Source organism: Podarcis vaucheri (genome assembly GCF_965113315.1).
Source record: "Podarcis vaucheri genome assembly, chromosome: 2".
NCBI lineage: Eukaryota > Metazoa > Chordata > Lepidosauria > Squamata > Lacertidae > Podarcis > Podarcis vaucheri.
In genome coordinates this window covers 46,482,686-46,604,581 of record NC_138760.1, presented here as the reverse complement: position 1 = coordinate 46,604,581, position 121,896 = coordinate 46,482,686, and the positions used below count along the sequence as shown (strand labels likewise).

The 121,896-nt window shown below is 43.5% G+C and overlaps 5 protein-coding genes and 1 long non-coding RNA gene across 8 annotated transcripts in view; 3 read left to right on the top strand and 3 right to left on the bottom strand.

Annotated features, from left to right (window-relative positions):
• Positions 1-305: 305 nt before the first annotated feature.
• Positions 306-12,026, bottom strand: WDR45B (WD repeat domain 45B). The gene is made up of 10 exons (XM_082213200.1): positions 11,819-12,026; positions 7,715-7,789; positions 7,214-7,315; positions 6,459-6,546; positions 6,247-6,341; positions 5,306-5,496; positions 4,441-4,526; positions 3,306-3,407; positions 2,279-2,400; positions 306-1,788 (listed from the first exon to the last, which is right to left on the bottom strand). The coding sequence occupies exons 1-10, from the start codon at positions 11,883-11,885 to the stop codon at positions 1,682-1,684; spliced, it is 1,035 nt and encodes a 344-aa protein (XP_082069326.1). The 5' UTR covers positions 11,886-12,026; the 3' UTR covers positions 306-1,681.
• A 3,605-nt stretch (positions 12,027-15,631) lies between these two features.
• Positions 15,632-32,139, bottom strand: RAB40B (RAB40B, member RAS oncogene family). Its single transcript, XM_082213203.1, has 6 exons — positions 31,764-32,139; positions 20,134-20,194; positions 19,460-19,520; positions 19,055-19,132; positions 17,944-18,166; positions 15,632-16,716 (listed from the first exon to the last, which is right to left on the bottom strand). The coding sequence occupies exons 1-6, from the start codon at positions 31,903-31,905 to the stop codon at positions 16,445-16,447; spliced, it is 837 nt and encodes a 278-aa protein (XP_082069329.1). The 5' UTR covers positions 31,906-32,139; the 3' UTR covers positions 15,632-16,444.
• Positions 32,140-35,842: 3,703 nt separating this feature from the next.
• Positions 35,843-43,906, top strand: FN3KRP (fructosamine 3 kinase related protein). Of its 2 annotated transcripts, none has more exons than XM_082213202.1 (6): positions 35,843-36,092; positions 37,208-37,359; positions 38,978-39,069; positions 39,943-40,025; positions 40,600-40,722; positions 41,419-43,906. In XM_082213202.1, exons 1-6 carry the CDS (start codon positions 35,952-35,954, stop codon positions 41,755-41,757), a joined length of 930 nt encoding a protein of 309 aa, XP_082069328.1. In that variant the 5' UTR covers positions 35,843-35,951; the 3' UTR covers positions 41,758-43,906. The 2 variants fall into 2 exon arrangements, with proteins under 2 accessions (XP_082069328.1, XP_082069327.1); XM_082213201.1 differs by lacking the exon at positions 35,843-36,092 and adding an exon at positions 36,382-36,546.
• A 1,992-nt stretch (positions 43,907-45,898) lies between these two features.
• Positions 45,899-68,759, top strand: ELAC2 (elaC ribonuclease Z 2). Of its 2 annotated transcripts, none has more exons than XM_082213181.1 (24): positions 45,899-46,199; positions 47,153-47,203; positions 47,292-47,362; positions 47,588-47,652; positions 48,319-48,376; positions 48,736-48,804; positions 49,661-49,813; positions 51,497-51,555; positions 52,796-52,854; positions 52,941-53,013; positions 53,484-53,596; positions 55,010-55,108; positions 55,840-55,978; positions 56,070-56,155; positions 57,330-57,439; positions 58,393-58,489; positions 60,344-60,482; positions 61,566-61,604; positions 61,762-61,871; positions 62,839-62,938; positions 63,506-63,626; positions 63,770-63,848; positions 66,636-66,780; positions 67,698-68,759. In XM_082213181.1, exons 1-24 carry the CDS (start codon positions 45,970-45,972, stop codon positions 67,938-67,940), a joined length of 2,508 nt encoding a protein of 835 aa, XP_082069307.1. In that variant the 5' UTR covers positions 45,899-45,969; the 3' UTR covers positions 67,941-68,759. The 2 variants fall into 2 exon arrangements, with proteins under 2 accessions (XP_082069307.1, XP_082069306.1); XM_082213180.1 differs by having other exon boundaries at positions 56,067-56,155.
• Positions 68,760-71,503: 2,744 nt separating this feature from the next.
• The window catches only part of DNAH9 (dynein axonemal heavy chain 9), a gene marked incomplete at its 5' end in the record, with an annotated part of 205,223 nt that continues 154,830 nt past the window's right edge, over positions 71,504-121,896 (top strand). The window contains 29 exons of the mRNA XM_082213793.1: positions 71,504-71,896; positions 74,485-74,681; positions 75,502-75,660; positions 75,986-76,116; positions 76,569-76,780; positions 77,575-77,808; positions 80,213-80,380; positions 80,556-80,672; positions 81,985-82,135; positions 83,788-83,902; positions 86,216-86,284; positions 88,373-88,499; positions 90,569-90,824; positions 91,140-91,381; positions 91,939-92,074; positions 92,547-92,743; positions 92,843-93,267; positions 93,842-94,064; positions 96,931-97,097; positions 98,930-99,800; positions 100,906-101,036; positions 101,914-102,040; positions 105,635-105,787; positions 108,835-108,960; positions 112,285-112,524; positions 113,887-114,047; positions 114,495-114,651; positions 116,470-116,574; positions 119,615-119,772. Of these exons, the coding sequence (XP_082069919.1) occupies positions 71,504-71,896; positions 74,485-74,681; positions 75,502-75,660; positions 75,986-76,116; positions 76,569-76,780; positions 77,575-77,808; positions 80,213-80,380; positions 80,556-80,672; positions 81,985-82,135; positions 83,788-83,902; positions 86,216-86,284; positions 88,373-88,499; positions 90,569-90,824; positions 91,140-91,381; positions 91,939-92,074; positions 92,547-92,743; positions 92,843-93,267; positions 93,842-94,064; positions 96,931-97,097; positions 98,930-99,800; positions 100,906-101,036; positions 101,914-102,040; positions 105,635-105,787; positions 108,835-108,960; positions 112,285-112,524; positions 113,887-114,047; positions 114,495-114,651; positions 116,470-116,574; positions 119,615-119,772 (5,948 nt within the window). The remainder of the gene's footprint in view (positions 71,897-74,484; positions 74,682-75,501; positions 75,661-75,985; positions 76,117-76,568; positions 76,781-77,574; positions 77,809-80,212; positions 80,381-80,555; positions 80,673-81,984; positions 82,136-83,787; positions 83,903-86,215; positions 86,285-88,372; positions 88,500-90,568; positions 90,825-91,139; positions 91,382-91,938; positions 92,075-92,546; positions 92,744-92,842; positions 93,268-93,841; positions 94,065-96,930; positions 97,098-98,929; positions 99,801-100,905; positions 101,037-101,913; positions 102,041-105,634; positions 105,788-108,834; positions 108,961-112,284; positions 112,525-113,886; positions 114,048-114,494; positions 114,652-116,469; positions 116,575-119,614; positions 119,773-121,896) is intronic.
• Positions 102,661-112,102, bottom strand: LOC309527250. Its single transcript, XR_014217152.1, has 5 exons — positions 112,051-112,102; positions 106,680-106,964; positions 106,044-106,109; positions 103,456-103,630; positions 102,661-102,750 (listed from the first exon to the last, which is right to left on the bottom strand). It is a non-coding gene; the product is annotated as an uncharacterized lncRNA (long non-coding RNA).

Here is a 121,896-nt window from a genome sequence, read left to right as displayed (position 1 = left end):
CTAATTGATCTTGAGCTATTTAGGCAATTTAACTAAAACAAAGAACAGAACTAGCACCCATATACAGTGGTACCTCCGGTTGCGGATGGGATCCATTCCGGAGCTCCGGTCGGATCCCGAGGTTTTTGCAACTGGAGGTGCCTGTTCTGCACATGCTTGTGGCGCGGTAGAGCGCTTCTGTGCATGCGGTGAAACCCGGAAAAATACTTCCAGGTTTGACACATGCATATTCCAAAGGATACGTAACCAGAGGTGTGCCTAAGTAGAGGTGCCACTGTACAGAACTTCTGTTACCATAAAATGAATACAGCAAATTAAGTCACTTTAATTAAAGAAAATTACAAAAGGTGTGCAAAACAATTTCCATGATTAAATACACATTTAAAAGCAACATGCAAACTGACATCTGTATATAGGTTTTAGTTAAATGACAAATTCCAATACTTTTCAACTTGAACCAAGACTTCAGTTAATCTTGAAGTATGCATGAAATCAAGGGAGCTAATAACTGAAGTTCTGTTTTAAGGGGATGATATTGGTAACTTCAAATTATGTGTCCAAATGCCTCATTTCCCAAAATATAGTGTTGTGATTGATGTACTACTTAGTGTTCAGAGAGACAGCGGCTTAGTTTGTTCTGAACACATAATAAGCTTGCTGTATGATAGGGATTTCTTACAGGCTATAAGGTGGGGAAGCTGCAGCCCTCCAGCTGTTTAACTACACCTCTCATCATCCTTGGCCATGCTGGCTAGCACTGATGGCAGTGAAGTCCAGTAACATCTGGAGGATCACACTTTCCCCCTTCTTGTTGTTCAGTATACTACCCTCTTGGCCATTACAGATTATCTTGTACTTGTAGAACTTCCCCAGCACAACCTAAGTGCAAATACCAATGGATCAAGAACTGAAGTGTCTGGAATGGTTATTTCCAATATCTAAGCTGTTTGCTGTCACTTTCCCAGCATCTCAACATTGTCCTATGCCACTTCCTGCCCTGCAGAATGGTTATTTAGGCCAACAGTACTTTAATGATGTTTGCTATGGATTTCTTTTGGCACCTCTGACAAATGACAAACAAGTTAATATCTATTTATAACAGCATGAAAACAAGGACCTTGAGCATTCTATCTATGTCAGAGCAAGTGCAACTAAGAGCCAACTTGCTATAATATTCCTTTCTGTGTATTAGAAGATAGGAGAAAAAGGACATTTTACAAAGGCAGAAACTGCTGGTATAGATTTCCTGCCACCCCCTTAAGCACGGTACTAGAACTCAAATCTATATGTACTTTTGACATGTCCCATTCACTGTTTAAACCTTAGTAATTTCCTGCCCCTTCACTCTTATGGAGTGGCAGGCACTAAGTTTCACAGTTTAATTACAGAGAGAAACCCAATAGGCACAGGCTATTGAAACATTTTTTTTAAAAAAGGGGGAAAATTGAAGGAACAACAGCAGCCAAAACTTAACATTTAAAACCAGCTGTTGACAGTTAACGTAGTAGTCCTCTGCCTTGCTCTTTCCATACTGGTTTGGGCTTCTTAAAGTCATCTGTCCCATCTTGAGCAGCACAGTTAACTGAAGGTAGTGAGAGGCCATCTCTTCAGGAAAGGGAGAATAAGCAGGACGGGGTTCCAGATCTCCTTCCCCCCTACCTACAAATTTCCATCAGTTCAGTCAAAGTTTGTCATCAGTCATTTCTAGGAACTGAGCATAGACATCCCTGGAGCATTCCCCTTTTTGATTGAATAAAAATTTGTAGTAGCTGCCATCTGCACAGATCGCTGCAAGAGAAAGATACTGTTTTCAGTTTGGCAACTGAAGTCAATTGCTTACACATTGTGTTTCACTGCACAGCTTTTGCTTGTGAGAGCAGCAAGAGACACCACATTACCCGCAGGCTAAGAAACATTCTCCTATAAGACCTGCGCTATATACGCCAATCAATTCTAGCGCCTGGCTTGCCCCACCCCAGAGAGTTCTTGATGAATCATTAAGCTGCCCTCCGTGAGGATCTCAAGCAACAATCTTGAGCGTTCAACATTCCTTGTAATCTAAACATTTTTACAATCTTAGGCTGCAATCATTTTTACAATCTTAGGCTGCGATCTGGAGTTAAAACCCATTTATATAAATCACACTCCCATCAAGGACAGAGGGAGATTCCTCTAAAAAGCTTGTTTGTGAGCACAGCTGCTTGAATTCATAAGCTATGTTTGGGATATGCATAGTGAGGGGCCTTGTTTGATTTTTGGTGCAACTTGAGATTCTTACCTAGGACAGAATTTGGCTCTGTTCCAAAGGCACAGATGCAGGGAGAGCCTGAGGGAACCTGAAATTTGGAAAAACTCCATTTGGAACTGAAGTATTTGGGCAGGAAGCTGGCTGATGCTAAGCTGAAAAAGAAAGAAAGCTCTCTTCAGCATCATCTCAACCCAGTAGTCCAGGCACTGAAGCAAACTGACTTCTAGCACCACGTATTAAGGTTCACAATTATTTTAATAATAACAACAATAAATTTTTATTTATATCCCGCCCTCCCCAGCCAAAGCTGGGCTCAGGGTGGCTAACAACAGTAAAATGATATAACATTCTAAAATCATTTCATTATAAAATCAGTTCAAATCAGATTAATGGCAACCATTGGGCTAGAGTTCTGTGAGGATTGCCAAAGGAGGGGGTCAGGCTGTGCCCTAGCCAAAGCCCTGGTGGAACAGCTCTGTCTTGCAGGCCCTGCGGAAAGATGTCAAGTCCCGCAGGGCCCTAGTCTCTTGTGACAGAGCATTCCACCAGATTGGAGCCACAGCCGAAAAAGTGCTGGCTCTGGTTGAGGCCAGCCTAACCTCTCTTTGGCCCAGGACCTCCAAGGTGTTTTTGTTTGAAGATCATAAGATCCTCCGTGGAACATACCAGGAGAGGCGGTCCCGTAGGTACGAGGGTCCTAGACCGTATAGAGCTTTAAAGGTTAATACCAGCACCTTAAACCTGATCCTGTACTCCACCGGGAGCCAGTGCAGTTGGTATAGCACTGGGTGAATGTGATCCCGCAGCGAGGACCCCGTAAGAAGTCTCGCCGCGGCATTCTGCATCCATTGGAGTTTCTGGGTCAGTCTCAAGGGCAGCCCCACGTAGAACGAGTTACAATAACCCAGTCTGGAGGTGACCGTCACGTGGATCACAGTGGCTAGGTCAGTGATTATTTAAATTATTTACTTTATTTTAGCTACTGATACATTCTTCCTGTATGAAGTTACCTAATCATTTTTGCCTAGAGATCATCACTCTGGTCCCAGCTGCTTACCTCGACTGCTTGTTCCTCTTAGGATCCTCTGCAGCAAAAATGTGCACTGTGGCATGATCACTTGACACACAAATGAGAGAAGCATCTTGGTTGAAGTTAATGCTAAAGGAGAAGTCAGAAAGAAGTCTGCTTATATCACCACTGTCATGGAATAAGTTACTTTTTAAAGAAATGCCTATGTGTATATACTGCAACTTTTCAAACACTATAAGCCAACCTCTTTCCCAAGTATCTTAAAAACAAGAGTTTCTAACTGTAGGTTTTGGGGAGGTTATCTAAAGCAATGCCACCTTGCAACAACATACCCAGCAAGATGCTAACCTTTTATCAGCAGGTGTTGATGCAGAGTGAAGCAGCATCAGCAACTGAAGTGGTAGAAAGTGAAAGAGCATTCACCCCAGAAGTAAACGACATAGACGGGAGGAAGGGAAATATATTCACACCTTTAAAAAGCATTAACTCCTCCATAATACATGTAGCTGAAGAAAAGGGCACACAGATATTGGTGAGGCATAATTACTTCTTAATTAGTATCTTAGTTCCTCCATAAACCAACACAGAACACAGTTGCAGGATGAATGCTACTTTAATTCTGAGTTTTCATTCTGAGTTTGAGAAAAGGTGCAGACCTCAAAGATCCTATGGACATAGAACTAAGGGATCCTTGTTTCCCCAACTTTTTAAAGCTATACAAAAGTTCACATGTTTGAACTGATGTTTTATTGTATATCTCAGACACTGCTACCACCCAGACTTAACCCCCACTCCCATTTTTTCTCTTTTTTTCCAATGCTCAACTCTCAATTGGATTAAATTCCTCTTGAACTGTACTGCTGCTGATTTCTCTACCTATGTGATGTCACATTTCCCCCCAAAGAATTTTCAGACACCAAGGCTAATGTTTATATTTGTCTGATGTGCTACACATAACACTCAGCTGGCTAATGTGGAAAAGCCAGCTGACAGTATCAGCTGTATGATTAGTAGGTCACAGATGGAAGAAAATTATTCACACACAGGAAGTTCATGTCTCTTAAATGGAAAATGGGGGGTAGTTTTAAAGCATGAAACCCCCATTTGTATAACGGCCACTCCCTCATCTTGCTGATGATCAAGGCAAAGCAATAAACCTTACCAGTAGATATTGGCAGCCTGAGACCCTCTGCGCAGTTCCTGGATTAAATGCCCAGATGATGTATCAAATATTCTTATTAGGGTCCCCTTGAAAAGCAACAGCGCACATTAAAGATGTGAGGGGAACCTTTCAAAAACAACACAAGTACTTCCCAGAACACAATATTAGGATACAGCTGTTCACTTCCCAGATGATGGCTCCATCATTTTTCCACCACCCTACACTATCGTAGATGCACATCTTTGCCCTTCCCATATGGAATTATTTTTGTTATCCGGTGCTATCCTTCCCACATATTTGGAAATCCTCTCAGGTTTATCTGCATGAATATATCCAAGATCAATGCCACTAAAGTCAGTATTTTGACAGGAAAATTGAGAAAGTCTACATGAACTGGATTTATACCGTATACAGTAGTCTGAACCTAGTATATAACACATTTGTTACATATTTTGGAAGATTCTGGCATGCAAATAGTGAGGCAGCAGGATGAAAGGTTTGAGTGAGGAACGAATAGCCAGGGAACCTATTTGAAACAATGCAGGTTACAGGCTGCCAAAGAATGCAGAGTTTATCTCTTGACCAATATTTGCAATAACAGAATGCATATTTTCAAAAGTAATCACAACCACAAAGGTTGCCAACTTTCTGTATAAACTTTAAAGCCAAGACTTTCATAAATTCAACTTCTGTGTTAGATGATACAGTCTTCCCAGTAGGCTTGACAGTAAATTAAAGACTATACAATGCAGCTATTAAAATGCCATGCAGACTCTCAAGATGACACAATTCAGGGTTTATTCTAAACCATTAAGGACTCTTGTGTTGTTTTCTAGCCAACTGTGGAGTAAAATCATTGACTTACTTTTTCTGATGCTGTGGCAATTCTTGTTCCCTGTAGGTTAAGAGCTATGCAACTCAAGACCCCTTCATGAGCTGGTATATCTACAGGAGGTTTCTCTGTATTTGCCAGGTCCACTATCTGCACATGTCCAGTATGTGTTCCAGGGAATGCAAGTAGGGAATTATTACTGTTTGGGCACAGGACACAAAGACCTGAAATACAATTTAAAGTATTGAGGAATAGGAATTTTTACTACCATCTCCGTCCTCCCCACCCTCCTTCTGAAAATAAGTTTTGAGAGTACTTGGAATACTCAAAAAAGCAAGCTAGGAAGCTTCATGTTACCACATAGCCATGAGTGTCAATGTCTGTATAAGCAAAAGGCAGGATTTACCGAATGAATCCCATCAGCACAAACCCTCCAATAGGGCTTCTGTTTGCACAATAGGGCTTTCTCCCCTTTTCCTGCTTCCATGGCTCTTGAAATTGGCTCAAGGTGATTGGGAGAACCCTCAGAACAGCACATGGGGGAGGAGATGGGAAACTGTTTTGTCGGACAAACTGCAATGCTCGCAGTGATGCAATGTTCATTATAGCATACAGTTGACTCCCACCCTAAATTGACAATTAGCCCTGAAATGCCACATTCTAACAATGCGTTTTTCCAACATTGCTTTTTCTTTTTTCCAAATCCAATGTGAAAACTATGGGAAGATGGAGGACAAATGGTTTCATAAGTTTTTCCACTGCATTTAATGGGGATGACAAGGATGCTATGGCTCAGCACCCCAGCACTTGCAAAGCATGAGAAAGGTCCAAGTAGTTTTTTTATATAGTTAAGCCCTAGGGTGTGCAAAATAGACAGCATCAGTTATCATAAGGAGTACAATAGCAAACAGAAGAAGAACAGCACAGAATCTTTCTTCGTTCCTCTTACACTTTATGTAGTGGATAACACTTACCTTTAGGATTGTAGCAGGTTTCGAAGACGTGCAACTGGTGAGGGTTGTGCGTGAATGTGAAAACCTTAATCATAGAGTCCAGAACTACCACGATTCTGAAAGAGAAGGCAATGGCAGGCTAATTAGCATCATGTCTAGTTACACTGGTCCAACTCCAAACTGGGGGAAAAACAGAAGGAGCTCTCCATACAACAGAGTGTGACCAGACTCACCTATCTCTTCGCAGTTTAACTGCTTTGACTTCTGTGGAAAATTCTATTTCGATAACGGTCTTCTTTTTCAGATCATCCCAGATCATCACTGCAGAAATGGAAATGGCCTTATTAGTCTTAAAATAACACCTTGCAATCTTATAAAGTGCTTCCAGAGATGCCACTTTGGAAGTCTAGCTACATGAGGAACTACTGCATCCCAGACTACCCAGTTTGCACTGGTTCACTTGGCAAAAAAAACAAAAACCATACCCCAAGTTCAGATCTTCAAAATTAGACATTGTATAGTTAGCATTAAGTTACAATTGGTTTGGGGCAGGAGAAAATAGAAGAATCAGCTACATCCAAACAAGTCTTATATGATGGCATTCTGAAGCTTAGTCCACCCTCTTCTTCACCCTCCCCACCTGCTACTGCCAACAGCTTTTTATTCCTATTTATGTGGGAGTGCAGTATCATAGCTGCTTATCAAAATCTGTTTATCCTTTGACCATCTGGAAAAACACAAATTATCCTGAATACAGGGAAACAATAGGTCACAGATTGCTCTAGCTAGCACCTGGCATTAAAAGGAATGATACCTCATAGCACAACTAGAGAAGGTGACAGCTAAGTCCACATTTATTCAAATTTTAAACTACACAGGAGGTTTTCGATAAAATCTGCTTGAACACCAGTTACATTAAAGCTGCTTGGAAATGTTTAGTGCTGAACTCAGCACTAAGCTATTGCTTACTTACTGCTCAATACTTTACCTTTATTAGGTGGGTATTTGGGTTTTTTTCCTCCACCAACCAAAGCTAAATAATTGCAGCGAAACAACATTTCAACATGGCCAACACCTCCTTCTAGAAATTCTGGAGAGGGAAAAGGGACATTTTTAATTAAACACTCAAGGCAAAGAAAAGTTTATTAATGCTGTAACATCTTTGTGTATCAAGAGGATTCTCTTCAAAGACTCCAAGTTAAAATGCAGCTGATGTCAGTCTTCTTTTACTTTTTACTCCTGGAGTGCCTCGTTTCAAGACAATGCTTCATCATCAGAAAAGCCTGCTCAGAGCCGCCTTCTGACCACACATTATGGACACAGCAATATTATACTGGATCAAAGTTTTAAAAAATTGTACTCAAATTCTGGCAAGTGAAATCTCTGTTCTATGCACAGCTACTTGAGGGTATAGGATTGCACAGTACGTGGTTTAAGATGAAAAAAATGGCACAGCAGAACAACTATGTATATTGAGGAAGAATCTCACCTTGTTTCTCCTTCTCTTTGAGCGGATCTGCATTAAACACTCTAAATCCATTTTCCATCCCACATGCAAAGCACCCTAAAAAAGAAGAGGATTACTACGTCAGGTATATATGCTCTGTATCAACAGGAAAAAGACAGCTCAGTAGCAGCACATGCTCTGTGTACAGAAGTCCCAGACATCTCCCATTAAGAGGGTCAAGTAAGACTCTTCCCTGCCAGAGATGCTCTTAGTCACAACAGGCAATACAGGAATCTAACTGCAAGTACAGATCCAATGCATTACAGTGGTTCAGTTGTGTCCATGGCAGTAGAATGGCTTTGTGAACATTTTAGAAAAGCAATTGGCACTAAAAGCTGTAAAGATGCCTGGAACCTGATGTATTTTCTTGGCTATTTAGGATCAAACCTACACAGCTGTTTATAGGGATTAGGGAGTCCTCATTCTGCCAAGTGTAATTTGTTTTTGAACAGGCTGACCCACAACAGGCTTAAATTGAGAGCTCTGTCAACCACACATTTCCTGTTTCTTGTAGTTGATGCCAGTTATTGAGAAAAATGTGTCTTCCCTTTCCCCGCCCCCTTCTGTTCCTCTACCTCAGCATTTATAGTAACTGCATATTATTTTTCCCATTTATTTATTTACCAAGAAGCACAATCAAGTACATCAATCTAAATATTTTTTCCTTTCAGCCAGTTCAAACTTTATTCACTATAATGGTTTAGAATGAACCTTGAATTTATGAGCCACCACATAAAACGCCCGTTCTTGCGTTGACACCTTTCAGACCTCTTGTGGGGGAGGCACCCAAAGAAGGGCCTCGGTGATGATCGCAGGAGTCAAATAATTTCATGCGGCGAGAGGTGGTCCCTGAGGTATTGCAGTCCTGAGCTGTTTAAGGCTTTATAAGTCAAAACCAGCACATCTGAATTTGTTGCCAAGATAAAAGCTGGAATTCCAACAACTCTACTAGCCTATAAACAAGCCTATAAACAAGCACCCTAGGAAACTGCATCCTGTAGGTGTAGCCCATACAACCCACATGATATAAAGTTTCTGATGCAAATAGAATGTGAACATTTTACTAGCTTACACTGAAGTGATTACTGCAATAAAATATTCTCAAGGTAAAGAACAGCAAAGCATAAGCTTTTCTGGGGTGAGGTTTACTACAAGGAAGTTGATCCCTAACTTGTGTTACTCTAGTGAGTCATAGCCTATTTTCTTGGCAGAAAAAAAAGAACACTAGCTAGGATGGCTATTTTTGCTCATTCACTAAGGGCCACATCAATTTGGGATGCCTCACACACTGTATTTTTAGGGGAACACATGAAATGTTAAATGTGCACCTAAACAAGTGTGATTTTCTTAGAAAAACAATTATGAAATGAACAGGAACACAATAAACATAGGACACTCCTCAATTTGCAAGCACATGACTGGTGTAGTCACTCAATTTGAACTAGCTTCCCTATCAAATTAAAATGACAAACTATTTGTCATTGCTACTAATTAGGGATAATTGTAAGAACATAAGAACTGCCTGCTGGATCAAGCCAATGCTCCATCAAGTCCATTGTCCTGTACTTCAGCAGCCACCCAGATGCCTGTGGAAAACTCAAAAGCAGGACCCGAGCTCAGAATCACTCTTCCATCTAGCGCTTTCCAGTAACTGGTATTCAGAAACATTACTGCCTCCAACTGGGGAAACAGTTATCATGGCTGGTAGCCATCGATAGCCTTATCCTCCATGAATTTGTGCAATCCTCTTTTAAAGCCATCCAAAAGTTGGTGGACATCACTGCCTCCTCTTGAAGTGAGTTCCACATATTAACAATGTACTGTGTGAAGAAGTACTTTCTCTCATCAGTTCTGAATCTTCCAACATTCAGCTTCATTAGAGGTCCACCAGTTCTAGTGTGATGGGGGGGGGCGGCTTTTCTGTCTATTCTCTCCATGCCATGCATAATTTTATAGACTTCTATGTCACCTCTGATTCACCTTTTCTCTAAACTAAGAAGCCCCAAACACTGCAACCTTCCCTTGAAGATCCATTCCCCTTATCATTTTAGTTGCACTTTTCTGAACCTTTCCCAACTTTACAATATCCTTTTTTGAGGTGAGCTGACCAGAACTGTACTACACAATATTCCAAATGTGGTTGCACCACAGATTTGTATGTCATTGTGACATTGGCAGTTTTATTTTCAGTTCCTTTTCTAATTCCCCCTAGCATGGAATTTGGCTTTTTTCACAATTGCTGCACACTGTGCTGACATCCACTATTACCCCAAAGTCTCCTTCCTGGTCAGTCACCACTAGTTCAAAGCCCATGAGCGTATATGTAAAATTATTATTCCTAGTGCTAACAATTCATTTACAATGAGTTGCATTTGCCATTTTACCAACCATTCATTCAGTTTGGAAAGGTCCTTTTGGAGCTCTTCACAATCTCTTTTCATTTTAAAGACCCTGAACAATTCAGTATCATCAATAAATGTGGGCACTTCACTGCTCACCCCTTCCTAACTCTTGATTATTTGTGAACAAGTTATAAAGCACAAATACCAATACCAATTCTTGGGAGACTCCATTTTGTGTTCCTTTTTGTTCTCTTCATTTGGACAAAACTTCCTTTTGTTAAAGGAAGCCTTCTTGCCTCTAACGGCTTCCTTGACTCTGCACATTACCAAACTGGCATTCTCTTGGCCCTCATGATACTTTTTGCCATCTATGGTGTACACTCCAGCCGAGTTTCTAATACTGCATTTTTAAACAAGTCCCCAGCAATTTGGAGTGATCCAACCCAATTGACCTTGCCTTTCAACTTCCTTTTTACCAAGTTCCTCCCTTTGGGGAAGTTTCCTGCTTTGCAATCAAAGTACATTTAATTTAATAGTGCTATGGTCACTGCTCCCAACTGGCATGACAACAATTACATCTTGCATCAGGTCCTGGGCGCTACTCAAGATTAACCTCAGGGTTGCTGACTTTCTAGTTGGTTCCATGACCAGAGGCACAGTCATTGGTATCTAGAAATTTTGCTTCTTTACTATGACTGGGACACAGAAGAGATACCGCAGGTCATAATGTTGCTGCTATGTGCCCTTTGATTAAAAGCAATAAAACTGTTCAGGACATTCAATTCTGCATGCAAATTCATATGCCCAAGAAAGCAGCTACCTCTTAAAGAGCTGCAGTTTGATGAGAATTCAAGCAAGGCAATCTGAGGAATAGAATGATTCAGTGCAAAACTGGGCCAAAACACACATCTTAGCCCTAAGTCCAGCTTTGGCATCTGCTTGTGGAAACTGTTGAATTATGCATCAGTTGCAGTGGAAATGGCATTGAGTAGGAGAGCAAGCCTGACACTCAGGCCCAACAAGGAGCTCAATATACGCAGGTTTTTAAAGAGAAAGACTAAAGGAGAACAGGATGAGGCAATGTACAAGGGGTAAAGCATCTGGGCTGGGCCAAGCACTGTTGTATTAGTACAAAACAAGGCTCCGCGTGGAAGTCTGAGAAGGCAAGGAGGAGAATGGAAGCAACTGCCTCCCCTGCCTTGGTGTCTCTGGGCAGAGGCCGATCCTCCCCGCGTATTTTGCAAAACACCAGACTCCGATTGCGCCCCATAAACACCCAAGCGCGCTAACCAGAGGCCGGAAAACAGAAAGGGGAGAGACGAGGCCGAAGAGGGAAGTATTGGCACCCATCAATGTTAACAGAGAGTGCCAAGCAACGCAAACTTAAGGGACAAAGGCAAGCTGCTGGGAGGAAAGAGGAGATGTGTCTGAGCCCGGAGAGGGCAGCCCCCTCTCTTCGCCCCAAGAAGGGAAGGTAAAGCCCTCCTCCCCGCCCGCACTTTTTTGTGCCCAGGCATTCGTCTAGGCTGGCCGCGGGTTCGAGACCTGCGCCTCCCTCCTCTCGGAAGGCCTGGAATTATTTGGGTGGGGGCGAGAACTCAACTTTCGCCTCTCCCAACCTCACCCCATTAGAGACGCTGAACACGGGGGAGGAAAGGAAACCCGCCAAGCCCGAAAGCCTCCCCCGCGGGCGGACAGGCGGACCCCTGACTCCCACCCCCCGGCGCCCCGCGAGGGTCTTTACCGTGGTCCTGGTTGAAACCGGCGAACAGCAACCCATTCCCGTGCGGGTTGGCTGGGAGCAGGTTCATGGCGCCGGACTCCGGGGAAGGCCGCAGCCGCGGACGGGGGGGGGGGGTCCTTCACACCATCGGGGGAGGGTCACTGGCCTGAGGGGGCGGCAGCGCCACGATTCCTTCCGGACTAGACAGGCGCCGCGCGGAGCACCGAGCGCGTCCAATGAGCCTTCCCAGGCTGACCAGAGGAGAGCCGAATTGTCGAACGCCGGCCGCCGCCGCCGCCTTCCTCGGCTTGGCTCTTTCCATTCCCCAGCCTGCTACGTCCGTCCCCCTCTTTGCGAGCGCAGAGCGCGTCGCTCAAGGCAGGCCGCCCGGCGGAGTGCCAAGCTAACGATCAGCAGCCCGACTCTCACCTGGCTGGCGCCACCGGGAAAGGTGGGCAACGGACTGCGCTCTCTTCTCGTGCCTCTCACGGTCTCCATCGCGTGTCGCCTTCGCTGCCCTCGCAAGAGAGGTAAGGGATCCTACATGGGGTTACGAGGAGGCAAAAGACCCGTTGGACCCAGTAAAGCTCCCAGTAAAGTCACCACCGTTCCAGAGGTTGCAAACGCGCTTCTTCCTCCAGAGTTAGTCTTTCCTTCGGGAATGAGGCACGACCAGTGCCGGATTTACGTATAAGCTAAACAAGCTATAATTTAGGGCCCCACTCTCTTGGGGGGGGAGATTAAAGGGGGGGGGGGACACTGGATGTACATTTCCAAAATATAAGATATAAAAAAACAACAGCACCTACATACAGCAACAGTGTTTTGTGTCCGTTCTTAACCTGAAACTGTTCTTAATCTGAGATACCACTTTAGCTAATGGGGCCTCTGGCTGCCGCAGCACAATTACAGTTCTCATCCTGAGGTAAAGTTCTTAACCCGAGGTACTACTGGGTTAGCAGGTGTTTGTAACCCGAGGTATTTGTGTGTGCAAATGACTTTAGATACCTATTAGGTCCATAAATTACCATATAGCATATATTCAACACAAAAAACAGCCCAGTTGCACCTTAAAGGTAAAGGACCCCTGACAGTTAAGTCTGAAGAAGTGTGCATGGACACGAAAGCTTATACCCTGAACTAACTTACCAGTAGTTGGTCTCTAAGGTACTACTGGATATTTTTTAAATTTTTTATATCTATTTCTCGTCAGCGTCAGACCAACACAGCTACCTACCTGAAACAAAAAACAGCAACAATTTGTTGTTGACAAAGGACAGCTGGACATATAAAGAGCCCTATTACCTTCAGTAGCTTAGGGCCTCATCAAACCTAAATCCAGCCCTGGGCCACACATTTGCAAATGAGGCTTACCTTTTCACCCCTTTGTGTCGCCTAAATGGCTTGTCCCCAGGGTTGTCACAAGGAAATTACCTGTTAATTAACTTTTACACTTGTTGATTCTCCAGGGTTAGCCATGGCTGGCACCCACTTAGCACACAGGGTCTGCCTTCATTAAGCTTCTCACATGTTAGTGTCAGGAGCTTTGAAGTGTGTCTGCAGAACCTAATACACATTTTAAGATCCCAGTTCTAATTATATTCCAACATATATTAAACCTGGGCATTTAGCATCTAAAGACCTATAACAGTATGCTTCACATGTTGCTGTGCTTAAGACAATGTGCTGTGGAATAAACCTTCAAGTGCTCAGACCACAGATTTTTCATAAGGCATATATAATCAAAGGACATTGCTGGTTTCAATAACACACTGGTAATATATGGTATATACTACCATATACAGTACTACAACTCCCTGGAAAAGACCCTGAACTCCCTGGAAAAGACCCTGATGTTGGGAAAGATGGAGGGCACAAGGAGAAGGGGACGACAGAGGACAAGATGGTTGGATAGTGTTCTCGAAGCTACCAGCATGAGTTTGACCACACTGCAGAAGGCAGTGGAAGACAGCAGTGCCTGGCGTGCTCTGGTCCATGGGGTCACGAAGAGTCGGAAACGACTAAATGACTAAACAACAACAACACAGTACTGCAATTTCTGTTCTGGTGTTTCATTTGTGGTTCACTGTGCTTAGGAAATGATTTCCTCCCTTTCTTCTTCATCAAGCACTTTCACAATTAGGAACATGAAGTGACATGGAGGTGTGGTGTGTTGGCTTGGCAAGTGTATTTTGCTTATGCTTGGCAATAATTTTATTTTTGAATACTGCTTTTCAAACATGAGACAGAGAAACAGCGGATCCTGCCGACTCCAGGAATTCCTATTGCTGGTTTTCAAACAAATCACTTATCAATCACAGCTTTGACTTCATTCATTGGCTAAAAATACTGACTGGCAGGAGCAGCCAGGTTGGCTCATTTCACAGAAACTGGGTACCTGCCTATTTTGCTTCATAACTTACTTTCTAGGAGGGCTAAAGGCTGGATTTGTTTTGGTTTTTTAATTTAAAAAGACAAGAGAAGAAAAGCTCTGAGTACCTTTGCCTAGGGGTACCAATTAAGACATTCAGTCTTGAATTGGGGGTGAGCAATGAGGTCAACAACTTTGCTGATGACAGCAAACTGTGTAGGCTGGTAAAAACGAAAAGGGATTGTTAGGAACTCGCGACCATCTCTCCAGACTGGATAGACATTAAAATGGTGAATGTAATTCTGTGTAAGCAAGTGTAAAGTGATGTATATTAGAGCAAAAAAACAACAGCACCCTAATTTCTCATTTACACTGAACCGGTGGTGATTGAGCAGGAAATATATTTGAGGTTGTGGTGGATAACTCAGTGAAAGTGTAAATCGTGTGTGTTGTACTACTTGAAATCTTGCTCATCTCAAAGATGATACTGCAGAGCTGGAAAAGATGCAGAAAAGAGAAACCAATAAGATCAAGGGGCTGGAACAACTCTATGCAGAAAGCTTACTTCACTTGGGGCTTTTCAATTTACAAAAAGGGTCATTAAAATTAGCTACTGTGGAATTAGCTACTGTATGATGTAGCAATGGCCACCAACTTGGATGACTTTAAGAGTTAACTTCGCCTTATTCTCCATAATTTTTCTATCAATGTAATGGCCTTTTTTGCCTCCAGTATCATAAGGTGGTATGCCTTTCAATACTAATTGCTGAGGAGCACATGTGAAGAAGAGTGCTATTGTGCTAATGTCCTGCTTGTGGACTTCCCAGAGGCATCTCATTGGTCACTGTGAGAACAGGTGGGCCTTTGGTCTGGTCCAGCATCTTATGTTCCTATAGTAGATTGCAATAATAAATTAAGATTCATAGGCAGATGATATTGCCCTTGCAGTAGCAGCTCTGAAACAACAGGTGTTATTGATGGTGTCTGGTTGTTCACCTGGAAGATGGTGGGGGCAACCAAGGGGGTAACAGGGGGCAGTTGTTCTTAAGAGAACTCTGCCCAGTAAAGGAAAAACAGAGTAAAAAAATAAAATAATACACCATCAGAAATGTTTTCAGTTCAAATCAAACTGTACAGTATAAAATAAAAAGCAAAACCATATTAAAACAAAGTAAGTTGAAAACAGAACAGCACAGCAGTGGAAAAATATCCCCAGTTTACTTAAAAACCAACTATCAGCCAATAATAATAATAATAAGTTTATTATTTGCCGCCACCCATCTCACTGGGTTGCCCCAGCCATTCTGGGCAGCTGTTCAATAAAAGCATCTTCCTGACTTCACAGATAAAACTGGTAGGAGATGACCCTTTAATCAAGTCTTGAACAAATTATAAATGAAAGTCATTACCTCAAGTCTTGGGAGACCAGGAAAATATTTAACTAGGAAAAACCACTCCAGCACTTTTTAGAGCTTTTAAAAAGAGTTTTATTTTTAAATAGCGTCCTTTCCCCGATAAAGCAGCTTTTCAAATCACATTTTTCTTACTGCTATGTGGCAAATACATCTGATGTCTTTGGCTTATTTTGCAATATAACTGATCACTAGAATATCCATTACAAAAATGTAGATTTACCAGAAAAATAAGCATATAAACCACAGATTAATCCCTAAACAACATAGCAAAACTTTTATCAAATATTTTATACATGGATGGGAGAAAATCTTGTGTATATTGCATTTACACACTGGTAGCTCAAAGCAGTGCTTCAAAATCACTGAGGAAACAGTACAAAACCATTTTCAGATGCTCTACTGCAACATCACAAATAATTGTTTCACTACAGAATTTGTAGCTTTTACAATGTATACAATACATTGTGGTTTAAAAAACTGCCTGCATCTACAGACTGACACTGATTCCTATTTAACTGCTAATAAAATGTAGTGATTAAACAATATTTGAGCAATTAAAACAACTCACTTCTGAGATTTAGTGTCATCAAAAGCTGAGTAGTGTGATAAATTATTCCCTTTATAAAACACACAAAGTCTTCATGCACATCAAAAAAATGATATATAAAAAACCCAACAGCAAAGTTTCACATCCCTTTGTTTGCACAGAGTGCATCACACATCTGGAAGCAGCATTATTTAAAACAAATGACTCTAAAATAGCAAATTTTTTGTTCTGTTTCTGTAATGCAATACATACAACAGACCTGACTATGAGTCCTTGTGTTAAAGGCTCTGGCCCAAACCTTTCCAAGCAGAGGCTTAGGAGATTTTACAGCTATTTCTGGTGCAGTGTTTCGGAGGGCTCTGGAGTGGACGGATAATTTTGGCTTTCTTCAGACTATTTCTTTTGTTGTTGTTGCTGGCAGTGAGAGAGTAGGAACGTCCGTGCATCATCCGAGCATTAAGTCCATTGGCCATAGAGAACGATTTGAGATGGCTTCTTAAGGCAACAGGGAGTGGAAGTTTGTCCACAAGGTGCACTGGGGTGCATGAAACTATGGCGCGGCAACAAAGATCTTGCAAACTCAGGACTTAAAACAAGAAACAAAAACATGAATTAAGATTAGTCATAACATGACATAACAGCTTTGACTTCACTGTATTTTTCAGAGCTCTCGGGTTCTGTTTCTTTTCACTGCTTCTGAAGTTCCTTCCTAATTCTACCTTGAATCCCCATAACTATGGCTTGTCTCCATGAATAAAGGTGATGTTGCAACGATTTAACAAGAGGAAAATGGGGAAGAAGAAAATACAAAAAATTCTAACAACACACAACCCTCCCCCTGAAAAGAAAAACAGCCAAATAAATAAATAAATAAATAAATAAATAGATAAATTAAATTGAAGCAATACTACAACCTCCAGCTCTAGATGGCAGCATAATTCCAGGGGCCCACTGAAGTAAATTATAGGTAAACGTTGAACATCCACTTTAGTCACCTCTTTAGTCTAACAACCCATGTATAGCTTGCAGGTACTTATTCAAATTATTTAGGGGTAGAAATTCTCCTTCCTTCCACCTTAGAGAAGGAGAGCTATCAATTTATAAGCCTTTCCAAAATATCCATCACACCTGAGGTAATATGAAGCACCGGTTTCCTTTGTGCATCTGATGAAGTGAAAGATTTTGCCGTGATAAATTTGTTCAAGACTCTGTTGTTTTTGCTGCAAGAGACTAGCATGACTCACTCTCTGGAAATTGTAAATATTAACCATGTCCAGTACTAGTACAGATGTAATGCTAAGCATGGTTAAAGCAGACAAGGGAAGCAAGTGGGGAGGAAGGGTGCTCCCAAGTTTGGCGCTCAATTGTCATACTGTTTACAGCAGGGTGGCTAATCTACAACCTGCATACTGCTCAACACCATTAGTTTTTTAACATAGCTCCCCAGCCCGGCCAATGTAAATTTATGCTGCATGTGTGCACAAACAGAGCACTCTCTCTCACACACACACATACACCACACTCACCACATCTGCAAGCACACAGCATTCTCTCACGCAAACACATACACAACACTCTCTCACTCTCTCACTCTCTCTTTGAGTGGGGCAAAAGTCTTCCTATTCCTTTTCAATTCTCTCTGCCTGTTCTTTAAAGATTAGCTCCTCATCTTGTGCTCAGCGTCACAACACTGATATGAGGAGATAAAAGCTTCATGGGGCTAGTGGACCACTTCCTGTGGCTTGCTGGCCCAGAGCTGGCTCATGAGTTAGACGCCCCGCTGCAATAAAGCAAATGATTTTGTGTTACTTACCTTTGTTTGGCCTCCACAGCCGGTCCATTCCATGTCTCATTAACACAATCCTTGCAAGTTCCGTAAAGGACTCTGTGATGTTGAAATTACAGAGTGGGCTTACTTCAAAGAATGTCATGCCTAATCTTTCAGCATAGGCCTGTGCCTGCTCAGTAGATACTTGTCGCTTGAAGGCCAGATGCAGGCGGTTGCCAACAAGGATTTTGGGTACACCAGGAGCATGCTAAGTAAAGATAGACAGCAAAATGTTAGCTTAGAAGTCTCTCACCCTCTTCTTCAACAAAATACTGATTATTAACAACAACAGTAACAACAAACTCTTTAATTCCCTTTGTCCATAGTGCTGTGCTATAGGTGGATTCCATCAAGAAAACCCAATACAAGAAAATATAATAACCAAACAGAATCAGCAGGTGGTAAAAAAATGTACTGCTTTGCCAAATATAAGTTGCAGAATTTTTATTTTTTTTAAAAAAACAACCCTTCAACATAGAATTATGGGTATGTAAAAGTTTCAAGAATAAACTTTCTGGTCGATCATATCAAATGTGTCTGATAGAGTTACCACAACCAACTGAAGATGGAAATCATTCACCAAGGCAACTACAGCAGTCCCAGTTTGAAAACCAAGCCAGAAGTCAAACTGCTATTGATCAAGGTAGAATAAGCACCAGGAATGCTTGGAATCATCTGACAGGCCACCTGCTGCATGTTATGAGGAAGATCAGGAACTGGACAAGAGTTGGTGTCATCCAAATCCAAATATAGTGTTTGAGAAAGGGAATGACTTTAAGGCAAACAGGATATAAGCAATTTTATCTGCAAAATGTCTCACATGTCACAGCAAGCTGTCAATTACTTCCCTCGATAGTCAAGACATGCAGTTAGGTATCCATTTGCCACCCACAGCAACTCTAAGGTGACACAGTCTTTTGATGGCAGAAAAGAAAGCTCCCTGCTACTGCAAACTCTTTCAAATGGGTTTTAGGCCACCTTCAAGTGGATTTGTTATGAGTTTTCAGCCACCCACATTCTAGCCATCTCATTCAGTCATCGTGTAGTTCAATCATTTTCTTAGGCATTATATGAAACATTCAGATATGTGTCTTACCTCATCTATTTCCTTTATCCATCGATCAATGCCATCAAATGACCAGCGATTTGTAATATCATATACCAATATCACGCCCTGAGTGAATAAAGAAGATTAGATCAGCCTGACACATATATAAGGTACACAGTACATCACACAATTTTGTGTAACCATTCCTTTATTTAACCAGGAAAAAGAGGAGCAGACTGAGGACTTAACAAATCTGAACATTTCTCTAAAATAATTTATTTCTGGTGACTCAAAGGATGCTCCCTTTATTCAGCAGCAACAAATTGTATAACAATTCTTGAAAGCAAGTAGTACAATAAGTAAGTATAGTTCCCCCACCCCTTATTGTAGCTCTTTTCTTTTTAGTTAATTCTTTACAGTGACATATTTTAGAGATGGCAGAATTGTGATTACCTGGGCCCCTCTGGAATAGGAACGAAATATGGTGCAGAATCTGCCTTGCCCAGATGTGTCCCTGTGGAGGTAAAATACAGTTAAAAATACATAGACCTTTCCATTCTGAATAACAGTGTTCTTGTTGAATTCTTATCTGGTCTTTCTATTTTGCTCTCTTTATTAGTATTCTACCCTTTGCCTTAGTGGGAAAAGCAGTCCAGGTTAGGTATGTTAGGTACGTGAGGCTGAAAGACAGAGACTGGTCCAAGATCACCCAGTGAGCTTCATGGGTAACTGGGAATTTGAACCCTAGTCTTCCAGGTCTGAGTCCAGTACTTTAACCACTAAACCACATGGACATCATGCATTTCAGCAGGATCATTCACTGAATCTACATGGGTGATTATGTACTCCTATAATATATTCACCAATCATTTAATATTACTTAGGCTTCTTGCACGTATACAGAGAAACCCATTAATTTCACAATTGCTCCCTTGTCCTCAACTATAGCTCTTTAGTACAAAAGGCTAGTGGGTAGTATGACCTCTTCTTAACTGTTATAAGAATTAAATATTTGTAGTCAACTTTACAGTAAATATGACATCACATCCAAGCAGTATTACGTCCACTATGAACTGTTTTCAAAGCACAGTGGCACAATCCAAACAGAGAACATAATGCAAAGTTACCAGAGCTGCAGCTTTATTCGACGGCCATCCAGGAGTATTGTTGTCGTCTTGTAATCAATACCTAGGAATGGGAGGAGGTAAGGCAGAATTTCAAAATACTAAAAGCATGCCTATTTTTTTCACTCTAGAAAGCGACCAAGCGAGAAATGCCTATGTTAAATCACTTTAATAGTACCAACCCATTTTTGTTTTTTTAAAAAAAGTCCAATATATAGGGAAGGGCCAGTGGAAAAGCACTCACTTTGCATGCAGAAGCTGCTAGGGACAGCCATGCCCCCACCCCATTTTTTAAATGGGCACCAGATTTTTAGGGCAATGGGTGGTGGGTAGTATAGCATGTGTACTTTATTATTACTAAGATTATCCACGAGGGCTTTAGTCAGACTGCTTTTGCAGTGTTCGTTGTACAGGCTTCAAACTATATGTGAAAAAAACCTTTCAGAGGAGAAATATTACATGTTATGCACTGCACTTGATTATTTCTAGGGCTTAATAGAATTGTCCAAAATGCTGCATACTTCAGCTACCTATTGGCTTGTGCCAATGACATCTCTGGATTAAGCAATCGACTCCTACTTCCAATCATTAAAGCAGTTTTGCAATTGTAGATGAGGAATGCATATGTAGTTCTTTTAATAACAACAACAAAATAGAACCAGGCTACCCACCAGTACCCTAGCTACACAATATGCTGCTGTTTCAGTATCGCCTTTTATTTTGTCTTGGGTTTTTTTAATCTTTATTTTAGGAAACAACTTTTCTTCTTCTTCCCTGTAGCAATTTTTCCCCTCTCTCTCCCCCGATTCTGAACAAGATGACTACTCATTTTTATTCTGTCTGCATGCTTATTTAGCAACTGAGTCAGAATTTCAGACATAGGGCTTCTATAGCAGTAGAGTGGCCCTTTTTTTCCTCCTGTAAAGGTCAGGGGACAGAGAGGGATTATTAAGGGCTCATATGAGACACTTAGGTAAACTCTTGGGGCAGGCTGGGGTAATAATTGCATATTTAAAACCCATAGATTTTGATACACAGTCACTCAAAATGTAACCTTCTAATTTATCTGCTTGTTAAAATGTTTATAATTTATAGTACTTTGACTATCACATTTTTAAAACTACCTGTCCAGTGCTGAAGGACAAAATCTGGTTTCATGAATTCATAAAGACCCCAGAGACTACATAAAAGTATCTTCAGATTTGTATATTTTTTGCCACTGTAAATCATTAAAATCAATAAAATACAAAAGCCAAGCCTTCCATTTTTCTTCTTACATTGTAATAGCTTATATAATTTTCTTTCCATATCACATTCTGATATTTATGCGTGATAAATGGCTTTGTACTTGGTTTCTCCTATTCTCACATTGTATAAATGTATCTCTCTTCAAACAGGCACAAATCCTCTGCAAAAAGTATCTAAGGTCTTGGGTAGATACTCTTTAAAAAAAGAGAAAATGTTGTTTGCTCATTTACATTTAACCTTGCTCCAAACAGGCTGCATTTAATTAAGTCTCTTAGTATGGATTAACAGTGCCTACGCAAGGGGCTAATCTGCATTAATTTATCTACATTAAATTAACACGTTGCATAAAACTACCATGTTTTCTGTTGGACACGGAGAGCTACAGGGCTTGGGTAGGAAGGAAGAAGATAGTGGCTGTCTTCAAGGCAGACAAATAGTTCCATATTCACATTTTTTTCATTTTGGCAGGAGTAGCATTTAGGGAGGAAACTAAAGAGCACTGCAGCATCTTTTCCCAATACTAAGTAATCATTGTAGCCCTCCCCTAGTTGAAATTTTGGCATTGTTTCAGCCTCTGTTTAAGAAGCTAATCAAGTAATATCTGATTTTATTTCAATATCCATGGTAACAGATCCTCCATCCCTTGTTTTATAACAATCTAATAGTTTTACAGGTATCAGGCAAACATGCAGGTTATTAACTGAAATTATTTGGCTTACACTTAAGCATCAAAAACCAACTGTGTGGAAACATATCAGTTAATATCATTAAAAGTCAAGAAATTAAATGTAATTGTTTTGGCAAGTTTATTTTACTCTGCCAAGCGTCCAACCACAATCTGATTATTTTCAGGAACCATGGAGGGCAGTTCTTAATTCTGATAACCTGTTTCTACTACAGTTATGTATGTCTATCAGATTTAAAGTGTATAATTACACAACCATTAAGCTTGTAGCATGCAAAGTTAAAAAAGAACAACATTTATTTCTGGCATCATACCCCAAATTAGTAGGGTTTAGTAGCCTAGTCCTTTGAGCTGTCAGTCACATCTCACAGTACTAGTTGCATGAAGGAATGGAATGAAGAAAGGAAGATGAAAAGGTGGCATTGAGGAATCAGTCCCTGGGACATTTAAAAAAACCAAACATGCAAAAGGCCTTGCTAAGACTGAGGGAGGATGGGGATTGTTGTGATAATATGTCTGCCACCTCTCCTTGCTTGGCCTGTTCTTTGCAACTGACCAGAGAATTCCGCATAGTGCCAGATCCTTCCTCTCTGCTCACTTGGCCCACGCCCTCAGCCTCCCTGTTCCAGCATAAATATTTATATTTGCAAAAGGGGTGGGACCTCTGTTTCACATGAGTTCTGTGCAAATCAAAAAAGTTATAGGATCTCTACTAAAGCAACAGGACGCAAGTTGGTTTCAGTATTAAAATATGCACATACAAACTGATTATGTTGGCCCAGCTTAAATACATTTTGAGGACTGGGCTGTCCTGTAGCAGTTAAGGAAAGACAACATGTGAAGGGAGAGCAGCTAGACAACAGCATTCTGAACTAGCAAGGAATGACATTATACAAGGATCTCGAGATTTAACATTCACCAGCTTGACCAAAGTACTACATAGTTGTTCTGCATGCCCTATTAGAACATTGTTAAATTTCAGCTTCTCTGCAAGATAGTATTGTTTAATCATTCACATGCACTGTGAAATGCTGTGGGTTTTGCCTTTTATGATGCGATTTCAAACAGTTTAGACTATGATCAAAAGTACACCAATACCACCGTCTTAAAAGCTTTAGTTCCCTGGAAACAACTCTAAATGATTTCAGTAAATCTAAGTACCAAATAAGTAACTTAATAAAATGGAAGGAGTAGGAGGTATATTATAGTCAGAAGAAGAGAGAGGAACGAATAACAGAAATGTTATTTATGTTGGTTGTTGTTCTTCATTACCTCCTGTTTCTTCCTGTTCTATTATTCCTCCTACTCCTTCCATTTTATTGTATCTCTTTAGGCAGTATACACACTATACTTTTATAGTGCATTTTAAGCACATTCTTTTCCTCTAAGAATTCTGAGTGCTGAAGTTTGTTATTGGTTGCTATAAATTAAAACTCTTTGGAGGTTAAACTACAGTACCGAGAATTCTTTGAGGGAGGGGTGTTGTAAATAAAAATCTGCCCTTTTCCCTTATGGGGTATCCAAGAGCCCATATAGAGTCCTTACATAGGTTCCCTATTGGTAGGAGAAGATAACAGAGGCCAACCAGAGAATATTGAGAAGCAAGGCAGCTAGTAAGCTTGATCTTTATTGATCTGTTGCAACAGGGTACCCCCCCCCTCACACGCAGGAGAGGAAGAGGACCTAGAACAATGGCCTGCAAGGCCTTATAAAGACTTTTGAAATTCCCCTTCTCTAGATCAGGACCACCCCCAGAAACATTATGCATACATCACAGAAGGGGTGTAACCTAAGACCACCCCTCAGATACATCCCACCTACATCACAGAAATTTAAATGTTGTTTTTCTCTTCTCCTTGTTTATCTCCTGTCTAGCAGGTTACTTGATTGGATTTTCTGGGGAGCCTGGCCATTCTTTTGTAATGCTAAAATACTTATTTCCTGGGCCAGGTCACAGGCTCACACCTTATTCAAACACAGATTAAAGGAAGAGACAATGGGGAGGCTTTTCCATTTTTAACCTTGCAGAGAAAGGATTTGGTCAGTTTAGGAATCAAAATGGTTCCAGGTTTGCCTTCCTGTACTGATCTATGTATGTGCAGTTATGAACATTACTATATATCTAAAACCATAAAATTCCTATCACAGGGGAATGTGCTTTAAAGGTATAGTGTGGACACTGTCTTATTCTTCATTTTCGAACATTTGATGCTATTTCTATTTTTTCTTCACTTCAATGTACTGCTTATCTTCTTGATCCAATTACCTCTCCCATTTTAGTAAATATTGATTTGTTTTTCTCTTACCTATACCTTTCTTCAAGCATTGTTTCTTCTTGCTTTGAATATGCTAGTTTCCAACAGTCATAAAATTGTCCACATATACCCCCCCCCCAGCTTTGGGAAGCTAGCATTTTTAAAGCAAGATAAGACAACACCTGACGAAAACAAAAGAGGTAAATTGTGTGTGGTGGTGAGGGCCCAATATTTACTAAAATTGATTTAGATCGGGGGGGGGGGGGGACTCAACTGCTCCTCTTAATCTTATCTAAATGTGACAGTTTTCTTTCATCTAATTTTTTATGGTTCTTTTTAGCTGGTTTTTGACTCAAACATTCTAGTGAGATTGCTCTGTGGAAAATCTAAAGTAGTATTATATTCTGAAATACACCAGCATTCTCTATATGTACTTTCATCAGCTTTGGGTACAGGTGATCATTATCTGCTTCTTTTACAGTTCTTTGGGACTGGACAGTACCATCCACTCCTGCTTTCACTCCTGTGTCATAAAAGCTTCGTTTAAGTCTTCCTCAATTATTATTCTAAGCCCTCTTCTTTTCACTCTTTATATGCTTTGTCTTAGCAATCCAATTTATTCTTGTGGCTTGCAATGTGCCACTGTTATACGAATGATTTCAAGCACTATTGTTTGGTCCTTCCCTCCCCTTTACCAATACTTTATTTCAAATTGTCTGTATCTGCCTGGATGTCACTGTGCAAAAGATACTTTGCCTTCTCTTCCAAAGTTCCAATTGGCACCAACCTTCAGTCTTTTCTACAGTTAAAGGGTTTTGGTGTTATCTTTGATTTATTTCTATTTCCGCTCACATATCTACCTAAGTTCTGCCAATTTTATTTCTATAAGATTTCTAAATTTGTTCTTAATATCAGCTAACATTCTTGTTCAGACCTACAGCCTACGTTGTGTTAACTACTAAAATGTCTTGTTCACTGATCTTCCTGTTTCTCAGTTTAAACCTATTATTTCTGTTTTCTCTTTTCTGCTTTCTTTCCTAATTCTTCAGTCATTTTATACCTCTCTATATACCGGTATTTCCCTTCACAGGCTTCATGAAGTTTAAACTTCTTAAAGGTTAATAAAAGTTTAAACTTCCCATAAAGCAATACAGGAAGGAATACTGATAGAAAAAAGGGGCAAGAATATGACTAGATATGAAGGTTACATCTGTTCATGTTTTTGCCCCTTTTTCTATCTGTTGCTTTCCATTTTTCTCTTTGGTCCCTCTGTTAATAAAGCACTGATGTTTTTAATTAAATCTCTACTATATGGTTATATTTCTTATCCCCATGCTTTCTTTCTTATGTCTAGCACTATTTTCCCTTTACATTTTTGACCAGCCCCTTCATCTCATGAAGAAACAGTTTTAAAAACTTCTGTCTTGATGTGCTATTTGGATTTTTTTGTTTGTTTCTTCCTTACTCCTAAAGTTAATTATTGTAGTCTTTTAACACTTTGCTTCTTTCAGATAGTGCAGCTCCACTTCCCTTCCCTTTTGTTTCTTCATAGCTTCTGAACCTGTAAACAGGGACTTATATCTGTACAATGGCCTAGGAGCATATGTTAATAATTTTATAACTAAAAAATTACAAAGTAAATTTACTTTTGATAACTATGACTCTAAGTGCCATCAGAAAGGGAAGGAAGAACTGGACTTTTCAACAGTTGTTTTGAATAGACACAAAACGTTTAATTTCAAAAAGAAGAGAGTTACTGAGGTATAAAATTACCGCAGACCAACCACAGAGGCTTTCAGTAATGCAAGCGCCATTATTTGAAATATGTTAACAGACATGTTTTGAGGATGGAGCTTCCTTCAAATATTGTGCACAGATTTTACAGACTTAAATTCTGTTGTTTTATTCTCTTCCTTCCCTGAGCTCATAAGCTATTAGTCATTATCTCGTTTTAAGCATGATTCATTGCACCTATTCCAAAATTCTGCCACATTTGGCAATTATGCCTAGCATGAGACAATTTGCATCTGTAATAGATTGCAACACCCAACGCAGCACAACAAATGAGGAGCAAGTAGGTGTTTGCTTCGTGCTGTAACTAGCAAAATCATTTTTAAAATTAAGAATAGCATGCCCATGCCTGTGCTCAGCTGCCAGAAGGAAGCTCACTTTTACTGTGACAGTAAATCACTAGTTATCAGGCTCTATACCCCTTGTATGAGGGGAACATGTGTTTCCAGAAATCATCTCCCTTTGCAGCCACTGCCAGACAATTTGGACAGTACTGAAACAGATGGACTCAGTATAAGGCAGCTCCCTCCGTTACTATGTTACTATGCCCAGTGCTTTCTTTTAAAATCTCAGAATACTTCTGGGAATTCATAATGGCTACCAGGCAAAGACAACAGTTACCCTGCTTTGACCCTCCCAGGATTACTGCCTTGGATAATTTCTATCGTATACAAATTTTATATACCATGATAGCTGTGATTCTGGCATTGCAGGGGATTGGACTAGATGACCCATGGGATCCCTTCCAACTCCACAATTCTCTGATTCTATGATCAAGTAGCTTTTAAAGTGTAGGATAGAAGCCTGCTTTCTGCACAGTGTGGTAAAGGATACCTGTCTAAGCTGACAGTTTGTGAGATCATGTCCTATTGCAGGAAGGGGAGCCTTTCACAGCCTGAAGATCACATTCCCTCATGGGTCCCCTGTGGGGCCTGCACCCCATTGGTGGGTGGAGCCAGGTGTAAAAGTAGGCACAGCAATGGATGTGGATTCTTACATTTCTCTAGTAGTTTACATTCAGTCCATGCAAACGTCAGCTGGTGCAAAACGCAGCAGCCTAGATTACATCTAGGGTTTCCCTTTCAGAACTCTGCATTCTTTCCCAGTTTGTTTCTTAGCACAATTTTAAGTAGTAGTAACTGCCTATAAAGCTCCCAGCACTAGGATGCCTGCCTGATTCATGACTTATCTATTTGCATTTCAGTGTGCTACAAAACCTTGTTTATTTTGCCATGTCTTTCAGTTGGTTTTGTCTCTCCACCCTTCCCCACATATTTTAACGTATGGCTTCTAGTTTTTAGTTTAGTTCTAAGTTTAGTCTTTATTATTTTATGGATGGTATATTGTTTTAATCAATGCATAGGGTCCTTATGAAAAGCCAGAAGATAATATATTCGTATTTATTAAAATATTTATAATAAATAAACCAAATGGGAGTTACTTTTGAATAGACATGTACCAGATTGCATTGTCAGTCTTCTAATTATAAAAGACCTGTGTGAACCCATTACACACAAAAGGAGAATATGCTTTCTGTGAGGAGTGTATTTTACTTCTTAACTCTCCCATACATTACTCAACAGTTAAACCTGAAAAACCTGCCAATGCAGTCTAACATTTGATGACAATGCACTGTGTTTACTAGGCCCGATAACGGTCAAAAAATTACCACATAACTTAGGTTCAAAAAAGCAAGTCATCTACAAAGGAACTGTGGTAATTAGGGAAGAAAAGGCTTTAGCATTATGGGCCTAAGTGATGTCTGACCATTTTGTTTTGTTTCTAACCCACAGACCAAGGACATATCTGACATGTACCCCGACAACAGTTTAGCCTTTGCGTGATACTGCTTCACATTCTTTTCCAGTGCCTTTAGTGCTATAGTCTGTATAATAAATAGGAAAAATAGCTGTTACACCTACTGTTCCCTTAAAAAAAACTAGATGTGTGTACCTAGGAAGGGATAGGCAGAGTCTTTAGATTTTTTTCCCCAAAACCAATCAATTCTAATGAGGAAAACCAGGAACAGATGAAGGCGCTCAGCAGAGAAAGGAGAGGGTGTAAGTGAGCTTGTGGCATGTTCCTGACTCTCCAAACCATTACAAATATGGCATCCAAACTGAGCCATTGTGAATCAGTTCATCTCTTGAACACTCTCTACTCCCTAATACACTGTTCCGGATACAGAAATAACTAAGATGAACTTTTCTACTGGGCGGTGTATGATGTACATATTTGCTGTCCGTATTGTACAGAAACACAGCACATTTCTTGAAGTGTTTTTTCTTCTTCAGACATCTCCACCCTGACCCTACCATTGTCCCATGCCTCAAGGCTTCTGGCACCCAATAGGAATGGGTGCATGCAGAAAATAATTACCAGCTTTGCCCCAAGTAGTTATAATTATTTTTATTTAATGGCACAGGCAGCATTTTCCCCTCAGGCATAAAGCAGATGAAAAAAAGGTTTCACTTTGAAAGGAGACTGAAATTATCAGCAAAATGGTGCACACAAAGTTGTATCATCTTTTTTCCTTGCGCAGAGTCAATGATTACTGCTCCATTTCTATGGGTTCATTTTACCATTTATCAACAGACATAAGGAAAGCTAGAACTGTTCACAACTAAAGTCTATTGCAGTTTGCAACTTGAAATGTCTACCTTTTCAGCTACCAGCAGATTTGGTACCAACTGGCAGATCAGCTTGATGGGAAGGACTCAATTTCAAATGGCAGGCTGAATCTACTCACAAGAATCTCATTAACTGAAACTATTAGCTGAATATTTGCAAATAGCTACAATAAGAATATGCTGTGAAGAATGACCAAAAAGTGAGTCTCCATCTCTCCTGGGAAGAGAAAACATGGTGTTCACATACCATGATGCTGTAATTCCATGCTTATTTACAAAGAAGTTAGTCCCATTAATTACATTTGAATAATGTTTAGAACTGGACTGCATGGGTGCAATCCTGCTGCTACTGAAGTCAGTGACAAGTCTGCCATTCGATGGTGCAGCCATCGTCAAAAATGAACTCATTAAATTTTTGATGTGGAATCATATTTTGAGGAAGTTTTTATTTTGCTTTGCATCAAATCAAATTAAAGAGATGCATAGGTTCAGATTTTCAGCTGCATCTGACATGGTCTGAGCCTCTCATTTGTCAGGTTCAATGAAGGAATGAACTATAAATAAATGTTCCAGTGTTAATGCCAAAAATACTCATCCTATCCATATCAGTTCTTCAGAAACACTTGGTAGTGCTATTATAATCTTGTGCTATACTTATTCTCGTCTTTTCCTTTAAAAAAAAACATAATTCAGACCCTTATCCACCTTTATTACTTTTAGGCGGATGTCCAGATGTCTTGCACTGTTCTAAATATTTTGCATATCAGCAGGCTAAAAAGATTCATCATCTTGATTAAAATACATGTGAATTCTTCACTCTCTGTTTATTAGGGTAATACCATTCGGAGCCTATGCTTAACCTCCTGTGAGAGCCAGCTCTACTATTAGGCAGAGACAGCTGCCTTAGACAGCTATGGGGTGTCATGAAAGGGTAGTAAATCGAAAGTTATTTAATTTGCTGTATTTTTACTGCTGAGAAGGGGAGAGACACTTGTGTGATTTTCTGCCTCATGTGCAAAATAAATTGACTACCTTTGAGTACTAGACACCTTGTCTTGGCAGTGGGTGAGTTGGAAGCATTTGCTCTTCCACCTCAGACAGAAAAATGGGCCAGCCAGTCACCATGTTTGCAGCAAGAAGATATACAGTCATACCTCATGTTACGTCCGCTTCATGTTACATCCTGCGGTGACCCGGAAGTACCGGAAAGGGTTACATCCGGGTTTCGCCGCTTGCGCATGCGCAGAAACACAAAATGACGTCATGCGCAGAAGCTGCAAATTGCAACCTGCGCGTGCACAGACACGCCGCTGCGGGTTGCGCTCTTTTCATGTTGTGAACGGGCCTCCGGAACAGATCCTGTTCGCAACCAGAGGTACCACTGTATGCTACATTGGGGTAATGTACATTGTTTTCCTTGGTCCTTACTCTAGAAACAAGCTCCTGATGGAAGAAATGATCACATGACCATTTCCCTGTCAGGTGCTGATAAAGTAATGCATGTTTCTCAGTGTCTACCACGGAAACCATGTGAGCTACCAGTGGAGGTAGAGATAGCATTCCGGATGCTGAGAAAGGAAGGTGCATAGCTGTACATGCATGGGGGCAGTGTGAGAATGAATGAATGAGTGTGTTGGTGGATGTAAGGTAGAGTTTAAAAGGGAGGTTCACCGCGGATGTGTGTGAATGAGGTATCCCCAGCCACTTTTGGCTTCAGACCTATCCACTCAGAGGCAGAGCTAGCTGCTCCGGCACCCGGAGCGGCACACATGCGTCCCAGGGGGGTGCAGCCATGGTGAGCATCCCAGGGGGGTGGCATGGCGATGCCACCTCCCACGCCAATGACACCTAGGGTGAATCGCACCCACTGCACCCCTCTTCCTCCGACAGTGTATCTACTGCCAGTAAGCAGGCAGCCTGAGACTACTGTTCCCTGAGGAAATGTGGTCCTCACCTTTTAAAAAAAAGTTTCCCAATTTGCTGCATATGGTCATATAGTTTATACTTTTAAAACAGCAGCTACCTGCAAGAACTAAAAAAAGTGATTAATTTTTCAAAAAATGAAAATCTCCACCAATACTCAGCATTCCCGATGGTCACTCTAAGAAAACTGAAAGATGCACAAGACCTGTATAGCAAACCTTTCCAGTCTCTATTTAACAAGAGGTATTCTTTGTAACTTCTCAAAGCAGTTGTACAGCACAAGCTTGCTGGCCTGGCACAGAACACAAACCCCAAATACAAACTTACACTGTTCCTCTTCTTCAACGATATATGCACAGCAAAATGTTAATCTCCTCCACTTAGTGTGCATCCTTTAATTTGGTGTGAATGTGAGCATCACTGTCATGATTTCAAGAAAACAAAGTGGAGGCAGCAGTTCATTTTAGCACTAGGATTAAATGACTTTAAGAGGCCCAAATAAAATTGTTTGGCTGTATCCTTGTATGTGCTTTGGTTCTTTTGGGTTGTGGTCTCCTCTGCCTGTAGCTCTGCTGAGTCTACAGAACACTCAGTTTCACCAAGCTAGTCTGACCCATGGCCATTACATCTACATGACAACATAAACTTTACTGACTCACAAGGAAATTTTACTGTGCATTTGTGCTCACACCTTGTAATTCAGTTGACAGGAATGGGCAACCTTTTAACGTTAAGGGAGGTGTGTGAAACCTGATTATTTGTAATAACCTAAAGGTGGATTGTGGGAAGCATAATCAAAGCAGATGACAACAACACGTCAGCCAGTAGCCGATGGGCTTTCCTGCCACTGCACAGTTTCTAAAGAAGGCTACCAGAGAGCTCAAGGCAGCTGGGAAGGCAGATGCCCTGTCATGGAAGCCCTGCCCTATAACTGCCAAGGTGTGGGAGGTGTCTGTGGTGACTCAGTAATCGCAAAAGGCAGCCCTGCACAAACACTACCTTCCTCCGTGCAGTCTACAGGTGTAAGAAAGAGCTACCTGCTGCCAAGTAACCGAGGATGGCCTAGATCTTGGCCGCAGGTACAACCCCGTTGCTGCTTACCCATATTGTACCCGTAAGGCGACTCAGTGGCTCCATCCTCCAGGCTGGCTAGTATCTCTCCTTTGCCCACGTCGCTGTCGCCCACCAGCAGGAATTTCAGCAAGAAGTCATAAGCTTTCACAGGGCTGCCCACGTGGTTCATCCTCTTTCGCCACCGCTCCCCGCTCCTCCTTCTCTCCCTTCGGCCTCACAGAAGTCCCTGCGGGGAGTCAGTTCCCAGCGCCCATGAGAGGCACCCAACGACCAGCTGTGGCGGCACCGAGAGCGTCACGGACGGCGGCGGCGGCGGCGGCGGCGGCGGAGAGCAGCAGCACAGGCGCAAAGGCATGTTCGAAGAAGCCGCCCCGCAGAGCGCGTAGCCGGGGGCAGCAGCAGAGATTGCCGCCAAGAGGAGGAGGAGGAGGGGGTCGCCTCACGTTGCCAGCAGTGGGAGGCGAGAGGCAGTGGGCGCCGCGAGGTCCCCGCACAACCGTGACAGCGGAGGAGGACTTTTCAACGGCGCCATCCGCGGCCACGCACCCACGAGGCCGGCATGCGTGGAGCTAGGCTGGCGCAGCCGACGACCAAGAGAACCGAAGGCGGCCGCTCCCGTCCAACCTGCCTGGCTGGGCGCGCTCAGTCGCAGCGAAAGAGAAGAAGGGGAGAGCCCGTCACGACCGACGAGGAACGGGGGAATAGGATCTGTGCTTGCCGAGGAAGGCAACGGGGGACCCTCTCGGCTGCCGTCGCCACAACTCTTCGCCGCTGCTCGAGCCCCTCGAGAGGCGCCGTTGCCGTCGCTGCCGCCGCCGCCGCCTCCCCACCGACCGACCTCGCTCCCAGCGCAACACCCAGTGACAGCCTCTCCAACCAACACCTACCCTCCTGTGCCCATGGGGGCGCGGCTCCCGAGGCCACGCCCTCCGCCGCTGCCATTGGAAGAAAAGGGCCCCGCCCCCACACTCCTTTTTTCCCATTGGTACGGCTCGGCTTCCGAACGCCACCTCTCCGAAGGCATTGGCGGGCGCGCACCCGCCCCCTCAAGCACCAACAATTCAGTTGCTGGGGTATTTCTTCCGTAGCATTGGCTGGCGCGCACGCCCGTCACTGTGGCGCTGGGCGCTGCGCGGCTGTGTTTACACATCGGAGGATGAGGCATGTGCTGCTGTGCAGTTACGCGTGAGCGCGCTTTAGCGCTCTCCGGTTGGAGTCCAGCCTCCAGCCCACGTCTGTCGAACTGGGGCTTACAAAATAGAGAAAATCATGGCCTCTGGATAAGGGTGACGACTGGAACTGCAGCGTACAGAACGAAATGTCAGAGCAGGGCTCAGAGGCAGTAGAGTATATGATTCTGCTAACAAACTATTCTAGAATGACATTCATAAGGACAAATGTAGAATCAGATCAACCATGATTTACCGTAAATTCTGCCTCCAACAGTGGCAAACCATATGCCCTTCACCTGGCAGGATTGTTGGGTGGATTTACACCTCACAAGTTTAAAGTTTAAAGGAAGCAGTTGTTATTTATTGATACCCTGTTATTGTGCACACGCTGTACAGTACATACATAATTACATGGATAACACAGGTAGCAACCTGCTTCCAAGGTGCTTAAATCTAAAACAGAAAGTATGGAAACTGAGGACTGAGAGAGAGAAATGTGTGGGCAAATGTTGCATGTACTTAAAACTGGGTTGCAGTTGGGAATGTATATTAAAAGGATAAATCAAAGGCCACGTGGAAGATAAGATCTAAGAAAGATTAGAAGGAATGGACAAATGGCATATGTATTCACCCTATGTTGTGGGGGCAGCAAGGAAGAATGGGCATGTAATTGAAAGAAGCATGAGACCTTTGGCTGGATGAGATTGTTGGAGTTGGAGAAGCAGAGGTCATAGGTGGAGATTTAAGGAAAAGCCAGGGTCAAGAGCTTGGTGTGGTCAAAGTGCTGGGTAGATTTTCAAGTTAAGAACAGGGCACACATAGCAGATAAGTATGAGAAGTCAGAAGTGGTTTGAAGAGGCTGTTTAATACAATAGAGATGAATATATTTGGAAGTCGAATTTTGGATAGAGGTAAGAACTGAAGAATGAAAGAGGAAGGCTAGAGAAGAGAAACTGGCAATAGTAAGGGAACGAAGTAATCTAGCATGAGCTAGAGGGGACTGAAGAGAATGGGCATATTTATAAAAGAGAAGCAGCAAGACTTGGCAATGGGACAAATGTTAACAGCAAAGGAAAAGAAAAAATAACCTATGAAGCTAGGCTGTGTCCCTTATCAGTAAGGTAAATAGTGCTGTCAACAGGCATGAGAGGGACTGAGGAGAAGAAGACTTGGAATGAAAGATCCACATCCAGGCAGATAAGAATAACATGAAGTCACAAAATACAAACAGTATTTTTTTTGTTATTGTCATGTTTTTTCGTTTCGCAAGACTATCTTTTCTCAGAAACTAGCTGAGTCACTGAACTTTAACATCTCATTGGTCGGAATAATGATTTATACATTACTAAAGGGTATGTCACTGTACAATTTAGAAAGGAGATGGGGGATTTTATGTTTGAATGCTCTCTGTGCACAGGAAACTAGCAGGTTTGGGAGATGGCTTGTAAAAATGCTTGCATCCTTCCTGAACTAACCTTCAACCTACCCAGAGACATGAACATGCAGTTATAGTGGTGCTTCTAGTAGAAAAAGATAAGAGGTATTTTCCATTTATACATCTAAACCTAGCAAATGAAAGGCAGCACATACCAATTACCTTCTCTTTTCTGGTAGATATTGTCAGCCAGTACACAGCTGCTGTCCTTTTTTATTTTGGTATGTATGTATTAACTGATGACTCACTAAATAATTCCAGCCCAGGAAGCCAGCTGCTCTACAGAAATAAACCTTAATTAAACAGAAAGTTGACCACTAGGGATGTCCCTGGAATGTCACTGTGTCCTAGAAAGACATCCTCATTAGGGTAGAAAAAGGACAGGGTAGGACTGTATTCCAAATATTACCGGTAGTCTGAAGCGCAACACAGCACTCTGTGTATGTGTGTATTTAAGTGTAAGGCAGGAGTTAGAATGTTGGGCTTAATAGGGTTGCCCTATTTCAAGAAGTAAAAATCCAGACACCCCCAGACACTCCAGGACAAACCTCCAGGACAAATCCCCCCCATATCACTACATCCTGGTAATGTCTGGGGAATCCCAGATATATAGCAGCCCTAAGGCTTGACAAATACCCCCCTATTAGTGGAGGCCGTGGCGTAGCGTGGGGGGTGCAGGAGGGGCCGGCCGCACCGGGCACAACATCTGGGGGATAGGGTTAGGGGGCACAAATCCACGGGTTAGTGGGCGCAAATCCATGGGTTAGGGGGCGCAAATTACTTGCCTTGCCCCGGGTGCTGACAACCCACGCTACGCCACTGAGTGGAGGGCAGGCCGCACAGCATCTCTTAACTCACTGGCAAGCCAATGGGTACACAACAGGATCTAGGGGGCTACCTGTGCAAGTTTGCAACTGTACTGAATCACCATTTTGGTTCAATTTTGGCCAACAACTCCATTTCCCAATTGGCCTGCAACTCCATTTCCCCCCAAACCAACTCCTAGAGTCCAAGGTCCCTTGCCCCCCCCCCCCTCAGTAAAATATTTGAGCCCCACATATGCTGATGGGCATTGCTATGCATTTGGTGTGCATGGGCTGGAACTTATGATCCATTATGCAGGGGGAGGTTTACCTGCTCCTCCCCAAATATTTTATTTAAGATGGCACCCTTGAGTCCATTTAATGGTGCGTTTGACCGAGGCATACATACATATGACCTTCCAATTAAAATAAAATATATATATACATGCGCTTTATAGTATATATTTATCCAGTACAGGTGCGGAGATAAGCGGAGACCTCAAATAGCAACCAAGCCACTCCTTTAAAATACGGCCTCCCCACACGACACGCGTGAGGCAGAAGAAAAGGGGAGGAAAAGGTCGCTGCTCCCGTTTCCCTCAAAGGCAGTGACCCGCCCTTTCGCAGGCGCCGCCCTGCCAAGAGGCGCGCTCTCTCCCCTGGTGGGCGCTTGCTGCCATCCCGCCATTTCAGCGGGCGGCCAAGACCACGGAGGCCTCCGGAGGGGGCGGGGCCTGCGGTTCGGCGGGAGGGGCGAGCTGCCTCTTAGCGGCCGGCCTCTTTCTCCCCGGGTCTCTGCGGCGGGATGGAGGAAGCTCTGCGGCGCGAGCTGGGTACTTCGGCGCTCCGGCCTACGGGCCACTCGGGGGGCGGCTGCATTAGCCACGGCGAGAGTTACCACACCGACCACGGGCGCGTCTTCGTGAAAAGCAACTCCCGCGCAGAGGTGGGGGGGGGGAAAGAACCGGAGGGGAAAAGTACCGGCGGGTAGTACTCTCGGTGGGGAAGGCGGGTGTGGGCGATGGGCAGTGAAGTGCAAAGGGTCGAATAAAAGCCGTGCTGCAAGAAGGCGAATTGCTGTTTACTCCCCTTTGCTGAATAGCACTCCCATGTTGTTTGCTTTTTTTTGCAAAGTGGCCTGACATAGGCGCAAATGCACAGAGCGAGCTGGTAACCCGTCACAGTGACGCGACGACGAGGCTGTGTCAATGGTTTACTTCTCCTGCCCTGCAGGCAGCTGTTTAAAAGCAATGGTGTCGCGGCCGAAAGAAAGAAAGCGCCTGCGGACGAGTTGTGGTGCCCCTGGCTGTGTGTTCGTTGGCGGACTTGCTAAAGTCGGAGCTAGAGAGGGGCTTTCTCGCCATCCATCTCGTGGGCCCCACCACTGCAGCGAAGTGGAGGTTTACTTTTGAGGAAGTGTCTTAACACACGCACCCCCCCAAACTAGGCCCTCCAGACGGTTTGGGACTACAATTCCCATCACCCCTGACCACTGGTCCTGTTAGCTAGGGATGATGGGAGTTGTAGTCCCAAAACATCTGGAGGGCTGAGTTTGGGGATGCCTGGTCTAACAGGACATCTTGGCAGGGCTTTAATCTGAGCCCAGGGCCTTAGGAGCCCATTTAAAAAGCAATGGTTTTGTACACACGGTGAAACGTGTGAAATAGGAAATGAGAGTACCCGTGATCACATGCAGGGTGCCTTGTTTCCGCTAGGAAACTAACTTGCATAAGTATCAGGATTTGTGCTAGGCATTCTTTTTATGCTGTCTCTCCTCTTAGAAAATGGCCACTTGTGAGGCATGATTGGCAGAGGTTTTGATAGCTAGTGTTAACGAAGGAATGAGCAGACATGGCTTGGCAATTTGCTACATAATAGCTGCTGTGTTGTGAATTGTTCTCTGATTTAGTGCTGAAAGGGCAGATGTGCCCAGAAAGGGGCAAATGTGCTGTGCATGCAGGCTCCTAAGATTATTATTTTTCTTTTAAATCTGACATATGCTGGAAAGTTTTGTATGTGAAAGTGTTTACAGAAGTCCCCACCCGCTATTTTATCTGACAGGCAAGGAGAATGTTTGATGGAGAAATGGCAAGTTTAACAGCTATCCTGCAAACGAAGACTGTGAAAGTTCCAAAACCTATAAAAGTTATCGATCTCCCGGCTGGTGGTACTCTGTTTGTGATGGAGCATTTGGATATGAGGGGTTTGAACAGGTAATCTCTGTCTCAATTTCTTGCTGTGATTTACTTGCATATTCGAGGAGGAAAATCAGTATCATGTAAACCACCTTGAAGAAAACAAGTTAATACAAATTAATCATATTTACTATTCATTTCTGCAGTGATGTGAACCAAAGTTGGATAACATTTTGGCCCATAAGAGGAGAAAGAGGACCCAAGAGTTCATTCAAAAATGTTAAATTTATTATTGCTTTGCTTCAGTCTGAGCTGCAACCAGCATGCGGCCATGTATTCTAAATTGGGGTTGGGGTATCTCCTTCAGCCTGACAGCTGCATTCCATTGTACTCAACCTTCCAGAGGTTGAATGTCAGTGGTGACCGGGGACAGAAGCAAAAGTGGGTAGAACCATGGATATGACGTTCAGGTTTGTGGCGTAGGCTATGTGCTAGCCATGCAAAACTCAGACCATTTCTCACGTCTCCATTTTTCCAGGTGGACAAGGGGCCTTTATCACAGTTCAAGGACTTTGCAGCCAGGCAAAAGCACATTAGAGTGCGGAGCAGGCCCCGTCATGGTTGTGGACTGGGAAGGTGCATGACAGGAGAGTCCAAATAGGGCCAAACAGAAAAGCCTGGAGAGCTGCGTTCTGCTCTAAATAATGAAGCTATAACTTTGTCTGAGATGGGAGCATAGCTGTCAACGTTTCCCTTTTTTTAACGGAAATTCCCTTATTCTGAATAGGATTCCTCGCAAGAAAGGGGAAAAGTTGACAACTATGGATTGGAGGGTAAATTACCCTGATCTTACTGAACTTCCTTTATGAACTTTGGTACAGACAACATTTTCCAAGTTACTGTGTTTGCTCTCTAATATACAGAATTTGGTGAGATTTCAATGTTAATATATTAATTAATTATCATGCATTTACTTGTGTATAGGATCTTATTGACTTTGAATGCATAGATTTACGTTCAAAGTGTGCCATTATAATTTTATTGGGAGCTTCCCAGTAGGTGATTCTGTTGGACTGCTGGTAACAGCTTGACAGTCTTTTAATCTTTTATTTTGGAATGGAAACTCAGAGTTGATGCAATAAATCAATTTTTATTGTAATCAAACAAATCAGTTTGGTTAGAAATTTATCAGTTTGGATATAGAACCCATATTACTTCAGAGACACACACTCAAAGCCAAATTTCACCTAAATCCTCCAGATCAGCTTGTCATCACGGGACATCTCACTGGACCAAAATTCCTCCTCTATTGCTGGCTGAGTTTCCAACAGGTCAAAAGTTTATGCTGATCGATGCAACACATACTACTTCTTTCAAGAACTCCAAACCTGGAGTTTTCATAGTTACTTGCCCAAAGTCCAAGGTAACTTAATAGGCCACTGTATGGTAAACAACCCCATATTTGGGCTTCCAGCACATGCAACACTGAGGCTTAGTGTTATAAGGGATCATAATGTCTTGAATGCATGCAGTGAATGTGTTGAGGTGCTGGATGAGACAACCTTCTTGCTGTCCTTTAGAGATAGGTAACTCTTAAATTGGGGTTGGATAAAACATGTGCCCTTCCAGATGCTGTTTCATGGTGAAACCATCAAATTTTTGTTGCTTTGTAAACGTATCTTTTTTACACCACTAGACATGCAGAAAAACTTGGAACACAGTTGGCTGATCTTCATCTTCACAATCAAAAAGTTGGGGAGAAGCTGAAGAAAGATGCAAACACTGTTGGTAAAGTACCCAGCTGTCCATGACCTGCCAATGCCCCCAGCTGTTTTGCTCTAACTCTGTAGCAGAACCCCTAGAAACTCTTCATTGCATGCATAAAGAGATATTAAAATGCCAACAAGCTGGGGCAAGTCAGCTCTCCCTGAAAATTGCTCCCCATGAAGCTGTTACAGTAAGTGTCACACTTTTAAGCAACAAAAATAGGTGCTGCTACTGCGTACCCTTGAGTACCCCTTGGGGGGAAAAGCACTGGGCAGCTGCATTTGGCCCCCAGGCTTGAGGTTTCTCACCCCTGATTCAGATCATGATTTTGTCTCCAGTGGTAGCAACTCCATACTTCTCAGAATCTTACTTAATTCGTTGTAGCTGAAAACTGAAAACAGAGAAACTTAGTAAAAGCTTTGTGTTTTTAAGGTTTTTAAGATTTAGTGGAGCAACCTTTATGGTTCTCATGCTAGTGGCAGCTGAGACCTGCGGGTATAGGGTGGTATATAAATTAAATAATAATTAATATTAATAATAATAATACAGTGGTACCTTGGGTTACAGATGCTTCAGGTTACAGACTCCGCTAACCCAGAAATAGTACCTCAGGTTAAGAACTTTGCTTCAGGATGGGAACAGAAATTGCGCGGTGGCAACAGTGGGAGGCCCCATTAGCTAAAGTGGTGCTTCAGGTTAAGAACAGTTTCAGGTTAAGAATGGACCTCCAGAATGAATTAAGTTCTTAACCCGAGGTACCACTGTAATAATAATTAATACAAGCCATTCTATTTTGAATGGAGGTTTTTAAATGATAGCATAATAAAGTTTCCTATTTTTAGAAAGTTATTTTGTTCAGAACAGACGAATCACCACTTCTCTCTGTTTTAATAGGTAAAGGTGAAGAACAAACTGGGGTCCAGTTTGTGGATAAATTCGGGTTCCACACTGTTACATGTTGTGGCTATCTTCCACAGGTATGATCTGGACTAATGGCTCTTCCACACTGAGGAAATCATTTAGTTTTTTGTTCACTTCTAGTTTTCCTTTAATTGGGAAAGGCTGAATATGTTTGAATAGGAGGACTTTTAAATATTAATTCAGAGAACTGTAACTAGGTATGAAGATTCCAGGGCTACTGTCATAACTTTTGGTATTAGTAACCAATCTTCACCTTTCAGCTAACACAACAGTAGATGTTGGTGTTTACAGCTGCACCAGTGAATGCCCCTGAAAACAACTGCTGTGCCTTATGCAGCGTCAAGAGTTTGTGTTAGCAGTAGCTAATATCTAATTAACACAGCAAGAGTCTTCTTTTTATGTATAAAAGTGTATAATTTCATATTTTTGTAAAGTGTGTAAAAGTCTGAAAGTCTCATCCACAAACCATTTAAATCTATTTCAGCACCAGAGAAGTAAATAGGTCTAGATGAGCCTCCATACAAATGGTATGGCTTAACTGGTTTATGAATTGCTTGTCTTATTTCCATTTTTCATCAGAGGGCCTTTTAGAGACAAACTGGCTGAATTTTTGACTACTTGCTTGCTTAGGTGAATGACTGGCAACAGGATTGGGTGACTTTCTTTGCCAGGCAACGAATTCAACCTCAGATGGACATGATTGAGAAGAACTCTGGAGACAGGGAAGCAAGAGAACTTTGGGCAAAACTCCAGGTAATGATGTCCCATGGGGACCATAGAGGGAATTGTCACATTCGTATATGTGGGGTTGTTCTCATTGTGTAGAGTTTTTGAAATACCTACACTCTCTGTGCAAATGTCATGATCCTCTTCTCCCCAGAACCTAATAAACTAGTGGAAAAGAGTCCTTTCACCCACATCTCTCTGAGGTCTCTACTAATTGTGGAAGAGCAATACCATAGCGGCATAAAAGAGCCCTCACGTGAAAAAGACCAAATAATATTTGAAAGGAGAGGAGGAGCTATTTGAATACACAATAGTACATTTTAAAAACAATTAAAGACTAAAATAAGCATTCTGTTCCTTGAAATAAACACTGCTATGTGGCTATATAATGTGTGAAGGAATGTCTGAGAATTTCTAAAAAATTAAATACAAAAGGCTTAAAAATCTTCGTTAAGCCTTTTGATAAAGTAGTACCTCAGATATCTGGTTTAAATGCTAACAAGACTCTGGAAAATCTTGTTACTTAATTTTTGGATGTGATGTGCCCCCTACTGTTCATGTTACTTTAATTCGAATCGTATGCACCTAGGTTGTCCACACCCTAGGTTTGTCTCTTTTTCTCTATACAGTATCAGGATTTGATGTGTCTTCTGTTTAAAGCCACAAATTAGAACACCCAGTCCCCTTACAATTAACTTTAGCAACTCCTGCTTTCTTTTTCAGCTGAAGATGCCCAGTTTGTTTGGCGATATGGAAATAGTTCCTGCTCTTCTACATGGGGATCTGTGGGGAGGAAATGTAGCTGAAGATGACTCTGGGCCAGTTATCTTTGACCCTGCAGCTTTCTATGGTCACTCTGAGTATGAGTTAGCAATTGCTGGGATGTTTGGTGGCTTCAGTGGTTCATTTTATTCTGCCTACAACAGCAAAATCCCCAAAGCACCAGGGTTTGATAAACGGCTCAAGCTGTACCAGCTATTTCACTATATGAACCATTGGAATCATTTTGGCGGAGGGTACAGAGGTTCATCTATCAATATAATGAGGAATTTGGTCAACTGAATTCCTACCTGTAGGTTTTATTTCCCTGTTTTGGAAAATATATACACATATACACACACCATGGGGTTTCAACTGTGCTAATGTGTATATGCTGTAATAGAACCTGAGCTTGCACCCTCTTTCCACAGCAGAAGGCCACGTCATCCTGTGCCCTAGGTTTGGTGTCCTCTTCTTGCAGTTTATCAGAGAGATGCCCAAGGAGGTAACAAACCTTTGATTTGCACGAAAGAGGTTTTGTTTTGAGGTGGTTCCATAGATCTAGGGAAAAATTCCTTCTGTGCAAATAGTTTGGAATAAATTTTTAATGCCAAAGAGAGGGAGAAATCCAAGCAAGGCATTAGAACAGGTAACAACTTGCTAGCTATGTTCATACATATACATTCAAATGAAAATTTACAGTCTTAGTGAATGGAAAGATTTTTCTTGTCCTCCTGCTTAGCTTTCAACCTAGTATTTTGGTGACAGATACCAAAGGAATATAGCAGCCGTATTCTAAATAAAACTGGAATTGGAAATAGATTTGGAAGCATATATTGAGTCTCTGGGGACTTCATTCCACATGGGAAGATAGAGGGTTGCAGTCTAGGAGGCTTCAGTAGTTCCCCCCCCCAGCCCCCCAGTTAGCATTGCAAGTTTGTCTTAGTACATCTGTAGCAATTGGACTGAACAGTCTGTATGGAACACAGTTTATGGTAACCTGCTTCCATGCCATTAAGTTTTATCTATCAGCCTCCAGCTAGAGTCCATTGCTAGCCAGCATGATCTTGCTTCCCTGAATAGTCTGCTGACTTATAATGTGTTTCCAGTCCCTGGTGAACTAGCTATGCATTTATAGGCATATATGGCTGTCTCAAACTTAGTTTCTTATGGCAGCTTGCTGGACTCTCTGCCTTTTAATTCTTCCTTAAGAGTTTCCTGTGCTCCTCCTGACAATTGGTAAAATGAAGTGAAATGACTTCTGGCAGATAGTAATGAAGTGAAAATGCATTCTCAATAAAGTGTTTCCCCTTACGCAATGGTTTAGGAATGTGACACACACTTTGAGGAAGGCATCATAACACTTAGGCTGTTCTCCATTTTAGGACCGCATTTTTGTGTTGGATTGCAAACTCCTTTTCCAACAGGGCTCTCATGATTTAAGTGTAAAATGTCAGGCAAAAAGATGGTGCGTCTTTCCTCAGTGCAGTATCTTCCTGTGGAAAAGTTTTCTTGTTGATCTTTTACGTGTCCTACAGTTGTTAAGGCACAAGAACCTAGCCAGAAAAAAATCTAACCAAATTCTACTAATTCTAACCAAAATGCTGTTGCAGCACTTCCTTCTCAAAGTAATATTGCAGTAAAATTCTGTCTGACGCGATTCAGTTTTTTCACCAGCCTGACAGTGACTTGCCACACCTAACTGATATTAAAGAGTTTACTTCTAGCATTAATTCTCTGTCTAGGTGGCAGCTGCCCTCTTGTTGGTTGTGTGATGCAGGGTTAAATTGGAAGCGGAGGAAGAGGCACATGTAAAAGTAGCATGCATAAGTTACTTTATTTTATTCTATTATTCTTCTTGTTTGGTGGTTTGGACTGGTACATGTCCACTACAGGTATTGTCACTGTTCCTTTCTGGTTCATTGCTGGTACTCATGCTGAATACATGTACCTGGATTCTTACTGGAAGTTCCTTAACATTGCATTTGGAAAATAGGTTCCCTCTTGTGGCCATTATGCATGTCAGTTTCCTGTTCTCATTACATAATTATTCAGTTACAGCATTTTGTGAATTCTGCTAATGGATCCAGAGCTCCTGGGATATGTCTAATAATAATGGGATTACAATGGAATTATACATATGAACAAACACTATGCCTAATATTACCAGGTGAGAGGGGCATGATTCCTAGAATGCATGCTCATGTCAAACACTGAATTCTTTCTGTTAGCTTTTACTTAACATTCCTCTACAGTGTTTCCTGATATTTTTCAATTGGTTTTACACTAAAAACAAACAGATATAAACTTATTTATTAATTTCAGCTGTGTGTGTGTGTGTGCTACTTTTAATAATAGTATCCGTGGCTGTTCTGGGTTTAAAGCAAAGCATTGCTTGTGAGTGTAATTGGTAATCTTTCTGGGTTGTGTTCAATAAAATATTTTCCGGACAGATTAGTTTTCTTTGGATTTTTATTTATTGTTATCTATCTGTAATGGTAAACACAAAATATTATGACCTCCAAATATTTGCATCGTGTAAACATTGTGAATCAGCCTTCACAAATATGCAATGCATACTATATTGTTTCATCAATAAAGTTAATCAGTGTTTCTGCAATTGACTTGTTAAGCCACAAAGTAATTCATTGCCACATTGTGGGTTTCTTGCCCCTCTTCTGTGTCCTTTAAAAACTCAGCTTCCCCTGACTCATTTGCTGGATTTTGCTGCTGCTTTCTGTACCGAAGTCTTCTTGGAAGCTTCCTGTACCTGTCAAGGTTCTCTATATGTGGCCTAGATTACAAACAATGATGCCTTCCCTTCAAAACCTTTCAAGCACCTCTGCTTGTAAATATTGTGAAACAATTAAGAACCAATAGAATATAAAAGTTCTTCAAATTTTGAAAAACAGTTTCTGCTTGTACAGTGTTAACCAAGATGGCACAGTCACATAACAGTAAAACAATAGCACTGAATTTCTCTTTGATAATCTTGACAAATTGGGCTTTTCCTCCTACACCACCTGTCTTTTTCCTTTTCTGATTTGGGAAATGAGTGACAATAGCTTATAATCCAATACACATACAGGTACTACTACTATCAGTGTGTTTATGAAATGCAGGTTCTTAAATACCTGTTAGTGCAGTGAGTTGTAAGTTGCTTTGACTGCTTTCAAGGGACTAGACCAGGGTAGTTTATGTGGTGCCTTCCGGATGTTATTTGACTCTGCTCCATCAGTGCCAAACAGCTTAGCAATTTTTTAGGGATGATGGGAGGTAGTGAAGCATTTGAAGGGCAATACACTGGCTATACCTGGACTAGACTGTACCACTGAAATATTTCACAAGCAGATGCCATTGAATTTTGAAGTGTGTCTTTTAAATTGAACAGGCCTTCTGTGCTGTTATTAAAATGTTAGAGCATCTGCAGCAGCCCAACCATAGTCTTCATCTGCTCCAGCTGCAACAAAATATGTATCTCCCGTATCTGTCTCTACAGGTACAGGAGACCCTATAAACGTTCCAACAGTTTGACTTTAACCTGCAAATACGTAACTGTTGTCTCCTGATACAGATGGATGCCATCCATCCACAAACGCCCTTCCCACTTTGAGCTATGACTAAATGGGCAGCTGTTCCCAAATGAGTTATCAGAATTTTGCTATGTAAATTGGGAGTTATCCCCATTAATAGGGTCTGTATAGAGGTCTTTTGTACTGGTGAGGGTGCTGAGTTTGGAAATCAATAAATAACAAAATTTGTTTACATAAACACTGTTCCACACGGGATAGTAACCACCTTTCATGTTGCAAATCCGCCAGCAAGGGGTTTAGCTATATTGGGGTTGTATTGTTTTCACAACTTTTCCTTAACAAAATTTACGAAGCAGGTTTTGACATTAGGAAATATAGCTTCAGTATTTCCCAGGTGTGAAGAAACTTTTTTTCCTTTGTAAAATGGAAGACAAAATAGGGAGAAAAAACTTGATTATGTGAAGTGGGACATGTCCCACTCATACGGAGAGAAAATTATTAGACTGCTACAGTTTCCGGCTTTATACCAAACACCCCATTGGCCATAATTCTCAATGCGCGCAGGATGCAATGTGCACCCCGGAAGTTAGAGCGGAAATAGTTACAATGCAGACCGGAAACGCAATAAGGATCGCGGTGTTGCGCCAGCGACTAGGAGCAAAATCCAATCATCTCGATGGTTTCTTGTCTGTCAGGATATACGAAGTCTCTATGGCCAAGGCTCCGTCACATGAAACGAGGAAATCGGGTTGCAGTTAGTTTCCTACTGGCCGGGCTGCCTCACATGGTGCGAGGTTCTCTTTCTGGCTATTGGCTGCTGGGAGTTAGAACGACGCTCGCGAGCGGGGGCCGAGGTCGGGATTGGCCCGCGAGCGGCCAAGTGGGCGGGGAGTCTGGGCAGCATGCGCTGGGCGGCGGAGTGGAGTGGAGCTAGCAGTCAGTTGGCTGCGTTTCCCGAGCAGCGGCGGAGCGTGGTGGCTGGATGTGGCGGGGTCTCCTGCGGGTGACGGCCAGAGCCATGTCCGGGGGCGGCGCCTTCCGTCGCCAGCGCCCGCCGAAGGACTCGCTGCGGCACCTGCGCTCGCGAGAGAAGCGCCAGGGAGCCACGGGGCCCTTCCAGCCCTCGGGGCCCAGGACCGTCTTCTTGCAAGTGGCGGCGGCCGGGACGCGGGATGCGGGAGCCGCGCTCTATGTGTTCTCCGAGTATAACCGGTTAGTGGTGTCCCGAGGCCTTGAGCCGCCCCTAAATAAAGCGCATCCTTCCCTTCGTCCCGGTTTTTAGTTCATGGAAGAGGAGCGACGCTTCTCTTCGTCCATCGCGGTTGTTCTTTCCAGCGCAGCTTCCTCCTTAAATGACGTTTCCTTTTCTGTCGATCTCGGCGCAGTTAGTGCAGGTGGCCCACCAGGCAGCACACCTGGGCCCTCTCCCCAACGTCCTCTGCATTAGGACTGGCAGTTGTGGCCATGCCCAGTTGCATAGCTGTGGAGCAGGCAAGACGGCCAGGGCACACGCAGCGCCCCTCCAGCCTGCCGCATATGATGCGTGTCAGAGGTAGACGCACCCAGTTCACGAGGCTTTGCCTTGGATACAAGGTGCAATTAGGCCATCTTGACGGCTGGCCCTTTCATTAGCCTGAGTTCGGTGACAGCTCATGCTGTGGGGGAGCAGTAGTCCCCGTTTTGTTTGCTCTGAGCTCCCCCTGCTACCATGCAGCCTGTCCTGGGTCCTCTATACCAGGGGTCAGCAACCTTTTCCAGCCACGGTCCACTGTCCCTCAGACAATGTGGTGGGCCGGACTGTATTTTGGAGAGAGAGAAATGAACGCATTCCTATGCCCTACAAATAACCCAGAGATGCATTTTAAATAAAAGCATACATTCTACTCATGTAAAAACACACTGATTCCTGGACCATCCGCGGGTCAGATTGAGAAGGCGATTGGGCCGCATCTGGCCCCTGGCCGTAGGTTGCCTACCCTGCTCTAAACTGATCTGCTGCCTCATCACCATGGTTAGATTCAGCTGCCAATCAGTTGGCTACTGTATGTGAACTGGGGAGGGAGAGCTGTCTCATACTTCACCTCTTGGGCCAGTCCTGGGTGTTTTAGATTTGTTGTTGCTTTCATAAATCTGAAAATTTATTAAACTAAAATATTACATTTCAGGTATCTTTTTAATTGTGGGGAAGGAGTGCAGCGCCTTATGCAAGAACACAAGTAAGTATAATAATTGGGATTGAGGTTGGTTGCACAGGTGGCCAGAATCCTAGCAGGCAAATTATTCTAATTCTTGTCTTCGCCACAGGTTAAAAGTGGCTCGCTTAGACAATATCTTCATCACCAGAATGAACTGGGCAAATGTTGGTGGCTTGTCAGGTGAGTTCAACTAGGTAATAGATTCTGTGTTTTAATTTGGCTGTTTTGAGCTCTTCAGTAGAAGGATAATGCTGATGTTATAGATGGTTAGGCTGCAAGTAGTTCTGAAAAGTAAATTAGTAATCTAGTGCTGTAGTAGAAGTAGGAAGACTTATTTGGGTTTTAAAACATTCAAGGGTCTTTTGCAGTTTCTTCGTGAAAACTAGCTCTTGCTCTCTCTTCCAGGAATGATTCTTACCTTAAAAGAAACAGGGGTTCCAAAGTGTGTGCTTTCTGGGCCACCACAGCTGGTGAGTGATGCTGTTCCTACAGTGCTTGCCTGTGAGACCCTTCATCATCCCTTATTGCCATTACAGTATTCTTGGATAAACTGTTTGAACTAATGCACCCCTGCGGTCACCTGGTTGTCAGGGGTGATGGTGGGCTCAAACACATCCCACCTGAGAGCTGTGCTCTGCGACAGGGAACAACAAGGTTTGTAAGAGCCCTGAGGTTGTATAATAGTGCAATTTTGTATATGTTGACTCAGAAGTATGTCCCATTGTGTTCAGTGTGATTTCCCCCCAAATATATCTGTATAGGATTGCAGCTTTAAGCTTTTGTAGTACTGTATGTACTGTCAGGAGGGCAAACTTGAGAACTTAAAACTTACTCCTTACTTTCAGGAAATAAGGCTTCCTTCCTAACACCTGCAACTTGAACTAAGTTGATTCTAGTCTGAGTTTTGCCATCTGCCCTTCTCCACTTGTATAAGTTACATTCCTTGAACTGCTAGAAGCTGTGTGTGCAGCGTGGGGTGCATATGGTTAAATAGGAAACATAAGAATAATCCATGCTATTGTCTTGCTAGAAAAAAACCTGTGCAATGCTGTAATTTTGACATTCTCTCTCTCTCTTCCTCTCCCCTCCCTGCCCTCCACTCCCTTCTACCCCCCCCCCCCCGGTATATATTCCAGCAAAACTACTTGGAAGCAATCAAAGTATTTTCTGGTCCATTAAAAGGAATAGATATAGGTAGGTACTGCAGGTTTGTGTGTGTGCTTAAAATACATAATTGCTGCAGTCTGATTGGATGGAAGACTTGTCTAGCTAGAGCCGAAGCCTGCTCCACATCTTTGCTGTTGTCTTTGATGCTGAATTCCCCTGCAGCAACTTCCTTCATGTTGTTGACCTCACCATCTTCTTCAGAGGCATCTAGCAAGGAGCCAGCTGAAGTCTGGATAGGATTTGTGTTCCATAGTTATTGATTTGGGCATATTTTATCCAACTTTGAAATAATCTTATAATCTTACTGATATTCTCTTATTCGTAGAAAGAATGTGCACTAACAGTATCATCACATTGAATAGTATTTTTTTCTGTTTTGTTACTAGCTGTACGGCCCCATTCTGATCCGGAATATCAGGATGAGACAATGACAGTATATCAGGTTCCCCTGGTAGGTGAGTACAGTGTCATAATTTTAACAGTAAAGAAGGAATGAACATGAGCTGAGAACGGCCTTGGGGCTCTGGTTTGGGTTATGTGGGATTTTACTTTGCACTTTTCATTTCATTCTATAACGTTACTTTCCTGCTGCTTAATGGCTTCCATAACATATGGAGTGCTGTATGATTTATTTCATTCATCTCCACACTTCCTTGCAAAGGGTAGACATGACTGAGACAGATCTACCCAGGCCACACAGAATGCTGAGGAGGTTTTAGTGTAGTACTAAGGAGATTGCTCTGACAGCACAAACATTTCTTTTTGCCTAATGCAGTTATCTCCTCCACCCATGTGCTGTTCTGGGGGTTCTCCCAGCACCCCTGAGCCAGTTCTTTTTTGGAGGGAGGAAGCCCCTTTGCAGTAGCAGAAGTCCTTGTGCAGGCACTGCTAAGAGGACCAGTCAGTTGAATCTTCACCATTATGTCTTAACAGGGACTATTTACTCCCTAATTGTAAAGACTGACCCACAAAAATGTCCTCTAGCAGTTAATTCTTTGCCTGATGTAGGTCCTGTCCTGTATTCTACCCTTGTGTTTTCCCTATAATATCCCCATTGAAATGGTGAGTATCCAGATACTTTGGGATGTAGCAGTGAGCTTTGGCTGATGATACTTTGCAGCAGCTAACAAGTTGTGTATCAACTTTCCACATAAAGATATTCAGAGTGATACATGAAAACAGTTGAATATGTCCTTATTTCCAGTTTAAACAGTGTCCCTGGAGTAGAAGGGTGTGTGTATGTGTGTGTGTGTGTGTGTGTGCGCGCGCATGTGCACTAATTTAACCCCTCTCCTCATTTTTCTGGAACAGGCAAAAAGCCAGAAGTTGACCAAAGGCTACGTCCAAGGCCTGAGTCACCAGCTGGTGAGGCTGAACAAAAGCGCCTCGCAGGACGGGAATCTCCCTCTGTGGAGCAGCAGTCTGTGCAGGGTGGCAGGAGTAAAGAATCCCCTGAGAAAATGGGTGAGGAAGCCTTGCTACTCATTGGTTCCAAGAATGTGTCAGGACCCACCAGTTAGTTACAGATATATTGAAGGAGGGCTTCCTGGAAATTAGGAGTACTAAGTCCAGTACTAAGTTTAAGCTGCATAGTAAAGGTAAAGGTAAAGGGACCCCTGACCATTAGGTCCAGTCGTGACCGACTCTGGGGTTGTGGCGCTCATCTCGCTTTATTGGCCGAGGGAGCCGCCATACAGCTTCTGGGTCATGTAGCCAGTATGACTAAGCCGCTTCTGGCGAACTAGAGCAGCACATGGAAACGCCGTTTACCTTCCCGCCGGAGCGGTACCTATTTATCTACTTGCACTTTGACGTGCTTTCGAACTGCTAGGTTGGCAGGAGCAGGGACCGAGCAACGGGAGCTCACCCCGTCGCGGGGATTCAAACCGCCGACCTTCTGATTGGCAAGTCCTAGGCTCTGTGGTTTAACCCACAGCGTCACCCTCGTCCCAAGCTGCATGGTAGCAGAGGGTAAAGCAAAATATTGTTTCTGGTATAACTAATATTAAATTAGGTTAAGGTGTTTCTGTCTGGAGTTTAATTATTTATTTGATTTTATTATTCCTGTTTTGAGCTGGAAGGATCATTGGGGAGCTTTACATCAAATTGTACACTGCAACAACCTTTCTCATTATGAAGTCTTCCAGATGTTTTGGGCTACAAGCCCTATTATCCCTGACCATTGGCCATGCTGGCTGGGATGATGGGAGTTGTAGTCCATAACCTGGCACCAGATTGGAGAAGAGTGGACAACGTTGATGTTGTGTCTGCCCCCTCCAACATAAATAGAAAAGCCTGGGGCAGCAGCTGGGCCTCGGGTTCTCCAAGGGCGGGTAGATAGCTGGGCTTTTCAGTACAGTGGTACCTCGGGTTACAAACGCTTCGGGTTACAAATGCTTCAGGTTACAGACTCTGCTAACCCGGAAGTAGTACCTCAGGTTAAGAACTTTACTTCAGGATGAGAACAGAAATTGCACGATGGCAGTGCGGCGGCAGCGGGAGGCCCCATTAGCTAAAGTGGTGCTTCAGGTTAAGAAGAGTTTCAGGTTAAGAATGGACCTCCAGAACGAATTAAGTTCTTAACCAGAGGTACCACTGTATTGGGGACCATGTCAGCTGAATATCATGGGGTCACAGGACGTTGCCTTGTACCGAGTCAGACCAATGGTCCATCTACCTCGCTACTTGTTCCGTTGAGAGTCCGTCAAGGCTGCGAACTGCAGGACTGTTGTGGCATCCAGTCCGCTTCCACTACGCCAACCTGCTTCTCCTGGCTACAGCAGAGAATCTTCCGCAGCGGTGTGCCTGTGTGGAAGGAATCTCAGCCATGCAGTAAAACTCTCGTACAGCAGCTTTGAGCTGTTAACCCTGAAAGCTCTGGGTATCCTCACACTACTGTCTACACTTGACTGGCAGCAGCTTTCCAGGTCTTTAGATAGGGAGTCTCCCCCAGTTCTATTTGGAGATGCAGGGGACCTTCTGAACGTGGGACCTTCTGCAAGCAAAGCAGTTGCTCTACCACTGAGCTATGGCCCATGGTCAAGGCATGCTAGCTTGTTAATTTTGGCAGAGAATTTACGTGCATTATTTTAAAGCTGTGCAAACTACTTGAATCTTAAACACAGAGTTTCTGTTTTTGCATTTAAGATGGTAGCTGGCGTATCGGTCAGAGGGACCCATCACTTGTCGTTGCATTTGTTTGTAAGGTAAGAGTTGCCCTGAATAATAAGGTGCCTCAATGGCTATTTTACATCTGGCTTCTATGTACAGCAAGGGTAGCTAACCTTTTGTGGTACTGATGTTTGGCTAACCCTTTGAGGGCCACATGCCAGCAGTGTGGTCTAAGTTTCTTAAGCACACACACTCACATGCAAACACTGGCTGCACATAGAACACATATACAGCCCACACTTGCATGTACAGAACACTCTTGCCACTAACACCTTCGGGCACATGTGCACATATGTGCAAGCACACACACTGTCTTTACTCCCCATGCCAGCGCAGGTAGAAAGAGAATAATCTCTCTTCTGAGTTTGGTGTCAGATTGGGATAGAAAGCCCTCTGTTTACCCTGCAAAGGTGCCTTTTCTTCCTCTGGCAGTGTGCCATCACAAGAAGCACTTACTCCCGCTTCCTGAACATTAGGACCTTATTTCAAATGGGGGAAGATTTAAGGGAGGGGGCACCATAAGTGGCATTGCAGATTCATCACCTTTGTACAGAATGATGCTTCCCAGGAACTTGGGACTTCCTGGATAAAGACTTCATGTCACAGCTTTAATAGCTCAGAAGTGGAGAACAGTTGAGGCTGAATACTAGCCTGGTGCTTTGCTATTACGAGGGGGCCTATCTGAGTAAGTGGTCATTTGCTTTTCTCACTTTTCCTGCTTATGGAAAATTGAGGAATGTTTAAGATTGCAGGCTTAAGTACAGTTCTTAATAGATATTCTTACGATTGTATTGCACCAGGATTTATTATACGTGTGCAAGACACACCCCTCCCCCCCCAAACAACATATATTTGATTGGCTTCCTTGGAAATGTTTCACATTGACTAGGGATAATTTTGACTGTGAAATGCCTCAAAGTTGTGGTTATTAAAACACATGCAGCACAAGTCTATGCCTGCCTGCTTGGAAGCAAGTCCCACTGTGGTCAGTGGTGTTACTCCCTAGTAAGTTTTTTTAGGATTACAGCTTTAGGTTGCTTTCTTATGATGCTGGCTGCCTGTTGGAGGATTCAGTATTTTTTGATACACCTCACTCCAGATGTTGACTTCATTCCAAACGAGTCTTTCCACCCCTCCAGTTTCTGCCTGGGGGCATGTCAGACAAGTCTCTTTTTCTCATTCCCTTGTATTTTAATATCAATTTGTAGGTAGATGTCTTGAAGGGAGTTTTCTGATGTAACAACTTGTGACTAAATGTGCTTTGTTTAACTTCAGCTCCATCCAAAGAAAGGGAACTTCTTGGTGATGAAAGCAAAGGAGCTTGGCTTACCTGTGTAAGTACAGAAAGGCTTCTATGAGTTTCCCCCCACATATTAATCCCTCTGATTAAGTTGACTAACTTTTTATAATTTATTTTTAGGGGCACTGCAGCAATTGCTCCCATCATAGCAGCCGTGAAAGATGGAGAGAACATCACATTTGAAGGCAGAGAGGTATGGCTCTTAGGACAAATTCTTTCACCTGCGTGGTCTGACCCTGCTTCTTGTTGTGAGTTGCTGCCTTTTGGATGTAACTGCACTTGTGTACTTGTTGTTTGGCTGAAGGGAGCACAGCCTAAAACATTCTGTCTTTTATCGCTGGTGATCTCTGATTAGCACATGAAGCTACACTGGTTATGGGTGGATTGATTTGTTCTTATAACGCCAGAAATGTCATGAAATGGCTAGAGGTGGAGGGAAGCATTGGATCTTTTCACCATGGTGGATTCAAGTGACTGACTTTTCGAAGCCAATACTTCCTGTGAAGTATTTGCATAGATGACAAGAATTGCTTCATGCCAATCTCTTGACTCTTTAGGTGTAGCTTTCAAATTGTCAGCTTGGGACACCAAATACATAGTCCTTGAATTTTGTGTTGTTCGTACATGTTAAATAGCGTATACTGAGATGTGTGATTGTTCCAGATCTTGGCTGAAGAAATTTGCACACCTACAGACCCAGGAGCAGTTTTCATAATAGTGGAGTGTCCTCATGAAGGTTTTATAGATGCAGTCTGTGAAAACGACACACTGCGAAGGTATGGTTAAGAATGTGCATGTCTACCTTCATATTCAGTATGTGGGGTGGGGGGGGTGCCTTTCTGTGCCGTTGGCATTTCCTGCCAACAACATATTGAAGCTGTCGTGTGACTTGCAAGAGATCTAGCAAGAAGTAATTTTTGTGTGTAGGATGGAAAGATGCAGTGCACATGAACAAAATAGTGGGCAACTGGCTAGAAACCAATGCTCTGTGGGAACTGGCAATATGGAACTGCTAGGAGATCACTAGTACTGTTCTAGATAGCCAGTGGTTCTGCCCAGATGGACTTGTAAGAGTGGAACAGCCTAGGCACACTGTTCTGAGGTGTCTGAAGGATATTTCCCTGCGAGCATCGCTCTTCTGCTCTGACACCGTGGCTACCGATAATAGCTATTCAACTAAGGGCTTACTGCACTTCGCACAGATGCCCGTGGCTTCCATGGCCCCTTCTGTGTTTGGCCATCTTGGAAGTGGTATGAAAGTATTCTACTGTCTGACCAGAAGTAGTTGATCCACTTTGAAGAAACTTGTCAAAAACTTCCACTGGGCTTGCGTCAAGTACAGTGGTACCTTGGGTTAAGGACTTAATTTGTTCTGGGGGTCCATTCTTAACCTGAAACTGTTCTTAACCTGAAGCACCACTTTAGCTAATGGGGCCTCCCACCGCCACTGCTGCATGATTTCTGTTCTCATCCTGAAGCAAAGTTCTTAACCCGAGGTACTATTTCTGGGTTAGTGGAGTCTGTAACCTGAAGCGTCTGTAACCCGAGGTACCACTGTATTCACTTTGCTCCCCATGTTGCTGATCCTAGAGGAAATGTTGCAGAAATGTTGCAGCTGATGCTTTCTATTGGTGCCTCTTTAATTACTTGAATTCCCAGTTTTGTGTGTGCACGCTTTAAAGTTATTCTGCCTTCTGGGCTGCTACCCAGCCATCTGCCCCACCAATGTTTTTGGAGATGATTGCGTGCAGTCATGTGCATACAGTTGTCTGTAGAGTGGGAGGGTAATCTCATATTGACATTAGATCTCTCTGCTTGCGTTCTGAAGTCATATACGGGAAAACAGAAGAGCAAAACGGTAACTCCCATCTTCCCAAATCACACTGGCGTGATATGGCACTAACAATGCAGCCATTCCCAGAAACCCTGTCATAAGGGCCTACGGCCAGCGGTGTTTACCTGATGATGCACCTGCTTGTCCACTGTGAGAGCAGGATGCTGAACTAGAGGATCCTTTTACCTGATCCAGCAGGTCTGCTCTTTATAAGAAGTTATCATCTACCTTGGGAGCCCACCCCTCCCTCCCTGGAGCTTCACCTCCACCCCCTGCCCTGTGAGCTCCATGTGAGTTGGTTGATCTGCCCCCACATGCTAGAACCACTGCTTTTAACTGTTCGTTTTGTTTGCAGGTATCAAGAAGGAAAACAGGAGACTCCTGTGGCTTTAGTCGTTCATATAACTCCAGAACGTATTCTGAAGGACAGCCGGTATAAGCAGTGGCTAGAAAGGTATGTGTGTTGGCTGGAATTATATACTGTCTGTAGCCCTGTTCAGATGTTCCCATGGGTACTGAACATGTGGGGCAGCTCCACCTCCTAGATGCTGGTGCACATGCCGGCTACGTTCCTCTCAGCTGGCACATAACTGGGCTTAAATTGTGGAAGATAAACTGCCTTCTAAGTCCAAGGAACCACTTCGCTCGTGGTTTTAAAGTCTCTACAGTATATCAGTTTTCAAGGTTCCCTGCTTAAATCTGCTCCTCTTGCAAATCTTACCTGGATAAAAATTCTGTGAATTAGCTGCAACTCCTGTCTGCAAGCAAAGCCTGTCATATTCTTAGGCACTCCTTTCCCCAGTTTGGTTTCTTTCTTGCTGATGTGATTTGTGCTGTTCTTTTGTGTGTATTCAGTAACACAACTTGCAGGGAAATAAAATTAAAAAATTATCTGGGAGGCAAGATAAACAAACCCTGTCCTTGTAGCCTGAGAGACAGGTCAAGTATCCTAGCAGGGCTAAACCTAGGGAAACAGTGTTCAGGCTGGGAACACAGTAAGGAGCAAGACCTGACAAGGTGAATACATTGTAAGTAATCTGACCTGTGGTAGTGTGCAGAACATTGAAGGACTCTACCAAGAAGGCACAATTCTACTCAAAACAGCCCTCCTCATTTACAAATTCTAATAGTAACCTCAAGTTTGACCCGCTAGAGCCGTGTGTTTGGTTTTTCTTATCCCACCAGATTTGGAGCCAGTACTCAGCACCTGATACTCAACGAGAATTGCCGTTCGGTGCACCAACTCCGCAGCCACAAGATTCAGACCCAGCTCAACCTCATCCACCCAGAGATCTTCCCATTGCTTACCTGCTACAATAGCAAGGTGAAGTTTCTGCTTGATTTCAGAGTGTGCCTTTCTTTTGCACAACTGTTTTGGTAGCACAGTTTTTTATATTTTCCCGTCTGCCCAGCAGGAAGAAGAGGCCACGTTCGATGTACCTGTCACACGCGGAGAGTGCCTCCTCAAGTACCAGCTGAGGCCCAAACCAGAATGGCAGAGGTTGGTGAGCACTTACAACTTGTCCTTGGATAGGGACATAAGGCCCTCAAAATTACTTTCAGATACAGTGGTACCTCAGTTTAGAAACTTAATCCTTTCCTGAAGTCTGTTCTTAAACCAAATCTGTTCTTAAACTGAGGCATGCTTTCCCTAATGAGGCCTTCCGCCGCCGGTGCCCTTCCACCGTTCAGCTTCCGTTCATAGACTGAGGTAAAGTTCACAAACTGGAACGCTACTTCCAGTTTTGCGGAGTTCGTAAACCGAATAGTTTGTAAACAGGACTGTTCGTAAACCGAGATCCCACTGTAATTATTTTATGTACACTGCTTAGTTGTTTTTTTTAAAATAATCCTGTGATTTCCCCCCCTCCCCTAAATATTTAAATACTAAAATAACAATCCTGCCTTTCTTCGCTTTTGTAGAAGTAGATACTATGAGAGCCATGGAGCTACTGCCTTTCCATTTCTTTTTCTGCCCTATTCCAAATAAGGCCTAGTTAATTTTAATATTAAAGTCAGTAAAAAAAAAAGTTTTGACACAGTGCATGACATAACACTATTGTGCAGGAAGTTACCCTGTCCTTCCCAAATCATTGACTTCTAGGGGTGGAATGGTGTGTTGGTCTAATATTAAACCAGAGCAGGAGTAGCCAATGTGGTGCCAGGTAGTGTGGACTCCCAATTCCCATCAGCCCCAGCCAGCATGACCAACAGAAGCTGATGGGAGTTGTAGTACATAATTCATGGGTTTCCCCCTGGTGTGAGGTTAGAGGCAAGTGGCAACTCCATGTTGTCTAATGTCTATTTCTGCCCCCAGTGCTACTTGTTAACTCAGACAGTGGTTTCAGTAGCAATGGGGAATAAAGCTTTGTGAGGTAGGCTGGTTGAGACGAGGGAGACAAGGAGCTTTGAAGGGTGGGCAGCTTGCAAAGGGCTCCTTTGGTTTAAGCTGATGCTCGTCTGGTGAGTGGACTTCCAAGGGATTTGGTCCAGAGCACCTGGGGTTTGCAGGTGGAAGATAAAAATGCTTTCTTGGTGCTGGTAAATTTTACTGAATGGAAAGAGCAATCGGGATGCTTGGGAGAAGTAATTCGGTACTTTGATTGGGAAATTAATGGCTGTTATTTTTCTCTTTCCCCCTCCCCTGCTCCACTTTTGACTTTCTGTTTTTTCAGGGAGGCTGTTCTTGCTTGTAATCCTGCTGAGTTTGTAGCTGAAGCCTTGGAACTCCCTCACTTCCAGGACTGTGTGCAGAAGTGCAAAGAGAGCTTACCAGCCTCATCAGGTGAATAGGTTGCCTGTGCTTGGAAAGGGCTAATGAGAAAGCTCGGCGGAGGGTGATACAACCTTCTTTTTCCTGGTGTGTTTTGGAGGCTAAAGGCAGCAACAAATAAGAACTATTTAAAGACAATGTCTGAAAAGTTGGCCATTGTCTTTGAAGGGATGTTAGACATAATATTCCTACTTCCTTGATTTTCTTTAATGTTTACATCTCTTGAGAACATCTGCAATAAGGAATGTTTTCTTCCTGCCTCCTGCCGGGCCCCCTTTCTAAGTTTTTCTTCTTGATCCTGTTTGTTGAGTTGTGCTTGTAAAGTGTCTACTGCTTAGTTAGCAGCAAATGACCACAGCCAACAGTCAGGGGACTGCTAGATTGTGTGTCTGAGTGGGATTTCATTTTGTCTAATTACAGCCTGCCGTAAGCCATTTCGAGAAACATTTAAATGAAAAGGCGGAGGATAAAACTTCAGAATTAATAATTGAGCAAGGTTGGGGGATACGGTGCTTGGTTGTACCGCAACAGGCATTTGCCAGGAAACAGTGTAACTTTGCTTAAGGTGTAATGTGTGCTGGGCTGGGCTGCAGCTAGTGGGGTGTAGAGTGGACACCTCCACTTCTCACTATTTGCTGTGCAGCATATCAGTTGCCATTATGTTTTTAGGGCTGTGTTTTCCAGTTGAAAGAGAAAGTTTAATGGGAAAGTTTAAAAACATTAAAAATCACACCGTTTATTCACTAGAAAGTTATTTCACTTGACCTGAAAATGGCCAGAATCCAGTCCTTCTAACACTGTTGGGGTTTAACTTCTTGTTCCTTCCGGAGGGCTGTGCTTTGTTTTCTAGGTGAAGTAGAGGTAGAAACCCAGCCAGATGGGTGGGGGTATAAATAATAAAATTATTGTAAGCTGTCGCAGTACAGGAGTCTGCAGGATTCATGTTCTTTTCTGTCTGTTTCTAGGAACCGCTGGCTCCTACCCAGAAGTTGTTTTCTTAGGAACAGGCTCTGCAGTCCCAATGAAAATCCGGAACGTTAGCTCTACACTGATAAACCTTAGGTAGGTACAAACACATGAGTGTCCTGTGGAGGCAGGTTCTCTTATAAGGAATCGTTGACAAATAACACCCAGTCCCAAGTGGCGAGGGCTAAAAAACCCCAAACGCTTTTTAACTTTGTTCCCAGCTGTTGTAGCCATCAAGCAGTATCCAGCAATCACACCTATAGGCCTACATTTCTTCTCTGAAGTTAACCTGAGACTTTTCACTCAAGCGATGATGCTTTTTGAAGATGGCTCCTTAGTATGTGACGAGCAATTGCTTATTCTAAGTCTCCTCTTTTATCTTCGTGCTGTAGCACATGCTGCTTGTTGCATTTTGAGCAAGCTGCACGTGTGAAACTTTTATTATATCAGTTTAGAACCCTGCCTTTCTGTGTCAAATTGAAATGCTCAAGCAGCTTCCATCACAAACCTAAAAAAAGGAGAAACTGGAAAAACGGAACAAAGACAGACGCATGAGATAGGCATAAAGTCAGGCCTGGCCAAGCCAAAGGCCTGCTGAAACAAAGTCTTGAGTTGACGATGGAAAAGTCATGAGGAAGGAGTGGGCCAGATGGATGTCCCAAGGGCAGCCTAGGCACAACAATGGAGAAAGCCCTTTCCTACTACAGTCATACCTTGGGTTGAATATGCTTCATGTTAAGTGCGTTCGAGTTGCACTCCTAGGAAACCCGGAAGTAACGGAGTGCGTTACTTCCGGTTTCGCCGCTTGCGCATGCGCAGACGCTCAAAATGACATCACGCGCATGCACAGAAGCTGTAAAAAGCGATGTGCACCAGTGGCGTAGCGTGGGGGGTGCCAGGGGTGCCGGCCGCACCGGGCGCAACATTTTGGGGGGCGCATTTGGCCGGCCCCCCTCGAGGAAGCGGGAACCTCTCCAAGGCGGGAGAGACCACCTCCCGCCACCAGCCTTCGGAAGGCTGCTCCGAAGCCTGGCGGTGGGGCGGAGAGACCTCCTCCCGCCGCCAGGCTTCGGAAGGATGCTCCGAAGGCTGGCGGCGGGAGGAGGGCTCTCCGCCCCACTGCCAGGCTTCGGAAGCCTGCTCCGAAGCCTGGCGGCGGGAGGAGGTCTCTCCGCCCCACCGCCAGCCTTCGGAATGCTCCTCCGAAGCCTGGCGGTGGGGCGGAGAGACCTCCTCCCGCCGCCAGCCTTCGGAAGGCTGCTCCGAAGCCTGGCGGTGGGGCGGAGAGACCTTCTCCCTGCGCCAGCCTTCGGATGGCTGTCCTGAAGACTTGTGGTGGGAGCAGTGGCGTAGCGTGGGGGGTGCAGGTGGGGCTGCCGCACCTGGCGCAACATCTGGGGGGGCGCGGAAGAGACTTGAGTGCTAAAATCCACGGGTTAGGGGGCGCAAATTACTTGCCTTGCCCTGGGTGCTGAGAACCCACGCTACGCCACTGACGTGCACAGACATGCCATCGCTAGTTACGTTTACTTCTAGATGTGAACGGGGCTCTGGAACAGATCCCTTTCGTATCTAGAGGTACCACGTAATCGGATGGTGCCAGAACATGCAGCAACATCTCCTCACTTGATACCTTAGTTCAGTGGTTCCCATGTGGTCCATGTAACCCACCCAGGGGGTCTGTGGCACTGTTCACATAAGAACTACTATAGAGATATCAAAATTTTCAAAAGTAGGGGGTCCATGGCTTGGCTTCTGAAAAACGGGGCAGTACTTAGCTAATTGGGAACCACTGTCCTTGCCCTTATCCCTGAAGTTGTATCATGGGATGCTGTATCCTGTCTGCATCAGAAGCTTTTGCTGGCCTTTGTTTCCTTGGGTGCTGGGCAGATATCTCAATATACTGATGCTAGTAGATGTGGTACAAACCTGCACTCACTCTCTTGCTAGCCCTACCCAGTCTCTGCTTCTGGATTGTGGTGAAGGAACATTTGGCCAGCTTTGCCGTCATTATGGAGATGAAATTGATCGAATCCTGTGTAACATTGCAGCTGTGTTTGTGTCTCATATACATGCTGACCATCATACAGTGAGTATTGTATAGGGATGGGCACTATAGCATTCTTCCCCCCCCCCACTATATGTTAATGTCCTTAGGGGAAGTGTCTAGTTTTTACCCTATGTCCTCCTCTGCACCTTCATTTTTTCTATCAACCTTTAAAAAGGTGGCTTGGTGTAGCTAATTCTTTCTTGGTGACAAATCATTATGAAGTTACGATGATACTGTGTGGCTGAGCAGCTAACCCAATTTGTTGACATTTTTGAAATGCTGCAGGGACCTTTTTCTTTCCATAAAATAAATGTTTGAAAGCAAATCCTTGTCTTGAGGTGTAGTAAGTTAGAACAATTTGCAGTGATAAGCGCACTTCAATTATTATTGTTATTTTTTATATTTATTTTAAAAAAACCCTTACCTGACATTTAAAATTGGGCAAAGCTACTTTATCTTTCCTGTGCGCAGTCTCCACATATTTGGAAGTACATTACACGGCAACATTCCTTTTATTTTTCAAGCAGTAGTCCCCACCACCACCCCCTAAAGCAAATACAGTCATACCTTGGGATGAATACGCTTTGGGTTAGGCATTTTTGGGTTGTGCTCCACGGCGACCTGGAAGTAACGGAGTGTGTTACTTCCAGAGATTTCCGCGTGTGCATGCGCAGACCGTCAAAATGACGTCACACGCATGTGCAGAAATGTGGCACGTGCAGACACGCAGACACAGTTACATTCGCTTCAGGATGCGAGCGGGGCTCTGGAACAGATCCCGTTCGCATCCTGAGGTACCACTGTAGATTGGTGTAGTACAGTCGTACCTCTAGTTGCGTTATGTCCATGTTGCGGATTTTCGGGTTGTGAACGCGGCAAACCCGGAAGTGTATACTTCTGGGTTTTGCCGCACGTGCAGAACCGCTCATGCACAGGAGCGCTCTATTGCGTCATGCGCAGAAGCGACGCTCTACTTACGGCCTTTTTGGGGTGCAAGCAGCACCCCGGAACGGATTGTGTCCGTAAGTAGAGGTACCACTTTACTTCATTTCAGTTTTTGTTGCTTATGGACAAGTGTACAGCCAGATGTCTTATTTACAATGGGACTCTCCTCTCTCCTAGGGCTTGTTGAATATATTGTTGCAGAGACATCGAGCGTTTGTAAGTATGTCAGCCTTAAAGCTAGAGGTCAACTTTGTGAGGGTGGCAGCACTGACACATTAACAGAGTCAGTCCTTTCCTTGTATCTGATCTGATGCATGCTTCCTATTTACTTAGCCTTGCAACATCTCCGACCTTTGCTTCTCTCTTACCTCAGATGACCCTGGGTCAGCCCTCCAGCCCGCTGTTGCTGATTGCACCCACATTGATCATGACATGGCTGCACCAGTACCATGACCATTGCCAAGAAATCTTGAGGCACATCAAGTGAGTAGATACACCAGGTGTCTTGCTTTGCTATGGAACACTGCAGGGCCCTTAGATGCACTGCTTCTACTCTCAGATGCAGCTGCTGCCATGCTTTACCCCAATTCGTGGTGTGCAGCTGCAGAAATGTGTTTTTTGTTTTGCTTTTTTTGCTGTCCTTTGCTGTGTCTCACTGTCCTGCCTCTGAAGGAGTCTGTTTTTAAGCTTTCTTAAAGTGGGAAATGTTTTTAGATAGAGGTCAAGTTTGGGTTGAAGTATTCATCCAAACCTTCAAGACCGTCATAGTTGCTAGTTTAATAGCAGATGCTTGTGTCCATTTTGAAGGATCTATTGCTGGTCCAGATTGTCTAGCAGTTCATGCTTACTTATAGGCTAAGATGTATTTACTTCAATCCATATTAATGCACGCTTCCCATCTTTTCTTACCCATGAGGGTGAAGATGATGAACTCTTTGCAGGCTTATTGAGACGGGATTTCCTTGGTGTTTCTGCCCCACTAGCAAGCAGCCTTAAAGCTTGGATTTTTTTTTTTAGTCTGATCACTTGCTCTGTTTCTCTCTTGTGTTGGCCAATAAGAACCATATATTACATATTCCAGAGAGCACTGCATACTCTGTGATGAGTGATTTTTGTCCGTAGCACAGGAATGGGAAAGGCCACAAGGCCATTTCCCCAAACTAATGCCTATCTGTCAATCAGATAATTGTTCACACTGTTGATCCCTGAAGAAAGCCAGATTCAACCCCCCTGTCCCTGACCATCATCTGATTCCAGTCATCACAAAATCTGGGAGCAAGTGGCAAATAGGGGATTATGAAGGCAGATGGGGGAGTGTACTATTTCAAGAGGTTAATTGCTGCCCCTTGACTGCACTAGGTGGTACTGCTGTTCTTATTCTTTTGGTAATTGTGGGGTGGAGGGGAAAATCTTGGCATAATCATATTGCGTCTTTCACCCCCCCTTGCAGCTTGATTCCTGCACGGTTCTTAATAGAAGATTGTGATGTATTTAAACCTAAAACAAAGGCTTTCATTAGCTTGCTTCTGGAGATATACGACTTTGCAAAGGTAAGGCAGGTTCGTGGTGGGATGGGGGTAGAAAGAAAGCTCCTGTGGGAGTGTAGAGAGTGCAAGAGTTAAATTGTTTAGCTAAATTGTCTTCTCTTAGAAACAGCCAGCTTGAAAGAAACATGGCCACAATTTGTGTGATTGAATAGGGACTAAAGATAAGACAGCCTGGGGAATGCAACAAACAAATAATGCTGTAGAAGCTTCAAAGAGAATTGCAGATTAAGCACTACTGAATAGCTGTTGCTGTAAAATTAGGGTAGCAACAAAGTGGACAAATTGCACGTGTCAAAAGGTGTCAGCTGCTAATTGGTTAGTGTTGCTAAATGATGCTTTTTAGCTGTGTTAAACTAACATAATGAAGGGGTGGGTTTGATGATTTTTACATCGTATCTATGCTTGTATTGCGTTTGAATCCTTGTAGTGACTTCTGCATTGGGGATGCTACTTTGTACATACAAGTAAATGTGATTGATTACTTTACCTTGTCTTATTGACCTCCAGTGAGGGAACCAAGCTCTTTCCTCTACAGGAGAATCCCAGTGACCAGCATGTTGTGCTTTTCAGTTTCAGACATGTGAGGTCCGACACTGTAAGAATGCCTTTGCTTGTTCCATGGTTCACAAATCTGGGTGGAAAATAGTGTATTCTGGTGACACTATGCCATGTGATGCTTTAGTCGAAATGGGTAAGTGATTTTGGGTTTTTTTCCCAATGGTCCTAGATTATCTGATAATTGTTGGCAATGCTGTGTGGAAAGCCAAATATCTCTTTGTTTAATTATTTTCCTTCTCCCCCTTCCCCCTAAAATGTGACAAATCATTTTTACAGGGAAAAATGCTTCTCTGTTGATACATGAAGCTACACTGGAAGATGGGTTAGAAGAGGAAGCTATAGAGAAGACGCACAGGTAAATTATAGAAGGGGGAGTGGTACTGGCATTTTCTTAGAGTGGCATAAATGAAATGAAAAGGCAGTACTTCCTTGAATTGAAGTAGTAATGGGAAATGTGTAGAGGCACCTTGTGTTCCTCTAGTAGTTGTGTAAGATTGGTGCAGATACCAACTGGCTGTTTCTGCCTTCGGCACTTCTGTGGGTCAGGCTTTATTTAGGTCTGGACCTATCTTGTTTTTATCTTAAATGTTTAAAAAAGGGTGAATGATAGGGTTATGTGCTTTGAAATAATACAGCTTTCTACTGGGAAAGCAAATAATTGCAGTGAAAAGTTACAGCTTTTCCCAATCTCTAGCAGAATTACCGTATTTTTCGCTCTATAACACGCAGATTTTTTCTCCTAAAAAGGAAGGGGAAATGTCTGTGCGTGTTATGGAGCGAATGTGTGGTCCCTGGAGCCAAAAAATGAGGCAAAAATCAAACCGCGCTTCAGGGAGAAGGGAAGCCTGAAGAGAGGAAGTGGCAGCTTTCCTGCATTCTGCCTCAGGGTCTTACTGCCCGCCCTCTCTGTTTCGTTACTGTGTTTGCTCAAACGGAACAAAGAGCAGGGGAAGCCCCTCCCCTCCAGGCAAGTAGAGGGGAAAGCAGAGCGTCCGTCCTTCTATCCTCTCCCTGCTCCGGAGGAACAATGTTTGTGAAGGGAAGAGAGATTACAGGTTCGGCTTAAAATTCTGATTTGACTTCCTGCTTTTTGTTTTTGGGGACACACAGCATTCAAATATGCTTTCTTCCATTTAAAGAGGGAGAGAGAGAGAGAGAGAGCGCACACGCTGGCTGGCTTGTGTGGGTGGGTGGGGGGGAACTTTTGCCTTCCTTTCCTCACGTTATAGCCCTCTCCTGCATTCTTAGCCTTCTGTGTTTTTCCTTCCCTCCCCACTTAAAATGTGGTTACAAAGCATGGATCCACATGGATCCTCAGGATCTTTGCATTGGGTCACCCCAAATTCACCATCAGAGCACACAGCATGTCCATGGCTACAGCCTGCCCCCCCCCCAAAAAAAATCACGCACCCACTGTTGCCTGGGGCTGCAATGGTGCAAAAACGTGGTTACAAAGCATGGATCCACATGGATCCTCAGGATCTTTGCATTGGGTCAGCCAAAATTCACCATCAGAGCACATAGCATGTCCATGGCTACAGCCTGTCCCCCCCCCAAAAAAAATCACGCACCCACTGTTGCCTGGGGCTGCAATGGTGCAAAAACGTGGTTACAAAGCATGGATCCACATGGATCCTCAGGATCTTTGCATTGGGTCAGCCAAAATTCACCATCAGAGCACATAGCATGTCCATGGCTACAGCCTGTCCCCCCCCCAAAAAAAAAAATCACGCACCCACTGTTGCCTGGGGCTGCAATGGTGCAAAAACATGGTTACAAAGCATGGATCCACATGGATCCTCAGGATCTTTGCATTGGGTCAGCCAAAATTCCCCATCAGAGCACATAGCATGTCCATGACTACAGCCTGTCCCCCCCCAAAAAAATCACGCACCCACTGTTGCCTGGGGCTGCAATGGTGCAAAAACGTGGTTACAAAGCATGGATCCACATGGATCCTCAGGATCTTTGCATTGGGTCAGCCAAAATTCACCATCAGAGCACATAGCATGTCCATGGCTACAGCCTGTCCCCCCCCAAAAAAAAATCACGCACCCACTGTTGCCTGGGGCTGCAATGGTGCAAAAACGTGGTTACAAAGCATGGATCCACATGGATCCTCAGGATCTTTGCATTGGGTCAGCCAAAATTCACCATCAGAGCACATAGCATGTCCATGGCTACAGCCTGTCCCCCCCCCCCAAAAAAAAAATCACGCACCCACTGTTGCCTGGGGCTGCAATGGTGCAAAAACATGGTTACAAAGCATGGATCCACATGGATCCTCAGGATCTTTGCATTGGGTCAGCCAAAATTCCCCATCAGAGCACATAGCATGTCCATGACTACAGCCTGTCCCCCCCCAAAAAAAATCACGCACCCACTGTTGCCTGGGGCTGCAATGGTGCAAAAACGTGGTTAAAAAGTATGGGTCCACATGGATCCTCAGGATCTTTGCATTGGGTCAGCCAAAATTCACCATCAGAGCACATAGCATGTCCATGGCTACAGCCTGCCCCCCCCCCAAAAAAAATCACGCACCCACTGTTGCCTGCGGCTGCAATGGTGCAGAAACGTGGTTACAAAGCATGGATCCACAGGGATTCTCAGGATTTTTGCATTGGGTCACCCCAAATTCACCATCAGATCACATGTCTGTGGCCACAGCATGAAGCACAAAAATGATGCGTCCACTGTTTCATTCAGAATATTTTTTCCCTTGTTTTCCTCCTCTAAAAACGATGTGCGTGTTATGGTCAGGTGCGTGTTATAGAGCGAAAAATACGGTAGCTTTGGCATTTTGGCAGGATGTCCACAGATTGAAGCCAAACAATATGAAATGACAGTCTGTTCCAGAGCATAACTCAGGAGGGACGCTATGGACTACTAAGATCCAAACTCATTTCATTTCATGTTGACATGGGTGTTTCTGCTTGCTTGTTATATATAATAGCAACTGAAAGAATTAAACTGTGTAGGAAGCTTTGGCTCATAAAATATTGTTCCTGCAGTGTTATAATATGTTTTCCACTCCTCCTAGTATTTTATTTTATGCTGGGTATTGGCTATTATGATACCTGAGGGGAGCCTTTTGCAATTCATATTGTATAGCCCTTTGTTTTACGGTTCTTCCTTTCTATAGTACTACCTCCCAAGCAATTGGAGTTGGGATGAAGATGAATGCAGACTTCATCATGCTCAATCACTTCAGCCAGCGCTATGCCAAAATCCCTCTCTTCAGTGAGGATTTCAGTGAGAAAGTTGGAATTGCATTCGATCACATGCAGGTGAGTGAAGAACTTGAGCTTTGAGGTATAAGAGAGCTCCAAATTTTCAGCTAATTTGAGAGAAGTTTTTCTCTCCCTTGAAAATGTTTACTAAATCAGGCTTTTAGCATCTGCAAAGAGGGCGGACCATACAGAACAAGAGCAAGTGGGATCGGAGATGCTTGTTTAACCTTCCTTTATCAAACCCACCTTGGGCTGGCTCCTAGCATTCACCAGTCATATGTCAGCTTTTGTTGGGTGGTCTTTGCTGGGGATCCCAACTTACTTACATTAGAAAAGTATGTTGGGGCTCCAGAGACTGCAGTAGTCCAGCACTGTGCTGGCTTGCACTGAACCTTCCTTTCGTGTGCCCTACACAGGTCAAGGAGAGTTGAGGGTTGGGAAAAGGAACTCATTTTTGTCCACAACCAAGAGAATGCTATGCACATATCTCCTCTATTACAGTAGTTTATAGCAGGGACAGAAAATCTGTAGCCCACCAGATGTTTGTTGGACTCCCAGTTCCCATCTGCCCCAGCCAGCATGGCCAGTAATCCAGGATGATGGGAGTTGTAGTCCAACAACAGCTGGAGGGCCACAGGTTAGCTATTCCTGGTTTATTATTGGCTGTGGGTGAGTGGGAGATACAGTGGTACCTCGGGTTACATACGCTTCAGGTTGCATACTCTTCAGGTTACAGACTCCGCTAACCCAGAAATAGTGCTTCAGGTTAAGAACTTTGCTTCAGGACAAGAACAGAAATCGTGCTCTGGCGGTGCGGCGGCAGCAGGAGGCCCCATTAGCTAAAGTGGTGCTTCAGGTTAAGAACAGTTTCAGGTTAAGTACGGACCTCCGGAACGAATTAAGTACTTAACTGGAGGTACCACTGTACAGTACTGCATAATTCCTGCTGCTCTAATATTTGCCTTCATCACCAGGTGCGTTTTGGCGATTTTGCTGCTATTCCAAAACTGATCCTGCCGCTGAAAGCCTTGTTCGCAGATGAGATTGGGGAGATGGAAGAGCGGAGGGAGAAACGGGAGCTGCGTCTTCTCCAAGAGGCAATTAAAGCTTCTGAGGCCCGGACTGTTGTTGAGAACAAGGCACCAGCCAAAATGAAATTGGAACACACCGAGGATTCTCACGGAGCGCCAAACAAAAAGCTAAAAACTCTCAGCTGAGCACAGCAGCAGACAGCTGCTTTTGTGCCTTTCTGACAGGGAGAGTGACTTATGCATGACATGTGGTATGCACAGCACGGAAGATTCTGGAAGGCAGCTGCACACTTGAGCTTAGCCAAACTTGGTTGGCCTCTGGTAAATTACCTGTGCTGCTTCTACAGGTGCAATTCCTGCTGGACACAAGACTAGCACAGCTGGCAGAATGTGCTTCCTGGCTACAGCGTGCAGATCTAGTCTAATGGCTTGTCTGATTGTTTGCTAGAAATATTTTATTTTTCCTTTTTTATAAACTTCGAAGCAGATAGCAGCAAATGACAGGGTTCCTAACTTGTGGTCCATGGAGCTTCATTCAGATAATCTGTGGTGCGTCTCTAAAAATGCAGTAAAAAACATTCATCGTCTAGCACAGTGTGTTACAATTGCTACAACAGGCAGAAAAATCACTAAGTGGTCCACCAAGACCCTCAGCAATTTTCAAGTTGTCTGTGGAAGCAGGGGAGTTTGGCAACCACCGATTTAGACAAAGGGAAATCAGGATATTTTAACAAATGGGGATAGGACCTCTGGAATACGGGGTGATTCTCTCTATTTTGCGACTTCCTAAATATTTATCATTTTTAGTGGGGAAATACCTCACTATGGAAGAGGATGTGATGTGATGTGTTGCCGCTATGCATGCTTGCAGCAGTAATGCAAGATACCTAGGATACATCTTGCAGAACTCACCACCACTTTGGTATTTGCAGCGTTGATGCTGTGGGTCATTCTTCCTTGTATTTTTTTAAATTAAGGGAACCAGTAAATCATATTTACTAATTACCTGTGTACATGTGTGTGTGCGCATGTTGTCCTGGATGACAAGGTTTTGGAAGTAGAACTATTGTAACTTGCAAACTTGCCTTTTTGATTCATTTTGGAGTAAACATGTCAGAAGAAAAGCTCTGGTGGGTTAGACCAAAAGCCCATATTGCCCAGCATCCAAATCCACATATGACATAAGAGCAATAGCCATCTCCCACTCAACGTTCACCTGTAACTGGTATGCGGAGACATGCTGGTGCTGATCCTGGAAATAGCAACTATTTGTAGGTTTATTCGCCATGAATTTGTCTAATTCCCTTTACAAATCTGTTGGTGGTCAGCACCACATCTTCCAGGTGCAATGGCCGCAGTTTAACTGCATTGTGTGAAGAATTGCTTCCTTCTGTCTGTCCTGAATCTCCTACCATGCAGCTTCAGTGGATGATTCCTGGTTCTAGGATTATTAGGGAGAAACTTATTTCTGTCCACTCTTCCACACTGTGCATAATTTTGTACCCTTTACCATGTCCTCCCTTACTTTACCCCCCCAACCTTCCCTCATTGGTTGCTTTTGCCCTTTACAGATACAGTGGTACCTCAGGTTACATATGCTTCAGGTTACATACGCTTCAGGTTACAGACTCCGCTAACCCAGAAATAGTGCTTCAGGTTAAGAACGTTTCTTCAGGATGAGAACAGAAATCATGCTCCGGCGCGGCGGCAGCAGGAGGCCCCATTAGCTAAAGTGGTGCTTCAGGTTAAGAACAGACCTCCGGAACGAATTAACGAATTAAGTACTTAACCAGAGGTACCACTGTACAATATTCCTCCTTTTTTTTAAGCATAAAATTTTTACTAAAGGTGCTTGTCTAAAAGACTACAACAAACTACAACATGCTATGCACATCATAATGCAGGCAACCCCCAAACTCGGCCCTCCAGATGTTTTGGGACTACAGTTCCCACCATCCCTGACCACTGGTCCTGTTAGCTAGGGATGATGGGAGTTGTAATCCCAAAAACATCTGGAGGGCTGAGTTTGGGGGTGCCTGTCATAATGGGTACGATACATGGGTGAAAGAGCAAAAGCAATAAAAGGAAAATGTGAATTGAGAAACTGGCACAATGAGCATACACAGTAAGCGGATGCATTTGTTAGCAGGTAGACTCTTTAACTCATTAATAATAATAATTTTATTATTTGTACCTTGACTGGGTTGCCCCAGCCACTCTGGGTGACTTCCAACCTATATATAAACATAATAAAACATTTAAAACATACAGGGCTGCCTTCAGACGTCTTCTAAAGGTTGTGTAGTTATTTATTACTCTACCAGTCCTGCTTACATCAGTCAGCTTTTCCATTAGAGCAGTATCCCACACTTTGCACTAACGACCCAGCAGAGAAGGAATTGTTGTGACACCAGTGTCTTGCTACTTCTAGTCTGCCTGCTAAGAGAATAAAATCAAAAATTTATGAACAAGATTGCTCAATGTCTCAGGCCAAGTTGAGCTAAAGAACAAATTTGAAATTCATGAAAAACTATAAGAGGATCGTCACCAAGCTGGGCTTTTATTTATTCCTTTGTCAACAGGACTCCCATCATTTAAAAGGTATTTTCAGCTGATAAAGAACTTTTGCTGCCCAAGTTTTAAAATATACCAATATTGTGTTGAAAGGAAGAGTAACAAAAATGGCAGTAGCAGTGATTGAGAAGATATCCAGTGTGAAAACCATTTTTTTCCTGTTTTGGAAGTGGTTGCATAAAATGGGTTGGAAAGAGTTTTCTGTTTCACTGGTGCTATTTTCAAGAAAGGGAGAGCTCTGTAATACTCCTGATCTGTTTCAATTTCCATGGAGCGCCAGTAAATTTCATGGTCCCCTCTCATCATGTGAATCATTTTGTTAAACTGGCAGGCATGGTAATAGCACTGCAAGTTAGGAAACCCTAAACCTCCAACCCATTGAACCTGTATACCTTTTGCCCTCCTTGCTGAAATCATCCAACATCTTTTGCCATTTAACAAGGATATTTCCATCAAGCCAAGCTGGTAGAACTTGAATCAGTATGTGACGCTAAGCTTTCCCCACTGGTCCATATCCTCCTCTAGCCATAATAGTGGGTTATAGCTGATGTCCTTTAGGCTGTTCAAATGTCAGTTGGGTATTATAACATTTTTTTTGAGAGAGAGAGAAAGGAAGGAAGGAAGGAAGGAAGGAAGGAAGGAAAGAAAGAAAGAAAGAAAGAAAGAAAGAAAGAAAGAAAGAAAGAAAGGTGAAATAGGGTTGATAACACACATACACGCAGTTCCCTTTCTAAAAAAGAGAAAGACTTGTTGCTTTCAGTAGACTTCATGGTTTTAATTCTCAAAATTATCGCTTGCGAGTGGTGTATATTACTTAATAGCAGGGCTTTGGAAAGGAAGCGAGAAGGCGGAGCGAGCCTTTGGTGCCTGTTCTTAAAATGCATTCAAGATTAAACGGCTAAAACGCAGCCTCGCATGGGCTGCAGACGCTTCGGAACCGAGTCCAGGGGGCTCAAATGACTAAATCCGTCGCCAGCTGCAGCCCATTCGCGCTTTCCCTTGCGTCGCCGTGTTTTTATCAGAAGTGGAAGCGGAGGGCGGAGCGCAAGGAGGCGGCGCTCCAAGTCCCCTCGCCCCTCCTCTCAGGAGGCGGCGGCGGAGCGGCGTCCTCCGTCCCCAAAGCAACAGCGGCTCCGCCCCTCAAACAGTGGCCGGTGGAAGTGCCGGCGGCCAGCATGGGGGGCGAGGAGCCCGAACCAGACTTCGAGAGCGCCCCCGAGACGGACCCCCGGGCTCGGCTGCTGGGGGCGCGCGTGGCGAGCAGCCTGCGCGTGGAGCCCGAGCGCTGGGAGCGTTGCGCGGGGAGCTCCGAAGCGCGGCCGCTCCTGCGCGCTTTCCTCGACGGCGACCCGGCCAAGCGGCTGCTGCTCGTCACGCCGGGCGCAGGGGGCCAGTTGGCGCTGGCTGACCGGCTGGCTCTGGCGCCCGGCACCGGTCGCTCTGGCAAGGGGGTCTTCCTGCTGCGCCTCGCCCCCGGGCCGCTGCGCTCCCCGCCGGCTCCCGGCCACCTGCTCTATGGGGACCTGTCCTCCGCGCCCCTGGAGCACCTCGCAGCCCTCGTGGAGGAGGTAGGGCTGCTCGAAGGGGCCGGGCGCTCTGGGGAGGGCTGAATTCGGGTCAGAGGTCTGGCATAAGGGGGTGGGCATTGCCTCCCCACCTCGTAGCTGTAGCAGCAGCTGCATACTAGTTGTATGTCCAGCAGGTGAGTAGTTTCCCGTGCTGACCCCCCTTTTCTGGATCTGCCAAGAAGCTGCTAAACTTAGGACCCTGACAGAAAAAAGGGGGGACAGGCGAGAAGGCATCGCCTCCTTTGAGTGGCAAGACCCAGGATAGCAGCAGTGCTTTTTTTCATAGAGAGAACTGCACAGTGCCTTGTGTGGGGAAGAGAGAGGGGCAATCATATAAACATACTCTTTAAGTTGAAGGTAAAAAGAATCTGAATTAGGGGAGGAAATTGTCATCGTTTATTTATAAATTTATCTACTGTTTAGTACCAATGCAACTAAATTAGAAGTATACCAACCAGTTATGCAAATATTAAAATATAAACATCCATAATTAAAATAAAAAATAATAAATAAATCTCATTTTGATTCAAGAAAACCACCCATTTTATAGTTGAAATCGGGGAAAATAAATAGAGTAAATGGACAAAAGTACAAAGATTCACAAAATGTTTAGGGGTCTGCGTCCCCCCCAGAAAAAAGTACTGGGTAGCAGCATGTAGTAAGAAGAGGGGTGGCCCTCTGAACAGGAACGGGTTATATAACTCAGGGCCCTCAGGAGGGTCCCCGGTTTGGTCCCCAGCACCCTCTGTTAACAGGGTTTTAGAGAACCTGTCTGGGAAACAAGCCTCTAGCCTTGTATTGGGCTGGATGTATCTTGAGGTCCCGTCCAAATGTACAATTCTACAGTCTATGGAGAGCTGTTGCCTGTGGAAGTAGACATTTTGGAGCTACCTGGATGACTGGGGTCAGGCTTGCTATTAAGGTAGCTTTGCATGTTTATGCTGCTGGTCCCTTCAACTTTTTGTAATAAGCGTTTTCATCATAATTTTCATCAGAGTGATGAACATTCATCATCCTCTTTTTATTACTGGTTTGCAAAGGGAGGGGGGAGTGCCAGGTGGGTGAGCAGCTAGCCAAAAAGCGCCTGGTTCCTTTTCTATCCCAGTCATGGTGAGTATTGGAGTGTCCCTTGCTGTCAGGTCCAGTATAATTGGAGTTTCCTGCTCCCACCTTAGCTCATTGGTCATCTGTTTTCCAAGCACTTCAGCTCCTGGGCTTGGACAGATGTTTGAAACTCATGCAATATAGGGTTCATCTTCACAAATTCTTCATGGAGAGAACTACACAGTGCCTTGTATGGGGAAGAGAGAGAGGCAAGCATATAAACATACTCTGTAAGTTGAAGGTAAAAATAATCTGAATTAGTTTCTGTATATCAGCCCTGTGAGGAGACTCAGGGGAGGAAATTGTCATTATTATTTATAAATTTATCTACTGTTTAGTACCAATGTAACTAAATTAGGAGTTTACACAATATACCAACCAGTTATGCAAACATTAAAATATAAACATAATTAAAATAAAAAATAGAACAATCACATTACAACAGTGCAGCATTGAAAAACTGGAGACCGCAGGTCACCGTCGATAAACATGGTGTGTTTACCTTTGGAAAGAGCTGCCTTTATTGATGGCAGTAATGTGGTGACTGACAGTACAATAGTAATGAAATAATAATAATAAACCTAGTCTACACTTAGGAGGTGATCCACTTTTATTCAGAAAGTTGCTGAGGAACAAGAATGCAAAACCCAAACCCACAAAATGAGGAAATGCAAAATGAAGACATGGCACCCATCCAAATTTGTTTGTGAAAGGGAGAGGCCGTAACTAGGCATGGATCCCTAGAACCTCCAGTTAAATGATCTCTGTTACCAGGTAATGGGAATAGCTTCTCCCTGGGCCTGGAGAACTACTACTAATCTGAGTAACTGGGCATAGATGTCCCAGTGTGGTCTGACTTGGTGCAAGACAGATTCTCATGTCTGTAAGTGTACAAAGAGTTTGTTCGTCTGCCACTGGAACGATAGAAACAAATGGCAGTCTGAAAAATTCAGCCATTTTTAAAATAAAAAAATCAATCCCTTTATGTATATTTGCAACAGGTTGGTAGCATGCCTTGGGAGTCCTTTGTAGGAATGACATACCTGCTTCTCAACATCGTTTTGTGTGTGTTTTGTTAGGTTATTTGTAAAAACATAGTTACAGCTCCTGTTACCTTAAAGAAATGGACCTTGAATAAAGGAAAGAGGTGAGAGATGCTGGAAACAAATTAAATGAAAGTAGATGGACTCCTAGCTTCCTGTTCTTTATGGATAAGTGCCTTATTTGCTCACCAGACCTCTTTCCTTACAATGACTCACAGTGATGATCTGAGCGCCAGAGGTTTGAAGTGATTTCTAGGCTCTCCAAATTGACCCTTTTTCTTTAGTTCAGGGAACATCAGAGCAACCATCTCTCAAGGATTCGGGAATTAATATGGGACTTATAAAACTTACAAGTAAAACTTTTAAGTCTTGTTGTGATTGATGTAACCTGGCAAACCAGGGGCTCTGAAGTTTTCTCTCTTTCTCAACCTAATCTTCTAGGTAGTGGTGCCACTCTTGGGAAACCAGAAAAACCATCCCAACTGGCCCCATGTGGTGTCACAGGATATCGTCCACCACATCTGCAATCTGAAAAGTAGTGTTTTTGTAGTTGTTGGACAAATTAAAGGCAAGACTTTGCTGCCGCTCCCTGCTGACCCTGAAAGAGACCCATATATAGATTCTGACAATGAGAAAACGTAAGTAGCAATATTGTAGTTATTGACATGAATGGTCATTTTTAATGTACTTTGTGACTGCAGTATTGCTTTTATTCTAAGCATTGTGTTATAAAGCAAAAACTGAGTTTTCATTAACAACTGGTTAATGAACTTAGCATAGCCTCCCCCTCAACCCCCAATTTAAACCATGGTGTTTTGTTTTGTGTTTTGTGTTGGGTAGTTGTTTTTACTAGTTAGAATGAACTTCTTTTTTGGTAAATGATGTTTGTCTTCAGTGCAATTTTGGACATTATGATTGTGTGTTTTCCTTGCCAGTATACCAGGTGCTAGCTAGTCTCTTACTAAAACTTTAGTATCTGTCATTTTTGCTTGATCTTTTGTTCAAAGCACTGTAATATATATCTCCACCATTCCATATTAAGGCTTTGATAGTTATTGCTGGTAATAATGTGGTGCTGAATCAATTGTACTGAGGTGCTTTATGTAAAGGTTTTCACACTGTGTAGTTACTATAAAAAAATTCCTTCCAGTAGCACCTTAAAGACCAACTAAGTTAGTTCTTGATATGAGCTTTCGTGTGCATGCACACTTCTTCAGATACGAAGAAGAAGTTACTGATAGTTACTGTAATAGAAAGAAGTGTGGAAATGTATGGCACATCAGGAATAGAAATAATGTGGGTCAGTAAAGTGAACCATAGTTTATACCGTGATAAGCATCCTATTGCTTCATTGCAAGATAGAATTTTATGTTGTTTTTGTTTTTTAGATCTGCCTTTTTATCTACCACTGTCAGATGGGAGGTAAAACTAATCTGTTGATATGTTTGCTTTCTGTAGCACTGAACTCGTGGATAAATCTATTGTCCATGCAATTGAATCAGCTGTTATTGAATGGACACACCAGATCCAGGGAGTTCTAAAGAGAGAGTCTTCAGAACCACTTTTGCAAGGCCAAGATCCCAGTCCAAAGGTGGAGCTGGATTTTTGGAAAAGCAGGTACGTTTATAGCTACATTCTGCATTGAAGATGTAAGCAGAGTAGCGAGAGCTGCTTCTATAAGTGCGCAATTGCAGAACTTTGGTTTGAACTTGACTCTAGTTGATGTGGAAACCCCCACTGCTGTTGACGTCACTTGTACAACTCTTAACTTTCTGATTAGCACAATAAATAAATTTCCGCCCTGGAAACTGTTTTGCCTAGGAATATCTTAAAAACTGGCAAATGCATAACCTGGATTTGCTGTAAGGGGGAGTATGTTGCCTGGATATTTGACATGAAATGTGTCTTTGCTCAGTGCCTTACCATTTTGTGTTTCTTGTAGATTTGAAGATCTGCAGTGCATTTACAGCCAGCTGAAAGCCAGAAGGGTTTTGACCATGATGGAGCTTCTTGACAGAGTGCAGAGCACCTACTTTCCAGCATTCAGGTCCATTTTCAGAGATGTAGAAGCAGGTGAGATTTTGAAAATTTGTGCTATAGTGTTTATTCACAGATCACTAACCTCTCCTGGTTGGCCTATGTGGAGATCAGCTTCTTCAGTTCTTGTCGAAATAGTGGATGTGACAGGGTAAAGGTTCAGTCATTTTATAAGGTTGCTTAGAGCTTTTGAAGGACTTTGAAGAATGGCAGAAATGTCCCAGAAGGAGGGAGCTGCGCCATATTTTGTCTTATGTGTTGTTGTATTCTTTAGGGTTTTCCTCTGTCATACTTTTAATTTTCAGTTTTTGCTCTGTGGTGTGTAAAATGAGTTTAGTGTGCACTGTAATTCAGAAATATACATAAGGCCAGTTGAATTAAACCAAAATTGTTTCCACAGAAGTGTATTTAAGATCTCCTGAGTAATGTATGGCACCTTTCCCTAACTTCTCTTGTGTGAAACTTTTCTTTTTCTTTCAAAATCACAGCCCTGGTTGAGGCCCACGATATAAATGTGCACCTAAAGCCCCTAGAGAGCCCTCTAGAGGAAATAGAAAATGTGGAATTCAACGAGTTGAAGCCATTACTAAACCGAGTGCTTCATGTGGTGTGCTTAATCTGGGCCACGTCCAAATATTACAGCACACCTGCAAGGATAATTGTGCTGCTTCAGGAAACCTGCAGTCTCCTCATTCAGCAGGTAGGCCATGTAGTGGTTCTTCTCACCCCCTGCAAAATGGAGAAAATAATATACTGCTGTTCCACGCAGACACGGTATGAGGGCCCCAATAATGCTTTGGGGTCTACAGGTTGCAGCACTCACTTTGTCACTGTAAAGCTTCAGCCCTTGGGTTTCGGTTGCCCTCAGCGGGCATGTGTACCTCCCACAGTTGTCATTCCAGTGCAGTGGTAAGTGAGAGGAGAGGTGCCTTGACAGTGAGGAGTACTGTGGCATGATGAGAGGACCTCATGTTAAACTGCCCTGGATATGCATGGAGCCTTTTAAAGTGGGGCAGCAAAATGGAAATCCAGAGAGATGCCCTGTTTCTCTGAAAATCTCAGAGAATGCTGCCTTTTCTTTAGAAGACACTTTGGCAGTGTTTTGCTTTTGTAGGAAATGTTATAAAAGAGGCACATGTCCCTTACTCTTCCCATTGACAGATATGTGGACAGCTGTGCCCCTTCCATTGGGTTGCGTACCAATCCCGATGAACCATTGTCAGTTTTCCAAATGACCAATTTAAGTTAGGATTAGGCCTCTTATGTTGAATACTCTGTCTTTCTGTGCCTGTTTCATTTTCATAGAATCATAGAATCATAGAATCATAGAGTTGGAAGAGACCACAAGGGCCATCGAGTCCAACCCCCTGCCAAGCAGGAAACACCATCAGAGCACTCCTGACATATGGTTGTCAAGTTCTCTTCCTTTTTTAAAAAACAAGCAAACCATACCACTGAAATGACAAGATTTGTTGCTCTTCTCTGTCTACCTAGGCTAGGACTTACCTCAATGCAGAAGATCTGCTTAAAGCGGAAACTGAAGAAAGTCTGGGCAAAGTGCAGACAACTTTTGATATTTTCAACTATTTCAAGCAGACCTTTGAGGAAAGAAGAGACAATCTCAGCACTTACTTTCAGCCAGGCCTAGAGGCAAAGGAGTGGGATTTCCCTTCTATAATGGTTTTTGCACGACTGGATAATTTTCTAGAGAGGCTCGACATGGTAAATGTAAGTATCATGGAATATTACAAATGTTGATGTATATAGAGAACAATTTATATAGTGTCAGAAATAATTTACTGTAACTCGTCTCCCTCCCTTGACTCTTTGCTTCCAGGGGGTCAGGATTCCTGGTGTCTAGGGAATTTAGCTTGGGAAGACATGGGTTCAACACTCCATTCAGTCATGGAGCTTGCAGGCATGATTGATCAAGCCATTGCTTTTCAGCCTTTTCTGTATTGCAGGGTTGTAAATGGGATAAACCTTATATAGGCTACCCCAAGCTCCTTTGAAGAAAGGTGGGACACAAATGTTGTAAATAAACAATACTACTGTTTAATATGTGGTTGAATTTTTCACCCAAGGAGTTCCTGAATTCTCAGGCATTTGCCTCACCAATGCAGATTTCTGCCACAGGAGATCTGCAAAAGCTGTCAGGATTTCTGAGCAAGAGCTGATGGCGATGCTCTTGATGCATAGGCTTCCTCACCCTTCAAGTTACCTTATTGTTATCTTCTTCCTCATCCTTTAAGGCTACGCTGATAAAATGGGGCTAGATACAGATTAAATGATCCCCAGAGCAGCCCAATGCTGTGTGTATTTATAGGGCACGCCTCCCACACTTAATCAGAATCTGCTTTGTTCTTACAATGGCATCTTGTTCTACAGCTTTTACCCTGGCTGTTTGTTTTTTTAGGCATGACCCAATTTCTCAGGCTCAGATTCTCTTTTTTCAAATATAACATGGAAATTTCCCCTTTCCTTTCTCAGGTATTAAGACCTTCCCCAACCATTTTTTTTTTTTTTTGCAGTAGTCATGTGCCAACTTCCTAAATAATTGTATTTAACTCTGATATTTATATATGTGTACAAAACAGACATTTCCAGGGTATGGAGAATTGGGTGTAGAGAGACAATAGTGGTATGTACCCCATGACATTTATGGCGTAAGGACAGTTAGGATATAACAGTTAGATCTAGAGATGTTCAACAGAAGTCCTTCTGCTCATTTTCACCACTTTCTTCTTGCCCCTCCACGCCCCCATTCCAAACCTTTATTTGGAGTCCTCTGACTTTTTTTGAGGGAAGCGTTGGCACAATGAGAGGTCAAGAAACCCCCATTGCATGAGCAAACTTTTGCTTATTCAAGTCTGAATAAAGCACAATGTTCCATTTGTGTGGTTTTAGAACAAGAGAATGTTTCTGTAGGTCTCAACATTGTCAGCTGTTAAGAAGAGTGAAATATATGCTGGACAATATAGTTTCAAAAGAAGCAAATGCTGATCTGCTGCCATCAGATCTGAGAAGTCAATGTGCTGTACATTACATGGGGAAGCCTTGTCAAATTGCATATAATCTGATGCTAAACCAGCACTCATTCCCCACCCACCCCAATTTAGTTGGTGAGCCATGTAGACTGCTAGAGGTTAGCACAATTGTGTGAGACATGCAGGGATATGATGCACTGAATCAGCACATGTGAAATGTGACAGAAAGCCCAATGCTGACCTGTTGCTGACAGATGTGGTATTTGTGGGGTATTCTATATCTCTTTGGCTTTACACGGGCTCCTGAATCTCCCTGTAAAATGTAAAGAAGAATTCCTGGCTCACAATTTCCTCAGATTATACAACTTTTGTATATAAGCATTTTGGCTGCAATTTGTTTTCCACTTGTCAGATTTTCCATTAGTTTCAAACACCACGGGATTTCACAGGTTAAGAAGATTTTTGGTTGGCTGCAATAAAAGCGAGTTTTTCATTCCTTTCCTACCCCAAACTGAAAGACTTCAGAAGCATAATATAGGCGGCTGACACATGCTCCAGTTCCCTTGAAAAATGGCTTCAATTAGATTTTTTTTTTTTGGTCTCTTCTTGTCTTAAAGCACAGAATCTCAGTTGAATGCAAAGTAGTATTGATTGGAGGGGAGGCCTGCTGCATTTTTATACACCCCTTTAATTAACCTTGCAGAAAGCACAGCAATAATCAATGCCTCTTTAAAGCCATATTGATATTTCCCAATAAGTCTTGCTAGGAAGTAATCTAAATGATTGTAGCCTAGGCAGGAGCCGATCTAATGAGAGAAAGGCAAACAGAGATGTTAGCGATTTGTATTTCATTGAGTTTAATACCCCCGCCTGCCCCACACCAGCACTAACTCAACAACAGTCTTAGTCACTTAACTATTTAAAAATATGCATATGTAAGTTATATATGTCTTAAGTTTAGGGATGATAATGAAGGTGGTATGGCTAGGGTTGACCTATAACAGTATGAAAAATAAACTATATCTTCTCTTTGTCTCAGGCACCAGCGTGAGGCAGTCATGGGTCTAGCCTGGCCTAGTCCACTTGTTGGGAAGCAGTGCCATAATCTGTTGTGGGTAATAACTGTTAATTATCCCAATTTGTAGGACCTTCTGGTGACTGCGTTGGACATAGAGAAACTGGAGAAGCTCGAATTCAGTGGCATAAAAGGGAAATCTCTGAGCCAGCAAGTCCTGAGCATGTATGAAGAATTCCAAGAGGCTTATAAAGTGTTTTCCGATCGTACATATGACTGCTTGGATGTGGCCAACATGGTAGGTGGTTCTGGATTCCATAATAACTCATCTTATGTTCATGCTGAACGTTTATACCAAAAGAGGATTTTACGAGCTTAACACTGAAGAGTCTGGTATTTGGGGAGAGTTGTTTCCAGAAACTGCTGCATCAACTGTGACATGAATTCATTGGGTTGTTGTTTGCTTCTGTTAGGAATTTGAAGATGATGTGTATGACTTCAAGGAGAAAGTGGAAGATATGGATCGGAGGCTAGGGAATGCTTTTGCCCAGGCTTTCGATGATGCAGCTAGCATAGAGCACGCATTCAAGGTTTGTATTTGTTGTATTAGGACAATGCAGTGTGTAGTGAATGTGCCCTATTTTTCTATACACAAAGCTTTTCTTTTCTTACAAATGCCTTGAAAAGTTGCCAGTTAATGGTATTTTATATCTTCCTACCACTTTTAAGATGTTAGTTGCATTCCATTAATCATGTGAATAGGCTTTTCAGTTGGTGACCTTCAGAACTGTAGAGCTCCATGGGTTCAAATTGCAGCTGCTGAGCATTCAGAGAGAGATTATAAAACCAAACAATTTTACTTTAATAATAATAAAAAGGAAAAATCCAACAAATAATATATGGCCATGTAAAAAGTTGCATGTATTTTCTATGTTTCCGTGCACTCTGGCTTCTGTCACGGTGTTCCGTTGCGCCAGAAGCGGTTTAGTCATGCTGGCCACATGACCCGGAAAGCTGTCTGTGGACAAACGCCGGCTTCCTTGGCCTGAAGAGAGATGAGTGCCACAACCCTATAGTCGCCTTTGACTGGACTTAGCCGTCCAGGGGTCCTTTAACTTTACCTTATCTGCATTCGCTAAGCACACAGTGCTGGCTTGTTTTTTTTGGTTCTAGATGCTGCTCCAAAGGATCCCTTGCAAAGGGAGGGAGAGCCACATTGATTTGGAGGCCTGAAGCCACCTTTTAGCCTGGATTTATTAGTTCCAAGTTGTGATAAAATGATTTGTGGCCACAGTTTTATCTGGTGAAGGAAATTTACCAGATAGGTTAAAACCTCAAATTGCTAGATCTCAGAGAGCAGGAGTTGCCTCCCTCACTTCCCCATCCTTTTTCCTGCACTATTCAAGGAAGGGCTAGTAGCATTCATTTGCTGCTTACCAGCAAGAGGTGGGATAGTTAGGACGGACTAGTTAAAGCTGGGTGAAGTGGGAGATGCAGAACATTTAGTTAGAAAGGAAAAGAACAATAAAAACATAGGGAGATGGGAGGCGGAAGCAGTCTTTGGTAATGATTGTAGTGAAGGGATGTATTTGTTGCAAAAAAAAAAAAAAAAGTGGGGTGGGGGAAAGAATGAATGAACCTAGTCCTGTCTTTTGGGGATGGGAAATACATCATTGGAATCATTCTATCAACTGATTTCAACCGTTACAATGTGTAACTGATATCAAACATGGCTTATGATTAAAACCTGTTTCATACATTCATCAGATAGATTGGTGAACTGCAGTAACTAGGTGGGTCATTGAATAAATATGTGGGTGTTGAAAAGGGTTGCTGGTCTTGTTTGGACCGAGGGCATGTACACAGAATCACAGATATTTCCCATTTCTTTCTGTATGGTAGCTGATAGACATATTTGGGAGTCTATTGGAACGGCCATTGATAGCAGCTGATGCCTATGCTAAATATCATCTTCTCATCACAATGTTCGACAGAGACCTGGACGATGCTAAACTGATCTACCTGAAACATATTCAGGAGGAGTTGGAACTAGGTATTTGTTAGCAACTTCAGAATGGCTTTATGCTCAGTTAACAAGATGCCTTTAGAAAGCAAGGAAGTGCACAATTATTTTAAGCATAATTGCAATAATTAATATTGCAAATCTTTGTTTAAGTAGGATGGACTTCTTTATATTTTTTAAAAATGTAATAAATAAATAAATTAAAGCAAGATCGCTGTGCAAATTACCGCATATTAGGTCATTTCGTTACAATACCTACAAGCCTTTCCAGAACTTGAGAAAGGAGAGCTTCCTGTGCCCCCTTACCTCTACAATAATAAAGCATGGGTCGGCAAACTAAGGTCCGCGAGCTGGATCAGGCTCAATTGCCTTCTGGATCCGGCTTGCGGACGGTCTGGGAATCGCCACATGGATTGCCAGCACGCACGTTCTTTCTCCCTCCCTCTCCCTCACATGGCAGCGGCAGTGCCTCCTCCCTCCCTCCCTCCCTCCCTCCCTCCTGGCTTCTCCCTGCCCTGCCTAGAGGAGGAAGTGGGCTGGGCTTTGTTGATGCCAGCAGCAGCAGTGCTCAAGCGGCTGCCATTTTAAGCAGCCCCTCTCTGGAGCCCTTTCGCGTGCCGCTCATCGTCCCGCCACCAGCCCCTGCCACTCACAAGACACAGGTAAGCAGCCACCAGGGCTGGTGGTGCTCTTGCATCATTCCCCCCATAATAGTCCTGCCCCCCACAAGGTCTGAGGGACAGTGGACCGGCTCCCTGCTGAAAACATTTGCTGACCCCTGCTTTAAAGCCTCATGGTTGATGTGTCATTCAGTCCTGTCAGAGAGGCAGAAACAGACACCGGACCTGAGAAGGGGCCGCCATATTATCTATCACAAATGCTTTTTTGGGATACTGGCCCAATTGCTCTCTGCTAGTCAACATACTTCTTCACACAGTGCGTAAATGGAAATTCCTCCTGCAGGAGGAAGTGATGACCACCACCTTGAATGGATTTATAAGACTATTCAACAAATTCATGGATATGATAATGCCATATCAGTGGCTACTTGCCACAATGGCTGTGCTCCACCTCCACTGCCAGAGGCAGTATGCCTCTGAGTTTCTGGGAATCACAAGTGGACAGAGCACTGTCGCACTCAGGTCCTACTTGAATGCTATCCACAGGCACCTGGCTGACCAGTGTGAGAACAGGATGCTGGTCTAGATGGTTCATTGGCCTGATCTAGCAGATTCTTCTTATGTCATGTGACTGTCCACCTCTATTGAAGCTTCTGCATATGGAGTGGAAAAGAGATTTGAGTTCTTATTAACCCTTTTCTCTGTACTTGAGTCCTGAGCAGAATGTGAAGGAGCTGAGCTGCTAGAGATGGTTTGTGCTGGAGACTCTTCTCTTCCAAGCCCATAGGAAGAAAAAAACCATTGCATGCAAAAACATAGCATGTTGGGAGGCTAAAACCCTTCTTTCTAGTAGGCTTTCTTTGTGCAGAGAAGTTTCCCCTCTCCCACTCAGTGTCAGAGCATTCAAAAATTGAGTTGCTTGCAGGCTGACTTAGTACAACCCAGGAGGGGTATTTTGCATATTTTTTGGTTGGCTGTTTTACATCAGAAAATCTCTGTTGCTGGGTCCATGCAGTACACTGGTTCATGCTTCTCACTTTGGGATGAATTTGTTTTTCTCAGGTTATCCTACAGTGCACAGGAATATGCCATTGGTTGCTGGAGGAATTCGCTGGGCCCAGGAATTAAAAGACAGGATCCAGATCCCATTTAGTAATTTCAGGCATGTCACCCAGCTGTGAGTATCTTTATTTCATTTAAGCCAGGGGTGGGGAACCTCTGATCTTCAGCTAATCTATGCCTACCTTCTGTACACCCGATGTCATACATGATGTCATCTGTGGGGCAGGTAAAGGTGGGACTTGGACAAAAGGGGCTTTGTAGGCCCTGCTAGTCACCAGTGCCTGCAAAGCTCCATCACAAGCACCGATAATCAGCTGATGTCATTGTGATATTGACCCATGTGTCAAACTTGGCCTGTGAGGGTGTAAGAAGGTAAGGATTTGGCCAGTCGGTAGTTCTCTACCACTGATATAAGCATTTTATTTTTTTATTGGCTCCTGTGAATCAGTGGGCTGCCTGGTTTTCTGTACTACAGAGATGTTGGGGCTTAAAGGAAAATTGAGAAGGTTGTCTCCATGGCCTTATCGTCACAAGCTAAGCTTGAAAATTGTTTCTTGGCTTGTCCTAATTTTATGTTTTGACATCAGTAATCCTAGCAAGGCTGTGTAAGATGCAAGCAGGCTTTTCATAGACAATGGATTGTCGAGAGAGTCAAAAGTCTGAGGAAGACATTGCACAATGGTTTCTAGGGATGAACTGGGATATCTTTAACTTTCATAAGGCAGGCAAAGCGGTAGCTTGCAGAGCTTTTGCATTTAGATAAAACCTTACATAATTCCTAAAGGACAATCTAATCTTGCTAAGCAGAACTAGGTCCAGGATACCATGGACAGAGTGTAAAGAATAGATGCCCAGTGCACAGTCAGAGGTCACAGTAGGAAGAATCGTGCAGTACCACTGTTTTGCAAAGAGTCCACTGGTAAAAATTCAGCTGATAAAGCAGGCAGGATAGAAGGAAGAATAAATGGAATAAAAGATGTGTGCGTGTGTGTGTGTTTGTATGCATATATCCTGCCTAAGGAATTAAGTGCAGCATATTTTGAATTTCCAGATACTATCATTCAAATACTGGTGGTTAAGGCTAGTCCTGATCCATCTATAAGCCCCTTTAGATTAGTCTGTGGTCTGCTCTGGTTGGTGAATGGAACCAGAATGGAAGAGGCAGAAACAAGGAAGCTGACATGAGATGAAATGTTACAACTAGTCCTGGAGCCAAAGCAAGCAGAGTTCACCTAATAAGCCCTGCCAGTGGAAGGCCTGTGGAAGGACTTGTACTTGCTCAATGGAGAGTTTGCCCCCCTCTCTTGCCCCATGCGTGACCCCTGAAACTGGCCCCGAAGGTGTTGGGAGCACCCACACAATAGCATAGGGGAGAGGGGAGATTGTTTCATCTGGCAAGATGAAATACTTGCACAGACAGAACAATCACCTTCATAGAATATTGACTTCCGTCCAAGATGCTTAGATGAGGTAACAGTGAGAACAGGATTTTATATGCTTTGAAATAGCTGGTTGGCTGATTGTGAGAAAACTATTTTCTATTTACGGCATTTCCTTGTACTTTCTCTTCTCTTTTTCCCGTATGGGAGGACCAGCCTATTTCAGCTAACATATAGTAAGTCTACACCTGTGTTCATGTCCTGTGATGTTTGGCATCTAAGTATACATACACACACCTGATCACTTATAGGTTCAGGTCAATTCAATTGTTAATTGCTGAGGGAGCCAGTTTTTGGTGAAAGATGGCTCCAAACAAACATGGTCTTTAAAACCAGACAATGAATGAAAATGAGGACCGCTATTCAGGTCTCTGTGAATTACAGAGAAAGGAAGCTGTGCTTTGAGAAACAGGAGAAAAATTGAGAGGTCAGACAGAAAAAATATTTGACAGGAAAGGTATATGCAAATTAGGCATTTCAGGGCTTTCAGACTAGAATGTGATATGCACTTTTTAAAAAGCTACTTAAAAACAAGAGAAAGTAATACTGACATGCATATAATGTCTATTATGTTGGACCTTGCATTCGACCAAGCGACTCCTGTGGTCGAATCCTCCAACGATGATTACGGTAACGACCTGAGCCTTTGATGAGGCTCCAGGCACGTTTCCCCATTACGCAGAGTTTCCAGCAGCAAGGAAGGAGCCAAGAAATATGAACTACATTGCAAAGAGTGTTTTATTTCTAACTAGACGGAATAGAAATAGACATGCTCTCTCTGCGAAAGCAGAGAGCAACTGAAACAAAGGAACAGGAAACCAGTAACATCACATCCGTCTCCTGTCTTCCGTGAGACTTCCAACAGTCTGGAATCTCTGGAATGGAAAACAAAGCCTTGTGACTCCAAGCACTGCACAGTGGCAACACACAGAAACCAACATATTACACCACATAGTCCTAATATTTATTTTGATGTTTCTTTTTGGCAGTTGCCTGGACTCTGCTGAAGGCAAAAGAATGGTGCAAAAGTATGAAGATCTGATGGAGATGCTAGAAAAGTAAGTCTGTTTGTTTAGGACATGATTTGAGAATATATTAGTCCTTATTAAGGCATGCTTTTTAGCAGGGGTCAGCAAACTTTCAGCAGGGGGCTGGCCCACTGTCCCTCACACCTTGTGGGGGGCCGGACTATATTTTGGGGAAAAAAGAAGAACGAATTCCTATGCCCCACAAATTACCCAGAAATGCATTTTAAATAAAAGGACACATTCTACTCATGTAAAAACACACTGATTCCCGGAACGTCTGCAGGCTGGATTTAGAAGGCAATTGGGCTGGATCCATCCCCTGAGCCTTAGTTTGCCTACCCATGCTTTATAGCTTTGATGGATTCAGGCAATGCATATCTAATAGTTGCCTTTTACCGTATTTTTCGCCCTATAGGACGCACTTTCCCCCCTCCAAAAATGAAGGGGAAATCTGTGTGCGTCCTATGGGGCGAATACAGGCTTTCACTGAAGCTTGGAGAGCGAGAGGGGTCGGTGCTCACCGACCCCTCTCGCTCTCCAGGCTTCAGGAAGCTATCAGCAAGCCTGGGGAGCCTGAGGGAGTTCCCACAGGGCTCCCTAGGCTGCGGATAGCAGCCTGCCGCCCGGCGCGCGGGGCACCCTGAAGCAGAGCGTCCCATGCGCCCAGCAGACATCTGCAGCCTGGGGAGCCTGAGGGAGTTCCCACAGGGCTCCCTAGGTTGCAGATAGCAGCCTGCCGCCCGGCGCGCAGGGCGCCCTGAAGCAGAGCGCCCGGCAGACACCCGCAGCCTGGGGAGCCCTGCGGGAGTTCCTGCAGGGCTCCCTAGGCTGTGGATAGCAGCCTGCTGCACGGAGCGGGGGTGCGCTGAAGCAGAGCGCCCCGCGCTTCGAGCAGACATCAACCAGCCCCACAAGCTCGGGGGACAGCGGGGAGGCGCAGTGTCGCCATCCTGCTGTTCCCCGACCTGGTTTGGTTTCCCCGACCTGGTTTTTTCCCTTTATTCCCCCCCCCCAAAAAAACTAGGTGCGTCCTATGGGACGGAGCGTCTTATGGGACGAAAAATACGGTATATTAATTTAGTTTAAATTTGTTCCTCTCCCTCGGTTGTGCTGGCTGAGTTTCATATTTTGGAATTACTTTATGTTAGCACAGTAATAAAATTCTGAAGCCTTGTTCTTTCTTGGAGGCTAGGGAGAGCTGTGGCAGTGTGCCTTTTCCCAAAATGCTGCCTACTTGATTGCACAAACAGATGAAACACTGCAATTTGATCTTCACTTTATCTAGTTATCAAAGCTCCCACATTTGAGTTCTGTTTACTGTACAGTTAGTGCTGAGCCATTCCATTATATACCTGCACATTTATGCTCCTTGGGTGTACATAGGAGCTGCACTAACTCAGGACTGGGCATATCTAGTAAGTAAAGGAAGTTAGTTTCAAATACCTTAAAATCCACAGCTTAACCGTATAGCGTTTGTGTGTGTGTCTGTGATTCTGAGTTCTAGGAGTTGGGAAGTTCATAAGTTTGGAATGGGGTTGCATTGCCTCTGAAGAAACAGCTGCATAGTTCAGGCATATGGCTAGATCCAGCTTTGTCACTGGATGCTCAGGTGAACTCCGTGGCAAACTATGACTATGCCCATTCCTGGACAGGGATAATTTGGCCATTGCAATTAAGGCATTGGTAATCTCAAGATTGGACTACAGTAATGTATTGTGTATGGGGTTTCCCTTGGGACTGGTGCAGAAGGCTGTGGCAAGGTTGTTGAGTACAGCACACATCTATACTTTTGCCTAGGGAATTGCATTGGCTACTGATCGCCTACCAGGCCATGTTCAGTGCCTTCTGGTTAACACATAAAACCCTGAACAAGATTACCTGAAAGGCCGCCTCCCCTTTTATAGATTCTTCAGGGTTGGAGATGTTATTTTAGCCATCTCCTGAAGGATAAGGGACACGACTGCAAGAACTCCCATCTTGTGCTGCGTTTGGCACCTGCAGCTTCCTTTCCACAGCTTTGCTTGCAGCATAGCGAGGAAATCTGTTCCAGCAAAAAGGGTTCAGACAGCCACCTAACAGTTTACAGAGCCTGACATGGTGGTTGTGGTCTTATGGCAGATACCAAGAGAAACTTTATAAGGAGTGGTTCCAAACTGTGTCTGAAAAATCGCAGTATAACCTCACTCGACCGATCATCCGAAGGCATTCGGAAAGTAAGCTGATTGCTGTAAATTTTGACCCTCAGGTAAGATGTGAGAGCGTTTTATTACTTACTTACTTCTTCATTTATAACCTGTGCTTATATAAAATGGGCAAAAAGCATCCATAAAAACATGATTGAAAACTTTGGTAAAACATCAATAAAAATAGATTGGTTAAAATGAGAAAAAAATAATATTTCAAAGGCCTATCTAAACAATCGTTTTCAAAAGACATCTAAAAGAAGGCAGGGACAATCTTCTTATCTTCTGCTGGAAGGAAATACCACATGGCAGGGCCTGCCTCACAAAAGGCTTGATTCCTAGTGGAGACCAACCAAACCTCAGGGGCACCTGGAACCACAAGTGCCCTGTCAGAGAATCTCAGTGATCAAGGTAGAGCGTAAGGCATAGGCAAACTCAGCCCTTCAGATGTTTTGGGACTACAACTCCCATCATCCCTAGCTAACAGGACCAGTGGTGAGGGATGATGGGAGTTGTAGTCATGAAACATCTGGAGGGCTGAGTTTGCCTATGCCTGGCATAAAGAGTCAGGTAGCCCAAGTTGTTTAAGGCTTTGTGACTCAACAAAGAAAGGGGAAAGGAATTAATGATAAAATACTAAAATATTTTAAGTATTGAAATGGAATAAGGAAAAGTATGTTATACTGAGCAGCGAGTAAGGGAGGGAAGAGAAACATCATGGAAGGGGGGGGCGGGAAGTCAACCTTTAAATTTGAATTAATTTTATATTCATTTGTTTGTTTGTTTTTTGAAAAGCAGTAAAAATGAATTGGCAAAACAATAGGAAGAACAGAACCTTGAACCTGGAATTGGCAGCTAGTGCATCTCTCTCAGCAGTGGAATAATGTGTTGCCTGTATTCTGCTTCTGTGAGCTGTCTGACCATGCCATTCTGCAGTAGTTGAAGTTTCCAGACCAGATACAAGGGCAGCCCCACCTAAAGTGTGTTACAGTAAATAAGCCTTCAGGTTACCAGTGCTTGGACCACTGTGGTCAGGTTGTCATGGTCTAGGAATGATTGTAGCTGGTGCCAGAGGCGGAACTAGCTGCTCCAGCACCCGGAGCGGCACACATGCTGTGCACCTGGGGGCAGGGCAAGCATCCCATGGGGGCAGCATGGCGATGTCACCCCTCTTCAGGGATGACACCCGGGGCAAACTGCACCCCCCGCACCTCCTTCCTCTGCCAGTGGCTGGTGCACTAGCTGGAGCAGCTAAAAACACACACACATACTTTGCCAGAAAGGTCGCTTGGGCCTCTAGTGAGAGAGATGAGCCAAGGAGTACCCTTGAAAATGTATCTGTTTCTTCGGACAGCGGGGCCGCCCAATCCAAGACAGGCAGTTGACCTATCTTTCGGTCACAGTTAACCACCCACCCACAAGGCCTCCATCTTTCCAGGATTCAAGCTCAGCTTACTGACTCTCATCCAGTCCACCACCAAGTCCAGGACTTGCAGTGTCTCTCCTTTAATCAGATGCAATGGAGAAATAGACCTGGATATCATCAGTATAGTGATGACAGCTTGCTGCAAAACTTCAACTGACTGCTCCCTTCGTCTTCGTTACAGATGTTGGGTAGCATTTGGGACAAAAAGTGCCTTGTGGCTCCCCATAGTGAAAACAGAAAGGGTCCAAAGAGCACATTCCCATTGCTACTTTCTGGACATGATCCCTCAAGTAGGAACAGAGTCACTACCACACAGTGGCACTTGTACCCATTCTACTTAGTAAGTCCAGATGGTTATTGAATGGTACAGGAAACCATTGAGAGATCAAACAAAAGGAGCATGGTTGCACCCTCACTTATCCTCCATAAATTTATCTAGAAGAGCATAACCTTCCTTCACGTCCCAGTAACTAAGACATCCCGGTTTTACTCTCATGCTGGTGTATGATGTTAAAGGAACAGACTGGCTTTAAGAGCTGCGCCAAGATAGTCTCTAATCAACACCAGTTTTCTAGCAGGAACTTTTCTTTCCTCCAGTTTTGAGATTAGAGCAATTCTAGACAAGGAAACAGTGCTATAAAGAAGAAGAAGAAAGAGGACTCTTTAAAAAAGAAATCCAAAGGTTTGTGTGAATATGTTTTGCAGCTGGTGTCAGTTTTGCGAGAAGTGAGTTACCTTGGGCCAAGCCAGACTGGGAAGATACCAGAGGCAGCAGCAGAAATCTTTTCTTCCAAGGAGTCCTTCCGGAAGCTGGTAGCCAACCTAGACTTGATGGTCACCTGGTACAATAAAATCCTGCTCACAGTTCTGGAGGTGGAATACCCCCTTGTACAGGACCAGCTGCAGGAGATTGATAGTCAGTTGAGAGAGGCAGAAGAAACATTGAACTGGAAAACAGAAGGTAAGAAGTACCTCTGTAATAGGTTCCGTGGAACCTGGCAGGGATGAAGGTGTACAGAAAAGCAAATAAATAAAATAATTTGAGGCCCAGATTTCTCTTCCTTCATCTAGGCCATCTCTTGGCCCAAATCCTACTGATTCACTCTGGTTTGAATGCTGTAAATTGCAGTCTTCTTCCTGTAGGCGTACTCATGGTAGGAATGCTACCTGGATTCTCTATGGCAATTCAGTAACCAATACACTTTAAAAATTATCTGGTTTGTTTCTGGGTTGTCAATTAAATGCTTGTTGACCTTCTCTCCATTGGTATTGAAAGGGCTTTGGGAACATGTTTCACGACTAGTTGACAGTGTGCGAGATCTTGAGCAAAGAATCCAGAAAACCAAGGACAACATTGAGGAAATTCAGAATATCATGAAAACTTGGGTCTTCCCAGTTTTTGAAAGAAAAGATGGGAAGAAAGAATCTCTGTTGTACTTAGATGGTCGACATGAACGACTGGACAAACACTATCGACTCATCACAGAATCGGGGCATAAGATCCATTTACTAATCAAGGTTGAGTTTTTTGTGGTTTTTTTTAATAACATAAATTATAATGGGGATTCTCCCAGGAAATGCTATCTGCAATGATTTATTTTCCATCATTACAGAATTGGCCATAAATGGCTAATGTCAAAGGGGCTGTCTGATTTTCCCTAGGGGCATGAATAAGTCAGACTGTTAAATTGCTATCACCTTGCTGTACATTGACATCTGCATTCAACATGTTGCTCAGTCTGTACAGGCAGCGACTGTTTTAGGCATGCCCGATATGTGCAGCTATGTTGAATTCCTCTCCAGATGTTGCAGGTAGTGTGTTCCAGCAAGCTGTTGGCACTAGAACTGGTATATTCTCCCAGTATTTATAAATAGTAATAGCCTTTTGAACTGTGAAGTCTGTGTAGCCTTAGTAAGCTGCACATAGGCTGAGAATATTAGAACGATGTAAGACAACAGGAGAAATACAAGTGACTGGTTATTACTGCCAAAAGAGCTGATGGAACTGTCTGACCTTTTGTTAATTCTGAAATGTTGAGATCACCTTCATTTGATTGTGGCTTCTATATATTTAGGAAAACTTGAGACTATTTGCAGCAGATCCAACTTCTGATATTTGGAAAGCTTATTTGGAGCATGTGGATGAGATTGTCCTTGATGGATTCTTTAATGTCATTGAATGTTCACTGAAGTACCTTTTGGAAAACACAGGTGAACTTGTCCTTGCTCACGCAAGCTACTTATCAATTTATCTAGGGTAGGAGGGCGGTTCTGTTGCTACTGGGATTATGTGGGAGTAGCAGAAGTCATGTGTGTGTGTGTGTGTGTGTGAGAGAGAGAGAGAGAGAGAGAGAGAGAGATTGGACACAATTATACAATCACTGAAAGCAAGTAAGATATTTGTCCTGTAAAAGCTGCTGACCTTCCTCTGCATCTTGATTTATTTACTGTTGCATTTTAAGGATGTTGTATTCTCACCCTGGGATCTTTCACTAGAAATGCCACAAATAAATTAATTTACTTTGCTGATGGCAAAAATAATGCATTCAAACCAAAAAGTATGTTTCTATCATTGCTATTATGCTGGTTTCTGTCTGTTTCTATATATTCATTAGTAATTTCCATTGGGGAGGTTGGTAAGAACTGTCTGAAACTTAGTCCACCTTCTTATGCTGTCTTACAGATTCCAAGGCAGGCCTTGCTCCTCTCTTCAAAGTGCAGCTGGATTTGTCTGTTCCAGAGATGATATTCCGTCCTTCTTTGGATGCTGGTGCCTCTGATGGTTTTTATGATTTGGTTGAGGCTCTTGTCAATGATATATATCGAGTGTCTTCCCTGGTTCCCAGGCTTGCAGACCACAGCACTTTCTCCCATTATCAGGTCTTTAACCTTGGCCAGCTGTTGTCCTTTTTTTTTGCATCTGGGTGATTGTTTTCAGTCCTGTTTAATAACCCAGCTTTGTACTTCTTTTCTCTTCAGGATGACATGGAGGAGATGTCTGAACTTGCTGACATGCGCCACATCCTAATGGATCGCATCCGGAAGATGATGTCAACTTGTTGTGACTACCGCAGCTCTTTTGACCACTACTCATATCTCTATGTGGATGACAGGAAAGAATTCATGCGCCAGTTCCTGTTGTACAGCCATGTCCTCACTGCAGAGGAGATAGAGGCCCATGCTGAGGATGGCGTCCCAGAGAGCCCCCCTACACTGCAGCAGTTCAAAGAGCAGATAGACTCTTACGAGAAGGTCTATGAGGAAGTGAGATGCCTGGAGCCAGTCATTGTATTTGACAGCTGGATGAAAGTTGATGCCCGCCCCTTCAAGGTGTCCCTTCTGAAGATAATTAAGAAGTGGAGCTTTATGTTCAAGCAGCACCTCATTGATCATGTGACTCACAGGTATCATTGTTTCGCTGTTGCACCACTTACCGTATTTTTCGCACACCTGACCATAAGGCGCACCTTGTTTTTAGAGGGGCAATTCAAGAAAAAAATATTATTTAAAGGGAGTGCTGAGCAGAGCTTGTGGGGCTGGCGGGAGAAGCCTGGGTCCCCCCCCCAGCCGCAGGGACCACACATTCGCTCCACAAGACACACAGACATTTCCCCTTAGTTTTTAAGAGGAAAAAAGTGCATCTAATGGAGCGAAAAGTACGGTAAATAGTCTTTAGGGTTTGTGTGATTCCTGTTTAAGGATAGAAGAAAGGCCACACAACAGTGAAGTTATTAAAGTTAGCCATTTTAAACCCCATTTTAAAAATTGTGGGTGGGAGTTGGAAACCTGCAGCCTTCTAGGTGTTGCTGCGCTACAATTTCCATCATCCTTCACCCATTGGCCTTGTTGGCTGTAGCCGCTGGAAGTTGGAGTCCAGCATCATTTGGCGGGTCACAGGTTCTCCACTCCTGTTTTTAAGTGGTAGGGCTCACAATCCTCAACATGTTTTCAATGTATGTTCTCTTTCACTGCCTTTAGTTTGGCTGACCTTGAAGAGTTCGTAAAAGTTGCCGAGATTGGTTTGAGCAAAACGGTGGAGAGTGGAGATTATGAGGGCTTGGTGGAAGTTATGGGCCACCTATTGGCCGTTAAAGATAGACAGACCAGCACTGATGAGATGTTTGAGCCCTTGAAACAAACAATTGAATTGCTGAAGATCTATGAGCAAGAATTGCCAGGGGAAGTCTATAAGCAGCTGGAGGTAGGTGGAAACATGCTGCTAATATGCAAATGTGTGGACAGATTAAAAACTGAACTACATTCATCTGTGAACAGAGTTATCCTCAGAACACATGCTCTTTAGGTATGCAGCACATGTAGGAAGATTACTCTGATAGATGGAGGATGCAAGAAACTGTTGGGAGGGCTAGTCTAATTCCATAATGTAAAGTTTCATATTTTTCATTTACATGACCCAAGCAAATTTTCAGGGAAGACTCAATCTTACAGCACTGGGGAACTATAAAGAGGTGGAACTGATCAGCATCTGGTTAGGAAGTAACCAACTCTCTGAGCTTTTTTCTGCAGGAAGAATGGACTAGAAATACACTGTATGTGGGGACGCGGGTGGTGCTGTGGTCTAAACCACAGAGCCTAGGGCTTGCCAATCAGAAGGTCGGCGGTACGAATCCCCACAACGGGGTGAGCTCCTGTTGTTCGGTCCCAGCTCCTGCCAACCTAGCAGTTCAAAAGCACGTCAAAGTGCAAGTAGATAAATACGTACCCCTCTGGTGGGAAGGTAAACAGCGTTTCTGTGCGCTGCTCTGGTTTCACCAGAAGCTGCTTAGTCATGCAGGCCACATGACCTGAAAGCTGTCTGCAGACAAACACCGCCTCCCTCAGCTAGTAAAGCGAGATGAGCGCCGCAACCCCAGAGTCATCCGCAACTGGACTTAACGGTCAGGGGTCCCTTTACCTTACAGTGTATGCAATGTTGTGTAAAACAACCTTCCCCTCCTCCCATGCCCTCCCAATCTGTTCCAGAGGATTCCCCAACCCTCCAAAGAATATTTGCAGAGCACACAGGGAGAGAAGAAAGGGAAGTTTTGTTGCATAGGTAGAAGTCCCTTTCACTTGTGAATGAACACTGTTGAATACAATCCATAATCTACTATTTTGGGGGAAAACGTTTTGTCTGTACATTTGTTTTCTATAATTTGGCCGTCTCCCAAGATACTGTTGTAAAACCTGGCACAAGAGTACTTGAAGTGGGGAGTGGGTGGTGGGTCTTTGATGTTTGGATGCTTGGTGCCATTTAGAATCAAGATGGGGACCAAAATGTAATTTTGATGTGACTTCACCTAATTTTTGGCATGACTGGTCCAAACTCACAAATTATACAATCCATTTAAATTTTTTTGGTTTCTAAAAATTCTTGGGCACTGCTGAACTCTCTCACTAGTCTACTATATATTTGGTAAAGTGGTTTGTCTGTCTGTCCATTAATTTGTGTTCTATACATTTAGACATCTCTTGAGATATAATTGCCAAACTTGGCACAAGAGTTTCTGAGGTTAGGGTGGAGCTCTTTGGACTCTAGCTGCTATTTTGAATCAAGATAGCTAACTGAAATGTGGGTTTAGTGTGTCTTCACCGTTTTTTGGCTTAGGTTCAGCTGCCTCTAAAGATATTGTTACCAAATTCGGCACAAAGGTTCCAGAGGTAGGGGTGGGGTTTTTGGTTGATGTTTGGATGCCAGGGGCCATTTTGAATCAAGATGGCAGACAGAAACATGACTTATCCGACTTCAAGTGTGATGGGCCCAAGCTTGCAAATTATATTATCTATTTATGAAACACAGTAGTTTTTGGTTTCTACACAATCTCAGGCAGCGCTGGGCACTCCCAAATAGTACTTATATGAAAATAATAAATCCTAGTTGCACACCTCAGTGTGATTACATCACATAATAGCTCCACTGAAGTATTTGGGAAGTATTGTGGAATAAGCAATTTGAATGTTACACCTTGAGTCTGGAGCCCTAAAGCAAACTTACTTGGAAATAAGTACCATTGAGATCAGTGAGATTTGCTTCTGAGAAATGTGCATAGAATTGGACTGCAAATCATTGCTGTCCATTTAATTTTGTTGCACTTCAGCTGCTGAAATGCCACTGTTTAAGCCTGTCTTGAGATGCTTTTAAAAATATTTTGTACAGACACTGCTGAATGTTAGCTTAGGCTCAGTATTTTATTTTTATCTATTACTATTCTTGAAACACTTGCTTTCACATATTAATGCAATATTTTATTTTTATTCAGTGTTCTTCTTGAAACATGCATTTTCACCCATTAGCATTCTGACAACTTTTAAGTGGGTTGGGGATTCAGAAGCTTCAATTGTACTAGCCTATTGAGCATGGGGACACGGGTGCCGCTGTGGGTTAAACCACAGAGCCTAGGGCTTGCCGATCAGAAGGTTGGCGGTTCGAATCCCCACGACGGGGTGAGCTCCCGTTGCTTGGTCCCTGCTCCTGCCCACCTAGCAGTTCGAAAGCACGTCAAAGTGCAAGTAGATAAATAGGTACCGCTCTGGTGGGAAGGTAAACAGCGTTTCCATGTGCTGCTCTGGTTCACCAGAAGTGGCTTAGTCATGCTGGCCACATGACCTGGAAGCTGTACGCCGGCTCCCTCGGCCAATAAAGCAAGATGAGCGCCGCAACCCCAGAGTCGGTCACGACTGGACCTAATGGTCGGGGTCCCCTTTACCCCTTTACTATTGAGAATGCAGATATGGTCCTTAATAACTCAAGACCATGACAAATACATTCCTCATCTTCATATAGGACGAAAATAATTCTTCTGGCATGTCACCAGTGGTCTCCAAATCAGGGGAGCAGGGGAAGGAACAATAATCAAATAAAGACAATGTCTTGATTAGCAAGGGATAATGTTGCCGATTATATCCTGGCAAAATAATTATCACGGTCTTGCTGTTGCAAACCTAAAATTTGGTGTGTTCCAGCAGTGTGTACACGCTATACACAAACAGGCTGGAGACAGGTTAGTTCAAGTTGAGGTTGCTCTCTGCCAGCATCTTTCTTTGTTGTAATCTCAATTTGCTTCTAGGAGCTGCCAGAAAAATGGAGCCACGTGAAGAAGCTGGCAATAACTGTGAAGCATCATGTAGCTCCTTTGCAGGGAAATGAAGTGACCGTTCTCCGCAAGAAGTGTGCTGTGTTTGATGTGGAGCAACATAAATTCAGGGAACGATTTCACCAACAGGCACCATTCAGGTTAGAGCGGATAGCAGGTGTAAAAGGTGGAGGACTTGTGTGTTCTTCAGTGGCAGTGTTTACCGTTTCATCTTGGCTACCAAGGAAAGATAAAATCATCCAAATAACAAAGGCCACTAATAGAACAGTTCCCTACAGTAGCATACTGTTATTATGACATCTCTTGTGCCCTTGGTGCCCAACTCTTGACTGTGAAAAACAATAATATTTGCTTACCCTTTTTTCAGTAGGAGCCTTTGAAGAGGGAATATTTATGTATATTTAAGCCTGTAGCATGGATGGTTTGCACTGCCATTTTTTGCACCCTACAGTGAGGTCACAAGTATGATGCATTGTTGGTGAAAACATTGATCTGTCCTTGACCTTTTCAAGCCACTGCTTGAAGTGAAAATTCTAAGTTGATGATATGACCTGAGTTGGCGACCACCTCATCTTTGCCTTCTCAGTCAAAAACTTCTTCCCCTTTCTCTTCTCAGACATGCGTGCTTGGTTATTCCGTTACTTATTTTCAACAGCTGTCTACTTTGCCATAAAAGAAAAATAAATCAAGGCAGCAAACAACATGATAGGAAATTAAAAGAGTATCAGACAATAAAATGCATGCAATTAGGCTAAAACAACAATAAACTCGGAATTCAGTATGCTGTTGGGGGAGTGCTGTGATGAGGCTGAGCTTCCTTTCTTAACGTCAACATCAGAAAGCCCCTATCCCAGGCATCCCCAAACTCAGCCCTCCAGATGTTTTGGGATTACAACTCCCACCATCCCTAGCTAACAGGACCAGTGGTCAGGGATGATGGGAATTGTAGTCCCAAAACTTCTGGAGGGCCGAGTTTGGGGATGCCTGCCGTATCCTGTGGCTCAACCACAGGATGGAGGAGGAACAGGGCCTTAGAGGATTATCTCAACAATTAAGCTGAGTGCCAACATGACTCAGTGGTTAGAGTTTCTAGGCTGAGCCCACAGGGCCGTACAAAGGATCCTGCAGGACCAAACCATAGGGCTATGTAGGCCAGCATCTTCTCTACTGCACCCCCACCCCAGGCACTGGCAAATAGGTCCTCCTTTTTGCTCTTTAAAATATGGCAACCCTACCAGAAGGGTTGAGCAGCACAGCTCAGCTTGCTTCAGGTCATGTTAGATCTGGCACAGGCAAACTCAACCCTCCAGATGTTTTGGGACTACAACTCCCATCATCCCTAGCTAACAGGACCAGTGGTCAGGGATGATGGGAGTTGTAGTCCCAAAACATCTGGAGGGCCAAGTTTGCCTATGCCTGTGTTAGATTATGAGAGACTATAGAAGCTGAATGTCACTTTTGGGTGACCTTTTTAAAATTTGTTTTTGCCTTTTATTGTCTCTCATTTTATGGTCTAGGGCAGGGGTCTGCAACCTTTAAGACAAAAAGAGCCGTTTCCGAAGAAAAAAAACCTGGGAGCCGCAAAACTTGTCATTATAAAAATAACTTTTTTGTCACTTTTTAATTATTTCTTTGTTTGACCCCTCAGAATTACTCCTCCTCATAGAAATAAACGTTAAATTAACAAGTTACCTTTTTGGGTGTGTGTGTTCTTCACTCCCCTTCAAAACAGTGACCAGCGTACATGCCCCTTATAATGTAGCGGGCAGGCGGGCGGGAAAGTGACGTCGGTTCGGTGTGTGACTAACGCACACACCGCCCCCATGCGACGTCACAGCCAGTACAGCGCCCGCCACAGTGGGGAGTGTTGGGACGCACAATGCGCCTTCTCCCCTCGCTAGTATCCGCCCCAGAGCCGCGGCAAAGGTGTAAAAGAGTCATGACTGAATGCAGTTTAAAACTTGCTTCCTAGGTTTGACGCAACAAATCCCTACCAAATGCTGGATGCATCCCACACAGAGCTTATGCAGATGGAAGTTACCATGACCTCAATTTATGAGGCAGCTGATTTGTTTGAAGTCAATGTTCCAGAATACAAACAGCTCAAGCAGTGCCGGAGGGAAGTGCATATTCTTAAAGAACTCTGGGATATGATCTCCATAGTGATCTCTAGCGTGAATGACTGGGAGACTACGAAATGGAGGGATATTAACATTGAAAACATGGAGCTGGAGTGCAAGAAGTTCGCCAAAGACACGCGGAGCCTGGATAAGGAAATGAGGGCCTGGGATGCTTTCTCCGGGTTGGACAACAAAGTGAAAAACATCCTGACATCTCTGAGGGCTGTGTCAGAACTGCAGAATCCGGCCATCCGAGAGAGGCATTGGAACCAGCTGATGCAAGCAACAGGTGTGCAGTTCACCATGGACGCAGACACCACCCTGGCAGACCTGCTTAAACTCAACCTGCATAACTTTGAGGATGAGGTGAGAAGCATAGTGGACAAAGCAGTTAAAGAGATGAGCATGGAGAAGGTTGTGAAAGAGCTGAAGACAACCTGGGCCAGCATGGAATTCCAGTACGAACCTCACCCCCGCACAAATGTCCCCCTGCTGAAATCTGACGAGGAGCTCATTGAGACCCTTGAAGACAACCAAGTCCAGCTGCAGAACCTGATGACATCCAAATACATCGCTTTCTTCTTGGAGGAAGTGTCTTTCTGGCAGAGAAAGTTGTCAACGGCAGACTCCGTCATTTCCATCTGGTTTGAGGTTCAGCGGACTTGGTCTCATTTGGAAAGCATATTCATTGGGTCGGAAGATATCCGGGCACAACTTCCGGAGGTAATAAAAATCCTATCTGCTTTCTACAGGAAAGCGCCAAGGGTGATTCTCCATTCTTTAGGGAGCATTTACCTCAGGGAGGCTGCTGTTCTGGGAGTCCTGCTTATTCAGTTGCATAATTGTTCAAGGTACTCCATGGCACTGGCTCCCAGTAATTTGAGCTGCAATTACAGAATAGTTCCCTCCCCTCCCCACAGACCCCCAAAAGCATGTGTTGGACTGCTGCTGTTTATTATTTAGGGGCGAGCCCGCCTACAGGCTGGTTTACAAGGGCATCCTGATACTTGTGTCATGGTTGGGGATCTCTAATAAAGAAGTATCAGCACTCCACCCAAGTTCAGTTCCCAGGATTCTTTAGTGGAGGAGTGACTTAACGTGTTACTGTCAGAAGTTTCTGGATTGCGACTCTCATCACCTCTGACTATTGGCCCTGCTGGCTGGGGTTAATGGGCGTCCCATAACATCTGATGGGGCACAGCTTAGCTATCCCTGTTATCCCTGTTTTAGTCAATGTAACGGAAGTGACATAAAGGTAATATAAATAGTGTATTTCACTCCTGCTAATGAAAGGGATGGGAATGGAAAAAGTTGGTATACCATGTTGAACGGTTCTGTAGAAATCTCTTGTGCTAATGAGAAATGACCGGGGCTGAGAAGAGTGATGAGGTATTCAGATATGCTGGGTTATATCCTCCAGTCATGCAGGAAGGCAGAGAATACATAACAAACTTTTGGACCAGCCTTGTGACCCTAAGCTTCTTGCCCTGTCTTTTACAAGGCCCCTCTGCTTCCAGGCCTCCTTTATGCCTCTCCTCTCACCCACCTTGGCCCTCCTGTCCAGAGTGCTCCACAAAGTCAGTGGGGAGAGAGCCATGGCCCCCTTGAAGGCCCCACATAGGGCCCAGAGCCTTTGAATCTCAGAAATCCTCTATTATCTGACCTCGGGCTTCTTCCTCAACCATCAGATCAACTTTCCTAGGGCACTATTCTCTACCCAAATTTAAACTGGCTGCACTTAGCTGCCTGGCTACTGAAAGGGGATATATGGAAGCTGAGGGATATATGGAAAGGCAGCCGGACCTTCTGTCTTTCTTGTCTTCCATAGGATTCCAAGCGTTTTGAAGGAATTGATGTTGATTTCAAAGAGCTGGCATATGATGCTGAAAGAACCCCAAATGTAGTGGAAGCAACCAACAAGCCTGGCCTTTATGAGCAACTGGAAGATATCCAAAGCAGGTAGGCAGGACTTGCATGGCAGAAGCTTCTGAAATGCTATTCCCGGTTAGGAATGGATCCTTTAAGTTCCTTTTGCATGTATGTAATGGAAACTCTGGTTTTAGTTAATCATAAATGTTCTACATCTCTTTAAGAGCCATTTTGAGGACATTAAATTGATGAATTACACAGAATTAGCAAAGTTAACGGACAAATTACATGAAAAGGGCAATAGTGACTTTAAAAAAGAATGGGAACCCTTTACAATTTACTTACAGAAACAACAAAAAGAGATGGACTCAATGGCAGGCTTTGAATAAACATTCACAACTTTATTTAAGTAGAATATGATGAAAGATAGCAATAACATGTATAGTTATTTAACATGCAGAAGATAACAAGTAATGTAATAAACCAGAAAGGGAAGATAAGGGAAGTCAATGGGAGGGTGGGGATTGTAAAATATAAAATTTGGATACTTGTATTTGTAATTTGTTGTAATAAAGAAACTCAATAAAAATGTAAAAAAGAGAGAGACATTCTGAGGACATTCAAGCTGTTTCACATGTTATATTCTGAAACTGTGCTCTTAAAATGTGCAGTGGCGCTGCCAGAAAGTAATATGTGTGCAACCATCTCAAGCAGTCCACTGTGTGCATATTAAAGGTGCATATGCCAGCCAACAGGGATTGGTTGCAGCTCTGATGTGCACAGGTGGCAGAAAACACATATTTGTAACCCATGAAAGCAGTGAAGCTTCTCCAAAAAGTGCCTCCCCTCCCAAAGTTAGCAAGACAAAAGTATGTGCTTCTTCTAAAGGTATCTTTGCTTTTCTTAGTTTTCTGCACTTTTATATATTTTAAGTGTATGCACATTCTTCTGTGCTTGATTTTGCCAGGTTGTCTTTGTGTGAAAAAGCTTTAGCAGAGTATTTGGACACCAAGCGGTTGGCATTTCCTAGGTTTTACTTTATTTCTTCTGCCGACTTACTGGATATTCTTTCGAATGGCACCAACCCGCAGCTGGTAAGACACCTTAGCTTCTTTTCTACCTATGGAAATGGCTTTTGTTTTGGTAGAATGTGCTTGATTCAACTGTTAGGTACTTGCTGTAGAAAGGAGACTGGTTCTATCAGTGCTTTGTTTGTGACCTTGACCATATAAGCCTTCCTTTCTAGAAGCAGCAAGTCTTTGAAACACCACTAGATGGCAGCATCTACATCCTGTACTGGTTTTTATAGAACTCCGTTAAGTATAATCTGTGCATCCTTTTCACAAAAGGAGAGAGGCAAAGGGCTTACCCAGGTGTCAGAATGCTTGCAGATGAAGGCTTTTATTGAGTGCTGGGTGCAAAGATTCAACTGCCTAATACTTGTAAGCCTCACAGGAACTCTGCCGATCTTTCTGCTGATTGATGCCAGTCCAGACTGAAGTAGCAGAATCAACCTAGCAAAGTCCAAAGCTGAAATTACCGTATTTTTTGCACCATAACACTCACTTTTTTCCTCCTAGAAAGTAAGGGGAAATGTCTGTGCGTGTTATGGAGGTAATGCCTACGGGTGGCATGCCTACGGATTTTCCTCCTCTAAAAACTACGTGCGTGTTATGGTCGGGTGCGTGTTATAGAGTGAAAAATACGGTACATTGTGATTCCCTCATCCCCACTTTTTGGGGGTGCCTCTTCCTTGGCATTGCTTTCTCATGCTCCTTTCAGGTGGGGTAAGAAGAGCTTCTGCCTGGACAAGAATAAGGAATTCACAGATATTGAAGGAGAGCAGTGCAGTTTAAGGTTTTTGTTGTTGTTTAAAGAACCCTCAAGACGTAATGGAGGGATGGGGGGGAACCTGTGGCCCTTCAGAATGGTTGTTCTCATTTATTTACTTTAAAGGAATCTTTACACAAATACATATATGCAGCGTACAGCAATACAAAACATGAAGACGCTAAAGCAGCAAGGAATGGTCTTGAGCTGGTTTGTGACTTGTTTGCTATGTGTTAACCTGCAGGTCCATCCAGTTTCGGAGTGGCGTTTTTCTGATTTGATTTTTTTTTTTAAGGAAGCATCCTTTAAAAACCCAATGCGCTTTTATTGAAGAGAAAACAATAATTTTGAAACAGTTAAAGTACAGGGTCACTTGCAGTGTAAGCTGATTTCACTTATGCGATTGCAACTTTACACGGGCAGCAGAAAAATAAGAGAGTGGGGGAAACCTACTGTGGAAGGAGCTTTTAAAGCCCTTTGCCTTGCTTATGGGGCTCTGGAACGCTCTCAGAACCCTTCTGTGTACTTCCCAGAGGTGGTCAGGGCAAAGCCTGCTTCCTACAGGTAGGGATGGGTCATGAGTGGGAGAGGAGCTGGTTCCAGGGGTTCCTGGCTTTATGCAATTTTGAGTTTATTAGTGGACCTTCAGAACCGAACCCTCACGTAGGCTATGAGTTACCTGTACTTACAGGATGTCCCAAGGGCTGCTTGTCTTCTTTTGTTTTAACAATTTCTAATGGCTCATCACAAAATACTGTCTCTTCTTAGAGAATTGCACAGAACAGAAGATGGCTTCTCTCTTTGTATTGATTGTACATATATCCATGAGGTTCATCCGATGACATTTTTGCCCCCTGAAATAGTAATAGTAATAATAATAATAATAATAATAATAATAATAATAATAATAATTAATATAACAACAACAACAACAACAACAACAACAACAGTAATAATAATAAATAAATGAATAAAATACAACACTGTCCCCATGCCCCTTGGCCTTTTCTTCCATGCTTGCTGTGTTTTATTGTGTTTTTACTGATGATGGTGCCTCTGTCCCTGCAGGCTGTGACTCTCCTTCTGCCATATAGAAATATGCAGAACACACATAGTAAAAACCCGTTGGAAGGTATAGGAGGACATACAGGTGGCAAGGAACTCCAATGGTACTAATCCAATCACTGCTTCCACTCCTGGCAGATGACCTGCCAGTTACATTTGTGCTGGCCTCTCTGGCTACCCAGTGCAAACAGCCAGAACATATTTGAGAATTCGGAGAACTGAGACTCATGTTTCTTTCAAGTGCTATGAATGTCTCTTCTGCTTCACACAGGCGTGGGGATCTTTTTCAGCCAGAGCACTGCACACTCTAGAGGGCAGCCTTTCAGAGGCTGCATTCCAGTGGCGGATAGGGGCCAGAGGAGAAAAAGTGGGTGTGGCAAGGGATGTGATTCTTACTTTTGTACAGTAGGCTACATGCAAAATTCAAAAGTTTCTATATTCCCCCCACCCAATACATACACATCTTCAGTGTTAATCAAAGCAAATGAGGCACAATCACACTTTGAGGAAATCATATTCCAGCAGGGAAAAGCACTTAGGGGGAGTGCAGATTGGAACCAGAGGTGTTGTCTCCTTGAAAGAGGGGGTGTAAGTTGAGGAGAGTCCGGAGGGTCGGGTAAAGACCCCTTGCTCTGAGGTTCTCCACCCCTTTAGGGCTTCAAGATGACAATGCAGGACAGAGTCCCAAGTCCATTCCTTGTTTGCCACTGTGGATGAATCCCCTTCTCCCACAAAAACTATATTAAAAAGAAAAAGGAAGGAATTTGGTCTTGTAGCATACCAAGTGCGCACTATCTGTGTTTGAGTACCACTTGTTTAGTGCTTGTCAAAGTACGCCTGGAAAAAGTGTATTGTGATGAGAGAAGAAATGGTGGATTGGGTGAAATGTCACCATACTTAACACATTTATACCATCAATATCACAGGCCTACACCGTTTAGAGGTCTGCACCTGTTAAACTGGATTCTAAGCAATTGCAGGCTTTATATAACTAACTGCTTCTGCACACAGAAGAAAGCAAAAAAAGGCATTGATTTCTTCCAGCGCAGAATCCTTCTCAGCTACTTATTGGGCTCAGAACTTCAATTTGATCAATGCCTCGAATACAGCAGAAAACACGGGAAAACACAAAGGAAAATATTGCCTTGAAAAGCTCACTGATATAGGAGGAATTATTTGAGCTGTGTCTGTTATTCCTATTTAAAGCGATTTGCTGTAAAATCAAAATAAATGTCAAGTAGAATCAAATATGGATAAACCTGTGGCCTTTCCATTGTTGTCTCTGAGCTCCGTCTGCTGATTCCAGGAGGAGGATTAAATACACAACAATTTTATCTTAGTGGGCCTAGTGTTGGACTCGCAATGATTTAAGTGCAATTGAAAGCTTTAGGGGACAAGTTGGTAGAGAATGAGAATGCTTTATATACAGTTTATCAAATGGAAGGAGGGATGTTTTGTACATAAAAGGAGCTTTCAGGATTGAAGTGAGCTGGTTCTGTAAGCTGCTGAATGCCAATTATGGCTGTTGGGCATTGCACAAAACTTAGGTCTCCAAGGGAAAGAGCATTAACTAAAGACAATGAACAATAAATGTAAGATGTCTTTCTCTTTGAGGCAGGGGTCCAATGGCACTATTTTTAAAGGCAGCAGCAAGAGAATGTGGGTTCGTAGATGGTATCCTCCTGTGTCTTCCTAACTGTGGCCCATTATTCTTGGAAGCAATATGGAAAAGTGCTGTGTTCTCTAGCTGCATGGTGCTCAGTCCTAATTGTATACATATATATATTTTGCAGGTCCAGCGACATCTTTCAAAACTCTTTGATAATATGGCCAAGATGAAATTTCAGGTGGATTCAGACCAAAGTTCGACCAAGCTTGGCTTAGGGATGTACAGCAAAGAGGAGGAATATGTTAACTTCAGCGAGCCATGTGACTGCAGTGGACAGGTTAGGGTGATGTCAAGAAACCCATGTTCCTTCTGTGAACAAGGTCTATGCCTGTGGTTTTTGTTCAGACTATAACAGAGCATTTCCTATTTGGCACACTGAATGGATGCTGTAAACAGGTTGCCTTGTTATGTACCTACTCTGGTTACATGATTCAAGCAAAAATGAAAGTTCAATCAGCCTAAGAGTTCTCTGTACAATTTGAGCCTTTTCTGCATGGATTGAGGTGATATTAGATTCAGTATTACTTACTTACTTTTTTATTTGATGCCTTACACCTGAGCACTCACAAGGCAGCTTACAAACAGTGAGCACGGGAAAGCTGAAACAGAAGAACAAAGCAATGCAATTTTAAAACGTATTGCATCCTTCAAAATACCTATAACATTTTGTTACAACAGCTGATGAATTATGCACAACAGAGAATATAACATGTGAGCAACAAAACAGTTACCTTCAAATGCCTTGGGAGTAGGGGAAGGTCTTTATCTGGCACTGAAAATACATTAATGACAGTGCCAAGTGAGCCTCACTGGAAAGAGCATTGTATAGACAGGGGGCCACCACTGAAAAGGCCCTCTCCTACATCATCATGACATCAGCTGATCATTTCTGAGTTTGGGCAGGCTCTTGTCAGCGTGGCGCTATGAATGATTTGGGGGTCTTGAGTGGTATAAGGTTTTATAGGTTAAATTGAATTGAGCTAGGAAACATGTTGGCAGCTGCTGAGGCTGGACCAGGATCGTTGTAATATGGTCATACTATCTGATCTCCATTATTACTCTGGCCACTGCATTCTGCACTAGCTACAGTTTATAAACAGTCTTTAAAGGTAGCTCCACATATAACACATAGCAGTAATCTAACCTGGAGGTAAAGAAGCCAAGTTTACCTCTGAAGCCAAGTTATCCCTATCCTCATAGGATAGCTGAAGCTGGTAGAGGGCACACCATGCTACTGAGGCTACTGAGGCCAGTGGCAGTAATGGATCCAGGATAGTTCCCAAGCTATGAACCTATTCCTTCAGGGTGGAGTTTTGACCCCATCCAGGACCAGTTGAACACTCGTTTGGTCAGAAGACCCACCGACTCAGCATCTAGACTGGGTTTCAGTAAGTTGGCCTTCATCTAGAACGTTATTGTGGTCAGGCACTGGTTCAATGTAACCAAAGCTTCACCTGTAAAAGAGGAAAATGAGAAGCAGAGCTATGTGTCATCAGCATATTATGGCAGTGCACTTCCAAATTCCAGATTACCCCACTCAGCAGTTCCATGTTAGATGTTATGCCAGGGGTCAGCAAACTTACCGCGCCTTGGGCCTGTGTCTCCAGCGCCGATTGTGTGGTGGGCCGGAGGGCAGGGAAGCACGTGCCCATATGTGCACACACACGCTATTTCCGGAGCACTTCAGGGTTGGAGGAGCACCGGAAATAGCTCGTGCGCATGTGCACGGGCCTCCTCTGACCTGGATGTGCATCGGAAATAACGCTTGCGCATGCACACAAGCTATTTCTGGTGCTCCTCTGACCCGGAAGTGGCCAGCTGCACAGCGCAGCGCCGGTAAGAGCGGGCAACGGCAGGGGTTGCCACAGGCCGGATAAACGAGTCCCTCGGGCCTTATCCAGCCCGCAGGCCTTAGTTTGGGGACTCCTGTGTCATGCAGCAAGGAGGAGGAGATATAGACTGTTGTTGAACTCTACACCAGAGAGTCTGCAGGACTGGGTAGTACTATCCAAAACCTCCTAGAGTTGGCCATCCAAGTAGAGCAGAAACCCTGCAAAGCAGTAGCTGCCAACTCCAGCCTGAAGCCCTGGAGAGCTGTTGCTAGTCAGTGTTAACAATACTGAACCTACGTGGACTTAATTCTCTGACTTGGTATGAACAGCCTTTATAATCAAGAAAATAGTAGCACCTTGTTAAAAGGAAAGCTTCCTTACTGTTGTTAATAAATATTCCGAAACTTGTTTATGAATATTGTCACATATCCTGAACCCAGCACACCGTATATTCATTTACTTGCTCCAGTTAACCACAATTCCATAATACCTTATACATATATGTGTGTGTAATATGGATAGAGAGATGTTTATCAAACCTCTTTTCAAATTATGTTACCTCCTTTAACTGACCAGTGAGCAATTCCACGAAAAGCAGACAAACCATCTGATTTTTTAAAATTTAAACCGCGAGAGATGTTCACTCTCCTTTTTTAATTTCACTGCTTGATAAAAACCTATTTTCTGATAACATATCTTTAGATCTATAAAGTCAATTTCCCTATAACTCTTCAGTTATGTAAATACCCTTAATACACATGTATTTTTCGACCGTGATATTGTCTCTTGGTAGAAAAATGCATTTATGTATGAAGTGACCCTGATGTTAATATTATACGGTGAGCATGCAAGAGGAAAGGCTGCTTTTAAAAGTAATTTATTTATAACCCGATTCATCTCGAATGGTTGGGTCTGGTTACAATTTTGTGGGCGGGAAATAAGCATAAAACCCCACTGTAATAGAATAAATAGAATAAAGCAAGAGGTCAACTTCAAGCAGGAAAATAAATCCTGCAAGTTAGCCCTTCTGGCCACCCAAAAGGCAAGTCTTTCAGAAGAAGGAGGACCGCAGCTTAGTAGCAGAACACAGGCCTTGCACCCCAAAGGTCCCAGGCTGAACCCCAGCATCTCCAGGTAGAGCCACCTGAAGCCCTGGAGAGCTACTGCCAGTCAGTGTCAGTGATACTGAGCTGGATGAGCTAGCGTTCCAGACTTTAAAACGTGCTTAGGTTCACGCTTTGGGCACTTTCCAGTGGGAGAGTTTCTATAACGAAGAATGCCCCTCTTTGTATTTTGCTGTTTTAAGCATGGCATGAAGATAGAATGGTGGTGAGGTGCTTCTAGGGACAACAGGGGACAAGACAAGTTGGTTCTTGCCTCTTGCCTTGAGCAGCAATCCTTTTTTTTGTAGTTTCAGGGAGGGAAGAACCACCACCTCCAGGGTGAGTAACGCTTGATGGTAATTGCCTCCTGGATTCCTCTTCTCCCCTAGGTGGAGAGCTGGCTGAACCGTGTGTTGGACCACATGCGGGCCACTGTGCGACACGAGATGACAGAGGCTGTGATGGCTTATGAGGAAAAGGCAAGGGAACAGTGGCTTTTTGACTACCCAGCACAGGTACTGCTCTGTTTCCTCTTCAGATGAACAATCCGTGGTGTGTAGGGTGGGCTAAGCATGGTTCTGGGGCAAATCCCATTTTATGCCTTCTTAGCTCGAGTAGCTGTCATTTCTGCTGCACCTGGGACTCAGCTATACAGCTCCAAATATAATGTTTTGAGTGCATTATACATATGTGACACTAGATGGTGAGCTAATGGTGAATTCCTGTTTTTTCTTCTTAAGCATTTCACAGCGTTTTTAAAATATATGTGTAGATTCAGCCCTGGTCAGTCTTGCGATAACTGACCGGTGGTAGCCATTCTCTGAACATCAGCAAACAGGGAGTTGCTTGCACAGAATTTGGTTGCAGGTAAAACAAGCAACAGTGACAGAAATGGAAAAGCCCAATATACCCAAAGGCCTGGGCAAATTTCACGTGCTGCTGAAATTACAGCAGTATCCTGGTGAGACACACTTCAGAGCAGAGGACATTTCAAAGATGAGGGGCCACCACAGAGAATCTTCTCACAGGTCTTTAGCCCCACAGAATCTCATTAGGTGTAGGGACCCTCAGCAAAGGTTCCTTGCAGATTTTAAAACTTGGGAAGGTCAGTATGAGAGGAGGCGTTCTTTTAGTTACAGTGGTACCTCGGGTTAAGTACTCAATTCGTTCCGGAGGTCCATTCTTAACCTGAAACTGTTCTTAACTTTAGCTAATGGGGCCTCCCGCTGCCGCCGCACCGCCAGAGCACGATTTCTGTTCTCATCCTGAAGCAAAGTTCTTAACCTAAAGCACTATTTCTGGGTTAGCGGAGTCTGTAACCTGAAGCGTATGTAACCCGAGGTACCACTGTATTTTGGACCTAGGTCATTTAGGACTTTAAACCCCATAACACCTTCAATTAGGCCCAGAAGATAATAGGCAACTAGTGCGTTTTTTTCCAGATTTGATGGGCAGTGTTAGAAACTGAGGTATGAAAGCTAGGAGCTAAATGACACCTTAAACACAACGGAATGTCTAGGTGCACTTTTTTAATAACCAGAATACAAAGCTAAAAATGAATGAACTGCGGCTGAAATAATATTCATTTTTCACATGGTCTAGTCCTTCCCCTGCCCACCCCCCTAAAATATTCTTAAGAGGGTTTCTTCTCCAGTCTTCAGAGAGTAGCTGGAAGTGGGGAGGCAGAAACAGGTCCTCATTTCCTTCCACTCTGCAGTTTTAATCTGAAATCTTAGGCCAGTACAGTGGCCAGAGCTCAGAAACGGCTCACCCTAACAAAATTCCCTATCGCAAAATGTCCCTAGAACAATGGGAGTTTCAAAGCACTATCAGTTCTCTGGGGCATCCGCTTGCACCCTGGCTGTGAAATTCTCATCAAATGCTGCTTCTGGTTGTTAAGCCTTGATTGCTTACCAGAGTTCAGAATTGAAGTGCAGCCTAATGGATCCTTGGGAAGTAGGAGTCCTATGGAAGCTTCCTGGAAAAAAAAAAAGGCTTCTGTAGTCTGAAAAGAACATTAGCACATGAACCTTGCTGTGGGGTAAAGCCAGTGGGAGAATGAGGAGCTTGCATATCTCAGATCTTTGCAAACTGGGTGAAAAAGGCAGCGCCTGCCCTGGAAGAAACGATGGCTAACAGTAAAGCATTAACAGTTGAACTTTTTATAATTTTCCACCCTCTGCAAACACTCGCTCCAGTTTAATAGCTTCTGAGCTGGGTAAGTGCTTTAAGAATTGGGTTGCCAGTGACTAAAGATTATCAGATGGTTTTACAGCTCAGAGGATTTTAGTTTTGCTATAAAAGAAGAAAGAAAATCCATTTTCTCCATATGTAAAAAATAGAAGCTTGGAGGACATGGCTTTGCCTTTTAAAAAATATATATATTGAGTGGTGGTTGTTTTTCCAATATGGAAATCAAAATTTTATTAAGAATTTCGACACTGAAAAAAAAAAGGGTGGTATTTTCACCAGTTTTTGTTTTTTTTAAGAAGTTAGAAATATTTTTGCTTCGGAACCATTTGCAAAGCTTTATGGCCTAGGTCTTTTGCTTACCCTCATTTATGAAAAAGCACCCCTTCCTGATGATTTATTTTGACTTGCAATATTTGTTAACCCACCGTTTCTATCTTTTGACCTTTAAGTGGCAATAATTCTATGTATCACATTTTTATGGCTTCTCATAGATTACCTAATGCAGGTGGCCAGTGGGGATGTTTTCGGGATTGGCAATGTTTAAATCCCAGGTTTTATTCTAGGCCATGACTGCATGATCTTTTGTGGCCATAACCCTGTGGGAAGGTATGGCCTTTGAGGCATCTTTTTACTTCAGGGTAATTGCAATTTATCTTCTTCCTTTGGTGGATTTTTCATTTGATGAGTTGCCATCTCCTGGGAACATTTGCCCATTAAATTGGGAAACACTGGTTAATGCTGGAGAGGGTGTAGTGTAGTGATGGAAAAAACCAATCTGTCCCAGTTTATGTCTCAGAGAAAATTCCTGAAGTATCTCTGGACTTATTCATCTGTAGCAATTTTATACAATGGCAGAATACAGTACAGTGGTACCTCGGGTTACATACGCTTCAGGTTACATACGCTTCAGGTTACATACGCTTCAGGTTACAGACTCCGCTAACTCATAAATATTACCTCGGGTTAAGAACTTTGCTTCAGGATGAGAACAGAAATCGTGCAGTGGCGGTGCAGTGGCAGCAGGAGGCCCCATTAGCTAAAGTGGTGCTTCAGGGTAAGAACAGTTTCAGGTTAAGAACAGACCTCCAGAACGAATTAAGTTCTTAACCCGAGGTACCACTGTACTCCTGTAGTAAAGCATTGTATCACAAGACGAAATCCTTGTAGCCTTTTCAGGAATTATCCACACATGTATTTTTGGTGTCTTTTTGTTTCCTGACGCAATTTTTTACCACATATTTCTTCTATGAATGAAAAAAAAAATCATTTTGGGAGGAATTCAGCATCGTGCTAAGAAGATTATTACTATTATTATTTATTGAATTTATATACCACCCTATACACAGAGATCCCTCTGTTAGGGCAAATATTTTGGGTTGCTAGACAGAATAACCCCCCATCTCCTCCGCTACCCCATATGCTGTTCCACGGATTCTCCTGACCCCTCTGACACAATTCCGATGTTGGGGGGGGGGGGGCAGAAGGAGAGGGAAGGAAAACTCTGTTGCTGAAGCAGAAGCCCCTCCACAGGGCTTCCATTGACGGCACTCATTAGCTGAATCCCACCCCTTAGACTCTTGTGGCCTAGAAATCCACCCTTTATTTCTGACTTTGCAAAGTATTCAGAGTTTCTTTCTCTTTCCGAGGTGGCACTCACCTGTACTCAGATTTGGTGGACCACAGAGGTTGGGATTGCCTTTGCCAGGCTGGAAGAAGGCTATGAGAATGCCATGAAGGAGTACTACAAGAAGCAAGTCACCCAGCTGAACACCCTCATCACCATGCTCATAGGGCATCTCTCAAAGGGTGACAGGCAGAAGATCATGACCATCTGCACCATTGATGTGCATGCTCGAGATGTGGTGGCCAAGATGATCGCTCAGAAGGTTTGTCACACAACACAAACAGCTGGATCTTTTCCATACTGTTTTTCTCAGGATTACTGAGAAGGGAGCTTGTGCATTGCTAGGGAAGACGAGTAGTTGGCTAAACCAGCACTGGGATTACTTTGAAGCCGTGCTGCCATTGCTGTTTGCCCTTTTTACATCCTAACTCAGGGTTCCTCAGGCCAGCTTTCTCAAAGTTAGGATGGTAATATGCTGAATTCATCCTGGGATATAGGAGGGAATGTTTGGTTCTTGCTCCAGGTGAGAGCTGGGGTGTGAGTCACACCTAGTTTTTGATTCGGGTCTTTGAGGTGGGTCAATGGCGTTATGTGTCTTAGCTAAGGTAGTGTGGATATGGGATTGGTGGTGGCAGGTAAGAGTGGGCAAAAATATAAAGGTGGGAGGAAGGCAAGTTAAATCAAAGCCCTTGCCCACTCTGCTTTAGCTGCTGTATTTCAGAATCTGGGGACACTGGTCAATTGGCCCCCTGGCCTGGTCATGTAGTTGCTAAATGCCAGGTCTGTCCATAATACATCATTGATCATCCATTATTTGATTGTGTATGATGGAGCACACTTGTCATGCATAACTTCAACCTTGGCAGATGCGCTGGGAGGCTTATGCTGACCCAGCAGGTGCTCAGTGCAGCACCATTCCAGGTCAGAGGGGGAGGGAGGAGGTGTTACAGTCATCCAGAAGAATTTCATCGTCCTTACCAGGATACCAACTGGCAATGTGCGTGGGTTTAAGAGGTTGTTTGTGAATGTTTGGCCAAAGAGACAGCACAGGGATGTCACTAATGTACCATCTACCCCACTGCTCTGCAACCTCCCTGGCCGAGCTGGTGAATGAAGTCTTGCATGTGGTGTTGGAAAACCCTACCACAGTGTTTTGTTTTTTTTTGGGGGGGGGGGGACTTCAGTATCTATGCTGAAGCTGCCTCAAATGGACCAGCTTGGGACGTCATAGTCTCCCTGAAAACCATGGGGCTCTCTCAGTATGTTAATGTTCCAATCCGTGTAGCTGGGCATGCCCTTGATCTGGTCTTTGTCATAGAATGGATTGCTAATGCTCCATTGATTGGAGAGCCCACCATTCCCTGGAGAAGTTTGCCCTGAATGTAGCTACTCCACTTGCAGGGATGGGGGACCTACTGTGTTGCTCTGGGGGATTTTCTACCCGACCTGACTGGCACTCCTGTCAAGGCACTTGCGTCACTGTGGAATGGTGAGATGTGTGACGTCATTGCCCCCAAGTACACTCAAGATCGCTGTGGAGCATGTAGATCACCCTGGTATTCCAGCTGTATCATTTGCCCCTCCATAAGCTGTTTTATGTTGATTTTCTTCTCTGCTCTTGAAGGTGGACAATGCACAGGTGTTTCTTTGGCTGTCTCAACTCCGACACAGGTGGGCAGATGAGGAGAAGCACTGTTATGCGAACATTTGTGATGCACAGTTTCTATATTCCTATGAATACCTTGGGAACACACCCCGCCTGGTCATCACTCCTCTGACAGACAGGTAGGTATCTGGAAGGGCTCAGACAAGGGAGCTTTGGTTTGGCAGCTTGTTGCAGAATCTGTTCTCCTCACCCTCCCATTTTGTTTTGGCAGAAATTTGCTATTTCTGATGTGCAATTCACAAAGCATTGATGGTTTCGCAGCTCCAGGCTTTTTTTTTTTTAAGAATTTTGTTTTTTTAAGGACAGGGTTTTTAATAGTGCTCTGCTGTTTTTGCTGTTTTTATTGTCTACATTTCAGTATATTTCTTTTCATATTGTTTTGATTTCTGTTACAGTTTAATTGTTTTTTTTAAAATGATTATCTTTTATATGTTTTTAAGCTTTTTGTGTGTTTTTCCTGTCTTGTTTTAATTTGTGTAAGTTGCCTTGAGTTCCAGTATGGGAAGAAGGCAGGATGATGATGATGATGATGATGATGATGATGATATTTTCCTTCCTGTTTGAAGATGCTACATCACCCTCACCCAGTCCTTGCACCTAACCATGAGTGGGGCTCCTGCAGGGCCAGCTGGCACTGGGAAGACAGAAACTACCAAGGATCTTGGGCGAGCTCTTGGCATCATGGTGTATGTTTTCAACTGTTCAGAGCAAATGGACTACAAGGTAACTTTTAAGAAACAGTCAAGAATAATAGCATACTAGTAAGATTCTATGTGGAGAGAAAACTCAACTAAATGCTGGTTCATTAGGGAAGTTTCTCTTAAAAGGTATGGTGAGGACTAGAAATCCAAAACTCTGCAGAAAGCTAAATACATATAATTAAAGGTAAAGGTAAAGGGACCCCTGACCATTAGGTCCAGTCGTGACTGATTCTGGGGTTGTGGCGCTCATCTCGCTTTATTGGCCGAGGGAGCCAGTGTACAGCTTCCGGGTCATGTGGCCAGCATGACTAAGCCGCTTCTGGCGAACCAGAGCAGCACACGGAAACATAGTTTACCTTCCCGCCGGAGTGGTACCTATTTATCTACTTGCACTTTGACGTGCTTTCGAACTGATAGGTTGGCAGGAGCAGGGACTGAACAACGGGAGCTCACCCCGTTGCGGGGATTCAAACTGCCGACCTTCTGATCGGCAAGTCCTGCTACACATTTTTGTTTGTTTGGAGAAACTGCATTTATAGTTAGTTCTGACATATTTTCATTCCACTTTCTTTGGGGTGCAGTCCCACTGGGAAGTTTTTTTCTGCACAATCGGCATTGATTTGAATGGGATTTGCATAAAAACAGAGTAGTGCTGTGGTGAAGCATGATCGCACTCAAGCTTTGCAGTTCTCCCCAGGGCAGATTTATTCTCCTTGTTCACTTCTGTTCCATTTCCCAAAAGCTTACTATTTTCCCTCTTGTGGGAAAATCAGCTGTGGGGCTGTATCCAGTTCTTTGCTTTAAAGAACAAAGTTCCCAAAATATTTGAAACACTTTCAGGATCCATCCGCAGAGTTGTGGCATTCTGAGGGGATTGCCTCAGCATCTGACCTGGAAATGAAACTGCCTTAACTACTACAGTGGTACCTCAGGTTAAGTACTTAATTCGTTCTGGAGGTCCGTACTTAACCTGAAACTGTTCTTAACCTGAAGCACCACTTTAGCTAATGGGGCCTCCTGCTGCCGCCGCGCCGCTGGAGCACGATTTCTGTTCTCATCCTGAAGCAAAGTTCTTAACCTGAAGCACTATTTCTGGGTCAGCGGAGTCTGTAACCTGAAGCGTATGTAACCTGAGGTACCACTGTATTGCTATATTGTGGCCAACAGACAATGCTAGACCTGACTGCACCTACCTTCAATGCAGTCAGCATTGTGTGTTTGCAGCAGCACAGCAAAAAGTAGGTGGGGCTGTTTCACTTTCAAGTCAGGTGCTGAGACAACAGCCTCACACAGTCACAGTTTCATAGGTATGCGGCATCCTGTTTTGAAATCAAAGCTTAAGAAACATTTCATTAAACTAGAGCAGGGGTGAAGAACATCTCTTCCCCCTTGCCTCTGCCTCTGCCGCTACTGCTAATCCACAATGTCCATCTTTCCAGACTACTGACAGTGCTTTCTGGGACTTATGGGAGTTGTAGTCCAACCATCTCTGGAGGACTGCAGGTTCCCCAGCCCTTGTCTAAATGGCCCTTCATTGCTTCTCATTGATCTAAGTAAGCAACCCTAGAATTATTCCTTCATCTATTTGAGCTCGGAGTGCTGTCAGCCAGTACCAATCATCTTTAAATGGGTGGTTTGCATATAGGTAATAAAACTGTACAATTGAGAAACTCATCCAAGTTAATCATTGCTGTTATTAGCTTCCCCCTTCCGTTCCCTTGCTCTTTAGAAAGTGCCTACAGAACAAATTGCTCATGAGACTGGAAATAGGTTGTATACACATTTCACCGAAACAAAATAGGTGGGTAATTTTGCTGTCCTTTCCCCTTTTTTGTTGCAGTCCTGTGGGAACATTTACAAAGGCCTTTCCCAGACTGGTGCTTGGGGCTGTTTTGATGAATTTAACAGAATTTCTGTTGAAGTCTTGTCAGTGGTGGCTGTACAGGTAAGTAATAAGTAGGAAAGAAGTGTAAGGCAGGGATGTGAGAGCTTGGCTGCATTTGGATGTCACATAAAACTATGGTTTGGTGAGACATGAATGAGCCTAACCTCCTCCCGGGCTCTCCTCTCTTCCCTCTTGCATGGCCTTCTGTTTCTGCTTTCAATTAATCATGGTTTATTGCTGTGTCCAGACTGACAAACTGTGGGCAACGTTAACTATGGTTCATTTAAAATAAGCTGACTTCAAACTACGGTTTCTGAAGCAGGCTTGTTAAAACGGACCATAGTAAATCTTAACCACAGTTGCAGTCCAAATAATGTGTCATGCTGTGGGTAAAGAAAAGTGGAAGCAAGGGCTTTCAAGCCATTCATCCTCTTGGCTGCATGGAAAGGAGAGAGTGTGCGCAAGCCTAGAAGGAAGCAAGGCTCCTTTATGTCTTGCTAAACCATATTTTAGTGTGATGCCCAGAAATGGTCACTGTTTTATGTTATTCATTCTATTTCCACCTTTCCACTGATTAGTCTTCAAGAGAGCTAACGATAAAAACGGATAAACAATAAAATACAAACACAATCCAGTGGAAAAGGACAACAATGACAAGAGCAGAAAAGCAAGTAACCATCAAAGGCTGGAGAGGACGATGTGGTCTGAAACTGGCATCTAAAACATAAGAGTTAATGTCAAGTTAATCTTTCTTGGGAGGGTATTCCATGAATGGGGCAACACCTCAGAAAAAGCCCTATGCCTGGTTGCCACTTACCAAATTTCTTCAAGATAGGGTTACCTGGATCCAGAAGAAGTGGGGGGAGGCTTGGTTTACTGGTTTTAATATTGCTTTTAATGTACTGTGGTTGTATTATTTGGAAATGCAGTTCGGTCCCATTATAAGCATAATTCCTCTTTTATTTTTGTTGAGTTCCAGTGCTTGACAGCTGTTGGGTGAGGTGGGAATTCTGTATATCAGCTTTGCCTGATTCCAGGTGCAGAAGTGGTGTCATAAATGGACTAAGAACGTGGAAGCTGTAGGGTACTGAGAGGAACAGTAGCTGAGGGGTATTTGATCTTGCTGTAGGGATACTCAGTAGAAATAGAGAACATAATGCTTCTATGGCAGTTGTAGCATAGCTATATGCCTCTCCTCCTTTCTGGTTTAGGCAGTGTTATTTGGCAAAGGTATGTACAGTTGTGAAGTGCTGTGTACAGAAGTGCTCTGTGAAAATATGAGGCCTGTGCATTTTAAGTGCTGTGTGTGTAAAAAGCCCACGTAGTGATCATTCGACACTGTTGAGCTTGTTAATATGCACTGCCCAGGAAAAGATACAAAAGGGTATTATCTGATTAAAGGAGAAACGGTATCCTCAGATAAGAAGGCCCTAGTCAATTCAACGTTACATGTTTTTTCTCCATTAGTTAGACTACTGAAATAAAATAAGCAGAGCCACTGTAAAGTTATCATCATAGTTTTAAATACAATTTGGAATGTTAATGTGATGGTGGGGAAAGCCCTAATCAGATGCTTGTCTTGTCAAGTGTTGAGTGTCTTGTCAAGTGTTGGTTGTGTTTGAAGACAGCCTGTTAATACAGAGATTATCTTGAGCCAGTAAACATGGCGTTGATGATCTGTTTTTCCTCTCAGAAAGCAGCACAACAGGAAAAACATTCTTGACATTAAGCCCTCCAAAGAATAATAGTCAAGATGATGCTGTGCTTCAGAGGTGCAAGCCACACAGCAGAACAAAGCAGGCCATAAAGTTAGCAAGTCATGTATGTTGTAGTAGATGTGCTAGTCTTGCTATTAAACATTCAAGGCAGCCACTTGCAAAATCTCACTTAACTTCCAGGTCAATTAAAATTCTACCTTGGATAGCTTAGCATGTATAGATATTGCATTGTTGGCCCAAAGCAGTGGGTGTTCTGTTTTAATTAGCTCTTAGCCTTGAATATATTCCTATGATGTTGGCTATGCAGAGCCATCACACAGGGGGATAAATGTATGCTATAGACATTTTTCCATGGCATGAAGGGTTTTCATTTCTTTTATCCCAGTATCAATGAATCTATATAGCTGCTCCTGCCTTGGCTGGTTTGGAATAGTCCTGGTTTGCAAGGTGGTGATATGTCACAGGCTTCCTCATTCCTGCTTCCATGACCCATCCTAAATTTTGTTCCTGGATTGCATGGGAACAGCTCACATTAACAGTCAAGTTCTGTCAATAGTAGGCAGGGGTCTTTCTGACCTAAATTTAATGTTCATGTAACTTTACATGTGGCATGGAAAAAAAAGAGGGTGGAGAGAAATTATTCACCCCCCTCTGCCCCATTACAACACTACAACTGGGTGCCACCTGATGAAGTTGGCTGTAGTTTCAGGACAGACAAAATAAAGTATTTCTTCACCTAAAAGCATAATTCATTTATGGACTTTACTGAAGCAAGAGGTGGAGATGGCCACTGACTGAGATGGCTTTAAAAGAGAATTAGACGAATTCATGAAGGGTAGGTCATCAATTGCTCATTAACCTTGGAATCAAGTGGAAAATCTTCTTCAGAGGCAATGTGCCTCTGGATACCAGGTGCTGGGGACAAAAAAATAGGGACGGCTGCTGCTCTTGTGCCCTTCTTCTGGGCTTCCTGGATGCAGTTAGTTAGCCACTGTCTGAAACAGGATTGGAGGAGTCCTAACGGTTTGGCGCAGAAGGGGTCATCTTTCATAGGGGATAAAATTTACACTGACAGAGCCATGGAGCAGCCTTTCCCCCCTTCTATTTTTTGGGGAAAAAAGGGAGTACAGAGGCTCATAAAGATACAGTTTGTTCATAATGTGGCAGCAGTTTTAACAGCAATCACTTAAAAAAGATGATGCAGCCCTCTCAACCCACAGAAGACATCTTCTTGCTTAGATATGCTGCAGTGTAGATAAGTGCTCGATTCTAGTATGTACCATAATATCACATAACTTTTTTAGCACACGTTTTATTAAGCACGCTTTATAAAAAATCCGTGGAGCTGGAGAGTGAAAAGCCCCATCTTTTTCCATTTTCAGGTGAAAAGCATACAGGATGCCATAAGGGACAAAAAGCAGAATTTTAATTTCCTCGGTGAAGACATTAAACTAGTTCCTTCCGTTGGTATTTTCATCACCATGAATCCTGGCTATGCCGGTCGTACGGAGCTGCCTGAGAATCTGAAAGCTCTTTTCAGGTAAGATATGGATCACGTTCCTTTTAGCTTTCGACATTTTAGTATGTTAAAACATTTGCCTCATTCTTTCCTGCAAGAGTGTTTTGTGGTGAGTAGCTGTTGTTCCCATTTTATGGAACGTCAACTGAGGTTTTCAGTATACAATCTGGCAGCTTGTCATTGCACTGGAAATTGTACCTGGGACGCCCTGCTCCATACCCAACACTATTCATTGTCAGTGTTTGTAAAAAGCAAAAAAAGAAGGAAAGGGTTCTGACCTCCCTTTATCTTCTCAGCCTCCTTGTCGGCACAAAAAGAGTCCACGGGAATATCCTTGCAGAGTTTTATTAAAAGTCTTTGTGCAAAACATGACTGAATACCTATACACACCAGCACCAACCAACCCAAACACCAGCCACAGCCCAAACTAACATTTCTCACTTATATATACAACTTGGTGCAGACCGCTGAGTCATGCTGACCCAGCTTTATTCGCATTAAAGAAACAGCGGCCATTTTAGCCGTGACACCCCTTCTGTTTCTTAAATGCGAAAAACCCCAACAGAAACAATACATTACAACAATACAACAATACATTATATACATAAACCCAGTTTTGTCATCAGTTCATTATGGCATGTTGCTGGCAAAGGCTTGGTAAACAAATCAGCAATATTATCTTGTGATTGACAGTACTCCAGTTTGATCACCCCATTCTGTACACAATCTCTCACATTCGCATAACGGATAGCAATATGTTTTGATGCGGATTTCATTATTTCTGAGCCCGTTAATGCAATGCACGATTGGCTATCTTCATACACTTGGATAGGCAAGCCTACTTTACAATCTAGATCTTTTAGTATCTGTATAAACCACATGATTTCATTGCATGCTAGCGATAGGCTCCCATATTCTGCCTCACATGATGAGGTCGCAACAAATCCTTGTTTCTTTGACCTCCATCCAATTATGGAATTGGCAAACATCATAACCATTCCACTTGTAGATTTTCTAGTAGCTACACAGCTTCCCCAGTCCGCATCAACAAATACTTCTAGTTTTTCATCTTGTGAGCTTAAACCTCTTTTCTAGTTGATTTGTGAGCTTCTGGATCTCACCTGTGGAACTCCCTGCCACAAGCAAATCATCAACAAAGACTAAGAGCATTAGATATTTGTTGCCTGTCCCCTTGGTGTACAAGCATGGATCAGCCACACTCCTTTTAAAACCAAGTTTTACAAGGGCTTCATTTAAACACTGGTTCCAACACCTTCCACTTTGTTTGAGACCGTAAACAGCCTTTCTCAAACGCCAGACTGCACCATTCTCCTCTTCAAACCCAGGGGGTTGTCTCATTAACACTTCATGGTCTAAATTTGCATGCAGATATGCAGCATCAACATCAAAATGGTGCACTGCTAGTTGTCTTACAGCAGCAATGGAAAGCATTAAACGAAAAGTTTCACTCTTTACCGTGGGAGAAAACACTTCATCATAACTCTCCCCTTTAATCTGAGTGAACCCTCTGGCTACTAATCTGGCTCGAAAACGTGGTTCCCCAGATGCAAGGGTTTTCCTTTTGTAAACCCACTTGCATGACACCACTCTGCCACCAGGTGGCGGCATTATGACCTCAAACACTTTGTTACGTTTAAAAGAGTCCATTTCTTCTTTCATAGCTTGTTCCCACAAAGCACGTTCTCCAGGGGGTAAGTCTAAGACTTCATTATAACTTTGTGGTTCCACACAACTCACATTGCATACTCTCACTCCTCCTAGGGTCAAACGCTGAGGAGGTACACCCTTGTTTGAACGCTGGGAGCGTCTAGGCACAACTACTTCTTCTTCCCCCCTTATCTCTGGCTCTTCTTCCTTTTCCTCTAGAGAAGTATTATCTATTGCCACATCCTTTTGGGAAATCTGTGCCTCCTCCTCATTCTGCTCCTGTGTTGCCAATGGCTGAGAAGAAGCCTCTTCTCTTACTTGCAGGGGCAGTAGGCAATCAGGGTTGGCATGGATCGCAGTCCATCTGTCCTGGTCAGCGAAGTCTGCACTTCGTGACAGAACCACGCGTCCTGGGCGTAAATTGAAACGCCACCCTTTGCCATAGGACTGATATCCCACAAACCGCAGTTTCTGCAC

Bases quoted from the DNA above. Each gene is read 5' to 3' on its own strand.
- FN3KRP (XM_082213201.1), top strand. From the start codon at position 36,397: ATGGTGTCGCGGCCGAAAGAAAGAAAGCGCCTGCGGACGAGTTGTGGT. The intron at 37,360-38,977 runs GTAATCTCTGTC...TTACACCACTAG, and splicing joins GATATGAGGGGTTTGAACAG to ACATGCAGAAAAACTTGGAA. The intron at 40,026-40,599 runs GTATGATCTGGA...TTGCTTGCTTAG, and splicing joins GTTGTGGCTATCTTCCACAG to GTGAATGACTGGCAACAGGA.
- WDR45B (XM_082213200.1), bottom strand. From the start codon at position 11,885: ATGAACCTGCTCCCAGCCAACCCGCACGGGAATGGGTTGCTGTTCGCC. The intron at 4,527-5,305 runs GTAAGTCAATGA...TTGCTTTTCAAG, and splicing joins TTGCCACAGCATCAGAAAAA to GGGACCCTAATAAGAATATT. The intron at 2,401-3,305 runs GTAAGCAGCTGG...TTTCTTTTTCAG, and splicing joins AAGAGGAACAAGCAGTCGAG to CTTAGCATCAGCCAGCTTCC.
- ELAC2 (XM_082213180.1), top strand. From the start codon at position 45,970: ATGTGGCGGGGTCTCCTGCGGGTGACGGCCAGAGCCATGTCCGGGGGC. The intron at 47,204-47,291 runs GTAAGTATAATA...TCTTCGCCACAG, and splicing joins CGCCTTATGCAAGAACACAA to GTTAAAAGTGGCTCGCTTAG. The intron at 48,805-49,660 runs GTGAGTACAGTG...TTTCTGGAACAG, and splicing joins ATATCAGGTTCCCCTGGTAG to GCAAAAAGCCAGAAGTTGAC.
- RAB40B (XM_082213203.1), bottom strand. From the start codon at position 31,905: ATGAACCACGTGGGCAGCCCTGTGAAAGCTTATGACTTCTTGCTGAAA. The intron at 20,195-31,763 runs GTAAGCAGCAAC...TCCCATTCCTAG, and splicing joins GCCTTACGGGTACAATATGG to GTATTGATTACAAGACGACA. The intron at 19,133-19,459 runs GTAATCACAATT...TTATTCACTCAG, and splicing joins CCTATTCCAGAGGGGCCCAG to GGCGTGATATTGGTATATGA.